The sequence below is a fragment of the Simochromis diagramma genome, unplaced genomic scaffold, assembly GCF_900408965.1.
Source record: "Simochromis diagramma unplaced genomic scaffold, fSimDia1.1 OVJJ01000419.1, whole genome shotgun sequence".
Taxonomy (NCBI): Eukaryota; Metazoa; Chordata; class Actinopteri; order Cichliformes; family Cichlidae; genus Simochromis; species Simochromis diagramma.
Genome location: NW_024387244.1, coordinates 615,847 through 731,295, shown reverse-complemented (window position 1 = coordinate 731,295; position 115,449 = coordinate 615,847). Strand labels below are relative to the sequence as shown.

The following is a 115,449-nucleotide window of genomic DNA, read 5'->3' as shown; positions in this document are numbered from 1 at the left end:
ATAATGAGTAGTCAATCCTTTACTTCATGAAGGTCATTTATCAATCACACATGTAATTTTCTTAAACATGGTGATTTGATGTTGTATAATTACCTGATGAAAAAAGTTTGGAAAGCTCAAATCTGAATGTTCCTCACAAAAACATTCAAAAACGAACAACACAGCAGAAACACAGAGTACAACACGTGTGTGTCAGTGTGCTGCACAGATAAATCTCAGGTTAAAAAGAGAGAAAACAACAGGCTCTGCATGCAGGACTCAGTCTGAACACCAGGTATTTCTGCATTTCACCACCTGTATTATTACAGCGAACGAGTGACACACGCTTATGTTGCTGTGCACACACACCTGCATCAGCTGATGATGGTGTTACCTGAAGACTTAAAGAAAGAATCCAGACACAGTTAACCTTAAGATGGACGGTTACCTTGAAAACGTGTATTAGAGTTCATATAAAACCATTTAAGTGAGACATTTACTCAAAATGCAGAAAAGTGAGTCCCACGCTCGTCTCGGGTAAAAAAGTGCGACAAGAGTCATGGTGGGAACCTTTGAACAGCAATCTTATAACACTTCGAGTATTGAACATGAAGGAGAAGTTCTAAGTTGTGCCTCCTTTTGTCTTGGCCAACAAAAACACAGGCAGGGAGGTGGGGAATGTGGACAGGAAGCTGCAGGAAGCTACACAGCAGCAGCTCTGAGGCTGGCTGAGCTGGAAGTGAGCGGCGTCCTCCCAGAAACACAGACAGCGTCCCACAGATGTCAAATAAACCCATATTCACATCTCATCTAAACCCATTCAGTGTTTGTCCGGACACATGAGCATGCATGGATGCTTGTGCTGCATGTTTAACATTTTTCTTCTCTTTCTCTTGTGTTTCTTGGTTAAACACACTCATGCTCGTACATTTAGCTTTGTCCCCTGGTCTCTGTCGGTCCCTTGTTTTGTCAGCACACCAAGACTTCTGTTCTGGAAGATTTCTTCCCTTTCTTTGTTTCCACTCTTTGTTTGTTTTATTACTCATTTATGTTTTTCTCCATTTTTCTTTCTATTAATTTCTCTCTTCAAACATTCTTTGTGCTCTCTGCTGTTGTTTTTATTGTTTTGCATTAGATAATCTCAGAGTGAGACCAGTGAACTTTGCAGCTCTAAGAGCGAGTCTTCGCTCACACAGTCTGTCAGAGGCGCAGTTAAAGCAACAGCTGCAGGCTTTCAGTAAAAAGCTGCTGCTGGAGTGATTGGAAGTCTCCTGACTGTTTGACCTCATTCAGCACTGACACAGATGCTGCTGTGCTCCTGCAGGGGGCAGCAAACATCGCAGGTTAAGTAGAGCAGCATTGGACAGGACGTCGCGCACACTGTGTTTTAAGCATTGCTGCTTTATAATAACTGTGCTTACTTAAAAAGGCATAATAATACAATTTTAAAATGAAAGAACAGATCTGAAGTATTAATCATTTTAAAGTGTATTTGTGCTTCAGTTTATAGCAGTGCCACTCCAGCAGAGGGTTGGAGTCAGAGAAAATATTATGTGTTTAACCCACAGAAGCGTCTAACCTTTAATTATTGAGACACACAGAGTGTAAACTGGATAAACATACTTTGTGTTAACAAGTTCTGCAGAACTAAAAGTGCATCGAAGCACATTTTCTCCAGAAATCACCAGTTACTGGTGTAATAGTTGTATATAAAAGACTTTACTCTGCTTTTCTTTAAATGAGAAGTGGAATAGAGGCACAGGCATCAAAAACAAGCTGCATTTAACCCTTGTGATGTCCTCGGGATTTCCATACACCAAAAAAATGACCCCAGGACAACACAAGGGTAAAAAATGTCCTTGTATATTTTATTTTAAACAAAAGACAAATTATCCTCCAATTAATTCCTGAAAATAAGTCTCCAAGCCATGACCAATAACTGTAAAGGTCACGGTTATTTTCAGGAGAATAATGACAGCATCCTTGCTCTTAATGGATTTCCCCTGTGGAGGCAACAATAGAGACAGAAAAGTGTAACCCAGCAGCAGCACGATTACGTGTGCCTGTGCACAGACATGTGCTCGCGTGCTTGGAAAAAGGTACATTTCCATCCTTCAAGGGGACCTGGAGAGGTAAACATCATTAGTCTTTGAGACGTTTGATGGTCGAGCATAAAGCCACAAAGCAGCTCTCACCCACCTGTTTACAGACTTAATTAACAGGCAAACTTCAAGCTAGATGGAGGCTATGTCATCAGTGGAACCAGGCTGGGGGTCGTGCTCTCATAGCTTCACTCTGGAAGAATTTAAGAGACCTTAAAGTCATAAAATATAACCTCCCAGAGAAGCAACCTACGCTGAGTATTGGCAGCATTAACAGCAACAGAACTTATTGGCCCTCTAATCAGAAAAGCTGAGGAGGCAAGCAGACCACGAGACAACGCGTACACGTGTGATTATGTTTCGTTTAGTTAGCAAAAGGTCAAAAGGTCCATTTTTATCTTTTTATCCACAGTAAGTGGAAACAGTCTCACTCGCTGTCACCGTGAAGGCTGATAGAAACAATGGCATTAATCAAAGGTGATTCTTATTTATATGAAGCATTTTTCATAAAGGATTAAAGAGGACATGAAGAGAAAGGGCACTCTGAAATTAAACTATAGTTACATTATCAGGTTAACGAGGGAAATGTAATCAACATGTCTTTGCAGGAGGAGGAATTACTCTGTGCGAGGAAGCGTGGCTTGTCTTTGGCTGCCGTCATAAAAAGTCTATTTTGAAGCTTTAGTTTGATGAATGTGACGGTCCCGCGTCTGTGACTCAGTGTTTTGAGTTTGTGGTTTCACTTTGGTTCTTGTTGTTTGTTATATTTCACTTTGTTTAGTTTGAGCCTTTAGTTCTCGGCTTCACTTTACTTCTATTTGAATTCTGGTTTCTTTGATCTTCTATGTGGTGTTTGAGTGTGTTAGGCTCTCGTGTAAGTGTTAGTCAGCGACTTCCTTCTGCTGTTTTCACAGTCCTGTGTCTCTTCTGTTGTGTATTTAGTTGTATTCCTTCCCTGTGTCGTTACCTGGATTCTGTTCACCTGTGCCCGTTGAACCCAGCAGCGCTCGTGTCCTCTAACTGCCCTGTTGTGTGGATATAGTTGTGTCTTCCTCTGAGTCCTTGTCATAGTTTCCTTTGGTTGTTTTTCTGCCTGCATTGCTAATTTAAATGTTGTTTCAGTCTGACTCTGGGTGCTTTTCCTGTAATGTCTTAATTTTAATGGTTAAAAAACTGTTAATCAGAGAAATCTGATAAATTAATAAATTTATGAGTAAATCAAAATGCTTAAAATGTTTCTGTGGCCCAAAGAAGATTTAACAAAGCCTTTAGTCTTCGAGTTGATCCACGTCTATCATCGTTTGCTTTGTCAAATTCTCCCATTGATTTCAATGCAAAGTGTTTGGAGTATTTCTTTGTTACCTTTTTAAAGCAGAACATTTCGTACAAACACACAAATGCACACAGACACTGGACATTCATTAAATAAAAATGCATATTAACATAAATTTACTACAACAGTCAAAATAGGACTTAATGGGGAAAAAAGATTTGCATTAAAAAAAGAAGTTCTCCTACTTTAACGATTAGTTCGTCTCTCCACATCACTGCAGCGCAAAAGCTCTCTCAGCCATGTTTCAGTGATTATGCAGCTGCACTTTTCCAAAATAACCATCAAATAATCGTCTCGGGCTGAAGCAGTCTGCTGTCCAAACGTCTGCTCCGTCTTGATCTTACCTAAAAGTCTTTTGAAGATATTCCAAGAACACAGAGTTTAAGACCAAAAGAGATTTTTCATATTTAGTGTTTCTGACAAACATTTGAAATCTTTCCAAAAGTTCTGGATGTCTGGATATTCCCACAGCCAATGAAACAAAGCACCCTTTTCATTCAGGCATTTAGTGCACACATCTGACTTTTGTTGCCATGATGCCAGGTCTCTCTTGGAAATGAGATTTTTAATCTCAATGAGATTTTTACCTGGATAAATAAAGGACTAATAACATCTGAAACACTGGCAGAGATATGATGGGAGTTAAGTACGTTCTCGTCAGCCACTTACTCTGAAGCTTAGTTTTTCCTCAGTATTTAACTCATCCTGTAATCATTCATCAACATCTTTGTAGTGTTCCTCATGTACCACTTTATAGAAAGGCGGTGACATTTACACTGACAGCGGTGTGAACTCGTCAGTAACATTTGCAACTTACATTGTAGCAAAGCAACATTTTCTTTACTTTTCAAAACTAAACACAAAAATCAAACAGGCTAATGTTCAAACACGGTTTCACTGTTGTTCATGCAGCTTCAGAGGACGTGTCGCATGTCTCATCGTGGTGCTACATGCACTCATAAAAACAACAGAGATCAGTGGAATAACTGAACACATCTGACTGATGACATACACAGTAAATCACAACACGACCTCCTTTGAAAGAAAAGCAACAATTCTGAAATCAGCTCTGTCACGTGGACTTGGCCACACTCTCTCATCCATGTCAGAACAAATGTTCTCACTTGCCAAACATCTTGGAAAGAACCTTCAGGCGTGACGAATCCTCTGGTCTGCCGTGATGTCCCTGCATGCCTCATCCACGGCCCGGAGAAGGGTCACGTGTTGATGCGGACGCCTACCAAACACGTTCCACCTCAATGTGGAGAAAATTCCTCAATAAGGTCGAGGACAGCAGGAGCATCAGGGCGACTACACAGCAGCAGAGTGTGGATGGCTCTGAAACCATTGCCTGCACCAGCTGAGATTGGTGGGACATGAAAATGTCCCATTTAACAAGACGCACTGTTTTTCTAATGTAGCCGCACACGGTGATGTGTTGGGTACTTCCTCTTCCTGCTCCATGTTACAGTACTGCTACGTTGCTATGGAAACCACTCAATAATACTTGCGGCTGAAATGAATCATCAGTAACAAACTGGTGTGAGTGGATCTGAAATTTCCATGACCAAAAATGAAGTTAACATCAGCCAACATCTGAAGTGTAATATGTAAATAGTTTTTGGAAATGGTAACGCTTTGATGCTGAGTTGGATCTTTGACTTAGCTTCACGTTATCTGAGAAACTGGAAACCTGGTTCTGAAGCTAACGTAGGAAACAATTCTTACCGTGGTACAACCAGTCCTGCAGCAGCTCTAAAACGTCTGGAAAGAGAAAACCAGGTGAAGCCGAGCTGCCAAATCATTGCTATCAGCCTCTCGCCCTCAGCTAGGACTACACCTGATGACCTGCTATTATGCAAACCTGCTGTTTAGCTACTTTTGTGCGGGCTAAAGGTCACAGACATTCTCATGTATGTGTTTTGTGGCATTCCTCTGAGCTGTGTTTTATTTCTTCAGCTCCTCTGGTTCGTCCTATCACTGCCCAGTCTTGACAGTTATGTATATAATAATAATAATAATAATAATAATAATAATACTTGGTGGATTTGGAGAGAGAGACTGATTCAGAGAAAATAAACAATCTTCTGAATTTCTTTGGTTCTGCACAAACACATCCACTCGTGCTCGTTCAAACGTGGCCAGCTGATGGTCCAAACATCACGAGGGGGAGAATGACGTCACTACGCCATCTTTCACTAAAACACATGAAAGGACATCGACCTCTCAGCACCACTTTGCAAAGTTTGAAGCAGATCACAGGGTTGTCCAGGAAAGCAATTCTTTGATTTAGCAGAGGAACCGGTCAGTAGGAAAGATCCACGGAGAAGAAGGGAATTAGAATAACAGCTACGGACAGAAATGCATGTAAGTGCAAAGAATCAGTCTTATTCTCCAAGACTCGATTTGCTGACAAAAGCAAACTGATTCTGTTGATAGGAGGACGACAGCCTGCTGTTCCTACTGAGAGCATCACGCTGTCATGAACACACCGGCTGGTCTCACTGCTGTTGGATGAATCCACGTGCTTTTAGCAGCACAATCGTAGAAAGCCTCTACAGGTTATTGGTTTTTGTCCTTAAATGGAGAAGATTTCCTCACACAATTGTTGGGTTTTTCTGTGTTTTTCATATTTACAGCAATCGTTTTAATATTTGGAAACCAGAAAAGCTCCGATCTGGAAAATCTTGGCTCCAGAAGATGCTCGGATTTCATCACCGCTCATCATATTAAGTATACACACATTGTTCTTTTTAGGCCTGATTCCCACATGACCTTAATTTTGTTTGTATTTTGCCAAAAGTTTAAAATACAAACGCAGCCTCATTGATCATAAATTTTGCAAATCCTTCCAGAATTCACAGTTGTGACATTAAACGTTTTAGAGGATTGGCACAGATCGCTCCCTTTGATAACCTCCACTTAGTCCTTCACAATGAATCTCGCGAGCCTTACTTCATCCCAGCTGCCCTCAGCCTCGTCCTTTGGCTTCACAGGTCAGGACGTGCACAGCTGCCTCTCTGCACCTCAGCTTTCATTGTCTTCCCCTGACATCACAGAATTACTCACGGCGCACGTCTTTCATCATCATTTCAGTAATGATTATCATTATCATACTGCCATTAAGTTCTCTGTAACTGCATCATATTTGGCTGACTTCTTTCCCATCTTTAAGAAAAGGGATCACAGGAGGAGAGGAAAAAATGAAGGTTTGGGAGGCACAGAGGGATGTAGGGTGGAGGAGGAAGGAGAGGTGCCGGGGGTGGAAAACAATGTTCAAGTCGGAGCAACATATGCTGCTGTGGTCATATGTTACTTGGCCTTATTATTATCATGTAAATACTAATCAGATTTATTATCATCTGATTGTTGGCTCCCAGCAGACAAACACCAGTCCCAGTCTTTTTATGCGTGCTTTTATTGCCAGCTGCTACTTTGATTCTTTCCCCACCACCTCACTTTTGCCCTTTTGAGCTCTGAAGTTGTTTGAAGACATTACACACCACGTCTGCCACATGACCTCACGTCACAAGCTCTTTGTACAAGCAGGTAATGAGTGTGCTGTCTGAGCAGACCGGCCCCTCGGCGAGGCAGGAATGGTCGCCCCGGAGCAACGACGCTTATCATCGGGAACAACAGCCTGGAATGTGTCGGCACGGTTACAAACCTCCTTGTTTTCATAGCGCTGCTGTATGTTGGCGAGTGGGTGGGTCTCTGTGAGCTAAATGTTCATTGTTTCCTGCACATGCTGAACATACACTCACCAGACACTTTATTAGGTACAGCGTGCTATTGCCAGCCACAGCTGACCTCCTTCTGCTGTCATTGGACTGAGATCTGTAAGAAGTCAGTGTCATGTCGGAGAAACCAGTTTGTGAAATGGTGCATTACTCACCTACACTCAGGTAGGCCGTGGTAATGATGAGTGATTCAATGATGCTCAGTAGAAGGGAACAAAGTGTGCTCATCCCCCATCCCATTACACCACCAGGCAGGATGGATCCCTGCTTTCATGGCGTTTATGCCAAATCCGGACACCTCCATCCAAATGTTGCAGCAGATTCGCCTTTTCCAGTCTTCTATTGTCAGCTTTGGTGAGGCGGTGCAAATCGTAGCCTCAGTTCCTGCCCTTAGCTGCACCTGCTGTGATCTTCTGCTGTGGCTCTTTTGCAAACCGTGTTTAAAGTGATCGAGTGAAGCAGTTTGACCATTCTTCTCTGACCTCTGACCTCTAGCATTAACAATGCATTTTCAGTCAGAAAACTGCCATGCAATGCATATTTCCCCCTTCTCAGCTTATTCTCTGTAAACCTTTAAGATGATTATGTGGGAAGATCCCAGCAGAGCAACAGTTTATGAAATTCCCAGACCAGCCAGTCTGCTGCCAGCAATCATGTTTCAGAGTCACTGAAATCACCTGTCTTAAAGCCTTCCTCCCATTGGATACACAGCTTCTGGCTATTAAAGAAATCAATGCAAGTGACATGTGCTTCCCAGTTTTCAACCACACGACTCACGCAGCTCTCGTTAGCTCATTTCTCTTACAGGCTGGCTTCAGTCTGTTACACATCATGTTTTTATCATCCGAGCAATCCTGAGACATTGTCAAAATATATCTAAACTAATTAAAGAGTAGTATATATCATTTTAATAGACAATAAACAGTGAAGATAGCTGGATCATTTCATAAAATGTTATTCCCATGGAGCTGATACTGACATATCTGAGATGTAAACAGATAGAAACACAGCAGCTTTAAGTAAATCACCATTAAGAGACAACACATTACGTCGCATGGTTTACATGCGGTTTGGTAGGAGCTACAAATGTTATCTCTAAAGCTTCGTAAATCTGGAGCGCGAGTGGATTTTGGCACCGGCGCCTCTTTCCATTGTGAAATTGAACCGTACGTCATGTCGTATAAAAGCCCGACAGCGTGCACGAACAGCATATGTTACATTTCAGGCTGAATACCACCACAGCACTACGTGAGCCCACAGCTGTGTCTTGCACAGCTGGCTGCTTCCTTGAACTTGCCTGCAATCTCTGCTGAGGTCTTGTGTCAACAAAACTGGGATTTTTTAAAACACAGTAAAACCTCACAGCTCCCAGAGAAAAGCCTGAAGTGACTCGTTTGGATTTTCCTCTTTTTGTCTGTCTTTGATTGTTATCAGTCACATGTACATCGCTGCATTAAACCTACAATAGATGATCCACTGGCCACTTGTGGGCAGCAGAAACAAGCTAAGATCTCAGCATTTTGTTCCTTTTAAAGGGACAGTTCACAAAGAAATAAACACACACACGGTTTTCTTCTGGCCTGTTGTGTTACTTATAAATCAACACCAGTTGCTTTGGTGTTGCTTCTGTGTTGTTGTGCATTTTGTTGTCTGCTAGCTCTTAAAACTACGGTCTTACTATATGGTGCTTTTATGTTTTTGAGGTTTGGCATCACACTGCATGCATTCTTGGACTAAAGTGGGTTTTACTTGTCTAAACTGCACCTTGCTGCGAGCTGTTCTGCTTCCAGCTCCTGTCCCTTTAAGGCCACCCTCTGGATGGATAAACAGCACTACAAGCTAACATGTTGATTTGATTTTGGGGTGAACTGTCCCTTTAAGCACATATGGCAAACCTGTCAGCAAGCAGGAAATTAGCATTCAGATGGTCACATAGTGAATGCCACTTCAGTGTTTGATGTCTCCGAGCTCTGTGGGGTTTGTTTGTTTTCACATCTCTGCTCCTGAATAATATTTCAGACTCTTTAGCTGCTTAATGCTCCACTCTGGCACTGCTGTTTGCATGAACTCTGCCATTTGATATGTCGTTATGATAAAAAAATATGAGCTAAAGTTGCTTAATCTCTCCTTTCCTTTTCTTTGTATGCACTAATTCTAGCTTCTTATCACCTCCCCACGGTCCTATCTTCATGCCTCCACTCTCCTGGGCTCCTGACCCCCGCTGGCTATGAAACTTGACTGATCCCACTCAGGAATTTGCCCTATATCACAAGAGCTGGGGCCCACTGGAGAAGTGAATCACATGAGCATTTTGTAGGTATAATGAAGATGGACGGGCTGCAGAGAGCGCTGACAGTACGAGTCACATTCCTCAGGCTGCTTCTCACTCACACATCCCCACGTCACTGTGGTATGCTTTACTGAACTCTAACATTACTGAGCTTAATCCTGATTTATTCAGTGTATTCAAACTTTTCCTCTTCGATATGTAGAAAAAGACACAAACATACTTCGGTTATGCCATCTTTGCGTTATTAGCACGATCGTGCGTGGACCCTGATTGAGAGGAAAGAGGCCGACACTCTTTCCACACTATTTCTTCATCTGTGAAGAGAAAACACGACCCTGCTTTTGACAAGTGTGTGCACTTATGCTTGCTTTCTGTTAATTAGCTCTCGATGTCTGCCTGCATGTGGAGTTTTATTTGGTGACGCAGAGTAAAGTTTGCTAATCAAGTCAAACACTGCGCTGCTGTGGTGGAGGCTTTCAAAAATGTGCAGAACAATCAAACCACCAGCTTTCAAGCCAGATAATGGCGACCACGTTACAGTATAGAAAGGCTTCCACTGGTTTCCTCACTAAGACCACACACAGCTTCGGTGTCATGTCTCTGCTTCTTTTCCTTCTGATTAACATTACAGGAAGCTTTGGGAAAATGTGATGCCAAGGTTTGCTGTTTATTCAGGATATATATTAAAAGTGTTTTTCACAGCTTTGAAAAAGCATGAATTCAAAGAACCACAAAAATGGTGAACTGGCAGCTGAGCAACATCTCTCAAGAGTTCAACAAGTCTATTACTGACATGAGCAGACACACAAAGCACCAAATATTGACTCTTTCTTAGCCCGTCTTTCTTTAGCGCTGGGCTGGCAGAGCAAACAGCTGGACTGCCACAGAACTGTCTTTCATCCTAACAACCCCTTGTGTCCCACCCCCGGGCCTCTGTCTGCTTGTACACCTACAGCACTGCTTTCTCCATGTGGGGGGCCCGCATCACTTCAAAGCGCCCTGTGTTGGAGCTCCAGTTGGGTGACAAACAGCTATAGCCCAGCTGAGCAGGATCACACTTGTCAGAGCAAAGGAAACACATGTTGGAGAGTGGCTATGGCTAGAGTGGCTACTTGTGGTTTGGACCAAGGGAGTCACTGAATACGATTGCATGTCCTTACACTCAAACATAAAGATAAAAGCAGAACGTGCATTTATGCTTACAGCCTTTGCTAGCCTTAAAAGAGAAACCATGTTTGGCAGATGTGCAAAGGGAGATTCACAGATCTTTGTAAAAAGAAAAAAACTACAAGCAGCAAGCTCATGGAGCCAATAAATAATTTAATAAATATCATATTTTCCGCACTATAAGGCGCACTTAAAATCCTTAAAATTTCTCAAATATCGACAGTGCACCTTATGTATGAATTCTGGTTGTGCTTACTGACCTCGAACCGATTTTATGTGGTACACGGTGCTCAAACATCTGTCAAAAATGTTTTAGTACGACTTTGCTAAGCTACGAAGCCACACGGCCGGATGGATTGTTGGAGCATTACGGCTACCGTAGTCAGGAGCCGCGCGGAGTAATCTGGGTCCTAAACTCTGTCAGGTTCAGGTCACAAAGTCAAGCGAGCACTGCAGCATCACTGAGAGTTACAAACTGTCTACATTCGTTCATCTTTAATAAAATAATCAGCGTTGTAACAATTAAGTTTAACATCCAGACATCCATGAAAACAGAATTTATTAAATTTAACAGTTAGAAGTTAGCAGAAAGTTAGCTCGCTAGCTTCCACCTAAACATGATATAGCATGTTCTGACTGAGAGATTTCTGAAACAAATTCAAACGTACAGCTCTGCTATCACTTCCAACATAAATGAAGACAGAAAACTAAACAGCAGTGACGTTTGTAGGGTTACTGAAGTTGGGCTAGCTGGTATGTAATGATTTGCTATGTGATCGCTAGCTACACAGCTATATTAGCATAGCATAAACACAGTGAAGCTGGAGGATGAACGCTAACTTTTTTCCCCTGGATAAAAGTTAACGTGAGGGTTCCTGATGGTCAGGGACAAATGCAGTCGCATGGCAGGATGCTGTAAACGGACCAAACTTCAGTCAGGAGAACAACTGAGATAATCCATCCACAATACGAGGTTAGTCATTAATATACTGCAACAACATGGGAATAGAGCAGCTGGAGAGAATTCAACATTCATAAATCAACGGTACAGAAGTGGAGGAAGCAAGAAGAATGAGTTGAGTAAAGTCTGACTTATCTTACTGTTTTAATGTGCCTTATAATCTGGTGCGCCTTATGGTCCGAAAAATGCGGTAAGTATATAGGTCTGTCTTTCCTAGCGTCTTCCCAGCATGGGGTCCGCTGCGTGGCTCTTTCTTCTCCATTTGGATCGATCTTGGGTGTACTCTGGGGCAAGATCCACTCGGTGATTGCATCCATCCTTCATTTGGTCTTCCTCACGGTCGGCGGCCTCCAGGGTCGAGTCAGAGGGCTGTTCTTGACACTGAATTCTCCTCACTGCGCATACGTGTCCATGACGTGCCCATACCACCATAGGCGCACTTCCCTCATCTTCTTTGTGATTGGGGCAACTCCGAGTCGTTTTCAAACAGCTTCATTCGTCACACGATCCAGGAGGGTGAAGCCCACCATCCACCTGACTGTCTTCTTTTCCACAGCATTGAGGATCTGCTCGTGTTTCGTGGTGGCTGGCCAGCGTTCTGCTCCATACAGGGCCACCGGCCATATGACTGTCTTCTGGATCTTAGCTTTGAGGTGTTCAGGCATCCTCTTATCACACAGGATGCTGGTGGATTCGTGCTATTTAGCCATGCTGCGTTGATTCGTGAGCGCACATCTGGAAGCGTCTCGCCATCCACCGGGACCAGGGACCCGAGGTATTTGGGTGGTCTTCTTTAACTCCTGCCCGTCGATCTGGATCGATCCCAGAGTCTGAGGAGCACATGCTAAAATAAATAAATAGATAAATTACTTCATTATTAAATTAAAGAAATGCCACCACAGAGTTGCAGTTCATTGAATGGCCACTTGAGGGTGTCTCCAAGAGCAACTCAACCTTTACAGCAGACGTATGTCATTATGTTTGTGTGTTAGTGTGGCAAAAGGAAATGATCATCATAATACATATTATTATATATTATATTATTATATTATTATATTATTATTAAAAGCTGTTCTGCATAGCTCATTTTTGTTGTAGCTGCTAGGCTTCACCCTTACCTGGTTTAAGACACTAAACTGGACTTTGCACACACATGCAAATATTTATATTTCCAATTTTTTTGTACATAGTTCCTGGTTTTCAGAGTTGATCCCAAGTATCGAACTTGCACCTAGTAGCTGTTCACTCTCAACATGAGGTCCAAAGAGATGTTGATGCTGATGTGGAGGTAAAAGACCAAAATAGAGAGACAACAACAACATGACAATCTTCAAAAGAAGAAACAAACTGACCAGCTCAGCCTCAGTGAAAGACCACAAAAAACAACTGGTGGATAAACAGAGCTCTTTCTTTGGTTTATAAAAACTCTGTCACAACATTGAGTCATGAACACTCTTAACGATGTGGGTGTATTATTGTGGATTTTGGTCCAGGCCTACAGCGCTTTAATGTAACGTTTTTCCCCGTTATGTATTCAAAAGTGGGATTTCAAATGTAATGCATACTTGTGAATGTACATTTTAGCGTAACGCACAAAATGTCAAAATGTACTTTGAGAACATCGTGGACCACATACAGCCCAGTTTGATCCTACGTGGGCCAGACAAGTGAAACTACTGTTAGAAGCCTCTAAAGTGTTTCCCACCTCGTTTAACTCCACATTTAATCCCTGAGATGTCCTTAGAAGATTAAGTGTAATTTCAACGATATGTCTCAGTGTTTCCACATTATAAAGAAATGCTGTGGTGTCTGAAACCTTCAGCTTGGCTCTTTGGGCCTTGACTAAGAAATGAAAAAAAGAAAGTACAGAAAAGCACTGGCAGCTCGTTATCTGCACTTTCCTTTGTTAATCTGAAGAAAATGTCCCGTTTTTCTTTTTAAAAAAAGTGCAGTAACTTTCTGGAGTAACCTTTTTAGTAAAACACTAACAGTAAGAAAGCACCTTGATCTTTCTCATCCAAAATTTCTCCTTCTTTGCAATTTTAACAACCTTCTCGTGAGCTCGACCATTTCAGTTTCCACTGGTATCTATTCGGCTCAGCTCAGCTTGACTCTGTTTTTAGGGTTTCCCAGTAGGCGGTAGTAGCTGGTACCACATCAGCAGACAAAAAGCCATACACTGAGCAGCAGGTATGTGACGTAAGACGACAGTATGTGATCTGGACTGACCAAAGAACAAAGAGGAAGAAAATCAATCCCCCATCTCCCGCTGCTGTGAAGCAACACCACTAATCCCCGAATGAAGGTGCAGAAATTAGAAAGTGAGCTAACTAGCTTCCAAAACACTGTGTACATTAGCAAAGCATCGGCAGATGAGAGAGATGGGAAGTACTCTCAGATGTAGTAAACACAGCTGGTCACCTGATGCTTTAAGCCCAAGCTAAGCGACTTTGGGTCGCTCGCATATTCACAACAGGGTCATGACAGTGGGTAGCTCTGCATGTTGGATTTGGCAGATTTTTCAGCGGATGCTCTTCCTGAGGCAACACTGAAGGGATTTGTGCCTCCTCCTGGGATAACCCCTGGATCTTTTCCCTGTTAGGTGAACGTGTAAACCCTACACGGCGGAGCCATTACTAACAATTTGCCCATGTAGTCTTGTGTTCACACAAAGTTCATGCAAACACATTATGTGTCACAACCATTTGTCTAAATTAGAAGTTTTTGAGTGTGAAAATCAACTCATCACCTCTTTAGATCTCACCCCCCCAACCCAACCCCTTTATTTGGTTTGTGCTTGGGTGGTCCATTGATACGCAGCTTTAGAGGGCCTCACATGTCTTACAGTAATGAAAGTTTGACCCTAAACAAATGTTTCGCAGACGGTCACGGGGTACAACAGGATTTGCTTGTGTCAATTTAGGGTCAGGCCTTCAGTTTCCCATAAAGAGGATAAGAGAGGCATTTTGTCGGATTGTTGTATCAGAACGTATACTGTATATGCTTTTCTTTCTCTTATTGTTAGCACAGTCCTCGGTGCCCGTACCCACACCCCATTCTTTATTGTTTTTGTTAGTTTCTTTCAGGCGTACAATAAAGATCTGTCCCACTGCTCCTTTGTCTTCAGCTCTGTGACTCACGTTAAAACATTTTCCAAAAACAAGACACAACCGCGAGATAACAGAAGGTCCGGCTGGATGGAAGGAATGCTGACAGACAGGTAGCTTTTAAGAGGAGTTTCCAAGCGCTCCCTGCCATGTAGGAGGCTGGTTCTTCCTGGACATCCTGTTCTCCCATTTGTCCAGTACACCTGCTCTCTGGAGTAAAGAGTTCACGGGGGTTTCACACTCATAAAAGGATTTTTGTGGCTTTTCCAACCCATAAATTGACCAGAACACACACTTAGCCTTCTAAGGTATGCATGTATATGTGTGTGTGTGTGTTTGTGCACATATACTACGAGACAAACACATGGACAAATGTACACATGTGTTATTGTGTGCAGAAAAACGTGAGATAAAGCAGACTGATACTAAATTACATGTGCTGTGTGTTTGGGGGGGCTGCAGCTCCGTTTGTCTGCTAATCAGAAGGCTCGGTTCTTCTGCAGGAGTGAAGCTAGCATGCTAGGCAGCCACTAAAACAACACAGGCTTCCTCTATGATCCTGAAGTGTTCAGCGCAGTAATGCATTGGTAGACTGTAGGTATCTGCATGTTGTAGCTGTCTACTGTCACATGTGGACTGCTTCTTCTTTGCTTTAGACCTTCAGCTGCCATCAATCCTGCTTTCTCCAAATCTTCCTCCAAAAGCCAATACATCTGTCTGTTTTGTTAATGCGAACAGTTTGGACGTCACAACAATCCACCAACGCTTTAGAGTAACAACATGTTACAGCGGGGCACGACTCACTGTTTTGTAAATGACAATCTTTGCATAATTTGTTTAATTTTTATTTTTACTGCTATAGATTCTTGTCAGGAGCATTTAATGCAATCATGTTGTGTAAAATCGTTTTTGGGGGTGAAGAAGTACAGAAGGATGTAGAGCAAAGTTCACAGCAAAAAACAAAAAAAGCAGAATTACAACATCAGGGTTGAAGAACCAGCACGTGTAAAACAATGTTGTCATAAAGTCATGTGAATTACAATGAGCACAGCTTTTTCTAAACTTCAACAGGTATTTAAGTCTTTTATAATGTAAGACTTCAGCACATTTCTATCTGCATGTGCAAATTACTGCTCCGCCGAATCGAGATGACAAGTTTATGACATGCTAAAGTGCAAACATTTTAAGAAGCGGGGAGGATTACATATCAAATCTATTATACTGAGGTTCTACTCGACACATGCTTTCAGAACCCAGACTCCATTTCCTAGCACGCCGCTGCAGCCCTTCCCCCAATCCAACAGCCGGCGAGAGGGGGAGAAGGGCTAACGTTCATTTTTCACCATTTTCCTTTTTAACTCGGTGGCATAAATCATTTGGGAGGACCACACCTCAATATGAAATGCTCTATACTGACCGCAGAGGCTGGGCTGGAGGAAAAGTCTTGGAAGCTTTTATTAAAAAACTATTCACTTTGAATAGTTTTACAGTAAAACTGGTTACATCAAGTCCTGAATCTGAGGCAGTAGATGTAGGAAACTTTAAACAGCAAATGCTTAAACACCAAAAAGAAAATCATGAATCTACACAGTAGTGTGGACAACATGTGGTTTGTATGAGAACACTGAAATGAGTATTTTCACATCTAAATATGAGAATCTCCATCCAGTGACTGGGATCTATGAATGTCTGTCCTGCAGTAAGGTTGCGTCTGTTTGATGGAGGTTGAAGTTAGATGAGAGGATCAGTCAAATTCTCATGTATGAGATCAGCAAATGCAACAACCTCAGTTTCTGGGGTATCACATTTGACTGCAAGGTGAGTGGACGGGTTGACTGATGAGAGGCAAACTGTCTCCAAACAACTGGGGTCCATCTTTGACAACAGCTGCAACTGGTCTCTTTGCAAATTTAACAAATGTGGACTTTATTAACATTACAGCAGCACAAGAGTCAGATAGAATTAGAATTAGAGATAAATTAAAATTAAAAATAGAAAAAAGAAGAAAAACTGCCAAAAATGGAGAATTAGGAAAGTACTTTGTATTATGTACAAATAGCGCTGTATACAGTAAAATATACTACAAGAAATCTCCCGATCTGATTATACCCTTATATAAAAACAAGGTTGTCTGTGTCATTTTGCAATTAAATCCTGCAGCAACTATTTGGCAATTTGTGGAGGAATTTATGACTGGACTGTGACTATAAGAAATTTATGTGAAATTCAGTGAATTTCTTTTGTATTTAGACAGCAACATTTCTGTGACTTTTATCACAGTTAACCGCTGCATTATTACAAACAGATTGCATTTTGCACAAACCACAGTCACTTTGAAGGCTACAGTGATCATCGGTCTTTGAAGCAAGTGCAACAAGATCACATGTTCAATGCAATAATTTTATTTGTCTCCAAACGGGTCATCTAACAAGTCTATGGTCGACTTCTTTTGTAGAGTAAAATTTGGCTTTTGTTTCTCTTAAATTTCAAAACTAATTAGCAGATGTATGACACTCCCATTCAGTCTATGGATGCAGCTTGCTAACCAAGCTAGCCAGTGTTAGCTGATAGCATAGCATTCCACTGTCTTATTTCCACATGTGGTCAATGAAAGATCCAAAAAAACAAAACTGCAGTGGTGCAAACGTCCAAAGCTTCAAAACATGAAGTCAGTGACAAGTTTTCCCCATATTTCCTTTTTTTTTAGTTTGTCTTCTAAGCTAAGCTAACATGTTGCTAACTGTAGCCTCATATTTAACAGCCAGCAGTGTCTAGCTTGTAACGTCTTGATGCATTCTCAATCATCCAGGTAAGTAAATGAGAAACGTTTCATCACTCATCCAAGTGACTTCTTCTCCCACAAAACGCTACGTCCAGATGAACAGAATCAACTTTTGGAGACGTAGCTTGTAACTTAACTTGAAAGTAAATGTGCGTATTTTCACAAAGTTTCCCAATTTGATTTTAACCTGAGTTAAGCTGCTTATGCTGCGCGTTCTTAGAAAGCTTGGTCTCTTTCATTTTTGAGGCTAAAATGCATATGCATCTCCATGAAGCCATGATGTGCACGAGGCTGGTCAGGGAAACTCCAGCGCTCGGCTGCCTCCCCCTTTTGCAGCCAACTTTACAGTTGGAACAAGAAATGACCTCACATCATCCAAGTCTCGTTCCCCCAAGGTTTGAACAGGAAATAGGGAGAACACTACCCCCGCCCAGCTCCTCGCACCCATTACAGCGCTCTCAGAGAGAGAGAAACCCAACATTACAGAACATGGCGAAACTCAAAAATGAAAGATGGTTTTTGAAAAATACAGGCCTGTCTGAGGCCGTGAGGCATATAATGCTTGAAACGTGAGCGAACATGAGATAAACATTTTGTTGTAACGGCTGTTGTGAGTTTTGTGGATTCCAGCCGTTGTTTGGATTCCTCTGAGAGGGAATGTTTTATGCTCCTTTGAAAATACAAAAGGAGTTGCACACATCTGAAAGCCATTAGCCCCTCAAACTGTTAGCAAGCAGTCTGAGGATTCTTTCCGCTCTCGTGGACTCTTGCTCCAGTTCTCTCTTTGCTTCTCTTCTCTTTACATTTCTTTCTTTCACGTTTGCAACCTCTGCCTTTTGCAGTTACAGGGATTGTGGAATTTCACTGCTCTTATCCAAAAGGTTTTACTCCGTGGACCCCTTGAAACCAAATTCTTCCACGCTCCATCTGTCTCATACACAACAGCCTTTCTTTATTTCTAGCCCCGCTGTATTCTTGAAGAGTCGTTTTACCATGGCCAAGCAGGCTTTGGAGGCTTGCAGTGTGCTCTGTCACTTGGGAGCAGCATCACGTGTATACCCGCCTCTTTCCGCTCCTGGTTCGCACACAAAGCAGGGTGGGGACATGTGAAGCAGGTCTTCCCTCCTCCTCCTCCTCTGTAGCCTAACCTTGTCTAAACGGACCAATGTGTTTCTGTGCTCTTTTATTAGATCACGTATTCGCATCCCCCCACCCGAACACTGACATCTTTTGTCTCTGCCCGTGTAATACTTTGAAGTTTGACATTCCTCTCCCACTGCATCACTGGGGCAACACAGCTGCGCGAGGCAGAGCCGAGAAAAGCAACGCTCCAGGTGAGACGAGGCGAGTGAGGCTTGCCTCGTGAGCAAACGATGGAAGAAAGAACGGCGGAAGAAGAGGTAAGAGGAAAAAAATGTGAGATGCAGTAAGACTGCGTGTCTGTCAAATTCTGAATGAGTTTGTGTGTCTTTCTGTGTGTGTCGTGCAATAATCATATTTTTACCCAGCCAGAGAAAAAACCACAAGTGGGACCGCAAGTTCCCCTGCTGGGAAACCACAAACCCCAAGATCATGATGACACCAACCTTTTAACCCAGACATCATCCTTAAAAAGCCTCAGCCCCACCCTAACACACAAACATATATCACGTGTGCACACAGATACACACATCTCCATGCTCCCGTCCCCCCAGGGTCACCGCTCTGCTATGACCGCTGTGATGTCTCCATATGAACATAATGCAAAGTGTGACAGTCAGCGATGCACTCAAACAAGTTCTGAAATTCTTTCTCTATGTGAGGACTTTGACTTTCCAGTAATCGTGATTAAACTCGGAAAGAGCAATCAGAGCGGTCACGATCCTGCATCCTGTGTCTTTATTGAAGACACAGGATGCATAAACACTTATTCCGTCTCATCATGTATGGCACATGTGCAAACACTATATTAAGGTTAGTATTCATCGTCCTAGTGTTACCCCGTGCTCTGAAAGTGGTCTGCTGGCAGCTTAGTTCTAACTCTCAACACTGAGCTGAACATCGGCCTGAAGCAAATTCAACTGGGTCTCCAGGAGGTCTTCTAACGTCGCTCCTCTCTCATTCCTTCTGTGACCCAGAAATCGCTCTCGGCACACAGTAGGCACCATAATAGGCACAGACAGAGATGAGAACAGGCCTGTTGGTGGACAGGTACTCCCTTTGGAGAGGTCTCCTCACCTGTGACGTATATGCCTCAATTAATTTGAATACAAATGAACACCTTAAAGTTTAATTGATAGGAATCATAAAAAACTGCAGCAGCTCTGCCACGAACAACCTTTTAAACTGATGCTTTAAAATTACAGCTCTGTAGCAAGAGCATCTCCTTTACTTAAATACCTGTTGCCTTGAAGTCTTGAAGTCCCGCACTCATATCCTAGATAAGAGGACTAGGATGAGTCGAGGAAAGGTATCGAGGATGTGCCAACTGAGAGGTTAGAAGAGGAGCAAACAGCTCATAAAAGTCTGTTTTTCTTCTTTTCTTCCTATTCTGACATGTTTCAAATCATCAGATGTTATTATGAGCCATACGTTTGTGTTCTGAAGAGCACTTGGGTTATACAGGAGGACAGCGATGTGAAATACACAGACAAGTTCATCTGTGAACGGCTTAAAAGAAGAAAATGAAGGTTATGGAGTGGACTAGTCACAGTGCAGACTTCAGTAGGACCTCTAACAGGACATTCATGCTGGAAAAGCCTCCAGAGTGGCTGAATTAAAACAGCTCTGCGAAACAGAGTGGGGCCAAAATTCCTCCACAGTGATGTGAAAGACTCGTTGCCAGCAAACACTTGATTGTAGTTCTTGCTGCCAAGAGTGGCACAACCAGCTATTAGGTTTGGGGGGGTCAATTACTTTTCCACACAGAGCCAGGTAGGTTTGGATAGTTTTGTTTCTCTTTAATAAATAAAGTCATCATTTTAAAAATGCATTTTTGTATTTATTCGGGTTATTTATGTCAAATATTAATATTAGTTTGATGGTTTGAAACCTAGAAGTGTCACAAACATGCAAATACAAGGCAAACATGCTTGTTCACTGTGTGTGCACTGTGCCTGCAGGAACCTCTGAACTAATATGTTTTAGATGATAATGGGAATTTAAACTTTGTGAATGTTAACTGTTAGTTACCCAGAGTAATAATACATAGCTTTGGTAAGATCACTCGTCCTGCGTGTGCACCAGTTTACCTCTATGGGCAGCAGTGCAGTACAGACTAATTCTGAATGAGAGGAAAGTGATTTGGCTCGGTAACGGCTCTCCTGGCTGGGATTAAAGATGATCTAAAAGCCTCCATCACGCACTGGTGGTCTCTAATGGTTCTTTCTTTTAGCACTGGGAGAGAATTCAGCTAGTACACAAGTGCAGGTGAAAGTAATTCCTTTGAGTTTACACAGTCATAGAGACACTGCTGAGTCTGTGAGTGATGATCAAAGCCGACATAGACATGGACTCTGTGAGGTGTGGGAACTGAAGCGTGCACGAGCTTTATGTGTGCGTGTCGTGAGCAGAGGGATGTTCATGTGAGGACTTTCAAACATCATCTGGTTCCTGTACTGGCTTGTCATCTCTCATATCGTGTCAGCTACAAGAGGAACCCCGAGCTCCACTCTACACCAGCGGCCGATCTCCCACATTCCTGCTGGTTCTGAGCCAGACGGATGATGTAGTCTGGTCCATGTGAAACAAATGGCTTTCTATTGTCACCACAACGCTGACCACGAGTCTCACAGGGACCATTTTTCGAGGAGTAATAATAAACCTGAAAGCTTCTTTTACCTTCTTATCTTGTAATGTGCAAGTGTTGAGCTGAACATCGTCCTCGACTAGAAAAATCAGTGCACACCATTCGTTGGCCATTCCATTCACTGCTCCTCCAGCCGTGCATTGTTACCTTTGGTCGACACATGGTAGGCCTGCGTGAGGGCGTGTTTACACATGTGTACAAATGTACGTGTGGAAAATGACAGAGAGCAAGTGCAGAGAGGGGGGGCAGTAAAAGTATGTCCCTGGGCTCCAAAAGTACAATGCACTCCAGACAGTGGTGTGTTTTCACTATAGCCAGATCAATGCTCGGCAAAATGTGGTCCTGTTTAGAGGGTGGAGACACACACACACACACACACACACACACACACACACACACAATGAGCTTAATGCTCCTTGAGGCTCTTTGTTTCTAGTCGTCCCAGTCTATCATTGTGTCAGTGTGAGACTGTGAAACTAGAAAGAGCTTGTGCAGCACACTGCAAATCATCCTGGGTAACTCTGCTGCATGTCAAAAGCTGGTCCCACAGCATGCTGCATGTTCCCAACTAGAACATCCTGCCATGTCCAACAGTGTGAAGCAACTATGTGGAAGTTTGCGTGTCTATTTCAGCCTCCAAGGAGAGAAAACGGCAACGCTGAGATCCTATTTAAGGGAATATGGCTTAATACTTTCATTGTTGTGTCAGGCGTTTGGTGCCAAGAGCACACAAAGTCTATCAGTGAACACGATGTGGAAATAAGTAACAATAAAACTTAAATACATCCCGTGATAATCACAAGTGGTTTTACATCATCTCTTCTCCGGAAATCCTCGCCGCCAGCATTCAGTTTGGCAAATTTAGATCATGCCGTGTCCTGCAGAGACAAAAAAGGATCGCGCACATGGTCGTAATTATCCAGCTTTGTTAATGTTCTCCTCGAAAACGGGCCGAAGATGTTACCACAAAGCTCCTTTGTCAGGCTTCGAGTGGAGGATGTTTAGGGAAATAAAAAGCATTTCCAGGTACCAGGTGTTGTGTAAAAATACTATTTATGACGCATACCAAACCGATGTGCGAACAACCAGACAAAGTGTCCCCTGTAAATACCCAATCGGCTCGTTCTCCTCCAAAGAGTTTGAGGTCATTGGAGGGCTTAGTGGTCACGTGGCAAAGGAGCATTCATACCCTGAGTATTCAGAAACATTAGTGGTTCCATTAAACCACACGGTGCTTCTTTTAACTCTGATAGCTCTCCAAACTAGGGTCAGGGTTAGGATAGTCAGATGACTCGGAGGTGCCGTAATGCACCATGAAAGCCGTAACTCTTCACTGCCATCGTTTTTATCTGCACGTCAAAAGTGACAAAAGTTTAAAAGTTGGTAAAAAAGTTGGTTCTCAGTCATCTGGGACACGTCGTCTCAGCTGCTTAAGAAGAAGGCAGCTGGTTCGTGGCGACGTTTCTCCGCTCATCCAAAACGTTTTTGAGGAACCTAAAGAAGATTTTTTTAAACTCAAGCACAGCTTCCTTTATTATCTTTGCACATGCAGGCAAATTGGTCGGACACTGGCCTGAGCTCACTGACAGTGCAACTGCAATCCCACCTTTCCCCTTAGCAGTGAATTAGCTATGAAAATGCAACTGACTGCTGTGTTTAAGCCAAGCTGAATCTTCATTTTCATGAGACTTTGTTTTAAAAAAGTCTCCTTTGTAGAACTGCCCTGAACCAGTTCAGCTCTGAGACCTCCTCAGCTGTCCTAACCAATATAACCAAACATGAATGCTAACTTCCTACCAACACTTGTGGCAATAAAGGATGTGTCAGTCACCGGCAGGCGCAGGCAGTAAACAGATAAATCTGTTTGAACAGCAAGTGCACACTTGAAACTCTTGCTTTATACTTAGATGTAAATGAAAAATGAATTGTCTGTGATCAGAGCCTCGTGTGAGGCTGTTGGATTTTTTAAAACTTTATATCTACAACGACCTAATCCCAGTATTTTAAGCTCTGATCACGAACATCATTAGAAACCATTTGGCAGTTTTGCCTCTGTCTCCACTCCTGATGTTGCGATTCGTTCGGCATCCAAGAATATTTCCTTTGAGGAACTCTTATCTCATCACTTGGTTTAGCCTGAAGGGGAGTTTTGTGCTCGGCGATGATAGTGGAGCTATGTCAGCCACAGTGTGGAGGTTTAGCTACTTGGCCCCTGTTATAACAACTCTAGGAGTCTTGAGGAATGTGGGTTTGTCCTGCAGTCCGTTACTACCCCCCTCTCGCCCAGTGTCTGCCTCACTCTGTGTCCCCTCCCCTCTCCCAAACAGGGCAATTCCCTAACTTTTCTCTTTTTCTCACAAGGCTATAGTTCAATATTCCATTCGGGGGCACATATCCTGTCTCGAATTCCGACGGGGCTCCTCGACGCCAAGGCACTCCAACTGCTGCAAGGTATTAGTACCTCTTGAGAACACTAAAATTTGCTTATCAATGGCTCTGACTATTCTTTCAGCAGCCCGTTGTTTCACGGAGATGATCTCTTTATATGCATGGCTGCCATCTGAAGATGCACAAAGGTAGATGAAAAAATCTAAGAATGTTAACGGATGAAGCGCGGATGCTGCACTTTTCTCTCTAACCGGCTTTTTGGTGTTAAAACGGGCTCGTCGCGTTTTGCAGATAGTGCATTGCTCGCCTTGTTTGAGTTTTAGTGTGGTCTTAAGTTTCTAGCAGAGTATAGCGGAATGAAGAGCGCACTCACCTATTTTTCCATCTGTTGTGTTTCAACTAGTAGGAGTTGATGTTGCGTTTTTTCTCCATTCATAAAGTCGTGGTGGCGTGCAGATGTGTTTTCAGCGCGTCACTATCGTGGAAACTCTTATGTGCTTTTTTTGGTCAGCTTGCAGCAGATGTCTTGAATGGCTGGTTTGCACTTTTTAAGAGTTGGGGACTGAACCAGACACACTTGTGCACAGCCTGCTCCAAATTATCGGTGCTTCTCTGTAGTGGATTAACAGCAGGCTTAAATGTACTTGTAATGTTGCACCTTAAGTAATTATTAACTGTTTAGGTGGAAGAGAGTGTAAACTGTGCTTGGTGTGATGTTTATCTCTAAGCAAATAGGCTCATTTTGTGTTAAAGGGCATGTTTTGCACCAGCGGTCCGACGATTAAACGATAATCCTGACGGATGCTTTACCTGCTTTATTTTGACAGCACACTTGGAGAAGTGCTCGGCAGAGCTCGCTCTCCGTAATTGATCATGCATTTCTTTTGTTCGGCTCTGATCCCGCCTCCACACTCAGCTGCAGGGAGCGCAACATTTTGGTTTTCGAGGGATTTTTATTTGAATCGGTGTTTAGAACAAAAAGCGATGATTAAAAAAGGACGTCGCGTAAAAGTTGTGCCAGATTCATGTTTGGACGCGCTCCGGTTTTTTTGCCTTAAAGAAACGGAAAATGTGAATTATAGTATAAGAGTGGACAATTATATTCACATTTCTTTTTTCCTCAACATCCATCTCTTCCTGCCGGGTTTTGCCAGCACCTCTCCCCGTGTCTGAGCTCTGCATACTTGACTGAGTTCACGGCTCATCCATCTCTCCTCTTCCATTAAGGATGAGGCCATATTTCTCCTGTATTCCGTGTCCAGCCCAGCTATGTGATGCGGTTGGACACTGGGTTTGCTGAGGTTGTATATCACAGGGGGCCCAGAGTTCCCCGTTAAACCCGTAGTCTGTGAGGAGGTAAAGAATGAGCCTCACGGCTGTCTAATGCCGCTGGAGTCGAGATATTTTTCATTTGAATTTAGCCTAACGCCCCCAGGACTGAGCTGCACAGTTACATTTAGAAACCAAGGCTCCATAAATCACTTGATGAACACTGTATGAGTGAATAAATGGCTAATTGTTCTTTGTTAACGACCAGTTTTCTTTCTGGTTGTGAAATGTGGCATTTTGACCCGACTGATCATCTGATACTGTACACGACTATCTAACCCTCAACTCCTGCGCTTTTCTCCCAGCACGCCGTTAGTCCTGCTCTCTAGCTCCCTCTGGTCTGAAGGCAGCCATTTGGACCAGTAGGTGTGTGAATGAAATCACAGCAGAAGTGCTTCAGTAGCTGTTAGATTTATGTTCTCAACAATAAAGTTTAGCTAAAGTTAAAGATAATAATGTGTAAACGACACACTATCCTTTAAGGGACAGCAGTGTAAAAGCTTCTTCATGGTCCAGTGTCCCAAAGGGCAAAAATAACCTCCCCCTTCACTTTGTTTTAATTTTAATGAGTAAAATCTTTATTATCCTTTTTAATGCCAGTAAACAACACTGATCGCTGTATGTTTGACACACAGCATGTTTCTCTAATCAGTTTATGACCTCATTTCCCAGTTTTTGCAGTTTTCTGTGTCTGTTGAGTGATAAACTTGTTACGAGAAGGCTTTGAAGTGCAGTATACTGAAAACAGATTGCTAGAAGTCAGAATTTAAGTCTCTCTTCTCTTTCCTTGTGTGTCCACAAATCACATGTTTTCTATTGTCTTACTGTAACCGCCCAGCATCACAAAGGAAAAGAAGAAAAGAAGAAAATGAAATGCAAAGTGTTTTGCATCGGACTATATCGTGTTCTCTTCACAGTGGTCAGAAATCTATGATGGGCATCATTTATTTCATTGCTCATTACACAGGGTAGACGTGGAGCTTTAACGATATATAAACTCAATTAATTAACTAGCAAAGTTATCATCATCAATAAGATACCATAAAATCGTTTATTGTAACAACATTACAAATTAAGAGTGTGTGAAATTCAGATATGAAGCAGAGAAGTTGAAGTGGTGTTGTTAAACTCTCCTCATCCAAAGCTTTGCGAGGCCTGAGTGTAAATGTGAGGCTGTTAATACACGGCACTAAGATTAACAGCAGCTCTACACCATCGCCACGCCCACCAGAACCTACCGTGTAACCCGACATGCACCTCCCCCCGAAGTGTAACTACACATGACGCACAGGTGTCAGTGCCACTGTTCAACCTGTCAGGTTTCATCCTCGAAGCATAAATCTACTGTCTTCCTTGGCGTGAACCTCTTGGGATGTAACTTTGGTGCTCTCAGAAGACCCAGACAGGGAAGCTTGCACGAGCAGCACTGTAAGATCAAGATGTCGTCTGAAAGTTCAAACGAGGAACAGATAAAACAGCTAAAATGTAAAATAATTGAAACTGCTGGCTTCTTGAAACATTGAAGCAGTTTAACTAGCTAACACTGTAAAGAAACAGATATAATAGCCAAAGATACTATAAAGGACTGATAAATGTAACATCTGCCACTTGAAGAATCAATGCTTAACCAAAACACCCCCCCAACCGGCTGCAGAAGAGGGCTTCCTGTTTAAAGGGAGGCTTTCCTTCCCACTGCTGTCAGGTTGTAGCTCATAGGGGCGATTGTTCGTGGGGGTCTTTACCTTACAATTTAAAGCACCTTGAGGTGACTGTTATGGTGATTTGGTGCTTTGAAAATAACATTGAATTGAACTAAAACACTGATGATGTGATGGAGTCGCAGAGCTGATGTGAAACATAGTTAAGATGAACTTTTCTGTAATTAGCAGTGTTAAAAAATCTAATTTATTCAAATGAACTCAGGTCATTCTGGTGAAACGGGCCTGTCTGAGAGGCCTGCAGAGTAAATCTGATGGAAAGGTGCTTCCTGTTAGACCAACGTCTGTGTTTAACTTGTCTCTTAACTTTAATATCCTTTCTTCCTCTGTCTAGCCCTTACTGTGGAGTGCACACCGTGATTTGGTCTGGATCCAGGTCCAGGTCCTGCTGCTCAGTCTGGGTCCATAAAGTGAAGAGTCACGGAGTGAGCATCAGCACAGGAGGGACTCAGGTGGAGGTATAGCCGACCGATGGGATCTGGGAAGCTGACCCAGGCTCTGCTGGGATGGGTGGTGATGTGCCTCGGGGCGGTTCAGGTGGCTTGCAGTCAAACTGGGAATGGCCCGTACCAAGCTAGCCGCTTCACCGGCACCGTGGACCAGAGGGAGGCGCAGCGGGTTCGACGCCGCGGCCAAGAGACATTGAGAGGGTGAGAATCTGTGTGTTTTACTGTCAATGGCCAATCACAAACATAATACAGAGTCACATGGCACTGCAGGCTGAAATGAACCCAAAGTTCATGTAGCAACATTTGTCTCTGTATCTGAACAAGGATCCAAACCATGAATGTTTCTCCGTCTCTGCTTTCCCGGCAGCCGTCTTTGAGCTGCTGTGCTTCCTGGGCTCAGGCCGAGCTCGCCTTATACCAGAGCATGCTGCTGATACTACAGCGCTTTGTCAAAAACAGGACATTTGACATCGCTCGCCAGAATAAAATCTCCTGTGTTTTGTGGAACTTTCTATACAAGTCATGACCCAAATACCCCGACGTGTACTGGTTACGCTATACAAAGGTATTCAGGAATGTAAGGAGATTATAGGCGTCAGTGTTTAAAGTATTTAACAGAGAAATTCAGTGAGCTGGGAGGTGCAGTGCTGTGCAAGTAACATCAACCACTCCTCATTTCTTTATATTTTCCTTTTTCGAGCAGTAGTTCTTCTTTGTTGGAGGTCTTTCAAAGTTTTTCTTTGGGCTTTGGCTGCTTTTCACAGTTTTCTGAGGACTGTCTTTTTCACTGTTAAACTACTTCATGCTGACCTTTAAATCATTCATGCATAAAAAGGCATCTAACATACGCGACGAGCCTGTGTCGTGCACCCAGACAAACACATATTTGTTCCCATTTCTTTAGCTGAGTATTTGAAAAATGCCAAACATGACACAGTTTGAACACCAAAGCATTTTACATCTGAACCTATGAATGTTTTTAAAGTGCTGTTTATTTGTTTGTGTGTGGGGAACATCCAGAAACATCATGTCAGCAGCTGCAGCCGCTCACCTCGCCCTCCTGTTTCACTCTCTTTCACTTTGTTACCTAAACATCATGAATCAGGAACACACACGTCAGTGCATCAGAGTTTTCGTTGTGTATTTCACCTCTTCTTGACAAACAAAGAGTGTTTTGTTGGAGCCAGCTTCAGTGTCTGCATCAGTTGTTCCAATCAGTCTCCCATCTGTCCCAGCTTACGGTTCCCCCGGTGCCAAGTCACAGGAAATGAGGTATTCGTATCACCCACGGGGGGTATGAAAAGGGCATTTGTTTCACCGTTGCAGGTGACGGAGCAGCTGAAGGAGTAACGTGGGGCTGGAATGAAAGACAGCCGAGTACCAGAGAGGAAAACTATGAGCGCATAGCTGCAGGTTTTGAGTTGAGGGTTATTAGAAGTGCGGGGCGGCGTCACCGAGCCGGTGTTTTCTCTCACAACATGTCCAGCGCTGAACCACAAATAGGCCGGCCTGCCCGTCGCTCAGACTGACTCACGTGTTTGTCCTTGACATATTTAAAGGAGATAGACCAAAGTGCACGACCCCTTTACCAATCCTACGACTTATCCTGCCTGACACAAATATAAGCACGGACATGTGATCAGCAATAATTCACAGTCACAGTTCGTGTGACAGGCAGGGGAGAGAGAGGCACGAAATCAGGAGAGCCTTGCACAATAGCGCACTATTACCATCAAATAGAGTGTGGTTTCATGAGAACAAGTAACAAAAGCCTGCAGACTTTTTCCATTACATTGCTGAGCGAACCCCACAGTGTCAGGAATAAAATGCTCATGCAGCGATAGTTGCGCTGAAGTGAACTCACAGCATCTTTGCTTTGAAACTCGGGCGTGTTTAGGCTAAAAAAGGTCCGCTCGCACGCTGGGCTTGGGGCCACGGCGAGTACCACGAACCAGAGTTGTTTAACAAAACGCTGGACTTGGTTTCTGATTATTTTGATTGGATTACTTCGTGTGCCTCGGTGCGCCTGGTAACTGTCACTGAAATGATTCTTTTAAGGTGCCTCCCATGTATTGCAGCGCTCTGGCCAAAGCTCACGAGCCCAAGTGTCGAATCTAGTTTCAGCTACACTCTGGGGGTCGTTGGCCCGAAGCGACGGCGGTTCATCCGACATCGGGTAAAATTAGTCATCTGCACATGAGCAGCTCTGGACGGAAGCCTCGAAAATGAAGAAATCTCATTGGTGACGAGTTTGGGCTGTTAGGCTTTTGTAGCTCGAGCTCAGTGTTTGTTGAGTTTCATGGCAATTCATTCACACTGGGTCTGTATTCATGAGAGTGGTGCTAATCACAGCAGGCTGTCGGTAACTCGGCGTTCACAGATTCTCCGTGTGGGTGATGCAGGCTCGTCAGCCTAACGATGGTCATCACGTTGGCCTTGGGCTGAGGTGCAGTGTTTATTTGCTGGCTACAGCTCCAGATCCCCTGGTCTGTCTCCGGCAGTGCTGGGTTTGATGTTGACTGACTGATTTATGGGCTCCCGCAGCACACCGCACCCTGGCACCGCCTCATGTGAAGGCGGGATCGAATCCGAGCTGGCCGGCTCCGTGTCCCACCTGCTTTACTTAAATCTGTGATTGACTAACTCAAACGAGTGTATCATTTCTTTATCATTTAGTAAGACTGCTCGTACGTTCGGGCTGAAAAGTCTTGCTTCATGATTTCTTTCACCGTTTTAACTTAGCCCTGCTCGGCAGCTCCTCGCCCGGCTGAGATGCTGGCAAACTGGCAGCCAGTCGGCCTCAAACCAGAGGATTACATTTAGTTACTTTCCAGGATGATGTCACTACCACCCTGATGGCCTGGATGGGGTCCTCTATTTACAGACTGCCTTGGCATGTGCCTGATTTGAAACAGAACAAAAGAACGATTTTGGATATCGAAACGGTTTCACCTCAGACCTGCAGGAGTGTGAGTGCTTTCAGAGCACAGGAAAGAAAGTCCCTCTTAAAAATATAGCCACAGAGTTTCCCTTTCTCTTTTCTGCACATTCGGGTCCATTTTGGGATTTTATGCTCGCTGCGAGTGAGCTGACAGGATTATCTGGGACAGCTGATTGGCGTGTGGCTCCTGCTTAATGTCAGACTGCGTGAAAAGACTTAGCCACAAGTTTCCTTCCTTCTTCTGATATGTACGCACAAAGAAAACACATTTGTGTAGCTGTATTTGTTTTACAATTACCTTTGTTCAATTAGTCCATGTTTCTTCACAAGAAGCAATTTTCATGGCATGAATAATCTCTGCCCACAGAAAAATAATCGCTTCTTTTTATATCAAAGCAATAAGAACAAACACTCGCGCTGGGCCTACAAAACCACAAACACAGACAGTTACTGTAAAACTTTATCTCCCTCAGTCCTTCTGACTGGAGGATAAAACAGATTTATTGTAGTTCCTGCTCCGCTTTGATCGCTCAGCGTTTAGCACCTTCAGAGTTCCTCCTTTTTTTATTCCAGTCTGTTCTTCAGTTTTTAATTTTCTCGCTTGCCTGAGTTTCTTTCCAGGTTTTAAACTTGATGGTTTTCTTCAGCTGCTTTGAAAGCATCAGACATTGAATCATTTTGCACATATTTAAGGGCTTAAACGTGTCATTCGAGCTGGGCCAGAGTTTTCCTCCTTTGTCTGTTGCACATTATGTTTTCCAGCTTGTTAAAGCCGACTCATAAAAAGTTACCGATCATCGTCAGCTTCGTATCTGTCTGCAGCTCATTTTCTCACATTTCTTTATCGTCAGACTCATTGACTCGTTTGTAGAGAAACGGGCTGTTTGAGGCGTCTGAACCTGTGACCAGTACAATCACAAGCGTACGTGGGCAAAGACACCGTGAACTGAATGAGTCAGCCCGGCGTCGTGAGTCCGCCTGCTCTGCACTGGCCAACGCAGATCAGGGTGACTAATTTTCTCAGCATACCAGGTTTCTGGGCCACTTCCCTGTAACTTTGCCTTCATTCTTCACTTTCCTTTGGATGAGGTGGCAGCTATTTCCCTTTTGTTATTATTAATGGCAGTTAATGAGCGATCCACGGGACGGGGGTTAGCTTCAAAGGCAGCAACATGGCCACAGTTCATCTGTTGTAGTTTTAGCTGTGAGAACAGTAGGGCGTTTCAATATTGGGGGGAACCCCCCGGGGCTTAAACTCCTTTTTATGGCAGTTTTTCATTTCGCTCTTGGTTCGTCCTGTAAAGCCTCCTCTGTGCAACGGGAGACAAGGCGCTGACCCAGAGGAAAGAGGTGAAAGAAAGAGGAAAGAAAACAAACCAGAGCTTCTGACCTCGGGGTCGCGCCCTCGTAATTCGTTGTATATTGACATCAGGTCAGCGGAAAATCGTCAGTGCCGCGTGAAGGAATGGATCAGGAAACAATTTTGCTCGCGAGCGCTCGTTAGGCGTTGGCATTTAGATTCTTGCTGTGTCCATTTCTGAACTTCGGTTTGTGTGTTTGCAGAAATGCAGCCCCCACTCAGGGTCCGTGCAGCTCACGCTGCTCTTTGCTTCGTTTTCATATCTCTGTTTTCCGCTTCTCCTGCTTCCTCCTCTTCTCAACATAAACTTGTTTGCTTTCTCTCCCACTGATCTCCTGTTCCTTTCCCACCAACCAGTCTTTCCTCTTCCTAATCACCATTCCTTTCGCTCTTTTCACCCTTTCTCTCCAAAGGTCACAATTTGGTTTCTGCAAACACCCTTAAAGAAATTTTCTTTGTTCTTTTACGTGTTTGTCTTCTTTCTTTGTCTGACCGTTCATTCTACCTTCATTAATATCTCTCGTCTGCCTGCCCACCTGTTTTTCTGTCCCGTTGTCCCGCAGTGCCATCTGGGAATGTGGTTGGAGGTGTGTTTCCATATATCAGAGACTCAAACTCCAGCTGTCATCTTCCTGGTAAAAAACTAGGATTATTGCAGATGCTGCCCAGTGAGGCGGGGTAAGCACACAGGAGCAACTTAAGTTCATCAGCGTCAACGCCTTAAATTCCAGTTTTATTTGGGATTAATCAAGGAAAAGCTGCACTGTGGTGTTAGTGGGTTGGAACTACAAATACATCAACCCGACTGTTACTGGTTTGTCTTTTTTTTTTATTCACTAAAATCAACTAATTTCCCCATAAAATGTTTTAAAATCTAAAATCTTTTCAGCTGTTCCGATTAAAAAACAAAAACAGTCGGGCACATCGACTCCTTGCAAAGTGGAAAATTGTAATTTTTAAACATTTGGGCAATAATTTCTGCACAGTTAGCAAAAAGAAAATGAAATGTATTTAATTATTGAACTTTAAAGACACTAATGAGCCGACAATCAAGAAAAACTAGCTGCTTTATTCATTTTGAGTCTTAATGCTAAGCTAAGCTAACAGGCCTCTGTTCCCACTGCATACGAGGGTGTTAGCATCGTCTCATGAAGCCGAGCTGGTCTGAAACTCGGACACGCACCCAGTCAAACGTCACTCTGTGTTTTTGGCTAGCTTGGTGTTAGCATGCTGTCTGTGCAGATACTTACAAAGAGCTTAAGCTGTGTTTGCAGCATAATGCGGATGCGCCATTGTCAGTTTTTGCAATAAAAATAGAAATAACGTCCATATTTCCACCCTCGAGACCTGTATCGATGGACCTTCTCTCACAGAAACCGAAATAAGCCGACTGTAACAAACACACGTAAACGAAAACGCACTTTTGTTTGATTTTTTTCTTTCTATCCACCTGGTTCGCAGGTAACTGCAGCGCCTCCCCAGCACAAGTAACGACATACAGTAACTGTAAAGTAAGCAGTGAGTTTAGTGCAGTGATGCGTCACATTATTAAGTTATTGAAACAGGTAATGTGATTACAGTATCTCGTTACTTTGTAACGCATCACAGCCAACACTGTGTGTGTGTGTGTGTGTTATAAATATGAACGTGTGTGTTATGTAAAGTGAGAGCAGTGTAGAGTGCTGGGTGACCGGAGTCCATTCAGCATTTCTTAATTCGACATTTCTGCCTTTGAGCTGATGTTCTTAGAAAGAAACGGGGCAAAGACATTTCTGTTGTAATGCAGGACTGTGTTGAGCTGCATCATGGGAAATGTAGTATCCAGCAGTCACTTAGGGACCAGAACTCAGAACTTCTCAGCTCTGCCAACTTATTTTATGAGTCTGGTTTGTACTGCTTCATGTTTGGTGTTAAAAAAAACTTTGAGTAATCTACTTTTACCAAAAAAAAAGTTTCTGTTTTCACAACACGATAAATTAAATCCTGGGGGTAGAAAATTGTCCCTGTGGCAAATTATTTTACTATGAGCATCTGGATCAGGCTTCATCCAAACTCACCACGCTGCGGTCCGTCGCTACTTAGTCATGCCATCAGCAAATGACCAACTTGGATGACCGCAAACACTCGTCATTATACGCTCTGGACGGTGACTGAGGATAACAGTAGTTTAGCCACACAGCTGGAACCCTGACCGACACTGACCTGAGTGTCTCGTGCTTGCACGAGTCTTTGACGACCGATGCCCGTTTGGACAGCTCCTCCTTTAAATATACAAAGAGGTGCTTTTATTCACGGAGCTCCTCTCATTAGCTTGTAAAACAGACCTCAGTCCTGACGGCATGTTTATGTGTGTGCTTGAGTGTGTGAGCAGACCCAGTCGGTTCTAGATGTGGTTTAGCCATTTCCTCTGAGGAAAACTCTGTGGCTAACCTTTAAGGCCAGACAAGCAGCCCATGAGCTGTGATGAGTGTTACATCTGTCAGACAGGGTCAAAGTTTGCTGTCTGCCACTAAGGATCAGAGCCGACTACCAGCAGGGTCTGTGCCAGAAATCAGGGCATATCTTTGAGAGAGAGGAGGACTCTGCACATCCTGTCTTTCCAAGCTTAGAAATGAGCATTGAAGGAAAACAAAACACTGAGCTGAAGGCCTCTTGCATTTCCCTCCTACCAAGCCTGAGAATACCTCAATCCATCACTTTACAATGCTTTCATATCAAAGTTTGTTTTTTCTGAAAGCAGAGACCGAGCAGGTTCTGGGCTCCTCAGAAATGAGCTGATGTGTGTGTGTTTGTTCAATGATGTACTGAAGTGTGCTGGCAGTAGTAAGTAGTGTGTTTCTTTGTTCTTTTCTCTATCAGACCCAATGTGTGCGGCTCTCGCTTCCATTCATATTGCTGTCCAGGCTGGAAGACTCTGCCGGGAGGAAACCAGTGCATTGTTCGTAAGTTCCCCACATCGCAAAACTCAGCGGAGAAGATAGCAAATAGGCATAGCACGATTGGTTCGTGCGATTATGTATGGTCATTAGATCGACTCTCCTTTCCGCTCTGTCTTGGTCTTTTCGCTCTCCAGCGATTTGCAGGAATTCTTGTGGTGATGGCTTCTGTTCCAGACCCAACATGTGTACCTGCTCGAATGGCCAGCTTTCCCCGAGCTGTGGAGCAGGAGGTCAGTATCCACACACACACACACACACACACACACACACACACACACACACACACACACACACACACACACACAGTTATGATGATTATCATAACTGTAACTATAAAAATCAGTTTGATAATGACTTCGCTGGGATGCCAAGAAATCTCCAAAGTTTTCCACTTTCTAAACCGAGTGTGACCTTTGTGACGAGCCGCCTTATCCTGACGGTTACACTGTGGTCACAAAGGGACGGTCAGCAGCCGTCTTTGGGTAGGCTGTGGTTTTTAATGCTTTTTGATATGTATCAAACAGTATCGCCGTCACTGTTACACCACAACCAAAGCAGGATCCTTTCATGCTGCTTAAACCAAACTCTGACGCTGCCACCTTAATGCCAAAGCAGAGACTGAGACCAGGAAACCTTTGCTTAATCTTCTGTTGTCCAGCTTTGGTGAGCGTGAGCCTCAGTGTCCTGTTGTTAGCTGACAGGAGTGACGTCCTGTCCAGCGTTACCTTCCTATCAGCTCCAAACAGGCTGGTCATTCTTCTCTGTCCTCTGGCATCAACACAGCATTTCCCAGAGTTCTGCGACTCACGTGATGCTCCTTGTTTTCCAGCCCATTCTTGGTAAACCGTGACTGTGTGGAAAATACTCAGTGTGGCACCAACAAACATGACACATTCAAAGTCACTTTAATCACCTTTCCTCCCCATTCTGATGCTCAGTCTGAACTTCAGCAGATCATCACCAGGTCTGCATACTTAAATAAACTGCTGCCATGTGATTGGCTGATTTGGCATTTGTAGCAGTAGATTAAGTAAATCAAACAAAGCCGCTTTCTCTCTTTGCCCAAAGATTAAAACCTCTGAAAACTCAATACACAGAAGATCTAAGCAGGACGTAGCCAGCAGCATCTTAGCATAAATATGAGAAGACCCGTCGAGTTATTCAGAAGCAGAAAACCTGTAGCTGTTTCTGCAAATAGTCGGGTACCAAATTCATGTAAAATGACATCATGTAAGAGTCACATGTATCTTGTATCAAGTCCTAAACATGAGGTGGTTTCTTTTTCTTCAAATTCAAGCCTTTTGCTTGAGAGCATGACGTCCACTTGTATGTTTCCTTACTAGCACAAGCAAAATAGTCAGCTGTCACTGTTATAGTGGAAAGTGCAGAGATGGTGTATTTCCTTTAGTCCTCTGCATGGTTTCAGGCCTTACTTCGCTCTGCTGTTCGAAGCTGTGAAGTGTTTCTTTTCCTCTGCCACACGTCTCTGTCCCACCTTACTCTTATAGTAACACTCAGGCCCGTGTAATAGCAGTGTGTGGAGCCTGCTCAGGTCACAGGGTTTGTCAGGATTAACGTGGAGAGTCTGGCTGCCCGGCTCAGTCTGCTGGATTACTTACAGACCACTCAGGATGTGTGTTTGGAGCAAAGTGTTGTACTTCACATACAGAGTGTGTGAAATCATGTTTGTCTTTATGAGATTACTGCACAGTGTGCGGCTTTTCGGTATAAAGTTAATATGTGCAAGACACACTGCAAACATTGTTGTTAAGCACCACTGTGGGAGCAAGAAAGTTGTGTCGGTGTGTGTTAAGTAGCATGCAGTGCGTTCAGCTTCGTTGCTTTAGTGGGCCAAAGTCAGCTCATCAGTCACGCCTGGCCCTGCCAGACCCTTTGCACATACTCACATTCCTCCAAGCCCACTAACACACACGGTGCACACAGCGAGGCAGAGACACTCGAAGCGAAATCCAAACAGACAGAAAAAATGCGTCTCACACACACAGTCATCATCATTTGGCTCAGAGCTGTAAAACAGGATCTCTTCCCGCCATAAGTAACGATTAGGAGAAGGCTGGAGGGCGGGGTGAGGGAAACGTGCCTTTGACCTGTCTGGCAGAACACGCACAGATGTGCGGTGAAATCTGTGCTCTGGCTATGAAGTCATGCTCCTCAGGGGCGTGGAAGTGAAGTGAGAGATTAGTGTGAGAGCTTGGACCAAACTTCCTGTCGCACTCCCCGAGCCGGGTGTACCCACGGCAACGGGCACGTGACCAGTTTACTCACAACGTTACAGCTCGGTGATTGGTTGATGGAAAAGGTGCTAAAACGGTGGAGCGCGTGACCGTGCAAGAACGTCCGCTGGCCTCTGTGGCTGCAGTAATCAGGGTCAAAGGTCAAACAACTTTATGGCCAGAGATGAGTCAGTTTACCAAAGCGATCGAGGATCATGTTGTAACTTCTGCTCTTCTGAGACGAATGTATCAGGAGCTGATTTCAAACATGAAGTTATAATCCTGCCAAACCTTTCCTGCCAGCTTCTCCTCCAAAAAGAAATGAACGAGTGATAAAGAAGAGCATGCACAGAGGTCTGAATCAACTGGTAGGAGTTTGCATGTTCTTGTTGCTCCTCTTTGGAGTCCAGCTTTGCCCCACAGCCCACAGTCAGGAATCATTTGTGAACCGGCTGTAGGTGTAAGTGTGTCTCTCTCTGTCCACAGTGGATCCTCCTTTCACAGTCAGTGGTTGAACTGCTGCTTTCTGAGCGAGCAGACGAGAAAGCAGAGCCTGTGTGATTCCAAAATAAAGGCTGCTGCAGGAATCAGGCCTGCGTGAAATGAAAGCAGGAATTATTCTCCACAAGTCAGCAGATAAGAAAACGTTCTTAACCTTCAAAAAAGCTCTCAGCTGGAAGAAACTGGCTTTGTTTAGAAAATGTCACCTGAGTTGTAAAAAGGCTGTAACTTTGTTGGCATGTGATTTAAAAGAAACCGTATTCATATGAGCTGTTGGGTCGCTGTTCCTCTAAGGAAAAGCTTCCAGCTGGTGACCCAACCGAAGAGAGGTCCGCTCTGCTGTTGTAGCTCTGTCCATAGTCGGTTGTTGGGCTTGACTTGTTGAGCCAGTTCTGCAGTTTAAAAGGCTTTTTAACCCCAGCAGTCTCACAGGGCTCATCTACACTCTCTGTGTGGCTGTTGTCGTCCCAAATATGCAAACTCCCAAATTCAGCTTTGGCCAGAGTCCATCATTTAACAGGATAATTCAGTGCAGTTGGAAACAAATTGCAGCTCTATGGAATTCCATTTTTAAATGCCAATTCCTCCGCCTTAATTATACGGCCCACTTCTAGCACCCTGGTCTCCAGAGTTATAGATAGTGTTTTTATGTTTCACGTCTTGCCTGTGGAACGCAGAGGTTTACATAAATTAGCAGCACAGTTGTGACTTCCTTCACGTGACCCACGTGTCTGTGATGACTGCTGCGTCCACACAGATGGCCGCGATATTTTTTAACTAGCTCTTCCTGGAATCTCGTGTTTGCCAGGAAACAAGGCCAGGCAGGATTTGGGAAACGTACACATGTCCAGAAGAAGGAATGTTGAATGTGTGTGAAAGCAGGCTGATCGAATAAATGAGTCACATTTATCGATAACCAGAAAGTACGCGTCGCTTCCAGACAAGTCGCCCTTGTTAGCAGCCGAGTTCTGGCAGAGCAGCTGTGCTGGGGTGTCTTTAAAACCTCGTCTCGCAATAACCGTAATTACAGAATCGTTACCAAAGATGCGCTGATGCTGAGAAACAGCTGTCTCTGAGCTCTGGGGCTGGAGAGACGCAGATTTGATCAAGTCTCAGTCAGACATGATTATGTTTACATGGCTCGCTTAAAGAGCCACTATAGTCACTGGTCTTTGTCCGACCTTTAAACTGCTCTCAGGTGACTGCCGTGCTTTAACCAGCATTACAGTTTTTCTCAGCTGCAAAACATGCATACTTAGAAAAACCTGAAGCTCGCCCCAAACCATGAATTCATTTATTAAAATGAGGTTTTTGCTTCAACGAATAAGTCAGTGGCACTAAAATGACAAATTCCTTTGACACTGTGCAAACGTAGGTAACCCAAATATTTAGATATTTTCTCTGAATGATCGAAGCTTTTACAGGATGTCCTAACAGCATAATTACTTTTTTGATGATTTTTATGAGGATAAATGACGACTATATATTAGCAAAAGTGACTCACTTTTCGAGTGCAGGGTTTTCTTAGAGAACGAGCAGCCTATACGAGCTGCCACAGGGCAACAGGTGGGGTACACCTGTCTGTTTCAGGGGTAACACTGAGAGACAGACAACCAGAACCACGAGTTAACCAAACCCCACTAACTGCACGTCCTTGGACTTTGGGAGGAACTCGGAAAGCACGAGGGGAGAAGATGGAAACGTCCCACAGAAAGATCCTCCCAAAGGTGGTTGCAACAAGCGCTAACCACCTCGTGTCCACGCTGCCCCTAAACTATTAACAGGAACAATGAAAAGTTTACACGCTTTTGTTTATGTTTGCTCATGTTTATTTTATTTATATAGCACATGTCATTACAGCAGTAGCATTGGCCAAAGTGCTGCACACAGATACAAATTACACAGTAAAAGGACTTAAAATACTGATACAAAGTAACAACAAGAGAGAGAAAAAAGCATTTCTGTGTGAATTTGTACATCTGAGTAACAACACAGGGCCAGCCTGTCTTTCACTTCACCACAGGTGTGTGTGTGTGTGTGTGTGTGTGTGTGTGTGTGTGTGTGTGTGTCACCTGCACTTTTTTCTGCATCTTCTTATTTGTGACGTCTTCCCGTTTGCTGCGCTGCCACACATCCTTACTGCTCTACGAGGAGACACGTTGCGCGCTGATTCGAAGGATTTCAAACAGCTCGACTGCGTCTCAGGAGTTTTGTGCCAAAGCAACTGAGAAGAACTGTAACAGCTCCAGATTGTGGCACTGGTGTTGCAACCAGTGTGTGCTGTCTTTAATAAGAAGTAAAGCTGGAACCCACACAGGCAGATTTAGAGACTTATTGAGTAAATGATCCTGTAGTTATTCTATCATACATGGAGGATACGTCTGAGTGTGTTTCATGGGAAACTGAGGTTGACAGTTTGACTCAGCAGTCCAAACAGAAAAAGCATCCAAAGACAGTTACGATACGGCTTATCTGCTAATGCAGTCAGAGTCCCTGGTCAGTCACGTCTGTGCTAAAGAACCAGCACGATCATTCAGGCTTGAAACCAACATCATATTCCATGAAAGGAAAGGAGTGCGGCTTTGAAACCAGCCGCTCCACTGCAGTTTTATCTTGCACAGAAGTGAGTCTCTGTGCTGTTTGGTGTAAAGTTTAAAAGTGCAAATAAAACAAAAGAGTTGTTCTCATTAACCCAAAAGCTGATTGATGACTTGAGCGAGGTGCAGAACTAAACAAAAGTTGGGGAGGGTTATTTCCTGGAACTCAAAGACTCCTTTGTGGTCGGAGCTGCTTTGAGAGCATCTTGTGCAACCTTTGTTTTCACTGCATCACGGGGACTTGTCACAGGTCTCTGGGGTGTGTGTAAATCAGGACACAACATAGCTATAAAGCACCTCAGTTTTCCATCACACTCCCGCTCAGCTCCAACACACACTCACACGCGAGCCTCGACTTCCTGTGTTTCTCAGATTCTCGTAAAAAACACCCAGATGTGAGCAGCTTACCGACGATACAACCAGAACACAGAAGCGCATTGTGCTGCCACAACCCTGCTTCTTTGGATGACACACACACAGCCTCCCAATCATGCTGCTCTGCACGTCCAGCTTCCCATGCACGGGTCATTGGGGCAGACCATCTCTTTCCACCTGCAGGAGATGGAGCGTCATGAGGAGAAGCTATCCAATGAGATCATCTTTTCTGTGTCCAAATGTGGTCGTTCCTCTCCTCCTCCTCCTCCTCCTGCTCCTGCTCCTTCAGATGAGCTCCTGTAACAGAGAAAGCTCGTGACATGAAAGCTTACCTCCAGTGTCTCTCTCTTCAGTCAGCAGCCTCTTATCCTCCTGAGGAGCAGAGGATGATAAGCAGACAGAGAGCCTCACACTACAGCGTCTCTTGCTGTTAGCCAAAGTCTTCCTGCTCTTCCTGGACCTATTTAAAAACATGTTTTTGTGAGGAGCCCTGAGTTTAGGGGGTTTTCTTCACGGTTTGTTTCATGGTGGGGAAAATTGTAATCACTGACTGCAGTCATTATTTATGATTCACATGACTGCTTCTATTGCTGGCCTTACAGACAGTTGCTGTAATCTTCCATCTTGAAGGTTGAAAGCTGGGAGCAAAGCCGTACCCGACTCCCTAAAGGATGAACAAGAAGAACGTTGAAAGACAGAGGCAGCCCACTAGTACACTGACCTGTAAATGCAGGCTCCTCCAGAGTCCCAAACTATTTGCTTTCATTTATCACCATGTGTTGCTATGAGGAGCAGTCCAGACAGAATGAGCTTCTGCCAGATCTGTGCATGGAGCCTGCCAAGAGTTGCACGTCAGAAAGCTAACTGGGACTTCTAGATGCATTCAATCTATGGAACAAATGAGAGCTTTGTAAACCATTCCTGTGAAAAATACCTCGCCTTACATTTTCCAAAACTGCACAGGATCCAGATCCAAGGATTCGTGCCATTGTGCTTTGACTCATGTACACTAAAACTTGGTGCTGCGCGAGTTTCCAGTAAGGCAGGAATCTCAAAATGAAAAGCTACCTCAGAGCGTATTCCTTCATTATGATTCACACAAGGCATAGTTAGTGTGTTTGGGTACAGTCAGAGTAAGTGGGTGGATTATAGTGGCTGAAATACCTCCTGTTGGCAAGTGTGCAAACTCAGAAAGTCTCATTAGACAAAGTCAGCTCTGGGGAAGCTCAGTCATTTCCCCTCTGCTGCAGAGCGCTGCATGCCAGAAATGTTAAAGAGAGACAGACGCGCACAGACAGATGGAGGGAAGAGAGAGGAAATTAATGTTGAACTTAAGATTCAGATAAAAACAGAAGAGCATGAAAGGCACAGAGTTTATAGGGGAAGGAGGACTAAAGGACAATAAAATCAACGTCGGTGTCTCTGCTTTGCTACGTTCAGTCAAAAGCTGGCTCAGCAGAAGCTGCCTGTCGGCCAGGAGCGCCAATTAGCTGCTCTAAAGGAAGCTGCTCCTACGTGTTCGAGATCGTCACATTGACCCTCTCGACCAAAGCAGTCTGACAGCCTGGAAGGTTTTTACAGAGACGCCACTTATGGCTCTTTTTCCGTACTCTTCTTCACACCCTGTTGGCTTTTGTTCTTCTTCTTTGCTTCTTGTGCGCTCTTCTCTTTGCTCCCTTCCCCCAGTTTTCTTTTCAGCAAATTCCTGACTGGCTGTAGCCTTCAGCTGGCCTGACATATTGCCTAACCCCAGTCCGTATGATTAGCTCCGGATTTGTAGCTTGGGGTGTTTTTGAACAGTGTATGTTAATCGGAACCCTCCAAACATGTGTAAACTACCAACATGTGTAAAATCCATATTTAATTAAAATGCAGGTGTTCAGACGGAGCTGCTGATGGGCCTTCTGAGCCAAACCTTTCCTCTCTCTTACAGTTCAGTCCTGTAATGTCAGGTGTATGAACGGAGGCAGCTGCGCCGAGGACTCCTGCTTGTGCACAAAAGGATACACCGGCAACCACTGCGGACAACGTGAGTGCAAAACTGCTGAGCCTGGGTGCGGGGCGGTGCGCTGTGCATGCACATATGTGTAACTTGCATTAGTGTCTTGTGTGCTGCGCAGACCACGTGTGTTTAGAAGAATGTTTGATATTCTTCAAGTCTGCAGAACTTTGGTCACGGTTTTACGCTTAAACCTCATAAGAACAGAAGCGAGGACATTTGAAGCTCACGCCAACAGGCCTGTTGCTGCTGTCTTTACCTGCTGAGCGTACAAGCAGAAGCATTCATTACAAACACAAGACAGAATGTGGTCGCGACATTTCTATAAGAAACAAAGAATTAAAGAGAGTCTGTATTTCTCACTGGATCCATTTTTCCTCTGTCTCGGGCAGCTGTGTGTGAGAATGGCTGCCAGAACGGTGGGCGCTGCATCGGGCCCAACAGATGTGCCTGTGTCTACGGTTTCACTGGCCCGCAGTGCGAGAGAGGTGAGCGCTCATCCTTATTGCTGTGTTTATACTGTGTGACTGATTCTCTTCCTTAGAGGAGGCCTTCAAATATGAATCCCCGCTCGGACTTTGGTGGGAAAACCACGAGGAACAAAGACAGCACACCCTCCTCTCGTCATGCTTGCTGTGGTTGAACGCGTACACGTTGTATGATATGATAATCTGTGTGCCTGCTTTTTGTTTCACGCCCAAAGACGCTGTTGAGATGATCTGGGTAAATTAAGGTATTGTTTGTACACCTGCACTGATTCTCAGCAGCTACTTTAACACTGTAACAGAGTAAAATGGCTAAAAACTGAAAATAAGAGGTTTGTGTGTATTTGGCGTATTATAATTCGAGCTGACCTCTTGGATTGGAGGAGTGATCTGTCTTTCATCAATGCCCTTCATACCCACGCACATGCACTAATGTTAGGAAAGATATCAAACCAGGAAAGCTTTGATGTTGTGACTGTGTTGTTCCTATCAGCAGAGCTGGTGAGACCTCAGGCTCTTCTAAGGTGGATGACTTCATAGCTCAGACAGACAGTGGGTGTTTGTCCTGCGCTTTGAACCGTATCCTGTGGTATGTGTGCTGTGGGGAGCGATGGCAGGGAAGTAAGTCCCAAGGTCCACAGAACGATCGCCGTGGTCGATTTCTTAATTTCCAGTCGTTTCTGTTCAGTTTGTTAGAAAAACAGAATCGTCAGATACTTTCTGTCACGTTACCTTTTGTTGACCTTCATCATCCTCTCCCCTTTTTGTCTTTCTTCCTCCCACCTGCTGTTGGCCAGGATAACAGCCTGTAATCACTTCATGCTTCTTGTGTGTGTGTGTGTGTGTGTGTGTGTGTGTGTGTGTGTGTGTGTGTGTGTGTGTGTGTGTGTGTGTGTGTGTGTGTGTGTGTGTGTGTGTGTGTGTGTACCTGTGTAGCTTCTTTTGGATGACCTGTCAGCTTAATCAGATTCTTTGAACACTTTTCCCACCGTGTTAAAAGTCTTGGTTCCTGTTTTCTTAGAGACTACAACACCGTCAGTGCTGAGTTTGTCAGCACAACATCTGGTCATAAAGACCCCCCCACACCAAAACAACCCCACAGGACTAAGAAAGGAAAGTTTCCTTATGGACTCGTCATGTTTCCTGATGAGAAGTGGGACAAGGTAGGAAATCAGAGCAAGAGAAAGAGGGGCGATGGAGGAGAAGAGGATGGGTGGGCCGGGGTGAGAAAATGGACTCCCCAGCTGTGTATGCACAGGCTGTTGGGGGTGGGGGGTAAATGTTTTCCTTGTTAAAGGAGTCGGGGGACCGACGCACTTTAAGGAAATCACAAGAGAAATGCTTGCAAGTGTTTTTGGTGCCTTGTAGCTGCTTCAGATTGAAAGTAATAGTAATAGAGTAACAGGGAATCTTATGACTACGAGACATGAAGAGTGTCTCTTGCTGGCATGAAGGTTGAAGATCAGGTATTAGAGTTTAAATTAATTTTTAACTGACTTCCTTTGTAAACCCTTAAAGCAAAATGACTTTATATATATATTTGTTTCTGAGTCCATGCATCCATGAGCTGTCGAGTGGCGATGGCAGCAGGATAAACATCTCAAATGTTGTTGACCCCTAGCAACACGTTCCAGCACCTCCTGGGGGGAGCCTGAGGCATTCCCACGCCAGACGAATAAATAATCGCTCCACAGGGTTCTGGATCTACCCCAGGGTCTCCTCCCAGTTGGGCGTGTCCGGAAAACTTCCAAAGGGATGCGCCTAAGATGCATCCTTACTACTAAAACTACCTCCTTTTGATACTGAGGAGCAGCGGTTGTCCTCCATGACGCTAGGTTGATGATGGATGGATGGATGGATGGGGCAGTGTTGTCACACTGACCATAACAATAATTTAAAGTCCAAAAATGATCCTGCAAGTCTGAGCAGTAATTTTTTAACTTTGGGTTTGGCCTGAAAAGGCCACAGTGTCCCTGGTGTGTGCTCGGGTGCGCTCGCCATAAGGCTGCATGCGGTTTTAGAGTTTGTGTAACTGAGGCCATGAGTCAGTAGATTTACTGTGTGATGCAGTGAGGAGACTGCTGATGAGCTGTGATTATGGAGGGAGTGAAAGTCAACCAGTATGGTGAACGCCGTGTGTGACGGGCTCATGGGAAGCCCCGGCGGGCGTGGGGAGCATGAGCTCGTGCAGCTATGCGCGAACAGCCTACGCTCGAGGTCTGGGGATCATATATCATCTGTACAGTCGCCATGGTTATTTGATGGATACAAATGTGTGTACCCATATATCTGTCCAAGCAGGGAAACCTGCAGCGTCATGTGAGTTAATGTTTGGCTATAACATCGATGAGCTTGACATTAACACGTGGGGTCATCCTTTGTGTTCACACATGATGCACAGTAAGAACGAGCTGAGTCTGAAACTTTGTGCCTCCTCTGTTCCAGTTCTGGTCCAATCGGTCGGTCTCTGCAGACCTATAAAGTCTCAAACGCCAGTTTGTCTCCAGTCCAGCCCAAATATAATAAGAATCACAGAGGAGCAATTTTGTACATCAGCGAGTGTTGACGTCAGGGGCATTTGAGGTGCTGGACTTGTAGGAAGTTGTGCTATTTCTGTTCTATTGATTCTGGATAAGAGCGGACAGAACATGGCTGGACAGGATGGCTGCACCGCTGGGCGTGTGGGGGCGCTGGAGCAGGCACGGGTGGAAAATATCCCCCGGTGACAATTTAGCGAGAGTCAGCCACTTTGGAACCTGGCTAAATTTGACCTGCAGAAAGCCTTTTAATGGTGCATACGCAGAAACTTCTGCAGTAAAAGATAAAATAAATCGAACCACTAAGGAGCAAATATCAGGCGAGAGGCCAGAAAACTGCTAAAAATGTGCAAACTCTGTGAACTCTGGCGTAACCAATCCTGTCCTTCATCCAGATACTTTTTATGATTACATGTTCTGAGTGAAATCATCCTGTATTTATTAAACATAATTAGGACTGTCACGTTTCACTAGCTGTTTTAGTGTCTGCTTTCATGGGGACGCTAAATGTAATGATCCATCTCATTCATATCAGCATTTAAGTATCGCTGCTCCGTGGTGGTGGGCGGGGGCCGCCTCTGATTGGCTGGTTGAAAAATGGACCGATTTAGTTTTGCTCCAGTTTAAAAAGACTCTACAAAGACTCTCCCACTGCTGAGGAAGGAGAACAGCTCATGAATGGCAGCTGTTGATGCAGATTAGAGCCCACTTGACTGACTCTGACTCTGTTTGCATTCATGAGAGTGAGGATTATTGTTCCACTGTTAGACAAGTTTCCTAAAGCAGACTAAAATACTGTAGCTGCAGAACTCCAAATACATTGTACAGTACAATGGGCGCGATATAGAAACAATAACAGGAAGTGCAGCATCCACAGCCTCTCCTGGATACTGGCATGGCTGTGTGAGCTGTGCCTTTACACAGTTTGCTTGAGGCAAAAGGCTATCAGATCTTGAACGCTGAGGGCTTATCTCTCCCTCTGCCATTCTCCCACAGTTGTTGGACTTTCTTGTGTGTGCGTTAAACATTTAGTCACGTTTGAGCGGCTGCTTTTTCAGTGTGGAAGAAATGAAAGGAACAGGCTCCTTAAAGAATCATTACGGCTAAAGGAAAAGAGCGATTTCAGGCCTGTTGATAATGGCACTGATAAGACTAACAGAGACTGCTATGGTTGGCCGGAGACACGGACAGACATGCTCACAATCACACGCATGCAAACAAACAAGCCCACACATTTGAATCATTTATTTACATCCACATCAGCAGAAGGACACACAAACACAAACAAAACGCTGCAATCAGAAATTCCACAAGACCCGCCAGACGTGTGCTCGACACACACACACACACACACACACACACACACACACACACACACACACACACGCAGAGCTGGTTTTCATATCTCTGTGGGGACATCTAATTGGCATAATGCTTTCCCTAGCCGCTTACCCTAACCATCAAAAATTAACGCCTAACCATAACCATAACCTAATTGTAAGCCTGACACTACAACCTCATTTTGAGTCCCAAAAATGTCTTCAGACTCGTGGGGACAGGCACTTTGGTCCCTACGAGTATCCGGTTGTTCAGTCTGACGTCACTAGCCGTGTCTGGGTCTAAACTCCGCTGCAGGTCCATATATCAAACGATCACTGTGGCATTACTGAGAGTTGAAAAACTGTCTAAAGTCTTTCATCTTTAATAAAGTGATCAGTGTTCTGCTCTACCAGGTGTAACAATTGAGTTTAACATCCAGGCATCCATGTGTAACCGAGGACAAGGGATGAGTAAACGGGGCAAAGAAATAAATTGATCGTTTATTTATTACATAAGTTAGACATCATAATTCCCAGTCATTTCCAGACAGGACTTACAACACATCCGGCTGATATCCCAGCTGCACATGAGACTTACCACACAAACTGTGCGAAAATAACAACACTGCAACCCGTCACACCCCGCTTAGCGACACTTCAATCGTGGCACACACTGCAAACAAGTCGGGTCTCAGCGCAGCTGGGAATCAGTGCTATGTATGGCCTGTTATCTGGGAGAAAAGGGGAAGTGGCACAAACAATTAAACAAAAAGGAGGTTAGTCCGCCCTTACACAACTTACTCTCAATCAATAACCGCCTTTACGGCTGGACGGACTAACCAAAACAAAATTACAAATCACTCAAAAGAACGAAAAAAAGGACAGCAGAAACAGCACAGAATATTGATCAGTTTCCCTGCGCGCAGTCGATCTAGGGCTTGATCAATTCTTCTATTAAAATTCGTGGTCACACGACAGTATACCCACTCGCACCTGAGTGAATTAATTGCCTCTGGTTTTTTCCACAGAAGAGCGCTGACTTCACCCCACACACCCACTACCTTTTCACAGCTCTTCAGCCAATCACCTGGCAGAAAGCAACAAACTGCCAGGTGACACTTGTTACACATGAAAACGGAATTTATGACATTTAACGGAGTTAGAAGTTAGCAGGGAGTTAGCTCGCTAGCTTCTATCTAAATACAATATAGCATGTCCTGACTGCGGGGTTTTGGAAACAAATTAAAACGTACAGCTTTCTTATCACTTCCAACATAAATGAAGACAGAAAACTAAACAGCAGTGACGTTTGTAGGGTTACTGAAGTTTGGCTAGCTGCTATATAATGATGTGCTACGTGACCGCTAGCGACACAGCTATGTTAGCATAATATAAACAAGCTAACTTTTTTTCCACTTGATAAAAGTTAACGTGAGTGTTCTCGGTGGTCAGGAACAAATGTAATCGCATGGCAGGATGCTGTAAAAGGACCAAACTTCAGCCAGGAGAACAACTGAGATAATCCATCCACAACACGAGGTTAGTCATTCATATACTGCTGCATGGGCTGGGCTGTAGTTACATCCTAAGGTTTTAAAAACTGAGCTTAAATAAATGATTAGCGGTAATAAAAGCCGAGGGAGGTCAACAGTGATCACTGACTGTTTTAGGAGCTTTTTGAGATCAAATAGAAGAAAATACAAAACATTAAACATGTTAACAACACAAAAGCCATATTAAACATAGACTACTTTAGGCCCGGAAGTAGGATTCGTCACGTCATCACTTAAGGATAGTAAACATCCAATGTTTGGTCCCCACAAAGATATGTAAACACGCGCACATACACATTCAAAGGCTTTTGTATACACGCTTTATTCATTTGACTTGTTGAACTCCTGTCATAGGCAAGTATGTATAAATGATAATAGCCTGATTTCCATGAAAAAAAAACCCTACTGGGTTTCTTATTTTCCCAGACTTTCCCTCCTGGGAGTTTTATAAATACTTCAGCGATTATTAATGAGTCTGAAATGAGATTTTTTTTCTTCCCTTGTGCCATTTGTCTTCCCCTCTCTTTTCCTCCCAGTGCTCAGGCCCATGCCCTCTTCATCTTTGTGATCCTACAGTTGGAGACAGTTGATGGGAAAGTGTTTGCCTAGAGTGCTTTAAGCCCCAGACAGGATTTACTAATAAAACAAGATCATATGTGAAAGCTTGCATTCTGTTAACAGTGTTTGATAGCTGACTGTATAAGCCAACAGAGGTGGAAGTGCAACAGTCACATTAAGCAGACTCTGAGCTAATACACGGACACACTGCTGGTGACAAACTGAAGCAAGTTCACGAGCCGTCCTAACAGGAGAGTGAAGATTCTTTATGTTGCATAGAGTGAGTGAACGTAGCATCTGTAGCATGTGTGGATGAAACAGGAGATTTCAGAGTCCCTTGATACTGGATTTAGGAGTAAGGAGTGAGGAGGATAGCAGGATGCTTTTATCTGTTCATCTTTCTGAGCTTTAATTGGACGAAATTGCTTCCAAATGTTGTCAGCCAGACATATTCAGGATTTTTAATTTCTCTCCCGTCCAAACCAGTGCTCATGCTCTCATGTGTCTACTAAACGTACATGTATAACACACCGATGACATCATGCTCTGACACACGTGTTGAACTCTCGGCTGAATGCTTGAGGCTATTTTTTTGTTTCCAATTCGAGTTTACGTGCATGACAAACAAAACCCTGAACACATGGCGCGCACACACACACACACGCACACACACACACACACACACACACACACACACACACACACACACACACACACACACACACACACACACACAGAGAGAGCTTTATTCTCCGGTACTCTTTCCAGCTAAGCTGTGATTGCTGCTCCAGTCTTTGCTTGGCTAAACGCTGCAGCTCGTGCAGATGTTGTGTTTTCCATCATGTACACAGACAAGCAGACTCATTCTTGTGTGTTAATGTGTGTCAGAGACTGACAACAGTGGGGCATTGCTTGAGAAAGAATGTGCATGCATATATATTTAATTTAGCACACACGAATACGCTGATGAACTTGGCCGCTGCGTTTGGTTATGCAGTGTTGTTCGATGACTTGAGCGTGAGAGAGTCCATTTATTTTTGATGCAGGGACAAAATGAAACACAGGAGGCTGGAAGACCCAGACTTTTATTTTTTTATTTGGATTTTCTTCCTTTTGTTTCTTTTTTTAATGTCAATTTAAACAGTTTGGTTTTAACGGATAAAGCAATCGGAATTTGTTTGCTTCTCTTATCTGTCTTTCAACTCGCTGTGTGTGTGTGAAGCTATTCTTCTATGTCACAGTTGTTCAGAAACCAGTATTTTTTGATAAAGAGCAGTGTTATCAGTTAGACCTTTATCATTGATTGCACTGGATTTATTGACAAAAAATGTAAATTATAAATTACCAGCAGTTTTATTCTTTTTCTGTTTTATTCACTTTTAATCTGGAATTAAATGTGCGTTTTCTGTTGTGCACAGAGGCGTTTGCATGCATTGTGTTGCTTTAGAGCTAACCATGAGAAAAATGCATCACATACAGTCGGCCATGTGACACCAGGTCACATGAAGATGAAAGCTCAAAGAACAGATGAGGGAGGCAAGCAGGAAGCAGACGAGAGTGAAAGACAAACAGAGCTAAAGTAGACAAAGAGAACGAAGACAGATGGGTGAGAGTTGCAAACTGCTGCGTGCTCAGTTTGACCTACTTTCTGCTCTTTTTTTTGCCTCTCCTACTTTTTGGCCCATTCTCTGTTATCCCCTTTCATATGGCACAAGGAACGAATAAGGGCAACAAGACTGGAGAATGACAGCCACCACTTCTCGAATCCTCCAATCTTTCATCTCGTTTCGTCCTTCAGAGCTGAGCGGGCAGCTCTCTTTCTCTGTCACAGCCTTGGCGAGCCAACCATGCAGTTAGCCTTTCATTTCATTGTTAGTCAATCTAACAATCTGCTTCTTTTTCTCTCATACTTTTCTTTTAACGAAGGCTATATTAAGTTTGGCGCCACTGCAGAGAACTTAATAGGCTTTCTCCCACAAGAGAAGCAATCATTAGGCTGTATGTGACTGAGAGGACGAACGTCGTGTTGCTGAAATGGTTTCAGCGTGAGCTCACCGAGTCTGATTTGTGAAGTGCAGTTAACAAGATTATGCCATTTACACTGGCAGGCAGCAGTGCAGCACGAGTGGTCAGTGCTTTTCTCGTGCAATTATTTTTGCCGTTGTTACCATGTGTGTGTAGTTCTGAATGTCTAGAAAAATACATGCATGTCCAAAAACAAAGCCCAGGGGTGTGTGCGGCGAACTACTTACACTGGTGTCCTCAGTAAAGTTTGATGATAAACTGATCAAACCGGAGCTCTGCAACCTGTGAGCTCAGTTTGTCACAGCTGCACGAATCAGTCTGACGTCTGCGATGCTCGTGTTCATTTCAAACACAACATTAGTGTCGGTCATTAGCAGCAATGTGTTTTTGCACAGCCAAAATAAAAGGCATTGTCCCCACGATAGATTACAGAAGTGTTCAAAGGCCCTTTCATTTCTTCTGTGGCAGTTATTTAGCTGGTTGAGTCATAGCTGTGACGGAAATTATAAGCTCCACTGTTTAGCCTGCTGTCAGCTCCTCGTTAAAGAGCTGAAACGTGCTTCAGTTTGTGTGTTGAACGTGGTTCTAATAGAGGCTCTAAATACGCAGAAGTTGTTCTTATCAGATTGCCAAATGCCTGCTGAGTGAAACCACTTTTACAGCCTAATGTGAGCAAATTTAATAAGCTAATGTTTGAAACCTTGAAATCTGAACTAACCTGTTTTAGTGGAACCAAGCCTCCTGTTGTTTATCGAAAGTCTTGGACTCCTAAACTTGTCTCCTCTTGTTTTTAAGCCAGTGCTCGATACGTTTAAAGAAACGAAACTGCAGGCGTGTGTTTGAAAGGCGAGTCATCTCTCCAAAATGTTGCACCAAACAAAGAGAGGCAGGAAGACTTGCAGGAAATATACCTCCTGCATTTAGAAATGTCTCATTAATGTACTGTGTGGTTTCATTTAATCCTGCACCAGATGTGCTGCAGGAAATGAATCACTGCTTTATCATTAATCAATGAAGTATTAGGTCAGCCACCAATTAACAAAGGATTGATCTCACTGTTAAACTGCAGACTACAGGACGGGGCCATGTTTCACCCAGGTGAACAACCAGATGTGTCAGGGCCAGCTCAGTGGAATCGTCTGCACCAAAACTCTGTGCTGCGCTACCATTGGCCGAGCGTGGGGCCACCCCTGCGAGCAGTGTCCTGCCCAGCCCCACCCCTGCAGACGAGGCTTCATACCCAACATCCGCACTGGAGCCTGCCAAGGTCAGACCTCGCTCTCTCTCTTCTTGTCTACACACCTGGCAGAACGTCTTCACCGCTTCATGTTAACAGAGATGAAAAAGGACGCACATAATAACACACGCACGCACACAGACGCACACACAGCACGATAAACATCCAAACCATCACTTTATCCATCATCGTCTCAGCTGTACAACATCCTCAGACTAGTGATAACAGCACAGAGCGTGTTTACATGTACACAGGAGTCCGGATACGAGCTTGTATTTTCCCGTTAAGGTCTTAATTTAGCTGAAGCTGTCCGTGCGGTGCCGGAGCGGTGACGCCGCACGCGTAACGGGCCACGAACGGTAAAGGACAGGAGTCGACCGACACGTAGTTTGGTTGTTTTGAACTATTTGCTGCAAATGTGTGACATGCTGAGGAAATAAAGCCTCAGCCTGTTAGTTTATTAGTTTCACAGTCCTAATGGGAAAAACTTTGAGGAAAGTTCAAACACTGTTTTGTTTTTTTCCTGATAGTAAACCAGATTTGGTGCATCCACAACCTAATAAGCTACGACAACAGAAAGTTTCATTTTATTAGAATATTTGAAGGATCATTAACCACTTACAGGCAGCTCCATAATGTAAAAGGAGGATCTTTTAAACATTGTGGGATGGCTCAACAACACATGAAGGTTTGTTTTCTAGTGAGGTACTAAATGCATGTAGTGAGAACAAAATGAATGAAATGAAAGGAGGCTTTTATTTTGGCTAATGCACGAGCTGTATACAAGGAGGGATGCACAAAAGGGAACACAACCAAACAACCTGACAAAGAGGGGACGGGTTACACAGCGACACACACGAGGGAGCAGAATACACGTGAAAGCCATCAACGCAAGGTGCCGGCAGTTACAAACACCGAGGAACAACAGCAAACTCGGCTCCAAACAGGAAGTAGACCAGAAGTGAATACCAAACACAGAGACGAGATTCATGCTAAACATCATAGAAAGACAGGAAAACACTGGGAAAGCTGGAATAACAAACAGAATCAAAACACAGACAGAAACAAAATCGGAGGCATTCCAAACTAAAAGTCCAATCCACCAATCCCAGGTTAGGATCCGCTCACGGTCACAGCGAGGCAAAGAGCAAAGAATCACATTCAGCCGACTCGAAGTGGGCGGGCACTGAGATACATTTTTCTGGACTCAGGCAACCTAAAGTAATCTCTGCACAGAGGATGGAGGCTTATTTAGCTTTCAGTAACAGCAAACTGCTTCCACCGAGAACTGCACCCTCACAAAGCATCCACACGGATCCCTTTGCCACTACTGCTCTTTAACACATGCAGTGTGGACATAACACAGTGATAAAATCAGGCGAGCAGAGCGACGGTAACATGAACTGAGAGTCCCCCTCTTTGATCGACACCCCCCCAGATAAAACCGGACTCCCTCTGCGTGCATATCTTATAACCTGAGGCCTTCTCCATGTTTGCCTCATGGGGAGGTCATGTCCACTGCACAATGATCACAGTCAGGCCCTTTGTTGCTTCATCCTGGTGGGACAGTGTAGACTTTAATTTAAATAATATAATTTAGTGCTAAACTCAGCTAAAGCCAGAGCCTTAAACCTAATAACTGACAGGATGCATGCAGATGCTTGTTGTTTAGCTACAGCTTTATTTCTTTACAGCTTCAAGCCGGCTGTGTGCAGATGCATGCAGTTTTTGCTAGTTTCGCCTCTGTCAGGTGACATAGTGCATCGCTTGTAGAGCAGAGCAAGGCCCAGAAAGTCCAGACACACAAGTGTCCGAGTGCTGGTAGATGCTTACGGTAAGTATTCAGCTTATCACCTCAAACACAGCTGGGATGAATGCTGCGTGTAGCAGTAATTATTTATAGGCCGAGTGTGTCTGATGAGATGGTAATTCCACAGTTCACTCATCTATATGTATAATCGTCTTATTTATGGGGTAACTGGCAAATGTAAAGGATGTGGAACCAGTATGATTTCCATTGAGCTCCTCAGCTTCCTTTCTTTTGTTGCCAGGTTGCTCATGTGTCACTAACTCCTCTCCAGGAGTCTGTGCTTCCATCTCTCTCAGAATATCTGTTTCTGTCTTTTTCTTGTCTTTAACTCACTCACACACTAAAGATACCTAATGTCCAGAGAGCCAGGAGCAGCGTCTCTCTGGCAGCAGCACAAAGCACACATGACTCTGAATCCAAATGTAAGGACTGAGCTCCAGGCTCCGCGTCAGGATGTTGGCCAGTAGTTGCTTTCTTTCCCAGCCCGTGCCACGGAGAGCTCATGATTGAACAAACTGTTTCCCATTAAAGCAGCGTTGTATGCAGATTTATTCATGTTGCTCAGTGTTTTTGAGGGATTAGCCACTCACGGTGCTCTGACTCTACTTAGTGGTCGGCCCCAGACAACATCAGAGGTATTCCCATTTGTATTTTTTTATGTTGAAAGGAGTACGCCCACTGACATATTCCCAATACTGGTAAAAGTGACTCACATTGAATGCTGGGAAAAATGTACATTTAAAAAGCCATTTCCTGTTCAGGCAAGAGCTGAAGCGGGTCTTTCTGGATGTGGTCTCAGACTCTGCAGCCGGTGCCAAGTCACTGCCTGTTTTAACTCATTCTCTTAGCAAAAAGAAAAACCAGAGGAGAGTTACAGCGAGAGAGTATTTGCCAGACACAAAAAGATCCTGTCATTAACCGACACCATGAACGCTGCATCTTGTTGAAGTTAGTCTGTGCAGGTTTCATCTTTATAAGACGCTGTGCCTCCCAAACTTTGGGGATCCAGTAATTACTACAACCTTTGTTCTCGTGTGCGTTTGCTTGTCATTAATTTCAGTGTCTTTGCTTCCTTTTTGTAGATGTGGACGAGTGCCAGGCAGTGCCAGGGCTGTGCTCTGGGGGCAACTGCATCAATACCGTCGGCTCCTATGAATGTAAATGCCCTGCTGGCCACCGTCAGAGCGAAACCACCCACAAATGTGAAGGTAAGCCTTCTAAGTAAGAGTTAGGAATATTTTAGAACGACTATATGAAAAAATCTGCATAAATAAAGTGAGCAGCGAGTAAGTCAGATAAGTTCCCATCTATCTTTCTTGAGCGTTCTTGAGCAAGGCATTGTTTTCCTCCTGAGTTCATGGTGCTAATCTGCATCTAGTGGCTACAGATAATTAACCAAAAGCATTAAATGGACACAATCGTGTCAAAAACAAAAAACCTCTAAAAGTAAATGAGATTTTGTTGATTTAACGGGGAGGCAGTCGAGACTGTGTACTTTACGATAACTCCGGGTTTGCTGGGATTGGCTCGACAAATCTCCACAGGCGCTTTAAAAGCGGAGACGTGTCCAAAGTTAAAGTAGTCCTGACATGTGCGCATAAATACACACAAACACACTGAAGCACGTGCACGCACACAAGCGGGATCACATTACAGCGTGTCGATTGGGTGGAATTTAAACGATGCCCAGGTTAAACAGTCGGATAGTTAGCGAGGCAGGGGTTGTGTCTGTTGGACCGAAGCCGATGTGTTCGTAGTCGTCTGAGAGGATTACAGAAACTGTTTGAGCCAGATGACATTTACTCTGCTGAACAAGACCGCGGGTGCACTGCGTCAGCGTGTGAATCATTGTCCTGCTTCATGAGCAGGAGTAACAGCAGCAGCAGATACCAGACGAACACAACTGTTTATATTTGCTGGGAACTTTGGTTCCCACCTTCAGATTCATGAGAGGCAGTTACCGTCACGCACAAAAAGTAATTCATGTCTCCGTGAATGGAGCAGGAAATGAGGCGGATGAGTTCACTGAATCTACCAGAGTCACAGACGTGATGTTAGCGCAGCGCCAGCTCAGCTCAGGATTTACAGTAAGAAGAGAAGGAGCAGGATGTATGAAACACCTGAGGCAGGGGTGGGGAACTCCAGGCCTCGAGGGCCGGTGTCCTGCAGGTTTTAGATCTCACCCTGGGTCTACACACCTGATTCAAATGATTAGTTCATTCCCAGGCCTCTGGAGAACTTCAGGACATGTTGAGGAGGTCATTTAAATCAGCTGTGTTGGATCAAGGACACATCAAAAACCTGCAGGACGCCGGCCCTCGAGGCCTGGAGTTGGACACCCCTGTTCTAAGGTTTATGAAGGTGGACACAAACCCCCCATAATCTTAGATTTAGCAGCTCTTTGTAAGCTTTTTGTCACCAAGTGTTGGCAGTTATCACATCTCCGCATGGCCTGTTAGACTGGGGTTTGGCCCATGGGGAATATGTGGTGCAGCAGTGCAGCCTGGGTAAAACAATCACAAAACTGAAAATGTGTCTAATGAACTCCAGTAGTTGTGACTTGTGACCTATAAGCAGATGAACATCTTAAATTTGAATTAACATCTACTACCCGTGATTTAGCCTAATACTGACCATGAACACCACAGCTTGCTCTGCACCCGTCCCAACAGGATGCATCACTGCAACCTTTCACCTCCTTTTAGGGTTTATTCGACGGCTGTAGGGTTGGGTAACCCTAACCCCACGTATTTCATCTTTATTTATCTTATTCTTATTTCCTTTTGTTGCTCCCTGTCTGTCCACAAGCTTCTGTACCGCTAGCTTGTGGACGTGTTGTGGGCCCAGCTGCACAGAAACACTTTGTATGTTTTGTGATATTTGTTGAGCTGTTTGAAAAATGTGAAACTACCTGCTGGTTAGAAATACGACCTCATCCTCTGTACTTCTGGCTGGAGCCTTGAACCAGATGCTAAAGTTTCACAACCACAACTTTATTGACATCTGCAGCATGAACGCAGCGATGAGAAGAGAGAAGAGGAGCCGCGTGTGAACTGTGGGATGACTTTATTTCTTTAGTGCTGGTCAAAGCACCACAAGAGTTCCCACCAAATATTTCCCATTGTAAAATTGCTCTTGGGCAATCAGATCATAGAAAGCATAGATGACCACCAAGACACAATGTAATCTGATTACTCAAACCACTCGTTGATGTGGCCTGGGAGACATTTGAGCACATATTTATTGTGAAAGCTGTCTGCTGCCTGTCTGGCAACAGCCTGCCTGAGACTTTGGGATCCTTTGGGACTGAAGCAGTAACAGAATATGAGTAGGTATGATCATAATAACAGCAGGTGACAGCAATGAAATTGGTTTTATCCTCAGAAAAAAGCTGAAATAAGGCGTGTCGTGTGAAACATGTTTGGCAAACGACTTCTTTTGGTCTTATTATTCAATTATTTTGAAATTTGGTTGAAAAACGAGCCCTCGTGCTGTTTTGTTGATTTCATTATTTATATTGCCATTTGTTTGTTTGACTCGTGCAGAGTGAAGGAGTAAGAGTTTAGTGTTTGCAAAGCTTGTAAAAAACAAAAGGACAATTGTGGCGTGTACGTCACGGATTCGCAGGAAACCCGTGTTTAGTGAAATCTCCCTCACAATCAGACCAGATCCTGTGGGAGCGTTTTATTGAACAAGCGGCCACAATGAGAGCTTTCATTGTTAGAGGAGTCGTGTTTTGGAGCGGTTGAGATGTCGTGGGTGTCTGATCACACAGTACCTGAACCCACCGGGACACCTGTTGTTTTCTGAGCTCGGTCTGCTTAACAGCCTCTGCTTTTTACCCTCCTTACCCTGTTTCTGCCTCGCCTTTCATTTTTCTTCCATAAATACAGTGGAAAGGCTTTGGCTCAAAACCAGCTGTTAGTGCTGAACAAAGAAACACTTAACAGCATCTGGGAGACATAATCACTGCACAGAGACCTCACTGTTGCCCTCAGATTCACATGCATTTACTCCGGTTTTCACATATAAAAGTCGCAATTAGATTAAAAAATGAATATTGCACTCTAGCTTATCTACATGTATGTGGGAGTTTTTCCCGTGTACACACAGTCGTGCACACGCAGCAGACTCGATGGCTGTTCGCAGACATTTATTCAGGTGACACACGTTTCCTTTCACACACACAGGCAGTCCCTCAAGCGCTGGAGTAATGTCTGGCTTGCTGTTGCTGACGTCAGGTTTATTTGCCTGGGCTTTTACAGCCTCACCTCGGCCTTCGGCGGGGGGAGGACAGCCTGTAGCTGCACACTGAGATGCAGGCACATAGAGACAAAGGACGCGTGGATTTAAGTTACACACTCTTCACTCCTGCAAAGACAAACACTTACACCAGGCTTTTCACTTTTCTAGCTGATCGCATTCAGCACACTCGCTTGTGCGTTACTGCACGAGCTGCACCGATGCTGTAATTATACAGTAATTACATATATGGATAAATAAGCGTAACACACCATAAAACTTTGGGTTCCCTCATCATGGAGCAACAAGGACCTCTCTCACAGGATAATACAACTTGAGCTCGACGCTGCCGTACCTCGATGCTCTCAGACCAGCATAAGTCTGAGTCCCGCCGTGCTGCGTTTGGCTTTTATCCTGTTCTGAATTTAGCCTCAGGTCTAGTCGTAATTTCTAGACTGAAAGCAACTGTGGTTACTACATTTACCCCGTACTGTTTATTTCTTTTTTTCATTGCACAACAGGACTCATTTTAATGGAAACATTAACTGTGCATGAATTTATTTTCTTTGCTTATTTCATACATTTTATACCCACTTACTGGCAGCCACGCTGGAGGCTCGGCTGGCAGTGCAGGCTGTCCACCAACAGGGCTTCATTTTCAGCTTTTTCTGCTTAACCATGGCCAAGACACCAAATGTAAGAGCGAAGGAGACGTGCATGAAAAGGTTCTGTGTTAGTCTGCACGTGTCCCGTTCCCAGCCTGTGATTGTTGTTCTTAGTTTCTTCTGTTTGTTTGATATTTTGTAATCTGATTGGTTGTTTTGATGTTACCTTGATGCATTGGTCAGCCGGATGTGCTTTCCTTCTCCGAGCCGTGTGGTTTACTGCGTGATTGTTCCTGCTATTTACACGTTTGGCTGATGAGCTCGAGTTTTAGCCAGAACAGAACAAACCAGAAGTGAAGTAATTCCACTTTGTCAGGCTGCAGATCCATTTGGTTTCCCCCGAGGGAGAAACTCTTGCTCCAGTGTAATAAACTTTTACTGCAGCGTGCTACTGCATCCTAACAAAGAACTGAACATTTGAACATCAGCAGATGTGCTCCACGATCAGATGAACGGAGGTATTTATGATGTAACGGCCTCTTTCAGACATCGACGAATGCAGCACCGTTCCCGGTGTGTGCGACGGAGGAGAATGCACCAACACCGCCGGTAGCTACGTCTGCACCTGCCCACGAGGCTACATCTCCAGCACAGATGGCTCCAGATGTGTGGGTGAGTCACACATAAACAGTTTCGACGTTTCTTTCTCTTACAGTTGTGCACTTCCTCCCCCCCTGGCTCGCTAAGAGCTCCACATCTGGCTGGTAACCTCCCTCCCTCCCTCCTTCGCCGCTTCCTGTGAGTGGAGTTCTGGTGAATCGAGCGGCAGACCTGTGGTCGCCATGTGCGGGAAAACAAACTTACACACATTATTTGTCCTTGACAGCATTAATCTGCTCTAATGTTAGCATCCCTGTGACTCACTCACACACAGTGACTCACACACAGTCCGTAACAAACTGACATGTCGAGTCAGACTCTGGAGTATTAACGGAGACCGTATGGACGAGGATTAGCAAACATGCAAAGGGACAGTTGATATTTTATTCTTATAAGACTTATGAGCCTCGTAATATGATTTACTTGTGAAAGTGGCCTCTCTATGCAACATCATTTTAGGAATCAGTGTGTGATGATGTGACAAAACTGCAAACAGGGGCACTTTCATGATTAAATAAAAAGTATGAGCGAGTACAAAGTTAATATATACACGTTTTCTGCTGCTTTCCCATATGGACTCCCCTACAATCCTCCCCCCATATGGAGCTTCAGTGAAACGCAGCATTAATATGTCATTTTGCTCCAAAACGGACGACATCAGAGGGAAAAGCAGCCTCTTTGCTTCCATCGTGCTTTCTTAAACTTAACATTCCTATATTTAAGTTATTTCCTAGTTTCACATATGTCATCCATCATCCGTGGAAGGTATTTGGCTCGCTGACTTTGTTTTGGAAAAAGTGGAGCTTTGTGTGAAAATGTCAAGAAGAGCCTCGCGCAGATGTGCAGATGTGTGCATCCGTACGGCGCGTACACAGAGTGCGGGAGATGTCACAGGTAGAGAGCTCGCAGTCATGTAGGGGATTGTTGAGCATCGAGCACGTGGTGAAAGAAACAAAGAGCGAAGAGATTCAGACAAAAGCTGTCACCTCTAAAGTCAGGCCTGAGAAGTGAAATGCACGTCCCTGCACGACTTCAAACCTTGCTAATCGATACGTGTGCTGACGACCTCCATCTCTCAAAGAGAAATGTGGTTTCTTTAGATCGATCGGTCAGCGTCGTACATGAAAAAGGGGTCGTGCACGTGTCTGTGGTATGTTTGTATCACACTGACTCAGTGCTCCAGTCACCGAATTCAGTCCTTCTCCATCTGTTTGTCTTTACACGAGGCCATTTTTCTCCCTTTATCACTTTCAGCCCCGTTATTCTCCTTTCCCCTCAAGTAAGACCTTATTCTCTCACTTTATTCCCGTCTCTCTCACACCGTCCTTCTTCTGCCTGAAGCATGGCTCGCACCACAGCTCGTTCCCTCAGCTAGCAGCTCAGTGATTTACTCTGGAGCTCATTTTATCTGTAAGTGGAACAGTTCTCTTATTCTGTCTCCTTTTTTAAAAAACCCAAACTGGAATACTCTCACACTCCCATCCTCCTCCATTTTCCCCATTACAGCCCTCTGACATCCACATCCTGAGCCTTACTTCTGTGGTTGCGGTTTGATGTTGGTCTTGCTCCTGTACATCCTTGGAAAGGCTCGATTGAGAGGAAACCAAGAGGAGATCAGTGAACTTATCCCAACCAATCAAAAAGCCCACAAAACTGGGCTTAAAAACAGAAGACAATCTGAGCTTGTTTCCTCAACATGTGACCGCTGGGCTCTCAGCTCCATACATGATCTCTTTGGTTTTTGTGGTTAGAGTAAATTCACAGGAGTGAATCATTTTTACAGAGCATACTGTTTGTTTGCTCTCGTGTTTTAGAAGCAGCATGTTTGTTCTCGTCTCTGCTGGATGCGCTGTGCTGTGATGAAGTGGACCGCTGGGACCTGTTGGGGCCGCTGACAGTAATCAGAGCCTAATGCTCCGTCACACAGTGAAAGTTTGGAAGAGAAAAAGAAAAGAAGACCTGTCCAGTCAGTCAGTCTGTAAAAACACCTCACCAAATGAAAGCATATGCTCGTGCACTGGAGCAACACTAGTGAGCAAACCAACATCTGGATCCAATCGAAGTCATCACCATCCTCATCAGCACCTCCCTCCCCGCTCCCTTTCTCCTCCACCGTGCCTAAAGCTCCGTCGTACCGTCTGGATCTTATAGTTTGTGGAGTTGGTTGCGTGCACTGTGTACTTGCATGTGTGGAAAAGCATATGTTTGTGAATATGTATGGAAGGTATACCTCAGTGCTGCCTGCAAACATGAGCCTGCGTGCTGCACTGTATATGTGTCTCGCAGCACAGCACCGCATGTTCTTTCTAATTGGCAAGAACTGCGCCACATGGAACTGATTAATTCCAGACTGCTGGCTCATTAGTGAGTTAATCGACTTGCACTCCTCCCTCAGCCCCTGACCCCCACCCTGCTCCCTAGTTTTTCCTTTTCTTAAACATCTCCTTCACGTTTGTCTTGCAGTTTATAAAAAGATAAAAATGCCACTTTGCCTTGATTTTTTCTGTCTTTTGGTTTTTGCTTCCCCCTCAGTCACCTCCTTACATACGCTCACTGAAGCCCCGCCCCACATTCTGCCCCATTGACCCCGACCTGGCCGACTGTAACAAATAAGACCTCTCTTTTGGAGGCCCTTCAGATGCCTGCTGTTAGTTGAAAGCCCAGGCAACCTTTCCCACTGCTAACCTATAAAGAAACTTCCTCCCAGGCACCACACAGAGGGCAGCACAGCCTTCTGACCTAAACTTGTGTTGATTTGAATGTTTTAAATCGTAACTCAGCGGCCTGCGACAAAGCTTTGTTTTGCTGTCCTGTTTGCATGAAGTCTTTAAGTTGTTGCTGTATTTTCAGCAACCTGATATTCTTCTCTTTCTTCAGATCAGCGTGCGGGAACCTGTTTCTCTGCTCTGGCAAACGGTCGCTGTGCTGCAGATCTGACTGGTCAGTACACCAAGATGCAGTGCTGCTGTGAGACGGGACGATGCTGGGCTTTAGGGCAGATCCCTGAGATGTGCCCCGTCAGAGGCTCTGGTGAGTATATGTTCAGCTCATTTGTATTCATATAGCACCGACACAACAAGGTCACCTCGAGGTGCTTCGTGTTGTGAGGAAAAGGTTTTACAATAATGGAGCGAAAACTCCACAATCAAATGACCCGCTACAAACAAGCACTTGTCAAGGGTGGGAAGGAAGACCTCCCTTTAAACAGGAAGAGACCCTGGCCCAGGGAGGTCTTCCCTCTCTCAGATGGCCCCGCCCCTTCCTGAGCCTGGTCCTGCCAGAGGTTTCTTCCTCCCCACTGTCGCCAAAGCGCTTGCTCATATGATTGTTGGGTTTTTCTCTGTATGTATTATTGTAGGCTCTACTTTACAATAGAAAGTGCCTCGAGGCGACTGTTGATGTGATTTGGTGCTGTGTAAATAAAGTTGAATTGAAACAGAATCGCTGTGACTGGTTGGGTGTGAGGGGACAGGACAACAGACACGCTGTGGAAGCGATCCAGACAATAATAATAACTACTGATTAAATGCAGAGAGCTGCATAAACACAAAGGTGACTGATAAAGAAACACCCAGTGCATCATGGGAATCCCCCAGCAGCTGCCTGTTGCAGCATGACTGCTCCAGCTCTGACTGTAAGCTTTAAAAAAGCCTCATCACAAAGGTAGAGAGGGCGTCCTTCTCCCAAACCCAAACTGGGAGCTGTGGTCTGGAAGCTGGAGGCTCTGCCTCCCGTCTGTACTTCAGTTACACCATGTTGGCAACGCTTCTTAGAGAGTTTTTAGGAGAAGCTGATAATAAAAAATACATGTTGGCTCATTCTGTGAGATACAAATGAGATTAAAATAAGGAGAAACCATCCAGCACCTTCAGCACAGTCAAACTAAACGACGCTGTAAGCGTGAGGCTGTTTTGAGTTTGTGTTGCAGCTCTGACATAAAGGTAAGGGCATCATCCACTGATGAGCATGATGTCATGACCAAAGCGCAAACAAAGAAGCATGGAAAGGACTTATGTGGACATAATTACCCATCATCCCCCTGCTCAAGCTGCGTGAGACCATGTGACCCAGACTCTGTTGCAGAGTGCTCGCTCTCTTCCCCCGTTAAACTTCGGCTCGTGTGCTTTGATTTATCGGGACTTCCCAAACTAAGAGGTTAACATTTGTCCATGTTACCTGCTAAAAAGCACGTGTGCATACATAGCTGCATGTCTATTGTGTGCATGTCGTTTTCATCATATTACTCAGTCAGGTTCTACTCGATGGCCTCACTGCAGCTGAAGGAAGCGGATATTTCAGGTGGATCCACGCTGCAGCTTTAAGCGGTCGAGGCCTTTCAGTCCAAATCGCTGTAATAATCCACGTAAATGGTTTTTCTTGGCTCTCTGAATCCACTGATCTGTGCTCTGCTTTCTCTGGCAGATGAGTTCAGGCGTCTGTGTATTGTGGGCGTTCCTCAAGTACACGGTTTCTCTCAACACCACAATGGACACTACCCCTATGGATTCAAGTTCCCCAATGGCAACGGTAACGGAGGGATCGGCAACGGAGGAGGAACGTTTGGAAACAACGGGGGAGGAACGTTTGGGAACAACGGGGGAGGAACGTTTGGGAACAACGGGGGAACCGTCCAGCACATAAGTCTGTCCCTCTGTGCATCTGAATGATTCTTTTAAAGGAGATTTAGATGACAGACTTTGTGTCTGTGCTGTCTGCTTCACGGGCCTGTTTTGTCTCCTCAGGCACCGTTACTGTGAATGAAACGGTGGACGTGTGCAAACACTTTACCAACCTGTGTCTGAACGGACGGTGCATCCCAACGCCGACAAGCTACCGCTGCGAGTGCAACATGGGCTACAAACAGGATGTTCGTGGGGAGTGCATTGGTAAGAAACACGCTGCATGTTGTGGAGGGTACATGCAGCGCCGCAGTTAACTGCATGCACTGCACTGCCATCTTCTGCCAGTCTAAGGAACTTGATTCAAACGTGGGTCTGAAATGTGAAGCGTGGTGTTCGTGTTTATTCTGACCTTTTATGTGCTCTTATTTTCCCGCTCCAGACGTGGATGAATGTGTGAGTAATCCATGTGTCAATGGAGACTGTGTCAACACAGATGGATCATACCACTGCAAGTGCCACGAGGGGTATCAGGGAACCCCCACAAAACAGGCCTGCATTGGTATGTCTGTGAAAACAAAGTCACATCATAAAATCTGTGTTTTCCTTTCAAGTTTTTTACTTTCAGAGAGCATTTAAGGAGCCGTCTTTCTTCTTTTTAAGATATCGATGAGTGTATTGTGAATGGAGTGATGTGTCGCAATGGCCGCTGCGTCAACACTGAAGGAAGCTTTCAGTGCATCTGTAATGCTGGCTTTGAGCTCACCCCTGATGGAAAGAACTGCATTGGTAAGGAGCAAAACCAGAGACGGCTGAAGCTCACATAAGCCGGCAGCTCTATGAACGTTTCCTCTCGGTCCGCTCTAGATCACGACGAATGTGCCACCACCAACATGTGTCTGAACGGCATGTGCATCAACGAGGACGGCAGCTTTAAGTGCATCTGCAAGCCTGGCTTTGCACTTGCACCCAGCGGGCGCTACTGCACCGGTATGTCGATTTATTAGGTACAAACGCAGACTGACAGTCAGCCGAAGACGTTCTGCTTCAAAACGGCGATGACAGATTTGGTGTTGTTTGAAATTCTGCAGATTCTCCGTTGACCTTTTGAAGTTTTGCTTCAGTAGTCAGAGTATTTGAGGCTTCCCCCAAAATGCTTTTATGCAGAGCCCAGAAAAAGAAAGATTGATGAATTTCTGAATCTCTGTCGAGAGATTTTGTCTTCAACATTCAAGAGGAGCCGCCATTCCCATGACGATCGTACCATAGTACAGAGCGCTCGCACGGCCAAAACACACACGGCTAAACCAGATCATCTAAACTCTGAGTGACCTCGTTCTGTCTTCATGTACCTGCAGACTCTGCAAACATCAAACTAAACCAACACTATTCTTTCTTCATCGCTGTATACAGCAGGCTACTTTGAATAAAACTAAATAGAACAAAATAACTCTGCATGCACGAAAAGAACATTTGAAGCAGCTGTGAGAGAGTAATGCAAACAATAAATCATTCTGGAGGAAACCGGTTGTAATTCTGGTTGTTATAGTCTTGTATGACAAACCGAGCGTGACCCGATGTGATGCATTGGCACCGTCTCTCTGTCAGATATCGATGAGTGTCAGACACCTGGCATTTGCATGAACGGCCGCTGCATCAACTCCGAGGGCTCCTTCCGCTGCGAGTGCCCACCGGGCCTGGCTGTCGATGTGGATGGTCGAGTGTGTGTGGACACACACATGCGGACCACCTGCTACGGCGCTATCAAGATGGGCACGTGCTCGCGCCCGTTCCCAGGTGCAGTGACCAAGTCGGAGTGCTGCTGTGCCAATCCGGAACATGGCTTTGGGGAGCCTTGCCAACCTTGCCCTGCCAGAAACTCAGGTACCCTCTTTGGTCCATCTTACACTTGATTAGCAGTTATGGTCTGAAAATGATAACGAAGCCGAACATTCAGCTCGCACAAATCTAATTTTCATCACATCCTTTCTGCCCAGCTGAGTTCCAGGCCGTGTGCAGCAGTGGCATTGGCATCACAGCTGATGGCAGGGGTGAGCAGGAAGTTTGAAAGTAACCACAGTGTCGTTAAAAAATCTTCAGCATCATCTGAATAAAATATGATGTTTCCCAGATATCAACGAGTGCGCCTTGGACCCGGACATCTGCCAGAACGGCATTTGCGAGAACCTCAGGGGAAGCTACCGTTGCATCTGCAACGCTGGCTACGAGTCTGACACCAGTGGCAAGAACTGTGTTGGTGAGTCGGTCTGAAGTGGTTCGTAACTGCGCTTTTCAAAGTTAGCTGTGCTTTCAGTGCGAGCCACGTGGAGTAGCAGCGTATAGAAACTCATTTTTGACCACAACGTTTCTACTTTTGCAGTTTCAGCTGTTAGATACATGAAAATGTCAAAAAAGAAATAAGTGAACGGCTTAAATCACTGCACAAACATGAATGTGTTGGACTCATATAAGCTGCTGCAGTTGCAGATGTTCAGTGACAGGCCTACAGAGCTAGAGCAGCTAACGTTAGCTCAGCTGGTACATGTCAGAGAGTAAACATTACAGGTTCTGATGGTTTGCATGTTTGTTTCTTTGCATTACTCCTGTTTGGACGCAGTGACCAAACAGCACTCTGTTTCCTCTTTCTGGCAGACATCAACGAGTGTCTGGTGAACCGTCTGCTCTGCGACAACGGCCAGTGCAGAAACACTCCTGGCTCCTACACATGCTTCTGTCCTAAAGGGTTTGTTTTCAAGCCGGAGTCAGAGACCTGTGAAGGTGAGCGCACACACACACACACGATAACAAAATGCTGTGTGTGTGTCAAACAATGATGATGAATTAGAATCAGCTCTGACCTCAGCTGTGTGCTCGCCTGTGTTTCAGACATCAACGAGTGTGAGTCCAGCCCGTGCATCAATGGCGCATGTCGTAACGTGGCTGGGTCTTTCCACTGCGAGTGCACCCACGGCAGCAAGCTGGACTCCACCAACACCATCTGCGTGGGTAAGATCCTGCTCCTCCTCAATGGTCAGTGCAAATTAAGGAAGCGCTGCGGGGTCCAAGACACGGCTTGTGTGAGACAATTACACCAATAATTTCTTTTCCTTCGAGTGATTTTAGTCCACGTCTGCTCTCCACTTTTGTAAACAAACGCTGAGGTTTTCAGGAGCGATCCAGGAGGATTATCATCCTCAGATGGTCCCACAGACACAGCAACACACAAAAAGACTTTTCAGATAAACACTTGCATGCCTGGCCTTGATTCTTTACCTCAGAGAAATCTGCCACAGATTTAAAATGACGATTTTTAAGAGGTTTTATTTCGGAAATCTCTCTGAAGAAGCTACATGCCATCACTACAGCTGGAAGGGGGAATGAGTCATTGAATGAATGCTCATGCACAGCACATGAGCCGGTTGTGCTCGTCTCTGGTTCCTCTGGCTGAGTCCAACTTGCTATGTTGAGAGCCCGTCCCGTGGAGGATGGAGGAGGAAAAGGTTTTATTATTCAGCTGTGAGGCAGGAAGGAAAAGGCACAAACGGCTCGACAGACTCAGAGTAAAACTCCGAGCAGCTGTGCTGCAGACGCCTCACAACAAAACAACACAACACATGAAACTGGAAATCCAAACGAAAGAACTTTAGAGGCAAACACGACGACAGACTCACACAGAGAGGGAGACGCAGACATGAACACACAGGAAAATGAGGGAACGCAGCTGTGACCTGTTCCCTCATTCTGAGACAAGGAAAGCGAAACAAAACATAAAGCACACGAGGCAGGAGACTATCAAAATAAAACAGGAAACAACCGAGACACGAGCAGACTTTTTTCATACGGGGCCAATAAAAATACTGGGACACAAAAGCAGAGAGTGCAGGGAGGGGAGGGCGTGGTGACACACAAAGTGATACAGGAATAAAGAACAAGTTCATCTTTCAACTCATCGTAGGGCGTCTCCCACTCATGGTGCTCACATTTATTAAAACCATTACCAACATGGGACAGTCAGGACACGACAGACTGGGAGCAGGCTGGACACCAAAGGAAGCAGGAACTGGGAGTAACCAAGTCAGATGTGCTGCAAAATACTAAAAGCCCAACTGAAACTAGAATATGAATCTGTCTCCTAAATCTCAAAGACCGCGACTCCGTGTGCTTTTAGAGCAAAGCTGTCACTGCGACAGCGATACTTTACTCACGCTGTTGTTCTTTGGCTCTACAGATAGCATGAAGAGTACCTGCTGGCTTACGATTCAGGACAACCGCTGTGAAGTCAACATCAACGGAGCCACGCTAAAGTCTGAGTGCTGCTCCACGCTGGGAGCTGCGTGGGGCAGCCCGTGTGAACCCTGCGAGATCGGTCCGTGACTCGTAGATGTGTTAATTACAGCTACACACCTGTGGCAGTTTATTAAATCAAATATAAACCAAACTATTGCTTCATAGAAATACTTTACATCACATCTTGATTTCTCGTGGTTCTCAGACACTGCTTGTTCCCGCGGATTTGCTCGTATGAAGGGCCTCGTCTGTGAAGGTGAGAACATCTGATGTCTAACTGAGAACTGACCTGGAATCATTACTTCCTGTAACGTGTGCCTGCAGATTGCTTCAAAATATTGTTTTGATTCTCCAAATGCAGACATTAACGAGTGCGAGGTGTTCCCCGGAGTATGCAAAAATGGCCGCTGTGTGAACACCCAGGGCTCGTTCCGCTGCGAGTGCGCCGAAGGTCTCACCTTGGACAGCTCTGGGCGCACCTGCGTGGGTAAGAGGACTGCCGTGAAATCAGACACCATCCTTTCTTCCAAAGTTCTGGGACAAATGACTTTCATTTTCAATTTTTCTAGACATGCGCAGTGAGCAGTGCTACCTGAAGTGGCACGAGGATGAGTGTGGCGAGCCGGTGCCTGGGAAATACCGTCTGGACATGTGCTGCTGCTCAGTGGGTGCTGCCTGGGGTGTCGACTGTGAGGAGTGTCCCAAACAGGGCTCACCTGAGTACAGAGCCATCTGTCCCCGAGGACATGGCTTTGCCAACAGAGGAGACATCCTGACGGGCAGACCCTTCTACAAAGGTCACTCTCCGCTTCCTGAATATGCACAGCTTCCATACGTTCTTTTGCTTCACGTTCTCTGTGTTTGTTTTCAGATGTGAACGAGTGTAAGGTTTTCCGTGGTCTGTGCACCTACGGCACCTGCAGAAATACCATCGGCAGCTTCCGGTGTCGGTGCAACAACGGATTCGCTCTCACCTCCGACGAGAGGAACTGCACAGGTGTGAACGATGGGCGCAGGCCGCAGCTAAGCGCAACGTCACCGTCTCCTGTAACCAGCACGCAGCGAGCACTCGTTCTGTGTTTGTGTTTCAGATATCGACGAGTGCCGAATCTCTCCCGACCTGTGCGGTCACGGTACATGCGTCAACACGCCCGGCAGCTTTGAGTGCGAATGCTTCGAGGGCTATGAGAGTGGCTTCATGATGATGAAGAACTGCATGGGTACGGATGAACCACGCTCAGAGAGTTTTGAGACGCCACACTGAAAGTGACGTCAGTCCAGCCGATATTTAGCTTTTCCCTTTGACTTCCTCTGTGTCCTGCTGTCTTTTGCCTCACAGACGTCGATGAGTGTGAGAGAAACCCACTGCTTTGTCAAGGAGGAACCTGCCTGAACACAGAAGGGAGCTACGAGTGTGAATGTCCCCCTGGACACGCGCTCAGCACAGATGGATCGGCCTGCGAAGGTGCGGCATGCGTCACGCTGCCAGTGCATTCATTCATCCTCCTAAGACGTCTTTAATAATTAACCAAAAACAGTTTCGTATCATTTTAAAGTCTCTGCACCTTGTTGTTGGTTCAGATGTGAATGAGTGCCAGCTGAGCGACAACTTGTGCAAGAATGGCCAGTGCGTCAACATGATGGGAACTTACCAGTGCTCCTGTGACACCGGTTACCAGGCCACACCGGACCGACAGGGCTGCGTTGGTGAGTAGAGCTAAAGTCATACTAGAGGGCGTGTGAAAGCGAGGCACCAGCAAAGATGATGGGAGCTCAGGAGGCGGAGCAGGTCATCTACTGATCAGGAGGTTGGAGGTCGTTCCCCGGCTGATCCTCCAGTCTGTACACCAGAGAAGAAGAAGTTGTATGAAGTGCTGCGAGTCTTCAGCTAGAGTAGAAAAGTTCACATAAGAACCAGACTGTTTAAGGCTGTGCAGTCATTTGGGTCCCGTCATCTGCGGCGCGGATGCAGCAGAGAAATAACCGAGACAAGCTTTAATGATTATCATGCAGGACAGAAACATGAGTGGGGGCGCAAAGGGAGACTGACACCGTTTATACAAAGAGCAATGAGGCAACAGGTGGGAACACAGCTGCAGACAACAAACCAAACAAGACAGGAAGCGACACTCAGCTCACGACACACTTACCAAAATAAAACAGGAAGAGAGGCACGACTGAACAGGAGGACTTCCACAAAGATGGGACTGCAGGAAGAGAATGGGAATGCTAAAGGGAACGAAGAGAACTAGAACTGGAGGAACCAAAGCCCCACATCAGAAGATAACAGAACTGAAAACATAAAATAAAACTATGACAGAACATGAACTTTAATCACTTAGAAACCCAAACGCCCGAATAACACAGACGATGCGTGTTTTCATTCATAGCTGCGACCTCTCATTGCAGATATCGATGAGTGCACCATCATGAACGGAGGCTGCGAGACCCACTGCACCAACTCAGAGGGCAGCTACGAGTGCAGCTGCAGCGAGGGATATGCACTTATGCCTGACCTCAGGACCTGTGCAGGTAAAGAGACAGCATGAAGGAGAAATGTTACTGCGTCGCTGCGTGTGGAGACTGAACGGTCTGCCTGTGCTGTCAGATATCGATGAGTGTGAGGAGACTCCAGACATCTGCGACGGAGGCCAGTGCAGCAACATCCCTGGAGACTATCGCTGCTTGTGTTTCGATGGGTTCATGGCCTCCATGGATATGAGGACCTGTATCGGTAGGCCTATAATTTGAGTGTGAAGCCAACGCTGGCGTCTTGGTCTGTAAATCCGTTTCCCTCTTTTGTGATTTTGTGTCTTTTTCGTCTGCCGCCTTCATTTATTCATTCAGTCTCTGACGTGTTTATAAATATAGATGAGCTCTCTGTGGCTGCCCAGCATCTGTGGGACTTCCACTGTCACTCTCATTTTGTGTCACTCTAATCTCCACGGTGAGAACATTCATGTATAATCTTCATCTGTCCATCTCAGATGTGAACGAGTGCGATCTGAACCCAAACATCTGTCTCCATGGTGACTGTGAGAACACCAAAGGCTCCTTCATCTGCCACTGTCAGATGGGATACTTTGTCAAAAAGGGATCGACGGGCTGCACAGGTACATCAGAGGCCGAGCTGAGCGGCCTGAGCTTCTGTGGGGACTCTCTGAGTCAGCTCGTTCATGCATACAAGAGTTCCCGATCCAGAGTTCAGAAATTATTCATTCAAAGTGAAGACCTGGTCAGAGTTGTCCTTTCCTTAAATAAAGGAGAATTTCACCCGAGTAAACCAACATTATTAGTGCTGCCTGCTTCTTCTTCGTACCGGGCTAGAAAACAAAAGTTCTTTGCTTAACTGAACTCTGAATATTTCCAGATGTTGACGAGTGTGAAATCGGATCCCATAACTGTGACATGCACGCCGCCTGCGTCAACCTTCCCGGAAGCTTCAAATGCCGCTGCCGAGACGGCTGGGTGGGAGATGGCATCAAATGCGTGGGTGAGTGGGTATTACTGTGTAGTTTATGTGGAGGCATCGGGTTCGAAAGAGCATAGAAGGAATTAGAGGTGGGAATCACCAAACATCCCACGATACGATATTATCACAATACTTAACGCACGATACGATATTATTGCAATTTTAAAAAATATTTTGCGATATTCAGATTCTGTCCATAAAGGTAAACTTCATCAATATTAATTTTATCTAATAACAAAGTCTCGCACTCAGTCTTTCTCTCATTTCAGTTTTATTGTTGACAAACTGAACGGTTTGTATTACAGTCTAGTCCAACTTAACTGAGTGCAACCATCTGGTACAATTATAGCTATTCTGAACTATGCAATATGAAAACTATGCAGCCCCTTCAGCAACTGAAGGATTTGAAAGTAAATTAAAACAAAATATAATTTTACATTAAATAAAAAAGTTTTAAACTTAATGAAAATAAAACATGTCTTAAATTAAAAGAAGTAAACTGTCATGTTTATTGCTGCCAAAAACAAGTTAAACACATCTGGACAGTGTCTGGATTCTTGCTCAGAAAAAGGATCAACATGCTCTGAAGTCAGAGCACAAAATCTTTTTTGTAACAAAATATCGATTTCTGCTGTCCCTGCATCGATACATTATTAGCAAACAAAATATCACGATGCTACACAGTATCGATTTTTTTCCCCCACCCCTAGAAGGAATACAATTACCTCATTAAATCCAGAATATGCTGACGTGAAGCTTTCCACTTCTGTCTCCTGCAGATGAAGACGAATGTGCTGCAGAGGACCACAACTGCAATCCCAACGCAGACTGCGTCAACACGCCGGGATCCTACAGGTGCACCTGCAAAGAGGGCTTCAACGGAGATGGCTTTTCATGCTCCGGTAAGACTGTCGGAGCTGTCCCGATTAAAGCCAGCGACTGCGTGTCCAGCGCACAGTAAGTTTTTAACATATCTCTCGCAGACATGGACGAGTGTGCAGACAATGTGAACCTGTGTGAGAACGGCCAGTGTCTGAACGCCCCGGGAGGCTATCGCTGCGAGTGTGAGATGGGCTTCACTCCTACAGAAGATAGCAAGGCCTGCCAAGGTGCTGCTCGCTTTACTCGTTTTCCTTCCAAACAGGTGGTGTCAAAAAGACAAAAACCCAAACTTGTCTCCTCCCCACAGACATCGATGAGTGTAACTTCCAGAACATCTGCGTGTTTGGAACGTGCCAGAACCTTCCAGGGATGTTCCGCTGCGTGTGTGACGATGGCTACGAACTGGACCGCAGTGGAGGAAACTGCACTGGTTTGTGCTTCTGTCTCAGCTCATTAATGGTTTCTTTCATCTGCTTTTTCCATTTATATGAACAAGTTTTCTGATTGCATGTCAACGCAGACATCAACGAGTGTGCGGACCCTGTTAACTGCATCAATGGACTCTGCGTGAACACACCAGGAAGCTACCTGTGCAACTGTCCACCTGACTTTGAGCTCAACCCCACAGGAGTGGGCTGCGTGGGTGAGTCACACTGAGAAATGCAGTTTGTTCTGTGCCGGGATGGGTCACACAGCATAATGAAGTTTAATGTGTTTAACATATCTGTGCGCCGCCCAAAATGTTGCCCGTTTCATTCTTGGACTCGCTGCCGTTCGGTGTCTTTTTCAGACACCCGTGTTGGGAACTGCTTCCTGGATGTCCTCGCCCGCGGCGATGGAGGAATCTCCTGCAGCGCAGAGATCGGAGTGGGTGTGACCCGAGCTTCCTGCTGTTGCTCAGAGGGGGTCGCCTGGGGAAACCCCTGTGAAATGTGCCCCCTGCTCAACTCCAGTATGCACAGACCCACTCGCTTCATTTATGTACAGTGTTTATTTCCAAATGCAAACCTGCATGTGTGTCTCTGTCTCGTCTGCAGCCGACTATAAGACTCTGTGTCCGGGAGGAGAAGGGTTCAGACCCAACCCCATCACGGTCATCCTGGAGGGTAAAACGTTGTTTTCTGTCCTGTGTTTAAAGACAACACGTTGGTGTCACTGATGGATGTAACAAAGCGAATTCTTTTCCAGATATTGACGAGTGCCAGGAGCTTCCAGGCCTCTGCCAGGGTGGAAACTGTGTCAACACATTTGGCAGTTTCCAGTGTGAGTGTCCACCAGGGTACTACCTCAATGAAGAGACTCGCATCTGCGAAGGTGAGAGCTGAAATCACAGTTACACTGAAAATCCTGCCCCTCGTTATAGACACTTCCTGTCAGAGCTACACCAGGGTGTACGTCTGCTGTAACCAAGGAAACATGCACAGATAACCTCAGCTACTCTGAAAACAAACCAATGAGAAACTGCAGTTTAAGAATTGAAATAAGTGAACAGGTGTGAGGAGAAACCTTAGCAGTTATTTTTAAATATTAGTATTAATCACATGTGATATAAACATATGAGGTAAACATGCAGTCGGACCCTGAGCCCCGGGTCATGTGATGATGGAGCGTGTCCTGCCCCTCCTGTCCTTCTTCTTCGTCGCCTGCTGAGGATGTCTGACAACCGTCCTCCTCTTATTAGAGTTCTTTCAGTTGTACGACTGCATTGTTTTTATTTATTGAGTCACTTCCTTTCTTGTTCATCAGATAAACAGTAAAGTCAAGATGTTTTTAATGTGTTTATTTTGTATTCATTTGCTGCCTAAATGCGCGCGCGCGCGCGCGCGCACACACACACACACACACACACACACACACACACACACACACACACACACAACATTCAAGCACAAACACTTACAGTAAATTGAGTTACACAGTAATTACCCAGTAATCCTGTACACAGCCACTCGTCAGTGTTGTTTCTGTTTCTCTTCACGTCCTTAATATGAGTCTCATCACTGTGCCTGTACAATATATGTTAATTACAGAGGCCGGTAGTAACTAATTACATTTACTCAGTTACATTTACTGAGTAACTTTTAGGAAAAATTACTTTAGGAGTAGTTTTACTACATTACACTTTTTAATTTTACTCGAGTAATATTATGATGAAGTATCGCGACTCTTACTCGAGTGAATAATAAACACGTTTGAACCAAAAATGCAGGAGACACAAACCTGCAGTTTGTTAGTGTTACTCCGTCTGCTCCGCCTGTTGGAGATGAAGTTACACCATCACTCTGTTCGAACATGTATTTATATAATTACATCTGTATTACCTTCTCGAAATATTAGTTTAATAATGATTTGGAAACGTCTTTCTGCTGCTTAGATTTATTCTTTTCAGTCTTTAAAATACCAACATTTGCACTAAACATTAAATCAGATGATCAGTTACTCAGTACTCAAGTAGCCTTTTTTACTAAATACTTTTTTACTCTTACTAGAGTAATGTCTTGGAGGCTACTTTGTACTTTTACTTGAGTAAAACTATGTTGAGGTAGTGCTGCTGTCACTGTTTGGCTACTCTGCCCACCTCTGGTTACATTGTTTTCACTTTTACCCCCATTACATGAAATATGTAATTAATACATAATTTGTTATTAATGTTACAAGTAGTGGTGAGAAATGCGGACACATTTTGTAGATAAGTCCATGAAATAGAACATTTTATTAGCTAATGCTGTTGCTAGTAGCTGATATTATTTGTGTATTAAATTATGGAGAAAAAGTAACAAAGTAAAATTGTAACGATAATCAAATGTCCGATCCAGTCTGAAGTAAGCGTGACTCAGATGTCCAGAGCTGATAACGATCGCCCAGCAGCAGGTCTTTGACACGCTGCTCATGCTTTATTTGCAGATATCGATGAGTGCACGACTCACACTGGGATCTGCGGGCCCGGCACCTGCTACAACACTCTGGGCAACTACACTTGTGTGTGTCCGCCTGAGTACATGCAGGTCAATGGAGGAAACAACTGCATGGGTGGGTGGAGCAGATTCGTCCTCGCTGTTGCTTATTTAATGACATGTCCAACAGTGTCAAACCTTTCCTGATGACTACTTTCCTTCTCGTATGGCAGACATGAGAAAGAGCGTGTGCTACCGCAACTTCAACGACACGTGTGAGAACGAGCTGTCCTTCAACATGACCAAGAAGATGTGCTGCTGTGCCTACAACGTGGGAAAAGCTTGGAACAAGCCGTGTGAAGCCTGTCCAACTCCTGCCACCAGTGAGTTCCAACAAAGTCCTCGAAACACGAGCTACAGCCTGTTTCCCATCGCTGATTCTCACTGGATTTCTTTTTCTCCAGCTGAATACCAGCTGCTGTGTGGTAACCAGGCTCCTGGCTTCATTATTGACATCCATACTGGCAAACCAATTGGTAAGTATTACGACATCAAGAGCCCCACCTGCTAATCGTGCATGTTCACTGCTGTGCCTCGTAAATAGACCACGGTGGTGATTTTCTGCAGATATTGACGAGTGCAGGGAGATTCCTGGCATCTGCGCCCATGGAGTGTGCATCAACCAGATTGGGAGCTTCCGATGTGAATGTCCGATGGGCTTCAGCTACAACAACATACTACTGATCTGTGAAGGTAGCACTCAGGCTTTCAGTGGCATTTGGTCTGAAATGTCCTTTGTAATCCTCACACCATCCTCAGTGCGACAGGGGAAGACTCTGTGCACTCGAATTAATACTTTGATAGTTGCTTTTACAGTCACTTCTACCAATATAGTCATTGCTGCCTTTACCAACAAGAGGTGTCTCCTTGTAAAAAAGCACAGTGGCTCTAAGTGGAAGTACCTGCCAGAGCCATCAGTCAGCCAGTCAGCAGCTGTCTGTACTGTATCAGAGCCAAAATGGCGCTGTTGTGTTTCCTGCTGTCCGCGAGCTGACGGCGTGCTCTGACCAGACAGTTACCGAGCCTGTGATTGATGCCCACTGTTTCTCTCCTCCTTCCTCTGGCGTAGATATCGATGAGTGTAACAGCGGGGACAACCTGTGCCAGCGCAACGCCAACTGCATCAACATTCCCGGCAGCTACCGCTGCGAGTGCTCGCAAGGCTTCAAGCTGTCTCCCAGCGGGGCCTGTTTGGGTGAGTCCACACTGTGTGACAGGCTCACAGAGCCATCGTGTAAGGAGTCCAGGGAGACACGAAATGGGTTTAGGTTCATTCAGCTTCTCTATATGTAAAGAAATGTATTTAACCTCCTAGGACCTGCGTCCACATATGTGGACATCACATTTTGGGTTATTTAGGCCAAAATACTCAATTTTGCTCTACAAGGGCCTGAAATCCACTTACGAGGACGTTATGCTGCTACTGTTCTATCAAAATTGTAAATGAATATCCTCATGTGTGGCTCAGATTTTTCTTAAAAACAAAAATAAGGTAAAAAAAAATAAAAATCTGGTAATTCTTTGTTTTTACATTCATCGGGCGCCAATCGGCCCAAATATCAAAGAGACATTTAAAATGCTGCTGTGGAAGAGTTCGGGTCTTAGGAGGTTAAAGATGTCAGTTTAGACTTTGGGAATCTGTCCATGATGATCACAACTAAACTTTTTATCGGTGTGCTACGTTTAGCTGATTTTCTGTTGTCCCGTGTCCACAGACCGTAACGAGTGCCAGGAGATCCCCAACGTGTGCAGCCACGGCGAGTGTATCGACACGCAGGGCAGTTACCGCTGCATCTGCCACAACGGCTTTAAGGCCACAGCTGACCAAACCATGTGCATGGGTGAGCAAACCACAGAGCGCACACTTTATCTGCTCCAACCACACAGAGTGTGGAAATAGAGAAGAACTAAAGAGGAGGAAACAACAACTATTGTGCAAAAACATTTCATTTAGACTTTCAGTTGCTACTTTTAGTGTTTTTCATCAGTGTTGTACAGAGGCCCAGTGTCAGAGGGAAGATTAAATCAGGACAGGAGTTACAATAAACATACAGTTGTGTACATTTGGGCTTAACATGCAGCGTCAACAAGCTACTGGGTCTAAGTTCATCAACAGAGTGGTTCACCGTAATATAAATGCACTTTACGTTGATGTTGTTCTGTGTGTTTCAGACATCGACGAGTGTGAACGGCAGCCGTGCGGTAACGGTACCTGTAAAAACACCGTGGGATCCTACAACTGTCTCTGCTTCCCCGGCTTTGAGCTCACTCACAACAACGACTGCATGGGTACGAATCACTGCTGTTCTCCTCCACAAAGGTCAACGGCAGTTTGGGCTTTGTGTGAAAGGTCAACGGCTTCTTGACAAAGCTGTAGTTGTCATATTATTAAAAGCTGCGCCCTGACAATTTAATAAAAACAAGCTGCCCTTTGCTGCGCTGTGACATTTGCACTGACGTGAAGTAAGATTTAGATGTTCGCCCTGTGTTCTTACTGTTCTTTGGTTTCATGGGGAAATTTGTCAAATTTGTCAAACTGTATTAAACATCTTTGAACTTTTTCCTGAAGGCAGCTTTGTCACAGAGTCTGCATGTTAGGAGGAGAAAATAGGTTTATTCTTTCCAAAATAGGAAGAAATTCAGACGAATCCTAATCTTTGCACCGTTTACCTCACAGATATAGACGAGTGCAGCGCTCTCCAGGGCCAAGTGTGCAGGAATGGACAGTGCATCAACGGACTGGGCTCCTTCCAGTGTCTGTGCCACGAAGGTTATGAGAACACGCCTGATGGGAAGAACTGTGTTGGTGAGTCATCGGCCAAATCCTCAAGAGTAGGAAACCAGGTCGAGGTACGATCAGGACAAAAGTGCCGAGCTGTCACTGGAGAAAGCATCATGCTGTAAGAAATCCGTTTAGACTTGTTGATGCTCACAAAGCAGGATCTAAAAAGTTCTCACAGGGTTTCCAAGTGTCAAGAAAAGTATCGTCAAGACATCCAAAGAGAGCCAGAACGAGGCTGGAAGATAAGGAAGCAAAAGATTTTAAAGACTCTGGAAAGGAAACTAGTGAGAGACGTGTCTAAAGACCCCACAGCAACTACGAGACAATAACTACCACCAAGAAAAGTCGACTTTTGCTGAAGCGACACGATGGGCTGAAGTGTGCTGAGGACAACCTGAGGAAAGATTAGGTCCTTTGAGACAAACGTTCTTTAACCACAGAGACGATGTTTGAGTTGGGATGGGAGTGCTGTGCTGCAGGGAAGCCTCAGTGGTCAGGTTTTGTCTTACAACCAGACGAGGATCCAAAGCATCCTGGTGAAGAACTACTTCCAGATGACCAAAGTGAAGAATAACGAGTGGTCTGAACAAAGGTGTGACGTAACTGGAAGTCTGTGGGATGAACTGAAGACCAAGGTCCACGTCTGAGGACCATCAAATGAGGAAGAGCCCGAGAGATTCTCCGAAGAAGAGCGGGCTCTGATCGCTCAGGAGACGAGTGAGCTGTTATCCAGCTAAAAGGCCTGTTAGCATCAGGCTAATCATTTTGACTCTGGTCATTGTTGTAAAATAACATCTGAAATACTAATACTGCTACTGTATGTTTGGAAAAGCTGTGGTGAAAGTCTCTGGCAGCGTGTGTGACACACACCTGTGTCCGGTTTTCACAGATATCAATGAGTGTGTGAGTCTGCCTGGCACCTGCTCTCCGGGAACCTGTCAGAACCTGGACGGATCCTTCAGATGCATCTGTCCTCCTGGCTACGAGGTGCAAAATGACCAGTGCATAGGTAAGACACGCAAAGAGTGCGCGCAAACATCAGGGAGTCAAAGACAGTCAGGCCGTCTGCTCATGCACACGCTCTTTATGCTCACCTCCAAGATATCGATGAGTGTGTGGATCTCAGCCTCTGCCAGTTTGGGACCTGCACCAACACCCCGGGCAGCTTCCAGTGCTCGTGCCAGCCGGGCTTCGTGCTCTCTGACAACAAACGACGCTGCTACGGTGAGAGAAGCTGTCGAGTACAGTCGAGGCACGTTGATAAACTTGGAGGAGATCTTTGAAAACAAAGCTGACTCTTTATTTCTGCTTTGCCAGATACCAGAGAGAGCTTCTGTTTCACCAAATTCGAGGCAGGCAAGTGCTCGGTCCCCAAAGCCTTCAACACCACCAAGGCCAAGTGCTGTTGCAGCAAGATGCCCGGAGAGGGCTGGGGACTGCCCTGCGAGCTGTGCCCACGAGAAACCGACGGTTTGTGCAACAGAGTCATTATTAAGCTGTTCGAACACACGCAGTAGCATGCTTCAAATATTAAAACCGTCTTTTATGATGTGTCTCCAGCTGCCTTTAACACTCTGTGTCCCTACGGCCACGGAGCCCTGCCTGGACTGGGCGACGCTCGCGAAGGTGAGCGCTGCAACACCGAGCGAAGCGCTTTCATTTGAAGACGAGTGGCGAGAGGCTTCGATGGGTTAACGCTCTGTCCTTCTCTGTAGATTTGAACGAGTGTCTGGATAACCCGGGCATCTGCCAGAACGGCATCTGCATCAACACAGACGGCTCTTTCCGCTGCGAATGCCCCTTTGGATACAACCTGGATTACACTGGCGTTAACTGCATCGGTGAGACGTGCAGAGTTTGCATTTATTTCTCATTAATTCACAAAATCTACGCCGTGTCCGGGTCGTTTTCCGGCCTTGATTTATTCTGGGGTTTAACCTGCTAATGAATGCTTTGAAAATCTACGGTGCAGCATCGATTTTTGCTCAGTTTGAATTCATCTGTCTGCTCTCCGGCCTCTGCAGACACCGACGAGTGCTCGATAGGAAACCCCTGTGGAAATGGAACCTGCACCAATGTGGTGGGAGGATTCGAGTGTTCGTGCGAGGAGGGCTTTGAACCAGGACCCATGATGACCTGTGAAGGTCAGTCATTCAGCAGCACGGTCAAACTGACTCATCAGAGGGCAGTTAATAAAATAACGGCTCCAACCAACTCTCTCCTTCACTGCAGACATCAACGAGTGCTCCCAGAACCCCCTGCTCTGCGCCTTCCGCTGCGTGAACACGTTTGGCTCCTACGAGTGCATGTGTCCCGCTGGCTACGTGCTGCGAGACGACCAGCGCATGTGCAGAGGTGAGCCCGCCACCGCAGATTCCTTATTAAAAGTGCTGCTTTTACTTTGCAGACAGCTCACCTTCCAGCTCCGTGTTCATGTGTGACGAACACAATCGTGTTTCGTGTGTTTTCTAAACGGTGTAACAGGTTTTTTAGTGCTTCAGCTTTAACCTTGGATGACCCCTCTCTCATTCCTCTGAGCAGACCAGGACGAGTGCTCGGAGGGACTGGACGACTGTGACTCCAAAGGCATGACCTGCAAGAACCTCATCGGCACCTTCATGTGCATCTGCCCGCCTGGCATGCAGCGCCGACCGGACGGAGAGGGATGTATGGGTGAGTGACAGTGACCAACACGGGGGGAGATGGAGTTCTCGCACATGCAGCATTGTCCTCTTCACTCGTCTCTGTACCCCTGCAGACCTGAACGAGTGCCGCACCAAGCCCGGCATCTGCAAGAACGGCCGCTGTGTCAACACAGTGGGAAGCTACCGCTGCGAGTGCAACGACGGCTTTGAGCCGAGCTCCACTGGGACCGAGTGTATCGGTGAGACCGCTGCAGCATAAGAGCCTGCTGCGCACGCAGCGCTGGGGTGAACGGTAACTAAAGTGCTGCTTCTTTCCCTCCAGACAACAGAAAGGGCTTCTGTTTCACAGAGGTGCTGCAGACCATGTGCCAGCAGTCATCAACCAACAGGAACAGCGTGACCAAGTCTGAGTGCTGCTGCAACGCAGGTCGGGGCTGGGGGTCGCAGTGCGAGCTTTGCCCGCTGCCTGGCACCATACAGTACAAGAAGATGTGTCCCACTCGGTCCTGGCTACACCACTGATGGCAGAGGTGAGACGCTCAGCGATGAGAAAAGATTTTACTTCTGTTTTTCTGCTTTTAATAATATTTATTTATTATTATCTACAATTCTAACCTGTAAGACTGGAAGAATTAATGTTGGGACACAAAGCGCGCTGACACAGCAGAGCACGAGGCTGATGTTGTGTTTCTCGGCGTGGCTGTCCGTCTTCTGTAACCGCTCATCTCTTCCAGACATCAACGAGTGCCAGGTGATGCCGGATCTGTGTCGTAACGGTCAGTGCATCAACACCATCGGATCCTTCCGCTGTCACTGCAACGTGGGATACAAAGCCGACTTCACAGCAACCTCCTGCGTCGGTACGTCTGCGCTCTGCTTTCCCTGAACATGATAAAGAATGTCTGTGTTCTCACTGTGGTCTTACTTTGTCAGATATGGACGAGTGCGCCCTGTCCCCGAAGCCCTGCAACTTCCTGTGTAAGAACACAGAAGGCAGCTACCTGTGCTCCTGCCCCAGAGGATACAGCCTGCAGCCTGATGGGAAGACCTGCAAAGGTACCCACTGCATCTCTCTGTAGCTGTGTCCGAATCACAAGCTGTTTCTGTTGGTCCTGTTTGTAGCTGCTGTCGTCGCTAAGTTCTGTTTATTGAACTAAAGTCGAAGGTTATAATTCAACGTAACAAACATATTATAAGTATTAGTTTTATGGCTTTGAGGCGTCTGTACCCCCCCGGTGAGCAATGACAGTACTGCATCATTTACAATAAACACAGATGATTATATAATTACATTTTAATAACCCCGAAATGTTCCTGACTAAATATGTCAACGATATTTAAGTTGTGTAGTATTTGTGACTGTATCAGCTCACTGACAGGAAAGAGTTCAAACCTAAACAAACACATCAATAATCAAATGATGAAACTCAGATCTGGTTTAGCACAGTTGTAATGTTTCACTGGGCCTCCAAATGTTTCCTGATTTGCGCTGCAAACAAACAGATTCTTAAACTATGGAAAAAGCTTTTCCAACCGCTGTGATTTTTTTCCTCTCTGAAGATCTGGACGAGTGCGCGACCAAGCAGCACAACTGCCAGTTCCTCTGTGTTAACACCGTTGGGGGCTTCACCTGTAAGTGCCCCGCTGGCTTCTCTCAGCACCAGACCGCCTGCATTGGTGAGTGCAAAAGAAAAAGGAAACCAGATCAACCTGAAACCGGTTAAATATGAGACGCGTGTTTTTACACTTCACGGGTGCAGAAACACTTTTTCAATGTTTCTTAAATGTTGCCAGACAACAACGAGTGCACCGCTCAGAGCAGCGTGTGCGGTTCCCGGGCCTCGTGTATCAACACGCCTGGTAGCTTCAACTGTGAATGCTCCAAAGGGTTCTCCTTGGACACGACGGGCTTTGAGTGTGAAGGTAAGGTGTCCTTTACAGTCAGAGACCAACGAGTGTTTCTGCTGAGATGAGCAGGCTGCAGCGGGATCCAGAATTGTTCTTGCACTGATTCGTGTCACTAAGTGAGAAGTTTTCATGTTTTTCAGATGTGGATGAATGTAGCAGCAACCACCGCTGTCAGCACGGCTGCCAGAACATGCTGGGAGGCTACCGCTGTGGCTGTCCTCAGGGCTACGTCCAGCACTACCAGTGGAACCAGTGTGTGGGTGAGTAGCCTGACCCAGAGTCTGTCAGCGTCTTGTTCAGGGCAGTAAGCAGAGACCAGATAGAGGAGCTAGTGATTTTAGTTTTTAATGAAACTATAGATTCATATTTATAATAATAAGACAAGCTGGAGCAAAAAATGATTTAGATAATACAGAAATATCCGGCTGTTTGAGAGCTCTGTGTGCTTTGAAGTATCTTTATTTATTTTGTAATAAGTGTTGTCATAATCAAAATATTCAATTCAGCTTTATTTACACAGCACCAAATCACAACAGTCGCCTCAAGGTGCTTCATACTGTAAGGTCGACCCTACAATAACACAGAGACACCCCAACAATCACATGACCCCCTTTGAACCAGCACTTGGTGACAGTGGGGAGGAAAAACTCCCTTTTAACAGGAAGAAACCTCCGACTGAACCGGGCTCAGGGAGGGGCGGGGCCATCTGACACTGTACCTGCATCATTATTCAAAAATGTCTTCCAGTCTATTGGCCCATGTGTGCTCACTTTAATCAACTCTTCACTGGCGTCTGGTATAGTTCCGGTTTATTTTAAAAGCGCTGCTATTCTCCCACGTTTAAAACAACCTGAGCTTGACCCCTGTGTTTGGAGCAGCTACAGACCAATCTCCAAGTTACCGTTAATCGCTAAGCTTCTAGAAAAGGTTGTGGCTCAGCAGCTTATGGCAGCTCCTGATAAACATGGCATTTACGATAAGTTTCAGTCCGGTTTGCGTCGATTTCACTCCATGGAGACAGCTCTTCTTAGGGTCTCTAGTGATATCTTGATGAATGATGATGCAGGAAAATGCTCTGTTCTACTCATGTTGGACCTCACATCAGCTTCTGACACAGCTGACCATCACGTCCTCATTGAAAGGCTGAAATATTGTGTTGGTGTATCTGGAACTGCATTAGAGTGGTTTCCTCTTATCTCCATCACCGATCCTTTTCTGTGGCAGTCTCCGATTTTAGGTCATCCTCTACCTCCCTTACCTATGGTGTCCCTCAAGGGTCAGTTTTGGGGCCTTTATTGTTTCTAATATGTCTTCTCCCCCTCCAGCATATAATGGGCTCTTTTGAGGACATGTCTTATCACTGTTATGCTAATGATATTCAGTTGTACGTTTCTTTTAAGCCCGAGGATTCATCTAAGCTTCAGCGTCTGAATGATTGCTTAGATTCGATCAAACGTTGGATGGCTGCAAATTTCCTCCAACTCAACGAGGGGAAAACCGAAGTCCTCGTATGCGCCCCTGATAGGTTTCTATCGCAGATAGTGAAAGCCCTCGGTCCTCTCTCACTCTGTGTTAAATCCTCTATCAGGAATCTGACTCGAGTCTCACATTGGATGGGCATGTGAAATCTCTGGTTCGGTCTTGTTTTTATCATTTAAGAAATGTGGCTAAGCTGAGCCCGATGTTATCTCGCTCTGAACTGGAGATTGCTATACGTGCATTTATTTCGTCACGCTTGGATTATTGTAATTCGCTGTTTATGTGTCTAAGCAAAGGTTCTCTGGATCGTCTGCAGGTTGTGCAAAACGCTGCAGCGCGGCTTTTGACTAATTCCTGCAAGTACTCACATGTGACACCGTTGTTGTCTCAGCTACACTGGCTTCCTGTTGAATTTAGAGTCAAGATCCTGGTCTTGACCTACAGAGCTGTGCACAGACTGGCACCAGCCTACATCTCTGATCTGCTACAGCCCGATGTCCCAGCAGGTCCCTGAGGTCATCTGATCAGGGCTTACTTGCTATAAAAAAATACTAAGAGGAGGACTGAGGGTGACAGAGCTTTTGTCACTGTGGCCCCCAGACTGTGGACTCTCCCCCCCAACATTAACTGTGGACGCAGCAGCTGTTTTTAAAAAAACAACTCAAAACTCACCTTTTTAAAACTGCTTTTGGTTCATTTTTTGCCGGTTTTATTTTGTCTTTTTTAAATCTTTTTGTGACTTGTAATCTTATGTGCAGCACTTTGTGATTCTGTCCTGAAAGGATAAATAAAAATGTTATTTATTTTATCATCTGCTGCCACAAATAAATACATTTCCTTTTTTCCTATTAGAGCGTCTGTGCGGGCCTTTAGTGCAACATTTCAGTGTTTTCTGCATCCTCTGCTGTTCATTCATTGATAAACAACAGAAATGTTTTAATACACACCTACCGGCCACTGGACCTGCTTTGAGTCTTCATGACAGCTCTCTGTAAACCCTAGAAGTCCCAGCAGTTTCTGAAACACCAGCCTCTCTGCCTCCAACAGACATACACCCTTACCTACATGTTTACATGCCTAAATGCTTCAGGTCACTACCATGTAACTAGCTGGTGAGATATCTGTGTTAACTAGCAGTTCAGCTGGTTAACACAGGTGGTCAGCGAGTGCATAAGAAGTTAAGAACTTCCTCTCTTCTTTCACCGCAGATGAGAACGAGTGTCAGGGAGCGTCGGTTTGCGGCTCGGCCTCCTGCTACAACACGCTGGGCAGCTACAAGTGCGTGTGTCCCTCTGGCTTTGACTTTGATCAGGGTGCCGGTGGCTGCCAAGATGTGAACGAGTGCACCACGTCCACGTCCACAAACCCCTGCATCTATGGCTGCTCCAACACTGATGGAGGCTACCTGTGTGGCTGTCCTGGAGGTTTCTACAGAGCAGGACAGGGGTGAGGGGCTCACATTTCACCTAAACATTTTTCCCGATGCTGATCGTGAAACGAATTTTCTCTGCGCACACGCTGAACTTTGCTGATGTGCTTGTCTCCACCCAGTCACTGCATAACCGGCTCAGGCTTCCCAGGCCAGTACGTCGAGGGTGAGGATGAAGACAGCCTGTCTCCCGAGGCCTGCTACGAATGTAAGATCAACGGAGGAGGAAAGAATGGACGACACAAGCGCGATGCTGATGAGAATGAGCTCAGTCAGGTATATTTGTTGCTCCTTCTGGTTTCAGGTTGAACTTTCTTAGATTATGAGAACTGACAGCCATCCTCTGCATCCTCGCTCCCCCTGCAGGAAGCAGCAGTCAGCATGGCCAGTGTGGACACGCAGGCCTCCATCCCTGTTAACATCTCTCTGGCCTCCTTGCTCAACAAGGAGCCTCTGCTCGAGCTTCTGCCCGCCCTGCAGCCCCTGGAGCACCACGTCCGTTACGTCATAACCCACGGCAACGCCGACGAACATTTCCACCTGCTGGAACGCCGCGACGGAAAGAGCGTGCTCCGACTCGGCAAGAAGCCGCCTCCACCTGGATCTTACCGGCTGGAGATTGCCAGCCTTCGGCTGTTTGGGCCCCGAAAACTGCACCAACTAGAAAAGCAGCATGACATTGACTACCTACAAGGGGAGATAGGTGACGCCCTGCGCATCAAGCTCCACGTCCACCTGCACTGAGCTCAGAGTGCCATCCTGCTCTGGACTGATCTCTAAAGCCTTTTAACCTTTTATCCAGTAACTCCTACACAGAGTCCCCCTACAGGACCCCCTCACCGACGGGGAAATCGAGGGCTACGAAAGACTGAGTCAGCTCTACCACCACCACCTTGTTAATGTTCAATTTATTCTGTGTTCTTGTTTTGTGTTTTTGTTCTTTTGTTTTCCCCTCCACTCCTACCCGCCCCAGCGCTCGTTCTCCACCCGGAGACCCAGCGGAGGAGACGCAGAGAGGTGTCTTTGTGCTTGGACCACGGCCACCTCCACCCAAACAAAAGCAGACAGGAGGCTCACGAGTCCATGAAGCACTTTTGTAGATGAGACACAAACAAACCTTTAATTAGAAGTGAAGTGCTGAGAACTGCGTTTAGACGAGTATTTAAATCACAGGCAGCATCTACAGACGTCATTGTGTTTAGTAGCGTCGAGTAAAATAAGGTTGAAGATAAGCGTGCCACTCTGGTCTAAGAACAAGCTCCCTTCTCTGTGATCTTGGGCCCCTCACGTATCCTAGTAAGTCATTTATTGTATTTGTGCTGTTCAGAAACACAAAGGACTGCAACGTTCGCTCTCTGTTTGATATCCAACGAGTCTTTAGAAAACAGCAAGCTCTCCTCTCGTGTGCCTGACGTTGGTCCTGCGTGTTTGCGCGTGTGTGTTGTCACGTTCGGTTACCTCAGTACTTCTCAACACCATGCTGTGATGCTAACTTTCAAACAAAAGAGGGTGCTAATGTCCCTCAGCATCCAGCGTGAGCAGGGAATGCAGCAGCTCGGAGACTTTAAAGAAGATAAATACCTGATCTGACCTGATCTAAGCTTTCAGTGATTTTGACTTCACTGATTCAGGACCTGTGAGCCTTCATGTAACCAACAGTCTTCCTACCAGTGTTGGCTGTCAGAGCCTTGCAGCTTCTTTACTACAGTCACACATTTAATGACATTAAGCTGACTTTATCTGCCTTGTTTGGCTTCACCGTGAGCTCGGTGTCTGAGGACTGAGCCGTATTTACGTGCACTGCAGCCCCGAGGACACAGACGTCCATTTCACTTGAACTCGAGAGCATCTGTTGAATTCACCAAACGGGCGTCGCTCTCGCCTTCTTGCACGCTCTACACAGACGGCACCGTCCAACGCAAACTGAGCATCTCCAGAAGCCAGAACCATCTCCTGCCGCGTGGGACGTCGTACCAACCCCGTCCTCCCGACGCTTCCCAGAATTCATGTGTGAAAACAGCTGAAGGGACGTACACGTGAATGCAGTAGCAGCCTCAAAGGTACACGACATGCTAAGCTGTAACTAACAGCAGTGCTTTACAGAGTAAGGGCTTGCACATTAGAACGCAAAACCTCACAAAAACAAGAATATGCTTCAGGTCATACATCCTTTGTCATGATTTTTTTCCTCCTGAGGGGAAAAAGGTGCTACATGATACCAAACGCTGTAGAAGAAGCGCAGTCTGTTGTTTTTAACCAGGTTTTATTGCGGTTGTCTCCGTCTTTTGTCTCAGTGCTGATAAACCAATATTATTATTATTAAACTTGCTTCTTGAAGATTTAATTGTATATTTTTAAGTGAAATGTAGATTTTTTTTTAAATGTCACAGCTGCCAGACCAAATACTCAGATTGACCAAAAGCGAGCATGCGCTTGGTCACCACTGACTGACGCGTTAAGGCTGCTGCAGTCAGATCAGTCTTTGAGACGATCAGGAGCTCTTTTATCACAACAAGTAGGGAAGCTTACACTGTGCGTACAACGATCGAGGCCGACGTGCCACCGTGCTCGGACCTGTGGTGCTAAATGCTAATCCTTCTCTTTGAACACTTGAGGCATTTCATCGAAGACGACGTTTCTAACACATAACCACGTTCTAACCCGGGAACCTTTGTATACTTTGTATCTTTATTCTCATTTTGTATTTTGTTGTTTTTTTAAACTTGCCACTATGTTTTTGAAAGGGCACCGTGTTGCCTGTGCTTACTGTATCTCAGCTCCAGCGTCAGACTTGAATATCGTCATCATCGTCGAGGTATCCTGTGCTTAACGAAAGTAGCATTTGTCACACCTGTTGATCCCAGAGTTTAACTGAAAGCTGATATGACAATCATCCAGTCACACAGCATCTACAAGATGAGGATCACGCAATAAAGCAGCCATCGCGGGACATCCTGTGACATCATCTCTGAAAACCAAAGATTTATGACACCAAAGGGCAGTCTGTAAAACTTAGAGTCCTTCCTATTATATTGTAAACCTTTGTCCACTGACATAAATGGCAATAAAGTATTGTGGGTTATATTTTTAAGTTGTGTATTCTTGGTACTGCGTCTTTGTGCAGAACGCATACGATAGAGTGCTAAAAGAGGAACTGAGGCATGAGGTGTGACAGGTGGCTGAACTAACATCAGTGATCTGCTCTGACCCCCGTGGTGTTTATGATGGCGACGGACAGGCTGACAGATGAAGTCAGGGAGGAGTCTCCGTGGACTGATCTGTAGCGAGATCAGGCGGAGGAGAGCCTGGAGAGGTGGGGGTGTGCTCTGGGGAGAAGAGGAATGAAAGCGTGCGTGTAACAATGAAGATGGAAGCAGGAGGAGTTCAAATACCTGGAGGTCAGCTATCCGACACTGCACGAGAGAGGTGAAGGCGAGAGTGGAGGCAGGGTGGACCGGCTGGAGATGAGCGTGTGGGGTTTGGAGACAAGGTTAGAGAAGCTGAGAGGGTTCGGACATGTCCAGAGGGACAGCGCAAATACTGGACAAAGAGGAAGGCCACAGAAGAGGGTCATGATGTAGTGAGAACATGCAGAGATCATTAGCTGGGGCAAGAAAAACACTAGATTTATTATCTGCACTTCAAAATAATACATTTTTAAAAAAGGTCCAGCGGGCCTCGGTGCACGAAACAGCTGCTTCTCTCGTCTCCTTTTAAGGCCTCGTTTCATTGAAGACAACTTTCCTCTGATTGGCTGCTCCTCGTAAACAGAAGATTTAAAAGGAGCCGAGTCTGTAAATGCCCACAGCAAAAGTGACACGAGGAGACTTTAACTAGCAGTCCTTTTATTTCATTTCAAACATGAACAACATGGACTACACACACAGTCCAGCATCAGTGGAAGTTATATAAGAGTACTTGAAGAAGAAAATCATAGTTTTTCACTGTTTCACTCCAGCGTATCAAAAACAAAGCGTATAGTCAGAAAAATATTGAATTACAAAACTCAAAAAAGCAAAGTGTTTTCCTTTGCCTCCTAAGACTGGGCTGCAGGACTAGCTCAAAGTTCTAGAGTCTAAAGGTTGACACAGTAAGAGGAAGAGAGAAAAGGATAGCAAAAAGGAGACTCCAAAACCTGAGTCGAGAATAGAAAAATAAAGCTTTGTTTCGCCTAAAGGTTGCCGTTTGCCTCATCAACACGCTCAGCAGGCTGACTACAGCAAAGGACACGACCGGGTAACACAAACTCTACTCGCAGTAATACGGGATTATATAGTTTCAGTATGGCTTCTCAGTTACAGACACAGACAAAACATACACGGACAAGATTTTTATAGTGCCACAAACGACCTGCTTGGGCCTTAAAAGCATCTGGAACTGTTCGGTGTAAGCAGTCAGAATAAGCACGATAAAGGTGAGTGTTTGTGCTCCTCGCCAAGCACTGAAAGGTCACGCACTTCGTGACGGGCTTCGGTTCATTAAAGGGGCATCTGCTTAAATGTAAACTCCTTCAGCTAAGCTCTGGCTGTGTTTATTAGGGGTGCAACGATACTCGTATCGATATTGAACCGTTCGATACAGTGCTTCCGGTTCGGTACGCATATGTATTGAACAATACAAAATGTTTAATTTATTTTATCAACTTTTCTTCTGACGATGCTGTCTGTGTTGAGAGCTCAGTGGATCTGCGCTCGACTACTCCGCCTAGGCTGCACTGTCGAGCGCAGATCCACTGAGCGCAGCACAAGCTAGCAAGACAGAAGCTAAGCTCCTTGCAACATGGCAAATTGAACCTCCCCCACCCTCATGCAGATCTGGCCTTTGGAACTATTTTGGTCTTCATGTGACGTATGACCCTGAAGGTAAGCCCGTCATGGACTAAAGTAAAACAGTATGTTGGATGTGCCACGCAATGCTCAATTACATGGGTGGGAGCTAGTGCGTTAGCGCAGTTAGCTCGTTAACGTGTTGGCCGTCCAGCCCCACGCACGGGGCGATCCGCGGTAGCTCGTTAACGGAGATTTGCCGTGTTGTGGCGTTAACGTCATTTCAGATTAACATACGCCGACAGCATCCTAGTGCAAAGACAAGTGGAAGCAGACAAAAACAACAAGCACGCATGCTACAAACTTTACCCGAGTCATTTAGACAGCCGTTAGCACAGGATTCTCCTTATGGGGACCTGATGTTTTTAATATGCTGCTGAGAATATAGCCCAGAAGAAGCGTATAGTAGAGCTTTTATTTTGAAAGAGCCATTTCTCTGTAATAAACTCTCATTTCCAAAGATGAGTGATTTCTCCATCAGATTAGGGCTGCTCGATTATGGCAAAAATGATAATCACGATTATTTTCACTGAAATTGAGATCTCGATTATTTGACGATATTTATTTAACAATAACAATGTATTGAATAATGACTTTAAAGATTGTCAAAAAATAATATAAAATAGCGTGCAAATACTGATAACAGTGCAAATGTTTGCAATATAAAAAATAAATGAAAAATGTAAACATCTATGTTTAGTGAACTTTGCAGTGTTGCTCTGTGGTGCAGCTACGACACCGTAGCAAAGTTTACACACTGTGTCTACTTGATCCACGTCTGACTCCGCGAACCCATAATGTTTCCACACCACTGAAGTTTTTTTTACCTCTCTTTTCAACCAACGGCCGCCACTCTCCTCTCCAAATAACTTCTGCTTAGCTTTCCGAGCTTCCCTCGGGTCCTCTTAATCAGCGGTCCCCAACCCCCGGGCCTCGGACCGGTACCGGTCCGTGAGTCGTTTGGTACCGGGCCGCGAGAGTTGAGGCTCAGGTGTGAAATGTATAGTTTTCAGGGTTTTTAAATCGGTTTTCAGCGTTATTTTGTTATCGTTTTTATCGTTTACTCGGTTTTCCTGGGACTTTTCACGTGTGTTATGAATAAATTCTCTTTTTTTCGGTACTGGTACTAGTTTTATTTTGTTGTATTTATCCGCGACACCTTAAAGGCCAGTCCATGAAAATATTGTCGGGCATAAACCGGTCCGTGGGGCAAAAAAGGTTGGAGACCGCTGCTCTTAATTGTTGTGACACGTGTTCGAAATGCAGAGAGGTGCGCTCGATTTGCCACACGGAGCAGCGCGAGAGTAAAGCACGAGGGAGGGGCTAATAATCGGCTCAGTCATTTTTAATGATCGTTGAAAGCCCAGATCGTAATCGTGATTAAAATTCGATTAATTGAGCAGCCCTACATCAGATAGATTTATTATTTTATTACTTTGTTGTTTCAGCAACATTAAATTTAAAAACTGTACTTTTGAGTTAAAATATATATATTTATAATTTTAATAAAGGACAAATTAAAAAGGCATGAACATTTTTTTTGTATTGAAAAAAAATATCGAACCGTGACACCAAAGTACCGAACCGAACCGTGAATTTTGTGTATCATTGCACCCCTAGTGTTTATGCAAGTGGAGTGGGTTTTAAAAAAAAAAAAAAAAAAAGAAATCTAGCTTTGAGGTTAGTTGTGAGTGAATATTTCCCAAATCCTGTCCAGCTAGCCCTAAAGTGATGCTGTGGCCTGGGTAGCATGTTTCCCCTGTTACAGTAGGTCTGGTTAAGGCAGCTGTGCGTCGAGCCTCATGTCGAACCACAGTCGTTATGGTTACCTGTGGTCCTGCAGCCGCGTATTTACACCAGTACACGATGACAGTGACACAGTACAAACTTCCTGCAATAGTTGAAGTCCTTCTTAAGCAGTGCAGTCACAATGTTATGTCCCTCTAAACCAGTCCGCGCTTTAAAACAGTGTCTGTGTGCAATGGCACGCTCCCCTGCGCAGTGCCCCCCTACACCAGTGCATAATCAAACTGACCCCTCTCTAGCCCCTCCTTGTGGTCAGTCCAGGATGATGCAGGCATGCGGCTGTAGGGGTCCAGAAGGATCCTGAAGCATCTGACCAGCAGGAAGACCAAGAAGAGCATGAGGAGGCCTACAAAGGCCAAAGCGGTACGCTGCTCCGTGTCCACCCCGACCAAGGCCAGAGGAGGGCTGCTGCTGCCGCCGCCATGATTGCCGGTGAGGGAGGAGCTGGCTGGGGACAGCAACAACTCGTAGTCAAGCGTGGGCACATCGTTCATCCTCCACGGGGCCCGAAGACAGGGCTTACACACTGACTGGATGGTTGGTGTGTTGGGTGGAGGTGCGGAGAAGGAAGGGAAGGCGTTCATTTAGGAAATGTTGAAAGGTTTTAATATTGCAGACCCTGTTTATTTATTTTTAGAAGAATAGTTACCGAGCGAGGACCGCAGAGCGTTTGTCTACGATGAGCGCAGTCCCATGGTCGCCACTGTATTGGATCAAATGTAGGCCAGTCAAAGTGACATGACCCAGACAGCTTTGACTCTCATGTGTTCTGACAGTGTGTCAAACACACACACTTTTCAATTAATAAGGACTATTTTTTGTGTAACACATTTGCCTAAAAAGTCTAATGACGCTCAGCCGTTCCTATTTCAGCGCCTGCCCTCCGGCGCTCATGTTTTTAGTGTATTTATCGGAGCCACGCCAGCTCTCATTCTCACTCAGTCTCACAGAGCAGACAGGACGTGACACCGCCTCCCGCTAACGCAAACGTCACTGATGGCGGTCAAGGTCAGCGTGCTCTAAGGGAGTTAAGAGCGCTGATGGACTTTAACACCAAGCTGGGTTCAGCTGTTTCAGCGCGCGTCTCCGTGTTGTGACGCTAAAGTGAAACGCAGACACGAGCGGCGCACTATTAAAGCGCCTGCAGAGGCCGGCAGCCCGGTGTGCGCGCGCCTGTGTGGGCACGCCTGTGTGGGCACATGTGTGGCTGTTGGTATGGAGCTAATCAGATTGGGAGGTCAGCTGCTCAGTGGCCCTGAATATAAAACAATGCATAACCTTTCCTGAAGCTGTCTGCTAAATGCTAAGTTTTCCCTTCGACCGGCTGGAGCGTGATAAGTGGGTCAGAGCTGTCAAACGCTGAAGCCACTCCTTTCCGGCGCCTCCTTCTGGGGTGATCGCTTCAGAAAAACGCCCTTCTTGACAAGCAGAGAAGCAGCGAGAGGTAGAAAATGTTTATCTGATGCGTTAGGCTGTCGGTCACAGATGAAGAGTGTCTTCATCCAGATGCAGATTGGCAGAATCTTTTTATGGGCTCGTTCCACTCCTCGGCCGATACGAAGCGGGCCAAGCGTCGTGAGATTGTCCGGATTAAGCTGAGCAACCACTCCCACACCTGAAAGAAACACCAAAGAAAGCCACCTGGTTAGAACATTGCCCCTTGTCTCTATATGCCTAAAATCATGACATTCAAATTTGCACCAACAGGATGCACCGTTTTTAATGTGAAGCGTAACAAGAAGATGAAGTCATTTTCCCCACAATGTGATTATTACAACCCTGTGCTTAATAAGCAGCAGTGACAGTGATATAAACCATCTGTGAGGAGAACACAGCACCAGCATCCCGATAATGACTCTCAATTAGGACTCTGAGTACGCTGCCATTACAGCCACATTAGCAGTAATGAATGCACGATTATAAACACCGATACCACGCTGCCTCGCCCGTATTTGTCGGTGCACTGTTACACCAGGACTTTCATTCACTCGCTCACTCAGGGGAAGACAATGTGCTGAGGAACCTCATTAATAATCTAAAATCTCCTGCGGCCGACCAGGTTTCAAATCATTGAGGAAAGATGATACGAAAGCATTTTTACCTGCTCACCTGTCTGATGGGTGGCGGCTACGCTATTTGCTTAAATAAACATGATACCAAGAGAGGAGGGGTCACATGTGGTTATAAGAGAGCAGTGAGTGGGAGAGATGGGTGAAAAAGAAGGACAATTGAAATTGTCATTTAAGGGAAATTAGTGCAGGGATTAAGAAGTGTGCATTTTTTCGTGATTCACAGCCGCCCTGCACAGAACATTATGGCTGCGTTAAAGAAGAAAAACAAGCGAGCGACTCGATGTACAGGGAGTCAAACAGGAGTGTAGGAGGAGCGAAAGATGGATGAACAGAGCAGGAGTTCCTGTGGCGAACAGGCAGCAGTACAGAGGAGAGGTTTGCTGGCACAGACTGGACTGACTCTCCTCTGTGTGACGATGGCAGAATGCCTTTGCCGTCCCTCCCTGTGCCGGGTTCAGTTTAAAGGTTTTCTATCTGCTGCTTCATCAGCCTGCTGCCCCAGACCGGCAGCAGGCTGTTCCTATTTCAGCGCCTGCCCTCCGGCGCTCATGTTTTTACACTAAAAACATGAGCGCCGGGGCTAACCCTAACCCTAACGTGCACGTCCATGCGTGTATGAAACAGAGCTGCTGCGCACGTGCCGGCAGCTCCAGATGTTTGGCCTCTGAGTGACGTGATCAGCAAAAGTCCTGAAAACCTTGAAACAGATTTCAAAGACGAGGACGATGTGAACGGACGGCGTCACACGTCTGAAACGCGGGAGAAGCTTTGAAACTGTTGCTACAGTTTTGCAAATGTTGGAACTGGTTTATAATCCTGACGCATGCTCGATCAACCAGGCGAGGAAATCCGTTGATTCATCTGGACGTCTTCAGCGTTTCGTAGGAGAAAAGCTGCGTTCACAGACTCGATGTTTAACCTCTCAGTTTATTTGTGGCTCACTTATACAAACCACTTAACATACTTGGTGTATTTTGATACCACTCAGAGGTGGGGCTGTTGCACAGACTGCTGTCTAAACTGAAAAGACTCATTTCAAGCTTTTGATGTCGCGGGTCAGTAGTTCTATAATGTATTTATAACGTACAGCATTTCTATCTAACACGCAGCAGCAGCAGATTTCCAGCAGCATGATGAACTTCAACCAGCACGACCAGCTGGAATACTCTCAAAATGATCATTTGCCCTCGTAAACATGAAGCAATCGTTTTGAGTAAAATGTCATTGAAATATAGAAAATCAAAGGTTGATTCAGTCAAATAATTCATCTTTAAGGTAACTATGCTTGATTGATAAACATTCAGTTTACATCTAGTTGGATTGGATAAATTTCCATTTTACTTTGTTTACACGTAAATGTTTTTCAGTTTCTTAAAGTCAACATTTTGGGCTTAAACATGTTTTTGAGTGTAATTTATTGTTCTGAAATAATTGGGCAGCTGTTAGTAGAGACTAATTTTCATCATATATAATAACAGGACCTGTTAATGACATAAATAACACGTTTTTGGTAGGAGGTCTTGGTAAAGCATATTGTAGCTTTTGTAGAAACGGGTGAGATCAAAGGTGAATGTAACAAGTTGCAATAAAATAGCAGACAAACAGACGTCCAATGAAAGTGAACTCTAATCCAGTAATGTACTTGTTACATTCTTATTTTTAGTAAGTGATAAAATTAAAATGTCATTAACAACATCAATGACTAAAGAATGTAGACAAACAGAAAACTGCTGCAGTTCCACTAATGGCCACTTGAGACTCTGAAAGCAAGTCAACCCCGACAGACTTTAACCAGCTAACATGACCAACATGTTCTGATGAGGTCAAAATATGTTTAGTGTCTCTGTAGCTTTCGTTTGCTGTAATAATAACTGTGCAGGGACATAACTCACTGCTACCTCTTTGAGCATTTTTCTACACAATAATCTGACACTTCCTGTATGGCAAACTGTACTGACAGTCTGGTCTGTGCTCAGTGTTAAACTGCAGCACTGTTTATCAGTCCGTTAGCACAGACCAGCAGGTATCAGCGCTGAAGCTATCCAGCAAGCTAATGTTAGCTGATAGCTTAGCATTCCAGGCTCTCATCCAAAGCTAGAAGCTTAATACCAAAGTGAAGACGTCACAGCAGCTGGACTCCTGCATGGAAAAAGTCCAACATACAACCACAAATACACACGTGTATCATTCTGCTGCAGTTTAGGTACATAAAAATATGCACGAATAAATATTATCGTGCATATTGTACCGCGTGTATATAGTACAAGTTACCTTTGTATTTCATTCATTTTTGCACTTTTGTTGTACCCTGTCTTTATTTATTTTATTTTTTTTTAAATTTTGCAATTTTTATTGGTTTCTAATAAATTTCTGATGGACTTTTTCTTCCTCGGCCTTGTGCTGCTGTAATTATTTAATTTACCCAGTGAAAGATTAATAAAGTCTATTTATCAAAGGCATGTAAAGTCTTATTTTAAACCTGCAACGTGCATGCATGTAACTTACAAATGTAACCTCTTCATCTGATTCTAATCACTCTAATTACTTGGTGAAAAAGAATTTAATAAAAACAATTTATTGTATTTGAAATAGTGAAATTTATCATGTCAGACAGCAGGTATCCGACTGCTCCTACGTGGCTAATGTATATTGATTTATTCAAGCAATGAGCTGGACTGAAGAACCGTGAGTGTAAAACATACAGGATACAGAGAAGTCGATTTTTTTGGCCACATACTGTAGATAAGGTTTCACAGAGTGTGTGTGTGTGTGTGTGTGTGTGTGTGTGTGTGTGTGTGTGTGTGTGTGTGTGTGTGTGTGTAAGTAAAAGTCATTGGGAGGTAGAGGGAGGACAGACAGAGATTGCTCAGCTTATTTTCCTCCTCGTTAAGTCTCACTCCCACCATCACACACACACACACACACACACACACACACACGTCCATCAGCCTCGTCTCGCATTAGCTCTCGCCCACTCCATCTCTCCTCCAGGACACTTCCTCCAGGCAGTGACGAGACCCCTGAGATGAAGAGGAATGAAACGGACATTCGTCAGTCTTCGTCAAAAAGCCGTTAAACGCACACCTCTCTCACACAGACACACAAAGAGTGCACCAGCAAAAACAGACAGTGCAACAGTGGGCAGACTCTTGTTCTCTTTAGCGCCACTCAGACGTACACAGCATGCGTAGGATGAGGACACAGACAGACAGAGACACTAGGGGGAAATATTTACAGCCAAACTAGGACTCGTATAATACTTGGAGTATTAGGCGGCCACACAAATGGGGGTCTGTGTTAGTGTCTCCAGCCACCACATCATCAGCTCTCTCTGTATAATGTGGTGGTGAAGATAAAAGCAGGGGGCGATCGTGCTCAAGAGGTGGCAGTTCGCCAGAAGGTTGCCGGTTCAAAGCCCGGCTCCGACAGTCTCGGTCGTTGTGTCCTTGGGTGAGACACTTCACCCGTTGCCTACTGGTGGTGGTCAGAGGGCCCGGTGGCGCCAGTGTCCGGCAGCCTCGCCTCTGTCAGTGTGCCCCAGGGTGGCTGTGGCTACAATGTAGCTGCCATCACCAGTGTGTGAATGTGTGTGTGAATGGGTGGATGACTGGTTGTGTAAAGCGCTTTGTGTCCTTAGGGACTAGTAAAGCTATACAAATACAGGCCATTTACTGTAGATTATTCATCTAAATACTAAACAAAGACAAAAATAGTTACATTTTTATAAAAGGCGGCGAAGCAGCTGAATGCTGAACACAAGTACACGTTTAGTATCACGTAAGAATTCATCATAACTTTTCATATACTGATTATATTTTGGTCTATCTTTGGGCAGCAAAGGCAAACCTGCGGAGCCTTTCTGTAAAAATGAATTAGAAATGATATTTTCTTTGCCCTGTGGTCTCCATCATCTTTCGGCTGCCGCTCTCCGCCCACGATACCCACTCATGCAAATTTCACACCCAAACCCTGCATCGTCTTTTCAGCCAACACGAGTTGCACAGACCACAACCGTCCTACCGCTTCATGTACACAGATAGCCAGCCGTGCAAGGCTGTAAAGGTTCAGTGCAGAGACAGCCTTGATTTGTCATTATTTATAGCCCGAGTAAAGCCACTCTCTAAAAGTAATTAGACTTTAGAAACAAAGAGAAAGGGAGGAGAGGGAGCGAAAGCGAGAGAGATGGTAAATGTTCCCAGCCACAGCCTGCTGGGAATTGAATTAACCCTTTCCAATTTGCTACTTATGAAGATAAAGTGGACCTGAAGAAAAGGCAAAGGGCAGCTGCGTGAGATCCACCAGCTCAGGTGGGCATCCCCACTCCATCATCGGAGGAGTAATGCTGTTTCCAGGGCATCAGAAAAACATATCTGCCCATAAACTGCACACACATGCACGCATATATTCAAAGAGCTGGAGGCCCCTGTGGAAGCTCTTTGGTAGCACTGATGAGACACTGGTTTGGGGACTTTCATATGTGCGCGACTGTCTCGCTTCATTTGTCGCCTAAGGGAGTTGACAATTGGCTAATGAGGACGACAGGGACCGGGTCACCTTGCGTTGTGTACAACAAACGTACTTTCCAAAAAAAAAAAAAAAAAAAAAAAAAAAAAATCCACCTTAACGATCTCGGACGCGTCTGGCTTGAACCTGGAGTTCACAGCAGCTTCGGTCTCTTGTACATATGCAAGTATGCAAGCATACTAACATTTAATGACCCGCGCACGACTGTCTAACAGGTATTTTTAGCATTTAAACTGAGACAGCACCGAGCGTCTGTGCACTTTTTACTCTTGGCCAGCAGAGAGCCCGTCATAATTGGGCTGGCAGACAGTCAGTGGCTACAGTAATGGTGATAAAGTCGGCCAATTAAATATTCCGCTGTTCCGACGCAGCCATTCGTTCGGCTCCGTGGACACACTTGGACGAGAAGGTGTGTATGTGTGTTGCGAGGACAGATATAACGACACAAAGTGAGAGAGAGCATCCTGTTCTTTTACTGAGTGGACATGCAAATGAGACAGCAGTGCACTCAAGACTGCTGACCTCTGAAAACAAAAAGGTAGACGCAAATAACAGAGAGCGCAACACACTTCATACTGAGGGACCCGTCAGTCCACAGAAACACATCCAGAGACGTGCTCCCACACAGACGTTTGGAGATCAGGCGCTTCTACAGGAAACTTTCTTGGTGATGGTTCACGTGAAACCTTTGATGTAGTGAACCAGGAGAAACAAGGGATGAAGAAACAGGCAAAGACAAATGGAGCTGTGCACAGACGAGGGAGCAAAGGGGCAAAAACAAAAAAAGCAAAAAGCTTCTGCTGATTCTCAACAGCAGCGACGCAGCTGAACAAATCCATCTTCAAAGCTGTGATCTATCATTTTATCACAGCCCAGATGAGCACAAGTCTCGTTTCTCTATCAGCATATTTAGGCCTCTTCAAGGTCACCCCTGCATCAACAGTGAAATAAAACAAGATTCTTCATCACTGTTGATTCGTTTTTTATTTTTAAAGACAGGCCTTCTGCTCTACATGAGCACGGCGAGGCTTAAATCCCCCGAGAGGCTCGTGTGCTGTACACTGACCTGCGTGTTACTCCAAAGAAAAGTGGGATCAAGTCTACTGACATTAGGGGGAGGGGCCTGCTATGTACTTAGTGTCCAGCGTGCTGCGTCCTCTCTCCGGGATGTTCGTGTCACTCTTTCTGACAGCCTGAAGCTGCGTCTGACTGTCAACAGGGAATATTTTGAAGGATCCTGTGGCTCAGTGAAGGAACGGGACTGGAAGTCCTGCTGTGATCTGGATCCTTAACATTTAAACATTCATTGTGCAAGGCGTGCAGATGTGAGGCGTTAACCGATACACATTCATACCAAATCAAGCTCTACAGACATAAACTGTGCATATTTACTGATATGCCCATTATAGTCTACGTGTCCCGTCCACCTTTGACATGTTGCTTTGGATTAATATTGACAAAATCGTGCACAACAACCCGCAATATACATGTTTCATGGTCATAATGCAGATCCAACTCTGAGCTGTAACAATGGTATGTTATGGGCTCTACATAACTGTAGTTACTGTGACATCAACCACTGATTACTTCCTGTTTTAAAGCAGTGATTTTAGTACTGGGGCTGGGCCATATCATACCGTTCACGGTGATACCGGTATAATGTTGGGCAACCATAAGAAAATGAAATATGGCGATAGAATATGGGTAAAACGCGCATGCGCAGTGCCTTTGTTTTCATACGCACATGGCGGCGGCAGAGAATGAGAAGAGCGAAAGCGGATCGTTGAATGAAACGGATGAACCTGAACTGGTTTGTAGAAACAGCTTCACTGGTGTGGAACTGGTTTAGCTTCCGTCCGTCAGACACACAACAAAGCACTATTTTTGGTAGCGCATGCTAGCGGGCCGTGGTTATTACAGTGTTGTTTGGAAAATACGGCGCACTTAAAATCAATCCTTTGATTTTTCTGAAAGTCGACAGAGCCCCTTATAATCCCGTGTGCCTTATGTATGAACTCTGGTTGTGTTTACTGACCTCGAAACGATTTTATGTGCACGGCGCTCGAAAATCTGTCAAATGTTTCAGTACGACTTTGCTGAGCTACGAAGCCGCACCGCTTGATGGGTTGTCGGAGCATTACGGCTATCGTAGGCGGAGCCTCGCGGAGTGATACGTACTGTGCTTCAACATAATGTTACCGTATTGTGTGTGTTATAACCTCTTTTTAAGTTTTGTGGATATTATACATGGTTATGCTGAGGATGTGTCGGCCAGTTTCCACTGGAAACGCCTTTTGGTTAAACTGTCAGCGAGGAATTTGCATTTGCACTGTTAAATGTTTATATAACTTTAATGCACATAAAAAAAAAACAGCTGCTTGTTTAAGTGAAAATACATTGATGGGTTTTTGCACCAATAAAGTTGAGGAGTTGTAAAGTATTTTGTCTCGTGTCAGTTATATCGTCAGTTATATCGTTATCAAATGTATATCGTGATAAATATTTTTGGTCATATCGCCCTGCTGTATTTAATACTGTGGTCAATGCTAGGTGATGTTGTTTCGGAGCTAGAGGAGACCATGCTCATAGAAGAGGTTAGTACCCGGCAGAGTTCTTGGACGGGTTGCCATTACAGTTAACTAATCAAGAAGCTGTATTATTTGTGATACAATCCAATTATAAATGCTGCAACAGAGACAAACGCCAAAAAAAACACAATCGAGAGCTGAAGTTCAGTGATGTGAATTAGCTGAAGTGATGGTGGGCAGCAGCTAGCACCTACAGCCACATTCACACACACTTATTACTCAAAGGTCCAATTCCTGCTAACTTACAATCCATCCAACCATCCATTGTCTTAACTGCTTATCCTACTCGGGGACATGTTGGGGCTGCAGCCTGTTGCTGTTGTCATCAGGCAAAACACAAGTTTAACAAAACATGCTCCATAGAAAAGTGAGGAAGGGAAAATCATCTATAGAGACCGAGACAGTCTATTCAATTTGATTTATCCAGCGCCACAACAACATTCGCCTCAAGGTGCTTTATACTGTAAGGTCGACCCTACAATAATACATAGAGAGAAAAACCCAACAATCATATGACCCCTTATGAGCAGCACTTTGGCAACAGTAGGAAGGAAAAACTCCCTTTTAACAGGAAGAAACCTCCAGCAGAACCAGGCTCAGGGAGGGGCGGGGCCATCTGCTGTGATTGGTTGGGGTGAGAGAAGGAAGACAGGATGAAGACATGCTGTGGAAGAGAGACAGAGGTTAATGAGAGGTATGATTCAGCAGAGAGGGCTGTAGTGAGTGACGGAGGCGACTGAAGTCTAATGAGCTACACTGTAAATGTTTTTTATTTTTTCCTCTATATGGGATTAACTACAAAATAAAGAAATTCTAGGCCGTGCAAGGCCTTATAAGTTACTTTGTAACACGGGACATACTGTACAGATGGTTTATGTACAATATATGTATAAACACCTTTAATGCATGAGGAAAACACCTTAAAAGTGAACACTTAGTAAATGCCACTGTCTTCAACTACAGTTTCTGAAAGCTGGACATATATACACCACTTTCCAGATTAGTGGGGATAAGCAGATCTCCTTGTATTTTATGGACCGTTTCACTGGAATTAATTAAATTTAAATATTAAAACGCAGCTCGAGAAATGTAAAATATCAGTCCTACAGGGAAGGAATAAAACAATAGGAAAATCATGAGATTTATTAGCTTAAAAATATATTCCCAACTTTCCGGTGTGTTTTTGTGTGCTAATAGAAAGCGTTACACAGACAGAGTTGAAATATTTGGCCATGATTTCAGAGCATAAAAGACCTTTGTTTGGATATTAAGAGCATTACATGGTGTGTTCAGTGTTTTATTGCCCTCCTCCACTGCTAAATAAGGTTACTGTAAAATAAATGTCATAGAAAATATTAGCAGCTATAAAAGTATTACTAAAAAAACCCAGAAAGATTAAATGCACACACTCACAGAGTGAATTTTATTGGACCAAGTCGTAACTCTCTGAGCTATAAATGTCATTTTTTCCTATTTATGAGACCTTTGGGGGTCGACTCAAAGCAAAGAGACTCCTGAGAACACGTCTACCTCACCGATGCAGGTGTGCTGACAGGACGCTCCTGTTCACCACCGCAGCTCTAATCAGGTCGAACCCATCCGTCCCACCAGTCAGTGTGAATAAATGTCAGCCCAATCATATCTGCCTAGATCCTATGTTTAATTCACAAATCACAGACATGAAATATTCACACAATGATGAGGATGAAAGGAGACCAGTTCACAAGTTTGAGCAGATCAGCAGTGGGTGGACAAAGGCTCGTGAGTGGGCTTCTTAAAACATTTTTTTATTAATTTAGAGAAAGGATAAGAGGATGAGAGATAAGTCGAAGAACATACAGCAGCTCACCTTGAAAGAACTCAGAGAGAGAGAGCTGGTGGTGAAGTGAGGAGTGGTCAGACAAATGATGAGGAAAGAAAAGCAGGAAGGTGGCAGCGCTAATATCTGTGACTCAAGTCTGCAAGTTCACACAGAGCAGAGGTGTGTAGCTAACAGGGGGGGGGACATCTGCAGGTAAGAAATCTGAAGGAGGTGAAAGAAAGGAAAAGCAAACAGATGAGATGGAAGGTGTGCGAGTGCATGTGAGGAGCAGTATGGAGATGTCAGCACTCTTAAAGCCAGAAGGCAGCACTTTCCTCCCATCACAGCCATTCTGTCAAGCCCACTGGGACAGAACAGAACCTGTGCCAGCCAGTCAGCCGGCCCAGGGTGAAGGCCATATATTTTACATGCCCTGCCCACACGACACTTACTCAGATCCAAGGTGGAAAAGGGCTGAGAGTCAGCATAAAGAAGGAAAAAGGCAAAAACTTTCTCCCGGACGGTAAAAGGAAATGACCCTGAAAGTCAGAGTCCGGGCGTAAAACAATGCTTTTCAGTCAACGAGGGAATAAAAACTAGCGGCCCCCACCCAACGCCGTGAGAGTAGAATATCAGGGTGAAATGTTCAGCAAATCTGGTCTGCCTTTAAAGAATGAGAGGAGTTTTAACTAGTGAGCAAAGTGCTGATTCAAACTGTGAAGCTGAAATAACTTTGCCCAGCAGGGTGCACACGGCTCTGCTCCCCGGAGACAAAAGAAGCCCCGAGCCGGAGTCCTCAGCACAGAAGAAGAGTCGAAGCAAAACCTCGGACATCTGCTGAAGTGACGCTACGCTGTCCTGATCTGATTACCGAGCTAACAGTGAGCTGGGTGTGGGGTCTTAAGCCTCCCAAATACCTGGGGCAGAAGAAAGGACAGCTTCTGTGCACAGCGTGCATCATGAGCCATCGGCAGAGTCACTCCAGTAAGTGAACTGGTCTCCCTTTCTCTTTCCAGAGGAGTTAACAGAATCGTGTGGGGGAGTTTCTGTCAGTGCTTCGAGCTGAAGCAGAGCAAATAAATCCCAGAGTCAGATACAGAAGGCTGATAAGTTATGGGCTTGATGAATATTTGATGGCTGATCTTCAACGAGGAATCCAAGCCGGCCACGTCGCTCTTACTGGTTAACGTTGAAGACCTACAGCGACTTTGCTGCATCTCCTCTGACACACAAGTCATTTCTACCTTCCTGCTGGTTTTGCAGAAGGGATGTTTATGCTCACTGTGCTGTGGTGCTACATGATGTACAGTCCAAATGAATCATGCTTAGTGTAACATACAGGTGATTCAGGTTCACGCGAAGAAGTCGTTTCAGGAGTGAAATTAAAACGATGCAGCAAAGACACGCGAGCGACTTTGTCTCCTTATTCGGCCGATTTTAAACGAGGGCCAAACAACGTAATAAAGCAGCCACCCTGGTGAGCAACAGAGAGTAAATGATGTCAAAGCTAATAACAGTGACTGGCAGTGAGACACTAACGTGCTCCATGCTGTCGATCCTGACAGGCGAGGAAGACGGGCTTAAACCCACCTGGGTTCCCTCTTTTCTTGCCATCTCTCGATGTCATTACTCGATGACTGTGGCACTCAGCGTTACTACGCTGTGTTTTTATCTGAACGGGTAAGCTGAGAGTAGCCACAGACCATTACTTCAGATTCATTTCTCCCTTTTTCTGTAAATTCCTCTTCATCCAAACTGAACGCTGCGTACAAACTCAACTCTTCCAGGTAAAAATCTTACGGTTTGCCTGCATATTTAGTCTGTATACAGGAGGAGAAAGCAATTCATGGCTCTCGATTGTCATGTTGGCCTTGCATGAAGGTGCCTTGGCTCGTCAATGTGCAAGCAAAACCACAGAAGAAGTCTAAAAGCTGCAGTGCAGCGAGATACCAATGGAGTATTTAAGAAAAACAACATTTTTATGAAATATGTAACTATGCATTACAGCACGATGTCTGTCTGTACTTTAGACAGATGAAGCTGTACTTTGCCTCACTGATATGCAGCCGCCAGCACAGTGTAGACACCGGAGCGAGTCTTTTTATTGGTTCTATTTTAAGCCAAGACAATTAAATAGCTCTCTTTTTGGGGTATCACTTACATTTTAATCTGAAAGCTCCAACTGGTCTCCAAAGCACCGAACCTCTCTGCTCAGCAATCACCATCAGATACCCAAACTTGGATTCCTGATTACAATTAGCGAGGCACGGTAAATTATTCAGCAGTTGTCACTGTAACAGGAGACAATATGGATGGAAGAAGCCAAGGAGGCTGTGGAGCATCCAATGGCTGACACAGATTTATACTTTGATAAGTTAACGATACGGTGCAGGACAGGTCAAAACCCAAACTGCACGATAGCTGCACAGAGCCGATCACAGTGTGCGGATGGATGGATTTCAAATATACGAGCAAATTCAATTCACGATGAAACCAACGTCTATTTTTATTCTGACCAACGTTGAAATGACCCCAGTTCTGCCATTTGTGTAGGACGTATGCACCTGTGCCATCCTATTGTCCTACCTGATGCCCTGCAGGGCACTCAGAGAGCAGCAACAACAACAGCCCATTTCAGCAGGATAATTCAATCCGTAGTTCCTGAAGGTGGCTTGCACAGGGCTATGAGCAGAGAATGAATTCTGTCTTTCAAGAGGACAGTCAGAGTAATTTCATGGTACAGCGGGCCATAGCATGTTTTTTCAAGCATATCCAGGTGAGCAGGTCACGTGGTTACTGATCTAAGGTTACCTTCTTAAAACTGCAAAAACTACGCTGCCTTGATAAACATTTTTACAACATTTCCAACAGATGAAACAATCAGACGATGATGGGAACGATGCAGCAGCGTCTGTATTTTCAGTTTGGGTCGTCCGACCCTTCGATCTTCACCCCCATTTATTCCCAAACCTACAGGAGCATTTGCTGCTGCTCTCTGGCAGAAACACCGATCAGCTAATAGTGCTTTGGCAGGCTGGGGCTGAGCTCCAGGAGGACAGAGCAGAGAAAGTTTTGCCACAAATGGCAAACGGATCGTCTGCGGACTTTTGAACTTGGAGCCTGGAGCGACACGACGACACACGGCAGTCTTACGAAGGCGCCCCGCTGAACACTTGAGCTGTGATTACTTAAATGATCGCTGCCTGCCTGCTGTTTTTCAGTCGCAGTCATTACAGAGCTGCGTGCCCGCAGATCTCTGCCCGTCATACGACACCAACCTGATTCAGGTGCGCAGTACGTGCGTCCGCTGCGTCCAGACAGCTGCAGCTACAAACTTTAGGATGTGCTCGGCTCTCCTCCTCCTCCTGCGCCTCCGCTTGTTCCTCCTTCTTCTGCTGCTGCTGAGAGTCGCTTTGCTCCGAGACACGACTGGAGGCAGGCAGCGACTCTTAAAGCTCCCCACCCACTCCGGCCTCCCGCAGGGCGAGCAGCCAATCACAAATGTGGTCTCGGCACAATAATACAAAGACGATTCATACGCGAGACAACTTTGTCGTAAAGAAACACTTGAATGTGTCACGAGGAGAACATGAGAGCAAAGACCTGATCGTTCAAACACAGCTTAGACCGACGCGGGCGGACGTGCAGGTGTGAAGGTCATTCTTTGCATGGACACTGATAAATATCAGTAATAAGTCGGTGTTTATGAGCGCCTGTCAAATCACAAACCTCTCTGCTGCTTCCGCTAAAGGACCAATAGAAATGCTCAGCTGAGTATGGAAGTTATCAAGTGCCAGACTTTGTTTAAACTACTTGACTGAGATCGAAAGCAAAAATCAATTTATAGCCACATGAGTCCTTTATTTTTTAATTTCATGCTCCAGTACAAAAGTGATTCAGGCTCTTTCTGGTACCTTAAAGTCATCGGGAGCGTCCGGGGAGGATGAACACACAGCACAGTCAGTGCAGTTCACTAAAGACTCGGGATTCCTCCCACAGGAAGACAAATCACGCCTCACTTTTGTTTTCTGAAGCATTTTAACAGCACGATTCAGCCACGATGGTTTCATTTCATTCTGTCTCACTAATCCTTCCTCAGGTTCTTATCCTAACCAAAGCCAGTCTGATCCTCCTGCTCTTCCAGTTTCAGGTTTCCAGGTGGGGGAGCCACCTGCTGCCAGGAGCTGCCGATGCCAGGCACCATGCCCACGTCCACAGGAGAGCAGGTCATGGCAGGTGGGAAGTTGGGGCGAAGAGGCAGCATATGTTACTTTACCATCTAGAGATGGATTTCTTTTCTGGTCCTGAGAGTTTATTTCTTTGCATCTTGGCAAACATGTAACCAACAAAAGGGCTAAATGTGAAAATGTGCCAGTTTGTAAAGGAGTGATAAACCAACCAAAGCTGAGGCTTAATGACTTTTTAAAAAATCCTCTGATTAATATCAGCGATTTCTGTGCAGATGCCACCAGAACACAGGAAGGCCGCGTTACGGAAACACGGTTCATCCGTGATGCTGGGAACATGTGGGCTGACACAGAGCAGTGCTCAAGCCTTTCAACAGCTCACCTATTATCGCTGTGCTAATTTTAATTAAAGCAATTTTCTCTTGGAACAAAATGACAGCTTCACATTAGGGGCTGTAAAACGTCCGTGTATGTTCGAGCGTGTGTTTGTCCCCCGTGGAGTGGCTGTGTGGGTGAGAGCGAGCACATTATGAATGTGGAGTGTGTCATTTTCCTAGGTGTGTTTGCTGAAATGTGTGTGTGGGAGTGGGGACCTTTGATTGGAGCTAGAGAGCCCATATGTGTCATCCTAACTAGACTCTGACAGGGAAGCTGAATAAATGTTTCTGTCCTATCTTTTTACATTTTGTGCCCAAAACTTGTTCACTTTTAACACATGCAAAAAAAAAATCTGCAGGCTAAGAAGTTATATAGAAGTTATATATATATATATATAGCAGGAAATTCTTGATGCTCTCGGTTAAATAAAACATATCCTTGCAGGATTTAAGGGACCCTTGTGTGCGAGGGAAGTGCAATCATTTCTACTTCTCTGTCTGTGAATGTCATTTAGGGTCTGTGTGTGTGTGGGTGGAGGGGCAGGCGGCCATGACTAATCAATACGCCTGATAATGAGATCTGAGCGGTGTCGTCGCGGCGGCCCCTTGGGCGAGTAACGCCTCCTGTACCGTAAAGAGCATCGTTGTCTCCTTTTCCTCCGACAGAGCACACAGCTCATTAACCTTTGGAGCCGCACAACACCGACCAGACGCCGTTTACAACTCCCCGGATGCTGTTCGCATTTATGGTTTGGCAAATAAAGCTTTTTCTTGCGTTGGAGGATATGTTTCTGTTTCTTAAATGGTCTGAAAAAGATGACGTGTCTGCTTTTTTGGGCTGCAGCTCGCAGGTTTTATCAGCTTTGTGCTGTAGGGAAAGTTAGTGTTGAGCTGGAGCGTTCGGCTGCATGTGATGCGCAGCATATTCATCAGTTTTTGTCGAAAAGCCTTTTTTGTAGACGTAGTGTGACGGGTTACAGTGACGTGTTGGGCTGTAGGAGACAGAGGTGTGATCACGACTGGCAGAAATGAAAATTAACATGATATTTAGGATTGCATCACACTTTGTAGAGACACGTGTGGCTGCAAACAAACTGAGCAGCTGTGATGACACAGTGTTCTCGTGTGTGTGTGTGTTTGGGAAATTTCACCCAAACCGTGAAAGATTTCTCCTCATCCCTGCAGACAGGTGTCACTCAGCGCTCATGAGTGTAACATGCATGAAAAGCGGCTGCTTTGAAAGTGAAAGTGGGAGAGAGAGCAGGCTGTCTGAAAGTCACAAAAACCTCTGGGAATCAGACTGTTTTGTAGCCACTGACCTTCAGAGCCGTGTCACTTCCCCTGTGGGGTGCTGTTGTGTGTGTGTGTGTGTGCACTTTACTGTGTGTGTTTGGCTGATTGATCACCGCAGAGGAACCTTGATGACATCACAGATACAGAGGTGCATTTGCAGCCTTGTGCCAGTTCCTCCAAAAGAGATATTTAGAAGCAGCGTTACGAGGTGTTGAATGTGGGATTCAACTAAACGCACAAACATTAATTGAAATTCGGTGAAGACTCTTCAGTGGATGAAGAACATTTCTGTATCAGCACATTTTCCCCTTTCTTCACCATCTCTGGACACATATTAGAAAAAAGCTGAGGTTATGCATCGATTTACATTTAGGCATCAGTGTGGACCTTCAAACAGAATCCAGACACTCTGAACTAAATCATATCAAGTTTACTGGGTTTGCTGATATGTGCAAATATTCAACTCTGAGTCAACAAGGCTCAGGAGTTTTTAAATGTGTGTGTGCATATAGTAGGCGTTTGTCTTTGTGTGTCCTCTGCTGAAAGCAGAGACTCTTTCCCCGGTGGTTTCCTTCAAGCTCCAGGGGAGGTGATTGGTGGACGGGGTTTAATCGTCCCCTTTCAGTCCTGGTTAGGGGGCAACATTCATCATACGGCCTCACAACTTCACCCTGGATTGTCCCAGTGCCATGCACTGTGTGTGTGTGTGCGCTCGTTAAGTCTCACTCCCACCATCACACACACACACACACACACACACACACACACACACACACACACACACACATCAATCCCCAACCAGCTGAACTACAGTTCACGGTCCATTTGATTCTCTATTTTCCTTTAATTACTCAAAGTGTTTAAGGCTGTGCCAGGATTTCAGTGTCTGTGTTGTGACTCGATAACGAAGCAGCTCACATGTAAACATGGCAGCTTCACTGTACAGTTATTTGTATCATTTTATTCACTTCTTCTGTTTTTGATTCAATCAATAATCTGAATTTTGAGCCACAAAATGCTTTAAATTTGTTTTTGGGGTTTTTTCTTCACCTGCTGTCGGTCGTGGCTGTTCCACAGACCTGTGAACATCCAGTGCATCACATACAGCTTTCATGTCAGCATATCAGGTCTGGATCAATACCTAAGGAAGCCCATCACTCTCCTGTTACCCTGATGGCAAAATGTGATCTCAATGAGACGTTATCGCAGCCCCTGACCTCGGTAAGAGCATTGTAAGGGCTTATTTTGAGAGCGCTGCGTGGTTAAATGCACGGCCTTAGCTATTCATAAGAGCTTTAATTATGCATGGATGTTCAACAGCAGTAAACAATCCCCGTGCAGAGTGAGAAAGCAAGTCCCCAGTAAAAGACTTTTTAACTGCTTGATGCGATTCGGAGCCCGAGGACATTCATTTCTGCCAGACTTAAATGATCGATGACCATTTGATATCAGCTCTGGAAATTAAGTGTAAAGCTGTAAAGGTCTGATCACGCAGCAGCAGCGCACAGTGACTGGAGGAGTTTGTCAGAGCAGGCTGCCAAAATCATTTCGTACCGCTACTCACGGCGTAATTTTACTTCTCTGAGAACAAGAGAGGGGGAGCAGGAGCGGTGGGAGGGGGACTGAATGAAATTAAAATGAGAGGACACTTGGTTCAGATAACATAGTGTGATGGAGCCAGTTGACTGATGATGCACCGTTTCAAATTCTCTCCACACGATTAACATCACCGGAGGATTCATTCTGGCCACATTTAAAGTGATTGATCATTGCTATAAATTAATGAAACAAATAATAAATATATTAGTAACGAGTGAGGGATAAGCCTTGCCAGAAAGGCAACCAGCCATGTTGCTGCAATGCATCAATTTCAAATTCGCTATTTGCATTTTTTTTACATGCCATGTAAGGATATTGCAAACACACACACACACACACACACACACACACACACACACACACACATCCATGAATCTTGTCAGCACCTAGTTTATTTTCCTGTGGAGACTCATGGAGTTGATGCGTCCTGCTTAACCCTTCACTACTCAACTTAAAAGCCAACGAGTCCAAACCATCAGACAGCAAAGGCCAGGAATCAGCCTCCTCTCATCCATGAGGTAAGATGAAATATTAACGATGGTGCAGAATTTCTCTGATATCAGTAAAGAGATCAGGTTTTGATCAGTGCTGAGCAGGATTCCCTCAGCAGAAGAAAGAGAGCTTGTAGCCTTTAAAAGACGTGCTCAGGTTTTTGCTGCAGTCTCTATGCAGAGCTCTACCGACTGCAAGAAACCTCAACTTCACTCACTGCAATGACATCATCTCAGCAAAAAAAAAGCTATTACTTGAAGTCAGCTAGCTAATGAAAGGGGAAATGTTCATGTAATTACCATTCTTAAAGTTGATGCCGTAGCCGAGGACGTTAATGATCATTTATTAAAACATTTTGTTCATTTCCTGGAAAAGGAATTGTCAAATTTCTTTGTGAGTCATACAAACCATCCATACTTTTTTAAACTTACTTACAAATCAAGTTCAGTCCATTTTTGCGACTCTTTGTCAAAAACATTTCCAAGCACTTCTCAGCTGCCCACCTCTGTGACTCATCCGTGACACCAGCGACTCAGGAGGGCGCTCTGCTGTTCACACAGGAAGAGAAAAGCCCACGCGCCGTTTAGAAAGTTCTCTTTCAATGTGACACCTTCAGGTGATTTATAGAGAGCCAGAGAGGAAAGAATGCTGGCATCAATCTCACCCACCTCTGCTACAGGAATGTCGTCAGGATCTTAAAACAGGGAAAAGCCCAGAGGAGGAACCGTTACTGCCTCAGTGAGGTGCATAGGGTGGCTTTTTGGCAGTGTACACATATACTGTTGCTATAGAAACAGTTTTCAGCAGCATAAGTAAAAAAAGAAAATGTTTTTTGACACTGATGAAGCAGTCGTATCCCAGACAGGACGGATGTCGCTCTGCCAGGTTTGAAAATCGATCAACCTTGGTTTAGCTCCTGCTCTTTGAACTGTGACAAATGTGAACTGTGACAAAGTCGCTTAGCTCTGCGTCTTATCTATCTAATAATCTCCTCTTCTTCACCCCTCTTGTGTCATCTGTCTGTCGCACTCCTTATCTCTCCTCCTCTCTCCTCCCCGTCCTCCTCGCGCCTTCAGCAGCGGCAGCCGAAACCTCGTCAAATCTCTCTTCTTTTTAATCTGATGGTGAGATCATAAATGTATAGATTATCAATTATTTGAACACTTGAAATCAGATTAGAATGATTACAAAAAAGCTGGGATAGAATGGAAATAAAAGCAGAATAAATTTATCTGGAAATCTCATAGGTCCACATTTTAATCACAACAGAACACAAAAACACATCAAATGTTTAAGCTTTGGGAACTTTAGGTAAAAGAGTCACTTTTTAAAATAATTGGATGGCATCTCAAAAAAGTTGTGACACAGCCACGTTTAGCACTGTGTGTTTAGCACTGTGTGTGTAGCACTGTGTGTGTAGCACTGTGTGTGTAGCACTGTGTGTAGCACTGTGTGTGTAGCACTGTGTGTGTAGCACTGTGTGTGTAGCACTGTGTGTGTAGCACTGTGTGTAGCACTGTGTGTGTAGCGCTGTGTTTAGCACTGTGTGTTTAGCACTGTGTGTGTAGCACTGTGTTTAGCACTGTGTGTAGCACTGTGTGTGTAGCACTGTGTGTGTAGCACTGTGTGTAGCACTGTGTGTGTAACACTGTGTGTGTAGCACTGTGTGTGTAGCACTGTGTGTTTAGCACTGTGTGTTTAGCACTGTGTGTGTAGCACTGTGTGTGTAGCACTGTGTGTGTAGCACTGTGTGTGTAGCGCTGTGTGTTTAGCACTGTGTGTGTAACACTGTGTGTGTTTAGCACTGTGTGTGTAACACTGTGTGTGTAGCACTGTGTGTGTAGCACTGTGTGTGTAGCACTGTGTGTTTAGCACTGTGTGTGTAGCGCTGTGTGTGTAGCACTGTGTGTAGCACTGTGTGTGTAACACTGTGTGTGTAGCACTGTGTGTGTAGCGCTGTGTGTTTAGCACTGTGTGTGTAGCACTGTGTGTGTAACACTGTGTGTGTAGCACTGTGTGTTTAGCACTGTGTGTGTAACACTGTGTGTGTAGCACTGTGTGTTTAGGCACGGTGGTGTGTAACACTGTGTGTGTAGCACTGTGTGTGTAGCGCTGTGTGTTTAGCACTGTGTGTAGCACTGTGTGTGTAACACTGTGTGTTTAGCACTGTGTGTGTAGCACTGTGTGTGTAGCACTGTGTGTTTAACACTGTGTGTGTAACACTGTGTGTAGCACTGTGTGTAGCACTGTGTGTGTAGCACTGTGTGTGTAACACTGTGTGTAGCACTGTGTGTAGCACTGTGTGTGTAGCACTGTGTGTTTAACACTGTGTGTGTAGCACTGTGTGTGTAGCACTGTGTGTTTAGCACCGCGTTTCTTAACAACAGTCCATAAATGTCTGTGAACTGTGGAGACCAGCTGCTGCTGTCCTGGGTCTTTATCGTTGTATTTCGTTAAACTGAACTGCAGGCCGAGACTCTTCTCCTGCGAGGCCATGCTGTTGTAGCACATGCACTATGTGGTTTAACATTGTCTTGCTGAAATATGCAAGGCCTTCCATGAAACAGACGTCATCTGCAAAGGAGCATCCAGACCTGAAACTGATGGTTTCCAGATGTGCGAGCCACCAGTTCCACAGGCAATGCTGCGCTCCCATCAGAGATGCAGGCTTCTGAGCTGAGTGCTCACATTAGGCCCAAAGGTCGTCTTTAGTTTGAAGGATACCGATTTCCACTTTGCCTCAGTCCGTTTTAAAAAAGCTGCGATGTTCCTGCATCATGTTCATATCTGACAGAGCCTTACACTTTTCACAGTCTTCTCAATTTTACATTGGTCACAATTTTTAGAGCCATTTGCTTCCAGCTCACAGTTTTTATACAATGGTCAGTTTACTCACTTTGATCGTTTGATATGTTTTCTATATCCCGCTGTGAATAAGATGTAGACTGTATAAAGTGTTATGTAAACCCAACTTTCACTGGGTTTGTATGAGCTGACAGGAGCACGCGAGTGGATGCTACGTCACCGCTACGCCGTAATAATTCAGCACTGGATTTGTTTAACATTATTCTGATGCTTTTACGTTAAAGTGTCACATTTAAATATGTGACTGAACCTCTTTAAACAAACTGTAGTTAACTGCTGGATCTGATGTAGCCTACAACCTGAGAAAAGACAGTAAAATATACTTGGATTAAAGACCTTCTATGTGCTCGTGAGCGACTTCACGGGAGAATTAGCCTTTATCTTCAGGCACACAGCACCTGCTCGAGGAGGAGAGTTTGCTCCACTTGTTTTATGAGAAAATTCAGAGATGTGGAGCCACAGAGGAAAGTTACATGCTTGGTTAACCTTAAATATTCCTTACAGCTTTTCAGCTGAAGCCTCTTTTTTTAAAGGTCACCAGAGCAGTTGGTAAAAGTATTTAGTAACATAAGTTATTTTGTAAGAGACAGAGATGCACACAGACCAACACGTGTTCAATGCTTTACTAGATGTATGTGTTCCTACACTTCGTATGATCTTTTCATTTAAAGCTGTTTGCTTGTTGGGAAGCTCTATTCCTGCAGTGCTTTGCAAACCCATGTAAGCCGATACTGAACAAAGTGATAAAAACTCAGTTTTAGAGTTGTTTCTATGCCAAGAATGCTAGAAAAACAGCTCGCTCCAACAGCTAGACACTGTCAGCCATAATTCAGTACCTCTGAACCTAAGCTCGTTAAAGCACGGCCGCTGAAATAGGGAGAAAAGTAGAACTAATTAGGGCCCCAAAGGCAGACGGGGCTCTTGTATGAAATGAACACTTTATTTCCATTTTTAAAAATTCTGTTTATTGTTATAATTGATTGAATAAGTCAATTGGGTTAAAGAACCTTGATGCCACAAATACTAGAGCTTCTGTGACGCCACTTTCACCCCTTACAAATGAATCAAATGGTTTGGTCCACCCTGGACAGACCCTGTATTTTGTAAAGCACAGGTCATTTATTCTAGAGAGAGAGCAGACTGAGAGAAGTCGCCTGTTAATAAATGTCTTTCAAAAGAAAGCTAATTATAGCTCAGCTAACAGGCTAGCAATAGGTTAGCTATCAGCAGTTAGCCAATATCAGCTGTAGCGGTGTAGCTATCAAAATGAGCTAGCTCAGCTGAACAATGTGAAACCTGGTCTTTCATTTCAGAAAGCAGCAGCAGGTCTCACCCAAGCAATCGTATCCAGAACAGTTTCAGCTGAAAGCTTAGCATACGCTTTACTGCATGTTAGCTCAGAGGCTATTGTGAGGAAGCTAGCGTGTTTCAGGCCAATGAAATTTGAAAACAC

General features: G+C 45.0%; 2 protein-coding genes and 1 pseudogene across 4 annotated transcripts; 1 reads left to right on the top strand and 2 right to left on the bottom strand.

Annotated features, from left to right (window-relative positions):
* Nucleotides 1-11,666: 11,666 nt before the first annotated feature.
* Nucleotides 11,667-21,441, bottom strand: LOC120747073 (annotated as a pseudogene).
* A 2,100-nt stretch (nucleotides 21,442-23,541) lies between these two features.
* Nucleotides 23,542-88,657, top strand: fbn2b (fibrillin 2b). Its single transcript, XM_040052782.1, is given in 66 exon segments — nucleotides 23,542-23,699; nucleotides 27,018-27,333; nucleotides 34,293-34,375; nucleotides 34,507-34,602; nucleotides 42,013-42,108; nucleotides 42,471-42,566; nucleotides 51,625-51,822; nucleotides 54,685-54,810; nucleotides 58,996-59,121; nucleotides 61,987-62,139; nucleotides 63,532-63,750; nucleotides 63,852-63,995; nucleotides 64,171-64,290; nucleotides 64,392-64,517; nucleotides 64,596-64,718; nucleotides 65,337-65,612; nucleotides 65,726-65,779; nucleotides 65,860-65,985; nucleotides 66,381-66,506; nucleotides 66,615-66,734; nucleotides 67,957-68,094; nucleotides 68,221-68,271; nucleotides 68,377-68,502; nucleotides 68,585-68,812; nucleotides 68,887-69,012; nucleotides 69,107-69,235; nucleotides 69,355-69,480; nucleotides 69,597-69,722; nucleotides 70,425-70,547; nucleotides 70,624-70,749; nucleotides 71,003-71,128; nucleotides 71,386-71,508; nucleotides 72,267-72,389; nucleotides 72,471-72,596; nucleotides 72,677-72,799; nucleotides 72,890-73,012; nucleotides 73,160-73,321; nucleotides 73,407-73,475; nucleotides 73,558-73,683; nucleotides 75,274-75,399; nucleotides 75,497-75,646; nucleotides 75,728-75,799; nucleotides 75,891-76,016; nucleotides 76,393-76,518; nucleotides 77,039-77,164; nucleotides 77,496-77,612; nucleotides 78,001-78,129; nucleotides 78,995-79,114; nucleotides 79,207-79,329; nucleotides 79,423-79,575; nucleotides 79,666-79,731; nucleotides 79,821-79,946; nucleotides 80,130-80,249; nucleotides 80,338-80,460; nucleotides 80,647-80,778; nucleotides 80,864-80,989; nucleotides 81,073-81,251; nucleotides 81,253-81,280; nucleotides 81,485-81,610; nucleotides 81,684-81,806; nucleotides 82,311-82,427; nucleotides 82,545-82,673; nucleotides 82,799-82,918; nucleotides 85,346-85,583; nucleotides 85,689-85,842; nucleotides 85,933-88,657. Coding segments are annotated over 65 exon segments (8,640 nt in total). The 5' UTR covers nucleotides 23,542-23,699; nucleotides 27,018-27,154; the 3' UTR covers nucleotides 86,311-88,657.
* A 3,252-nt stretch (nucleotides 88,658-91,909) lies between these two features.
* LOC120747296 (cortexin-1) lies at nucleotides 91,910-106,838 on the bottom strand. 3 transcript variants are annotated; one of them, XM_040053066.1, is made up of 3 exons: nucleotides 106,462-106,838; nucleotides 92,848-93,813; nucleotides 91,910-92,728 (listed from the first exon to the last, which is right to left on the bottom strand). In XM_040053066.1, exon 3 carries the CDS (start codon nucleotides 92,690-92,692, stop codon nucleotides 92,402-92,404), a length of 291 nt encoding a protein of 96 aa, XP_039909000.1. In that variant the 5' UTR covers nucleotides 92,693-92,728; nucleotides 92,848-93,813; nucleotides 106,462-106,838; the 3' UTR covers nucleotides 91,910-92,401. The 3 variants fall into 3 exon arrangements, with proteins under 3 accessions (XP_039909000.1, XP_039908998.1, XP_039908999.1); XM_040053064.1 differs by having other exon boundaries at nucleotides 91,910-93,813; nucleotides 106,462-106,835; XM_040053065.1 differs by lacking the exon at nucleotides 106,462-106,838 and adding an exon at nucleotides 97,008-97,036 and having other exon boundaries at nucleotides 91,910-93,813.
* Between the last annotated feature and the right edge of the window lie 8,611 nt (nucleotides 106,839-115,449).

Bases quoted from the DNA above. Each gene is read 5' to 3' on its own strand.
- LOC120747296 (XM_040053064.1), bottom strand. From the start codon at position 92,782: ATGAACGCCTTCCCTTCCTTCTCCGCACCTCCACCCAACACACCAACC.